The sequence below is a fragment of the Stigmatopora nigra genome, chromosome 4 (assembly GCF_051989575.1).
Source record: "Stigmatopora nigra isolate UIUO_SnigA chromosome 4, RoL_Snig_1.1, whole genome shotgun sequence".
Lineage (NCBI taxonomy): Eukaryota > Metazoa > Chordata > Actinopteri > Syngnathiformes > Syngnathidae > Stigmatopora > Stigmatopora nigra.
In genome coordinates this window covers 248,334-383,665 of record NC_135511.1, presented here as the reverse complement: position 1 = coordinate 383,665, position 135,332 = coordinate 248,334, and the positions used below count along the sequence as shown (strand labels likewise).

Here is a 135,332-nt window from a genome sequence, read left to right as displayed (position 1 = left end):
GGGTTATGGTTGGGGTTATGGTTGGGGTTATGGTTGGGGTTATGGCTGGGGTTATGGTTGGGGTTATGGTTAGGGTTATGGTTATGGTTGGGGTTATGGTTGGGGTTATGGTTGGGGTTATGGTTGGGGTTATGGCTATGGTTGGGAATATGGTTTTGGTTGGGGTTATGGTTATGGTTGGGAATCTGGTTATGGTTGGGGTTATGGTTTGGGTTAGGGTTATTGTTAGGGGTTGGGGTTATGGTTTGGGTTATGGTTGGGGTTATGGTTGGGGTTATGGTTGGGGTTATGGTTGGAGTTATGGTTGGGGTTATGGTTAGGGTTATGGTTAGGGTTATGGTTAGGGTTGGGGTTATGGTTGGGGTTATGGCTATGGTTGGGAATATGGTTTTGGTTGGGGTTATGTTTATGGTCGGGAATCTGGTTATGGTTGGGGTTATGGTTTAGGTTAGGGTTATTGTTAGGGGTTGGGGTTATGGTTTGGGTTAGGAATATTGTAAGGGATAAGGGGTTATGGTTTGGGTTTTGGTTATGGTTGGGGTTATGGTTCGGTTTAGGGTTATTGTTAGGGGTTGGGGTTATGGTTTGGGTTAGGGTTATTGTTAGGGGTTGGGGTTATGGTTTGGGTTAGGGTCATTGCTAGGGGTTATGTTTTGGGTTATGGTTATGGTTATGGTTATGGGTTGGGTTAGGGTTATTGTTTGTGGTTGGGGTTATGGTTTGGGTTAGGGTTATTGTTAGGGGTTATGGTTTGGGTTATGGTTACTGTTAGGGTTATGGTTATGGTTTGGGTTAGAGTTATTGTTAGGGGTTGAGGTTATGGTTTGGGTTAGGGTTATTGTTAGGGGTTATGGTGATGGTTTGGGTTATGGTGATGGTTTGGTTTATGGTTATGGTTGGGGTTATGGTTAGGGTTATGGTTAGTGTTATTGTTTGGGTTATGGTTTGGGTTCAGGTTATGGGTTGGGTTAGGGTTCTTGTTAGGGGTTTGGGTTAGGGTTATTGTTAGGGGTTAGGGGTTATGGTTTGGGTTAGGGTTATTGTAAGGGATAAGGGGTTATGGTTTGGGTTAGGGTTCTTGTTAGGGGTTTGGGTTAGGGTTATTGTTAGGGGTCAGGGGTTATGGTTTGGGTTATGTTATGGTTGGGGTTATGGTTTAGGTTAGGGTTATTGTTAGGGGTTGGGGTTATGGTTTGGGTTAGGGTTATTGTAAGGGATAAGGGGTTATAGTTTGGGTTAGGGTTCTTGTTAGGGGTTTGGGTTAGGGTTATTGTTAGGGGTTGGGGTTATGGTTTGGTTAAGGGTTATTGTTAGGGGTTAGGGGTTATGTTTTGGGTTATGGTTATGGTTTGGGTTATGATTATGGTTGGGGTTATGGTTTAGGTTAGGGTTATTGTTAGGGGTTGGGGTTGTGGTTTGGGTTATGGTTGGGGTTATGGTTGGGGTTATGGTTATGGTTGGGGTTATGGTTTGGGTTATGATTGGAGTTATGGTTGGGGTTATGGTTAGGGTTATGGTTAGGGTTGGGGTTATGGTTGGGGTTATGGCTATGGTTGGGAATATGGTTTTGGTTAGAGTTATTGCTAGGGGTTATGTTTTGGGTTATGGTTATGGTTATGGGTTGGGTTAGGGTTATTGTTTGTGGTTGGGGTTATGGTTTGGGTTAGGGTTATTGTTAGGGGTTATGGTTTGGGTTATGGTTATGGTTTGGGTTAGGGTTATTGTTAGGGGTTGGGGTTATGGTTTGGGTTATGGTTTGGGTTATGGTTTGGGTTATGGTTTGGGTTATGGTTTGGGTTATGGTTTGGGTTATGGTTTGGGTTATGGTTTGGGTTAGGGTTATTGTTAGGGGTTGGGGTTATGGTTTGGGTTAGGGTTATTGCTAGGGGTTATGGTTTGGGTTATGGTTACTGTTAGGGTTATGGTTATGGTTTGGGTTAGAGTTATTGTTAGGGGTTGGGGTTATGGTTTGGGTTCGGGTTATTGTTAGGGATTATGGTGATGGTTTGGGTTATGGTGATGGTTTGGTTTATGGTTATGGTTGGGGTTAGGGTTATGGTTATGGTTTAGGTTAGGTTTATTGTTAGTGGTTGGGGTTATGGTTTGGGTTAAGGTTATTGTTTGGCGTTGGGGTTATGGTTTGGGTTAGGGTTATTGTTAGGCGTTGGGGTAATAGTTTGTGTTAGGGTTATTGTTAGGGTTTAGGGGTTATGGTTTGGTTTACGGTTATGGTTAAGGTTATGGTTGGGGTTATGGTTTGGGTTAGCGTTATTTTTAGGTGTTAGGGGTTATGGTTTGGGTTATGGTTATTGTTGGGGTTATGGTTATGGATGGAATTATGGTTTGGGTTAGGGTTATTGTTGGGGGTTGGGTGTTATGGTTTGGGTTATGGTTATGGTTTGGGTTATGGTTATGGTTTGGGTTATGGTTATGGTTTGGGTTATGGTTTGGGTTATGGTTATGGTTTGGGTTATGGTTATGGTTGGGGTTATGGTTTGGGTTAGGGTTATTGTTAGGGGTTATGGTTTGGTTTAGGGATATTGTTAGGGGTTAGGGGTTATGGTTTGGGTAAGTGTTGGGGTTATGGTTGGGGTTATGGTTGGGGTTATGGTTGGGGTTATGGTTGGGGTTAGGGGTTGGGGTTATGGTTTGGGTTAGGGTTATTGTTAGGGGTTGGGGTTATGGTTTGGGTTAGGGTCATTGCTAAGGGTTATGTTTTGGGTTATGGTTATGGGTTGGGTTAGGGTTATTGTTTGTGTTTGGGGTTATGGTTTGGGTTAGGGTTATTGTTAGGGGTTATGGTTTGGGTTATGGTTACTGTTAGGGTTATGGTTATGGTTTGGGTTAGAGTTATTGTTAGGGGTTGAGGTTATGGTTTGGGTTAGGGTTATTGTTAGGGGTTATGGTGATGGTTTGGGTTATGGTGATGGTTTGGTTTATGGTTATGGTTGGGGTTATGGTTAGGGTTATGGTTAGTGTTATTGTTTGGGTTATGGTTTGGGTTCGGGTTATGGTTTGGGTTAGGGTTATTGTTAGGGGTTGGGGGTTATGGTTTGGGTTATGGTTATGGTTTGGGTTATGGCTATGGACGGGATTATGGGTTGGGTTAGGGTTCTTGTTAGGGGTTTGGGTTAGGGTTATTTTTAGGGGTTAGGGGTTATGGTTTGGGTTAGGGTTATTGTAAGGGATAAGGGGTTATGGTTTGGGTTAGGGTTCTTGTTAGGGGTTTGGGTTAGGGTTATTGTTAGGGGTTATGGTTTGGGTTATGTTATGGTTGGGGTTATGGTTTAGGTTAGGGTTATTGTTAGGGGTTGGGGTTATGGTTTGGGTTAGGGTTATTGTAAGGGATAAGGGGTTATGGTTTGGGTTAGGGTTCTTGTTAGGGGTTTGGGTTAGGGTTATTGTTAGGGGTTGGGGTTTTGGTTTGGTTAAGGGTTATTGTTAGGGGTTAGGGGTTATGTTTTGGGTTATGGTTATGGTTTGGGTTATGATTATGGTTGGGGTTATGGTTTAGGTTAGGGTTATTGTTAGGAGTTGGGGTTATGGTTTGGGTTAGGGTTATTGTTAGGGGTTATGGTTATGGTTTGGGTTAGGGTTATTGTTAGGAGTTGGGGTTATGGTTATGGTTTGGGTTAGGGTTATTGTTAGGGGTTATGGTTTGGGTTATGGTTTGGGTTCGGGTTATGGTTTGGGTTAGGGTTATTGTTAGGGGTTCGGGGTTATGGTTTGGGTTATGGTTATGGTTGGGGTTATGGTTTGGGTTAGGGTTATTGTTTGGGTTATGGTTTGGGTTCGGGTTATGGTTTGGGTTAGGGTTATTGTTAGGGGTTGGGGGTTATGGTTTGGGTTATGGTTGGGATTATGGCTATGGATGGGATTATGGTTTGGGTTAGGGTTCTTGTTAGGGGTTTGGGTTAGGGTTATTGTTAGGGGTTAGGGGTTATGGTTTGGGTTATGGTTATGGTTTGGGTTATGGTTTGGGTTCGGGTTATGGTTTGGGTTAGGGTTATTGTTAGGGGTTGGAGGTTATGGTTTGGGGGTTATGGTTTGGGGGTTATGGTTTGGGTTATGGTTATGGTTGGGGTTATGGTTTGGGTTAGGGTTATGGTTTGGGTTAGGGTTATTGTTTGGGTTATGGTTTGGGTTCGGGTTATGGTTTGGGTTAGGGTTATTGTTAGGGGTTGGGGGTTATGGTTTGGGTTATGGTTATGGTTTGGGTTATGGTTATGGTTTGGGTTATGGCTATGGATGGGATTATGTGTTGGGTTAGGGTTCTTGTTAGGGGTTTGGGTTAGGGTTATTGTTAGGGGTTAGGGGTTATGGTTTGGGTTAGGGTTATTGTAAGGGATAAGGGGTTATGGTTTGGGTTAGGGTTCTTGTTAGGGGTTTGGGTTATGGTTTGGGTTAGGGTTATTGTAAGGGATAAGGGGTTATGGTTTGGGTTAGGGTTCTTGTTAGGGGTTAGGGGTTATGGTTTGGGTTATGTTATGGTTGGGGTTATGGTTTAGGTTAGGGTTATTGTTAGGGGTTGGGGTTATGGTTTGGGTTAGGGCTATTGTAAGGGATAAGGGGTTATGGTTTGGGTTAGGGTTCTTGTTAGGGGTTTGGGTTAGGGTTATTGTTAGGGGTTAGGGGTTATGGTTTGGGTTATGGTTGGGGTTATGGTTTAGGTTAGGGTTATTGTTAGGGGTTGGGGTTATGGTTTGGGTTAGGGTTATTGTAAGGGATAAGGGGTTATGGTTTGGTTTATGGTTAAGATTATGGTTGGGGTTATGGTTGGGGTTATCGATTAGGGTTATGGTTATGGTTGGGGATATGGTTGGAGTTATGGCTATGGTTGGAATTATGGTTTTGGTTGGGGTTATGGTTATGGTTGGGAATCTGGTTATGGTTGGGGTTATGGTTAGGGTTATGGTTTAGGTTAGGTTTATTGTTCGGGGTTGGGGTTATGGTTAGGGTTATGGTTTAGGTTAGGTTTATTGTTAGGGGTTGGGGTTATGGTTTGGGTTAAGGTTATTGTTTGGTGTTGGGGTTATGGTTTGGGTTAGGGTTATTGTTAGGCGTTGGGGTAATAGTTTGTGTTAGGGTTATTGTTAGGGTTTAGGGGTTATGGTTTGGTTTATGGTTATTGTTAAGGTTATGGTTGGGGTTATGGTTTGGGTTAGTGTTATTTTTAGGGGTTAGGGGTTATGGTTTGGGTTAGTGTTATTTTTAGGGGTTAGGGGTTATGGTTTTGGTTATGGTTATTGTTGGGGTTATGGTTATGGATGGGATAATGGTTTGGGTTAGGGTTATTGTTAGGGGTTGGGGTAATAGTTTGTGTTAGGGTTATTGTTAGGGTTTAGGGGTTATGGTTTGGTTTACGGTTATGGTTAAGGTTATGGTTGGGGTTATGGTTTGGGTTAGCGTTATTTTTAGGGGTTAGGGGTTATGGTTTGGGTTATGGTTATTGTTGGGGTTACTGTTATGGATGGGATTATGGTTTGGGTTAGGGTTATTGTTAGGGGTTGGGGTAATAGTTTGTGTTAGGGTTATTGTTAGGGTTTAGGCGTTATGGTTTGGTTTACGGTTATGGTTAAGGTTATGGTTGGGGTTATGGTTGAGGTTATGGTTTGGGTTAGCGTTATTTTTAGGATTTAGGGGTTATGGTTTGGGTTATGGTTATTGTTGGGGTTATGGTTATGGATGGGATTATGGTTTGGGTTAGGGTTATTGTTGGGGGTTGGGTGTTATGGTTTGGGTTATGGTTATGGTTATAGTTTGGGTTATGGTTATGGTTGGGGTTATGGTTTGGGTTAGGGTTATTGTAAGGGGTTATGGTTTGGGTTAGGGATATTGTTTTGGGTTAGGGGTTATGGTTTGGGTTAGGGTTGGGGTTATGGTTGGGGTTATGGTTGGGGTTATGGTTATGGTTATGGTTATGGTTCGGGTTATGGTTGGGGTTATGGCTATGGTTGGGAATATGGTTTTGGTTGGGGTTATGGTTATGGTTGGGAATCTGGTTATGGTTGGGAATCTGGTTATGGTTGGGGTTATGGTTTGGGTTAGGGTTATGGTTTGGGTTATGGTTTGGGTTAGGGTTATGGTTTGGGTTATGGTTTGGGTTATGGTTTGGGTTATGGTTTGGGTTATGGTTTGGGTTATGGTTTGGGTTATGGTTTGGGTTCGGGTTATGGTTTGGGTTAGGGTTATTGTTAGGGGTTTGGGTTTATGGTTTGGGTTATGGTTATGGTTGGGGTTATGGCTATGGATGGGATTATGGTTTGGGTTAGGGTTCTTGTTAGGGGTTTGGGTTAGGGTTATTGTTAGAAGTTAGGGGTTATGGTTTGGGTTATGGTTGGGGTTATGGTATAGGTTAGGGTTATTGTTTGGGGTTGTGGTTATGGTTTGGGTTATGGTTATTTTAAGGGATTAGGGGTTATGGTTTGGGTTTTGGTTATGGTTGGGGTTATGGTTTGGGTTAGGGTTATTGTTAGGGGATGGAGTTATGGTTTGGTTTAGGGTTAATGTTGGGAGTTAGGGGATATGTTTTGGGTTATGGTTATGGTTATGGTTGGGGTTATGGTTTAGGTTAGGGTTATTGTTAGGGGTTGGGTTTATGGTTTGGGTTAGGGTTATTGTTAGGGGTTATGGTTTGGGTTATGGTTATGGTTGGGGTTATGGTTATGGTTTGGGTTATGGTTATGGTTGGGGTTATGGTTGGGGTTATGGTTGGGGTTATGGTTATGGTTTGGGTTATGTTTATGGTTGGGAATCTGGTTATGGTTGGGGTTATGGTTTAGGTTTGGGTTATTGTTAGGGGTTGGGGTTATGGTTTGGGTTAGGGTTATTGTTAGGGGTTATGGTGATGGTTTGGGTTATGGTGATGGTTTGGTTTATGGTTATGGTTGGGGTTAGGGTTATGGTTTAGGTTAGGTTTATTGTTAGGGGTTGGGGTTATGGTTTGGGTTAAGGTTATTGTTTGGCGTTGGGGTTATGGTTTGGGTTAGGGTTATTGTTAGGCGTTGGGGTAATAGTTTGTGTTAGGGTTATTGTTAGCTTTTAGGGGTTATGGTTTGGTTTACGGTTATGGTTAAGGTTATGGTTGGGGTTATGGTTTGGGTTAGCGTTATTTTTAGGTGTTAGGGGTTATGGTTTGGGTTATGGTTATTGTTGAGGTTATGGTTATGGATGGAATTATGGTTTGGGTTAGGGTTATTGTTGGGGGTTTGGTGTTATGGTTTGGGTTATGGTTATTGTTTGGGTTATGGTTATGGTTATGGTTTGGGTTATGGTTATGGTTGGGGTTATGGTTTGGGTTAGGGTTATTGTTAGGGGTTATGGTTTGGGTTAGGGATATTGTTAGGGGTTAGGGGTTATGGTTTGGGTAAGGGTTGGGGTTATGGTTGGGGTTATGGTTGGGGTAAGGGGTTGGGGTTATGGTTTGGGTTAGGGTTATTGTTAGGGGTTGGGGTTATGGTTTGGGTTAGGTTCATTGCTAGGGGTTATGTTTTGGGTTATGGTTATGGTTATGGGTTGGGTTAGGGTTATTGTTTGTGGTTGGGGTTATGGTTTGGGTTAGGGTTATTGTTAGGGGTTATGGTTTGGGTTATGGTCACTGTTAGGGTTATGGTTATGGTTTGGGTTAGAGTTATTGTTAGGGGTTGGGGTTATGGTTTGGGTTAGGGTTATTGTTAGGGGTTATGGTGATGGTTTAGGTTATGGTGATGGTTTGGTTTATGGTTATGGTTGGGGTTATGGTTAGGGTTATGGTTTAGGTTAGGTTTATTGTTAGGGGTTGGGGTTATGGTTTGGGTTAGGGTTATTGTTAGGCGTTGGGGTTATGGTTTGGGTTAGGGTTATTGTTAGGTGTTGGGGTAATAGTTTGTGTTAGGGTTATTGTTAGGGTTTAGGGGTTATGGTTTGGTTTACGGTTATGGTTAAGGTTATGGTTGGGGTTATGGTTTGAGTTAGCGTTATTTTTAGGGGTTAGGGGTTATGGTTTGGGTTATGGTTATTGTTGGGGTTATGGTTATGGATGGGATAATGGTTTGGGTTAGGGTTATTGTTAGGGGTTGGGGTAATAGTTTGTGTTAGGGTTATTGTTAGGGTTTAGGGGTTATGGTTTTGTTTACGGTTATGGTTAAGGTTATGGTTGGGGTTATGGTTTGGGTTAGCGTTATTTTTAGGGGTTAGGGGTTATGGTTTGGGTTATGGTTATTGTTGGGGTTACTGTTATGGATGGGATTATGGTTTGGGTTAGTGTTATTGTTAGGGGTTGGGGTAATAGTTTGTGTTAGGGTTATTGTTAGGGTTTAGGCGTTATGGTTTGGTTTACGGTTATGGTTAAGGTTATGGTTGGGGTTATGGTTGGGGTTATGGTTGGGGTTATGGTTTGGGTTAGCATTATTTTTAGGATTTAGGGGTTATGGTTTGGGTTATAGTTATTGTTGGGGTTATGGATGGGATTATGGTTTGGGTTAGGGTTATTGTTGGGGGTTGGGTGTTATGGTTTGGGTTATGGTTATGGTTTGGGTTATGGTTATGGTTGGGGTTATGGTTTGGGTTAGGGTTATTGTAAGGGGTTATGGTTTGGGTTAGGGATATTGTTAGGGGTTAGGGGTTATGGTTTGGGTTAGGGTTGGGGTTATGGTTGGGGTTATGGTTGGGGTTATGGTTGGGGTTATGGTTAGGGTTATGGTTATGGTTGGGGTTATGGTTGGGGTTATGGTTGGGGTTATGGTTGGGGTTATGGTTGGGGTTATGGTTGGGGTTATGGTTGCGGTTATGGCTATGGTTGGGAATATGGTTTTGTTTGGGGTTATGGTTATGGTTGGGAATCTGGTTATGGTTGGGGTTATGGTTGGGGTTATGGTTGGGGTTATGGTTGGGGTTATGGTTGCGGTTATGGCTATGGTTAGGAATATGGTTTTGGTTGGGGTTATGGTTATGGTTGGGAATCTGGTTTTGGTTGGGGTTATGGTTTGGGTTAGGGTTATGGTTTGGGTTAGGGTTATGGTTTGGGTTAGGGTTATGGTTTGGGTTATGGTTTGGGTTCGGGTTATGGTTTGGGTTAGTGTTATTAATAGGGGTTTGGGGTTATGGTTTGGGTTAGGGTTATTAATAGGGGTTTGGGGTTATGGTTTGGGTAATGGTTATGGTTGGGGTTATGGCTATGGATGGGATTATGGTTTGGGTTAGGGTTTTTGTTAGGGGTTTTGGTTAGGGTTATTGTTAGAAGTTAGGGGTTATGGTTTGGGTTATGGTTGGGGTTATGGTTTAGGTTAGGGTTATTGTTAGGGGTTGGGGTTATCGTTTGGGTTAGGGTTATTTTAAGGGATTAGGGGTTATAGTTTGGGTTTTGTTTATGGTTGGGGTTATGGTTAGGGTTATGGTTGGGGTTATGGTTGGGGTTATGGTTTGGGTTATGGTTGGAGTTATGGTTGGGGTTATGGTTAGGGTTATGGTTAGGGTTATGGTTATGGTTATGGTTGGGGTTATGGTTGGGCTTATGGTTGGGGTTATGGTTGCGGTTATGGCTATGGTTGGGAATATGGTTTTGGTTGGGGTTATGGTTATGGTTGGGAATCTGGTTATGGTTGGGGTTATGGTTAGGGTTATGGTTATGGTTGGGGTTATGGCTATGGTTGGGAATATGGTTTTGGTTGGGGTTATGGTTATGGTTGGGAATCTGGTTATGGTTGGGGTTATGGTTTGGGTTAGGGTTATGGTTTTGGTTAGGGTTATGGTTTGGGTTAGGGTTATGGTTTGGGTTTGGGTTCGGGTTATGGTTTGGGTTAGGGTTATTGTTAGGGGTTTGGGGTTATGGTTTGGGTAATGGTTATGGTTGGGGTTATGGCTATGGATGGGATTATGGTTTGGGTTAGGGTTTTTGTTAGGGGTTTTGGTTAGGGTTATTGTTAGAAGTTAGGGGTTATGGTTTGGGTTATGGTTGGGGTTATGGTTTAGGTTAGGGTTATTGTTAGGGGTTGGGGTTATGGTTTGGGTTATGGTTGGGGTTATGGTTTAGGTTAGGGTTATTGTTAGGGGTTGGGGTTATGGTTTGGGTTAGGGTTATTTTAAGGGATAAGGGGTTATGGTTTGGGGTTTGTTTATGGTTGGGGTTATGGTTTGGGGTTTGTTTATGGTTGGGGTTATGGTTTGGGTTATGGTTGGGGTTATGGTTGGGGTTATGGTTGGAGTTATGGTTGGGGTTATGGTTAGGGTTATGGTTAGGGTTATGGTTATGGATGGGGTTATGGTTGGGCTTATGGTTGGGGTTATGGTTGCGGTTATGGCTATGGTTGGGAATATGGTTTTGGTTGGGGTTATGGTTTAGGTTAGGGTTATTGTTTGGCGTAGGGGTTATGGTTTGGGTTAGGGTTATTGTTAGGCGTTGGGGTCATAGTTTGTGTTAGGGTTATTGTGAGGGTTTAGGGGTTATGGTTTGGTTTACGGTTATGGTTAAGGTTATGGTTGGGGTTAAGGTTTGGGTTAGCGTTATTTTTAGGGGTTAGGGGTTATGGTTTGGGTTATGGTTATTGTTGGGGTTATGGTTATGGATGGGATAATGGTTTGGGTTAGGGTTATTGTTAGGGGTTGGGGTAATAGTTTGTGTTAGGGTTTAGGGGTTATGATTTGGTTTACGGTTATGGTTAAGGTTATGGTTGGGGTTATGGTTTGGGTTAGCGTTATTTTTAGGGGTTAGGGGTTATGGTTTGGGTTATGGTTATTGTTGGGGTTACTGTTATGGATGGGATTATGGTTTGGGTTGGGTTATTGTTAGGGGTTGGGGTAATAGTTTGTGTTAGGGTTATTGTTAGGGTTTAGGGGTTATGGTTTGGTTTACGGTTATGGTTAAGGTTATGGTTAGGGTTATGGTTTGGGTTTTGTTTATGGTTGGGGTTATGGTTTGGGTTAGGGTTATTGTTAGGGGATGGGGTTATGGTTTGGTTTAGGGTTATTGTTAGGAGTTGGGGTTATGGTTTGGGTTAGGGTTAGTGTTAGGGGTTATGGTTTGGGTTATGGTTATATTTGGGGTTATGGTTATGGTTTGGGTTAGGTTTTTGGTTAGGTTTTGAGTTAGGTTTTGGGTTAGGGTTATTGTTAGGGGTTGGGGTTATGGTTTGGGTTAGGGTTATTGTTAGGGGTTGGGGTTTATGGTTTGAGTTAGGGTTATTATTAGGGGTTATGGTTTGGGTTAGGGATATTGTTAGGGGTTAGGGGTTATGGTTTGGGTTAGGATTATTGTTAGGGGTAGGGGTTATGGTTTGGGTTATGGTTGGGGTTATGGTTGGGGTTATGGTTTGGGTTATGATTGGAGTTATGGTTGGGGTTATGGTTAGGGTTGGGGTTATGGTTGGGGTTATGGCTATGGTTGGGAATATGGTTTTGGTTCGGGTTATGTTTATGGTTGGGAATCTGGTTATGGTTGTGGTTATGGTTAGGGTTATGGTTTGGGTTATGGTTTGGGTTATGGTTTGGGTTAGCGTTATTGTTAGGGGTTGTGGTTATGGTTTTGGTTAGGGTTATTGCTAGGGGTTATGTTTTGGTTTATGGTGATGGGTTGGGTTAGGGTTATTGTTTGTGGTTGGGGTTATGGTTTGGGTTATGGTTTGGGTTAAGGTTTCGGTTATGGTTTGGGTTATGGTTTGGGTTATGGTTTGAGTTATGGTTTGGGTTATGGTTTGGGTTTGGGTTATGGTTTGGGTTATGGTTTGGGTTATGGTTTGGGTTATGGTTTGGGTTATGCTTTGGGTTATGGTTTGGGTTATGGTTTGGGTTATGGTTTGGGTTAGGGTTATGGTTTGGGTTAGGGTTATGATTTGGGTTATGGTTTGGGTTCGGGTTATGGTTTGGGTTATTGTTAGGGGTTGGGGGTTATGGTTTGGGTTAGGGTTATGGTTTGGGTTATGGTTTGGTTTCGGGTTATGGTTTGGGTTATTGTTAGGGGTTGGGGGTTATGGTTTGGGTTATGGTTATGGTTGGGGTTATGGCTATGGATGGGATTATGGTTTGGGTTAGGGTTCTTGTCAGGGGTTTGGGTTAGGGTTCTTGTCAGGGGTTTGGGTTAGGGTTATTGTTAGAAGTTAGGGGTTATGGTTTGGGTTATGGTTGGGGTTATGGTTTAGGTTAGGGTTATTGTTAGGGGTTGGGGTTATGGTTTGGGTTAGGGTTATTGTAAGGGATTAGGGGTTATGGTTTGGGTTATGGTTATGATTGGGGTTATGGTTTGGGTTAGGGTTATTGTTAGGGGTTGGGGTTATGGTTTGGTTGAGGGTTATTGTTAGGGGTTAGGGGTTATGTTTTGGGTTATGGTTATGGTTTGGGTTATGGTTATGGTTGGGGTTATGGTTATGGTTGGGGTTATGGTTTGGGTTATGGTTTGGGTTATGGTTTGGGTTATGGTTTGGGTTATGGTTTGGGTTATGGTTTGGGTTATGGTTTGGGTTATGGTTTGGGTTATGGTTTGGGTTATGGTTTGGGTTATGGTTATTGTTAGGGGTTGGGGGTTATGGTTTGGGTTATGGTTATGGTTTGGGTTATGGCTATGGATGGGATTATGGTTTGGGTTAGGGTTCTTGTTAGGGGTTAGGGGTTATGGTTTGGGTTATGGTTATGGTTTAGGTTAGGGTTATTGTTAGGGGTTGGGGTTATGGTTTGGGCTAGGGTTATTGTAAGGGATTAGGGGTTATGGTTTGGGTTATGGTTATGATTGGGGTTATGGTTTGGGTTAGGGTTATTGTTAGGGGTTGGGGTTATGGTTTTGTTGAGGGTTATTGTTAGGGGTTAGGGGTTATGTTTTGGGTTATGGTTATGGTTTGGGTTATGGTTATGGTTGGGGTTATGGTTTAGGTTAGGGTTATTGTTAGGGGTTGGGGTTATGGTTTGGGTTAGGGTTATGGTCTGGGTTAGGGTTATTGTTAGGGGTTAGGGGTTTTGGTTTGGGTTATGGTTTGGGTAATGGTTTGGGTTATGGTTATGGTTGGGGTTATGGGTATGGTTTGGGTTAGGTTTTGGGTTAGGGTTATTGTTAGGGGTTGGGTTTATGGTTTGGGTTAGGGTTATTGTTAGGGGTTAGGGGTTATGGTTTGGGTTATGGTAATGGTTGGGGTTATGGTTATTGTTTGGGTTAGGTTTTGGGTTAGGGTGATTGTTAGGGGTTGGGGTTATGGTTTGGGTTTGGGTTATTGTTAGGGGTTAGGGGTTATGGTTATTGTTAGGGTTTAGGGGTTATGGTTTGGTTTACGGTTATGGTTAAGGTTATGGTTGGGGTTAAGGTTTGGGTTAGCGTTATTTTTAGGGGTTAGGGGTTATGGTTTGGGTTATGGTTATTGTTGGGGTTATGGTTATGGATGGGATAATGGTTTGGGTTAGGGTTATTGTTAGGGGTTGGGGTAATAGTTTGTGTTAGGGTTATTGTTAGGGTTTAGGGGTTATGATTTGGTTTACGGTTATGGTTAAGGTTATGGTTGGGGTTATGGTTTGGGTTAGCGTTATTTTTAGGGGTTAGGGGTTATGGTTTGGGTTATGGTTATTGTTGGGGTTACTGTTATGGATGGGATTATGGTTTGGGTTAGGGTTATTGTTAGGGGTTGGGGTAATAGTTTGTGTTAGGGTTATTGTTAGGGTTTAGGGGTTATGGTTTGGTTTACGGTTATGGTTAAGGTTATGGTTAGGGTTATGGTTTGGGTTTTGTTTATGGTTGGAGTTATGGTTTGGGTTTTGTTTATGGTTGGGGTTATGGTTTGGGTTAGGGTTATTGTTAGGGGTTGGGGTTATGGTTTGGTTTAGGGTTATTGTTAGGAGTTAGGGGTTATGTTTTGGGTTGTGGTTATGGTTTGGGTTATGGTTATGGTTGGGGTTATGGTTTAGGTTAGGGTTATTGTTAGGGGTTGGGGTTATGGTTTGGGTTAGGGTTATTGTTAGGGGTTATGGTTTGGGTTATGGTTATGGTTGGGGTTATGGTTATGGTTTGGGTTAGGTTTTGGGTTAGGTTTTGGGTTAGGTTTTGGGTTGGGGTTATGGTTTGGGTTATGGTTATGGCTGGGGTTATGGTTTAGGTTAGGGTTATTGTTAGGGGTTGGGGTTATGGTTTGGGTTAGGGTTATTGCTAGGGGTTATGGTTTGGGTTATGGTTACTGTTAGGGTTATGGTTATGGTTTGGGTTAGAGTTATTGTTAGGGGTTGGGGTTATGGTTTGGGTTAGGGTTATGGTTTGGGTTAGGGTTATTGTTAGGGGTTATGGTGATGGTTTGGGTTATGGTGATGGTTTGGGTTATGGTGATGGTTTGGTTTATGGTTATGGTTGGGGTTAGGGTTATGGTTTAGGTTAGGTTTATTGTTAGGTGGTCGGGTTATGGTTTGGGTTAAGGTTATTGTTAGGGTTTAGGGGTTATGGTTTGGTTTACGGTTATGGTTAAGGTTATGGTTGGGGTTATGGTTTGGGTTAGCGTTATTTTTAGGTGTTAGGGGTTATGGTTTGGGTTATGGTTATTGTTGGGGTTATGGTTATGGATGGGATTATGGTTTGGGTTAGGGTTATTGTTGGGGGTTGGGTGTTATGGTTTGGGTTATGGTTATGGTTTGGGTTATGGTTATGGTTTGGGTTATGGTTATGGTTATGGTTATGGTTATGGTTATGGTTATGGTTATGGTTTGGGTTATGGTTATGGTTTGGGTTATGGTTATGGTTTGGGTTATGGTTATGGTTTGGGTTATGGTTATGGTTTGGGTTATGGTTATTGTTTGGGTTATGGTTATGGTTGGGGTTATGGTTTGGGTTAGGGTTATTGTTAGGGGTTATGGTTTGGGTTAGGGATATTGTTAGGGGTTAGGGGTTATGGTTTGGGTTATGGTTATGGTTGGGATTATGGTTTGGGTTAGGGTTATGGTTTGGGTTAGGGTTATGGTTTGGGTTAGGGTTATGGTTTGGGTTCGGGTTATGGTTTGGGTTATTGTTAGGGGTTGGGGGTTATGGTTTGGGTTAGGGTTATGGTTTGGGTTCGGGTTATGGTTTGGGTTATTGTTAGGGGTTGGGGGTTATGGTTTGGGTTAGGGTTATGGTTTGGGTTAGGGTTATGGTTTGGGTTCGGGTTATGGTTTGGGTTATTGTTAGGGGTTGGGGGTTATGGTTTGGGTTATGGTTATGGTTGGGGTTATGGCTATGGATGGGATTATGGTTTGGGTTAGGGTTCTTGTCAGGGGTTTGGGTTAGGGTTCTTGTCAGGGGTTTGGGTTAGGGTTATTGTTAGAAGTTAGAGGTTATGGTTTGGGTTATGGTTGGGGTTATGGTTTAGGTTAGGGTTATTGTTAGGGGTTGGGGTTATGGTTTGGGTTAGGGTTATTGTAAGGGATTAGGGGTTATAGTTTGGGTTATGGTTATGATTGGGGTTATGGTTTGGGTTAGGGTTATTGTTAGGGGTTGGGGTTATGGTTTGGTTGAGGGTTATTGTTAGGGGTTAGGGGTTATGTTTTGGGTTATGGTTATGGTTTGGGTTATGGTTATGGTTGGGGTTATGGTTATGGTTGGGGTTATGGTTTGGGTTATGGTTTGGGTTATGGTTTGGGTTATGGTTTGGGTTATGGTTTGGGTTAGGGTTATTGTTAGGGGTTGGGGGTTATGGTTTGGGTTAGGGTTATTGTTAGGGGTTGGGGGTTATGGTTTGGGTTATGGTTATTGTTAGGGGTTGGGGGTTATGGTTTGGGTTATGGTTATGGTTTGGGTTATGGTTATGGTTTGGGTTATGGTTATGGTTTGGGTTATGGCTATGGATGGGATTATGGTTTGGGTTAGGGTTCTTGTTAGGGGTTAGGGGTTATGGTTTGGGTTATGGTTTGGGTTATGGTTATGGTTTAGGTTAGGGTTATTGTTAGGGGTTGGGGTTATGGTTTGGGCTAGGGTTATTGTAAGGGATTAGGGGTTATGGTTTGGGTTATGGTTATGATTGGGGTTATGGTTTGGGTTAGGGTTATTGTTAGGGGTTGGGGTTATGGTTTTGTTGAGGGTTATTATTAGGGGTTAGGGGTTATGTTTTGGGTTATGGTTATGGTTTGGGTTATGGTTATGGTTGGGGTTATGGTTAAGGTTAGGGTTATTGTTAGGGGTTGGGGTTATGGTTTGGGTTAGGGTTATGGTTTGGGTTAGGGTTATTGTTAGGGGTTAGGGGTTATGGTTTGGGTTATGGTTATGGTTGGGGTTATGGGTATGGTTTGGGTTAGGTTTTGGGTTAGGGTTATTGTTAGGGGTTGGGGTTATGGTTTGGGTTAGGGTTATTGTTAGGGGTTAGGGGTTATGGTTTGGGTTATGGTTATGGTTGGGGTTATGGTTAATGTTTGGGTTAGGTTTTGGGTTAGGGTTATTGTTAGGGGTTGGGGTTATGGTTTGGGTTTGGGTTATTGTTAGGGGTTAGGGGTTATGGTTTGGGTTATGGTTATTGTTAGGGTTTAGGGGTTATGGTTTGGTTTACGGTTATGGTTAAGGTTATGGTTGGGGTTAAGGTTTGGGTTAGCGTTATTTTTAGGGGTTAGGGGTTATGGTTTGGGTTATGGTTATTGTTGGGGTTATGGTTATGGATGGGATAATGGTTTGGGTTAGGGTTATTGTTAGGGGTTGGGGTAATAGTTTGTGTTAGGGTTATTGTTAGGGTTTAGGGGTTATGGTTTGGTTTACGGTTATGGTTAAGGTTATGGTTAGGGTTATGGTTTGGGTTTTGTTTATGGTTGGAGTTATGGTTTGGGTTTTGTTTATGGTTGGGGTTATGGTTTGGGTTAGGGTTATTGTTAGGGGTTGGGGTTATGGTTTGGTTTAGGGTTATTGTTAGGAGTTATGGTTTGGGTTATGGTTATGGTTGGGGTTATGGTTATGGTTTGGGTTAGGTTTTGGGTTAGGTTTTGGGTTAGGTTTTGGGTTAGGTTTTGGGTTAGGGTTATTGTTAGGGGTTGGGGTTATGGTTTGGTTTAGGGTTATTGTTAGGGGTTGGGGTTTATGGTTTGGGTTAGGGTTATTGTTAGGGGTTGGGGTTATGGTTTGGTTTAGGGTTATTGTTAGGGGTTGGGGTTTATGGTTTGGGTTAGGGTTATTATTAGGGGTTATGGTTTGGGTTAGGGATATTGTTAGGGGTTAGGGGTTATGGTTTGGGTTAGGATTATTGTTAGGGGTTGGGGTTATGGTTTGGGTTATGGTTGGGGTTATGGTTGGGGTTATGGTTTGGGTTATGATTGGAGTTATGGTTGGGGTTATGGTTAGGGTTGGGGTTATGGTTTGGGTTATGGCTATGGTTGGGAATATGGTTTTGGTTCGGGTTATGTTTATGGTTGGGAATCTGGTTATGGTTGTGGTTATGGTTAGGGTTATGGTTTGGGTTATGGTTTGGGTTATGGTTTGGGTTATGGTTTGGGTTATGGTTTGGGTTAGCGTTATTGTTAGGGGTTGGGGTTATGGTTTTGGTTAGGGTTATTGCTAGGGGTTATGTTTTGGGTTATGGTTATGGGTTGGGTTAGGGTTATTGTTTGTGGTTGGGGTTATGGTTTGGGTTAGGGTTATTGTTAGGGGTTACGGTTTGGGTTATGGTTATGGTTTGGGTTAGGGTTATTGTTAGGGGTTGGGGTTATGGTTTGGGTTATGGTTTGGGTTATGGTTTGGGTTATGGTTTGGGTTATGGTTTGGGTTATGGTTTGGGTTATGGTTTGGGTTATGGTTTTGGTTATGGTTTGGGTTATGGTTTAGGTTATGGTTTGGGTTATGGTTTGGGTTATGGTTTGGGTTATGGTTTGGGTTATGGTTTGGGTTATGGTTTGGGTTATGGTTTGGGTTAGGGTTATTGTTAGGGGTTGGGGTTATGGTTTGGGTTAGGGTTATTGCTAGGGGTTATGGTTTGGGTTATGGTTACTGTTAGGGTTATGGTTATGGTTTGGGTTAGAGTTATTGTTAGGGGTTATGGTGATGGTTTGGGTTATGGTGATGGTTTGGGTTATGGTGATGGTTTGGGTTATGGTGATGGTTTGGTTTATGGTTATGGTTGGGGTTAGGGTTATGGTTTAGGTTAGGTTTATTGTTAGGGGTTGGGGTTATGGTTTGGGTTAAGGTTATTGTTAGGGTTTAGGGGTTATGGTTTGGTTTACGGTTATTGTTAAGGTTATGGTTGGGGTTATGGTTTGGGTTAGCGTTATTTTTAGGTGTTAGGGGTTATGGTTTGGGTTATGGTTATTGTTGGGGTTATGGTTATGGATGGGATTATGGTTTGGGTTAGGGTTATTGTTGGGGGTTGGGTGTTATGGTTTGGGTTATGGTTATGGTTTGGGTTATGGTTATGGTTTGGGTTATGGTTATGGTTATGGTTTGGGTTATGGTTATGGTTTGGGTTGTGGTTATGGTTTGGGTTATGGTTATGGTTTGGGTTATGGTTATGGTTTGGGTTATGGTTATGGTTGGGGTTATGGTTTGGGTTAGGGTTATTGTTAGGGGTTATGGTTTGGGTTAGGGATATTGTTAGGGGTTAGGGGTTATGGTTTGGGTTAGGGATATTGTTAGGGGTTAGGGGTTATGGTTTGGGTTATGGTTATGGTTGGGGTTATGGTTTGGGTTAGGGTTATTGTTAGGGGTTATGGTTTGGGTTAGGGTTAGGGCTATGGTTGGGGTTGTGGTTGGGGTTATGGTTGGGGTTATGGTTGGGGTTATGGTTAGGGTTATGGTTATGGTTGGGGTTATTGTTGGGGTTATGGTTGGGGTTATGGTTGGGGTTATGGTTGGGGTTATGGTTGGGGTTATGGTTGGGGTTATGGCTATGGTTGGGAATATGGTTTTGGTTGGGGTTATGGTTATGGTTGGGAATCTGGTTATGGTTGGGGTTATGGTTTGGGTTAGCGTTATTTTTAGGGGTTAGGGGTTATGGTTTGGGTTATGGTTATTGTTGGGGTTATGGTTATGGATGGGATAATGGTTTGGGTTAGGGTTATTGTTAGGGGTTGGGGTAATAGTTTGTGTTAGGGTTATTGTTAGGGTTTAGGGGTTATGATTTGGTTTACGGTTATGGTTAAGGTTATGGTTGGGGTTATGGTTTGGGTTAGCGTTATTTTTAGGGGTTAGGGGTTATGGTTTGGGTTATGGGTATTGTTGGGGTTACTGTTATGGATGGGATTATGGTTTGGGTTAGGGTTATTGTTAGGGGTTGGGGTAATAGTTTGTGTTAGGGTTATTGTTAGGGTTTAGGGGTTATGGTTTGGTTTACGGTTATGGTTAAGGTTATGGTTAGGGTTATGGTTTGGGTTTTGTTTATGGTTGGAGTTATGGTTTGGGTTTTGTTTATGGTTGGGGTTATGGTTTGGGTTAGGGTTATTGTTAGGGGTTGGGGTTATGGTTTGGTTTAGGGTTATTGTTAGGAGTTAGGGGTTATGTTTTGGGTTGTGGTTATGGTTTGGGTTATGGTTATGGTTGGGGTTATGGTTTAGGTTAGGGTTATTGTTAGGGGTTGGGGTTATGGTTTGGGTTAGGGTTATAGTTAGGGGTTATGGTTTGGGTTATGGTTATGGTTGGGGTTATGGTTATGGTTTGGGTTAGGTTTTGGGTTAGGTTTTGGGTTAGGTTTTTGGTTAGGGTTATTGTTAGGGGTTGGGGTTATGGTTTGGGTTAGGGTTATTGTTAGGGGTTGGGGTTTATGGTTTGGGTTAGGGTTATTGTTAGGGGTTGGGGTTATGGTTTGGTTTAGGGTTATTGTTAGGGGTTGGGGTTTATGGTTTCGGGTTAGGGTTATTGTTAGGGGTTGGGGTTTATGGTTTGGGTTAGGGTTATTATTAGGGGTTATGGTTTGGGTTAGGGATATTGTTAGGGGTTAGGGGTTATGGTTTGGGTTAGGATTATTGTTAGGGGTTGGGGTTATGGTTTGGGTTATGGTTGGGGTTATGGTTTGGGTTATGATTGGAGTTATGGTTGGGGTTATGGTTAGGGTTGGGGTTATGGTTTGGGTTATGGCTATGGTTGGGAATATGGTTTTGGTTCGGGTTATGTTTATGGTTGGGAATCTGGTTATGGTTGTGGTTATGGTTAGGGTTATGGTTTGGGTTATGGTTTGGGTTATGGTTTGGGTTATGGTTTGGGTTATGGTTTGGGTTAGCGTTATTGTTAGGGGTTGGGGTTATGGTTTTGGTTAGGGTTATTGCTAGGGGTTATGTTTTGGGTTATGGTTATGGGTTGGGTTAGGGTTATTGTTTGTGGTTGGGGTTATGGTTTGGGTTAGGGTTATTGTTAGGGGTTACGGTTTGGGTTATGGTTATGGTTTGGGTTAGGGTTATTGGGTTATGGTTTGGGTTAGGGTTATTGTTAGGGGTTGGGGTTATGGTTTGGGTTATGGTTTGGGTTATGGTTTGGGTTATGGTTTGGGTTATGGTTTGGGTTATGGTTTGGGTTATGGTTTGGGTTATGGTTTGGGTTATGGTTTGGGTTATGGTTTGGGTTATGGTTTGGGTTATGGTTTGGGTTATGGTTTGGGTTATGGTTTGGGTTATGGTTTGGGTTATGGTTTGGGTTATGGTTTGGGTTATGGTTTGGGTTATGGTTTGGGTTATGGTTTGGGTTAGGGTTATTGTTAGGGGTTGGGGTTATGGTTTGGGTTAGGGTTATTGCTAGGGGTTATGGTTTGGGTTATGGTTACTGTTAGGGTTATGGTTATGGTTTGGGTTAGAGTTATTGTTAGGGGTTGGGGTTATGGTTTGGGTTAGGGTTATTGTTAGGGGTTATGGTGATGGTTTGGGTTATGGTGATGGTTTGGGTTATGGTGATGGTTTGGGTTATGGTGATGGTTTGGGTTATGGTGATGGTTTGGTTTATGGTTATGGTTGGGGTTAGGGTTATGGTTTAGGTTAGGTTTATTGTTAGGGGTTGGGGTTATGGTTTGGGTTAAGGTTATTGTTAGGGTTTAGGGGTTATGGTTTGGTTTACGGTTATGGTTAAGGTTATGGTTGGGGTTATGGTTTGGGTTAGCGTTATTTTTAGGTGTTAGGGGTTATGGTTTGGGTTATGGTTATTGTTGGGGTTATGGTTATGGCTGGGATTATGGTTTGGGTTAGGGTTATTGTTGGGGGTTGGGTGTTATGGTTTGGGTTATGGTTATGGTTTGGGTTATGGTTATGGTTTGGGTTATGGTTATGGTTATGGTTATGGTTATGGTTTGGGTTATGGTTATGGTTTGGGTTATGGTTATGGTTTGGGTTATGGTTTGGGTTATGGTTTGGGTTATGGTTTGGGTTATGGTTATGGTTTGGGTTATGGTTATGGTTTGGGTTATGGTTATGGTTTGGGTTATGGTTATGGTTGGGGTTATGGTTTGGGTTAGGGTTATTGTTAGGGGTTATGGTTTGGGTTAGGGATATTGTTAGGGGTTAGGGGTTATGGTTTGGGTTATGGTTATGGTTGGGGTTATGGTTTGGGTTAGGGTTATTGTTAGGGGTTATGGTTTGGGTTAGGGTTAGGGCTATGGTTGGGGTTATGGTTGGGGTTATGGTTGGGGTTATGGTTAGGGTTATGGTTATGGTTGGGGTTATTGTTGGGGTTATGGTTGGGGTTATGGTTGGGGTTATGGTTGGGGTTATGGCTATGGTTGGGAATATGGTTTTGGTTGGGGTTATGGTTATGGTTGGGAATCTGGTTATGGTTGGGGTTATGGTTTGGGTTAGGGTTATGGTTTGGGGTATGGTTTGGGTTATGGTTTGGGTTATGGTTTGGGTTATGGTTTGGGTTATGGTTTGGGTTATGGTTTGGGTTATGGTTTGGGTTATGGCTTGGGTTATGGTTTGGGTTATGGTTTGGGTTATGGTTTGGGTTATGGTTTGGGTTATGGTTTGGGTTATGGTTTGGGTTTGGGTTAGGGTTAGGGTTAGGGTTAGGGTTATGGTTATGGTTTGGGTTAGGGTTATGGTTTGGGTTAGGGTTATGGTTTGGGTTAGGGTTATGGTTTGGGTTATGGTTTGGGTTCGGGTTATGGTTTGGGTTATTGTTAGGGGTTGGGGGTTATGGTTTGGGTTATGGTTATGGTTGGGGTTATGGCTATGGATGGGATTATGGTTTGGGTTAGGGTTCTTGTCAGGGGTTTGGGTTAGGGTTCTTGTCAGGGGTTTGGGTTAGGGTTCTTGTCAGGGGTTTGGGTTAGGGTTATTGTTAGAAGTTAGGGGTTATAGTTTGGGTTATGGTTGGGGTTATGGTTTAGGTTAGGGTTATTGTTAGGGGTTGGGGTTATGGTTTGGGTTAGGGTTATTGTAAGGGATTAGGGGTTATGGTTTGGGTTATGGTTATGGTTTGGGTTATGGCTATGGATGGGATTATGGTTTGGGTTAGGGTTCTTGTTAGGGGTTAGGGGTTATGGTTTGGGTTATGGTTTGGGTTATGGTTATGGTTTAGGTTAGGGTTATTGTTAGGGGTTGGGGTTATGGTTTGGGTTAGGGTTATTGTTAGGGGTTGGGGTTTATGGTTTGGGTTAGGGTTATTATTAGGGGTTATGGTTTGGGTTAGGGATATTGTTAGGGGTTAGGAGTTATGGTTTGGGTTAGGATTATTGTTAGGGGTTTAGGTTATGGTTTGGGTTATGGTTGGGGTTATGGTTGGGGTTATGGTTGGGGTTATGGTTGGGGTTATGGTTGGGGTTATGGTTTGGGTTATGATTGGAGTTATGGTTGGGGTTATGGTTAGGGTTGGGGTTATGGTTGGGGTTATGGCTATGGTTGGGAATATGGTTTTGGTTCGGGTTATGTTTATGGTTGGGAATCTGGTTATGGTTTGGGTTATGGTTTGGGTTATGGTTTGGGTTAGCGTTATTGTTAGGGGTTTGGGTTATGGTTTTGGTTAGGGTTATTGCTAGGGGTTATGTTTTGGGTTATGGTTATGGGTTGGGTTAGGGTTATTGTTTGTGGTTGGGGTTATGGTTTGGGTTAGGGTTATTGTTAGGGGTTACGGTTTGGGTTATTGTTATGGTTTGGGTTAGGGTTATTGTTAGGGGTTGGGGTTATGGTTTGGGTTATGGTTTGGGTTATGGTTTGGGTTATGGTTTGGGTTATGGTTTGGGTTATGGTTTGGGTTATGGTTTGGGTTATGGTTTGGGTTATGGTTTGGGTTATGGTTTGGGTTATGGTTTGGGTTATGGTTTGGGTTATGGTTTGGGTTATGGTTTGGGTTAGGGTTATTGTTAGGGGTTGGGGTTATGGTTTGGGTTAGGGTTATTGCTAGGGGTTATGGTTTGGGTTATGGTTACTGTTAGGGTTATGGTTATGGTTTGGGTTAGAGTTATTGTTAGGGGTTGGGGTTATGGTTTGGGTTAGGGTTATGGTTTGGGTTAGGGTTATTGTTAGGGGTTATGGTGATGGTTTGGGTTATGGTGATGGTTTGGGTTATGGTGATGGTTTGGTTTATGGTTATGGTTGGGGTTAGGGTTATGGTTTAGGTTAGGTTTATTGTTAGGGGTTGGGGTTATGGTTTGGGTTAAGGTTATTGTTAGGGTTTAGGGGTAATGGTTTGGTTTACGGTTATGGTTAAGGTTATGGTTTGGGTTAGCGTTATTTTTAGGTGTTAGGGGTTATGGTTTGGGTTATGGTTATTGTTGGGGTTATGGTTATGGATGGGATTATGGTTTGGGTTAGGGTTATTGTTGGGGGTTGGGTGTTATGGTTTGGGTTATGGTTATGGTTTGGGTTATGGTTATGGTTTGGGTTCTGGTTATGGTTTGGGTTATGGTTATGGTTATGGTTTGGGTTATGGTTATGGTTGGGGTTATGGTTTGGGTTAGGGTTATTGTTAGGGGTTATGGTTTGGGTTAGGGATATTGTTAGGGGTTATGGTTTGGGTTATGGTTATGGTTGGGGTTATGGTTTGGGTTAGGGTTATTGTTAGGGGTTATGGTTTGGGTTAGGGTTAGGGCTATGGTTGGGGTTATGGTTGGGGTTATGGTTGGGGTTATGGTTAGGGTTATGGTTATGGTTGGGGTTATTGTTGGGGTTATGGTTGGGGTTATGGTTGGGGTTATGGTTGGGGTTATGGCTATGGTTGGGAATATGGTTTTGGTTGGAGTTATGGTTATGGTTGGGAATCTGGTTATTGTTGGGGTTATGGTTTGGGTTAGGGTTATGGTTTGGGGTATGGTTTGGGTTATGGTTTGGGTTATGGTTTGGGTTAGGGTTATGGTTTGGGGTATGGTTTGGGTTATGGTTTGGGTTATGGTTTGGGTTATGGTTTGGGTTATGGTTTGGGTTATGGTTTGGGTTATGGTTTGGGTTATGGTTTGGGTTATGGTTTGGGTTATGGTTTGGGTTATGGTTTGGGTTATGGTTTGGGTTATGGTTTGGGTTATGGTTTGGGTTATGGTTTGGGTTATGGTTTGGGTTATGGTTTGGGTTATGGTTTGGGTTATGGTTTGGGTTAGGGTTATGGTTATGGTTTGGGTTATGGTTTGGGTTCGGGTTATGGTTTGGGTTATTGTTAGGGGTTGGGGGTTATGGTTTGGGTTAGGGTTATGGTTTGGGTTATGGTTTGGGTTCGGGTTATGGTTTGGGTTATTGTTAGGGGTTGGGGGTTATGGTTTGGGTTATGGTTATGGTTGGGGTTGTTATGGTTATGATTGGGGTTATGGTTTGGGTTAGGGTTATTGTTAGGGGTTGGGGTTATGGTTTGGTTGAGGGTTATTGTTAGGGGTTAGGGGTTATGTTTTGGGTTATGGTTATGGTTTGGGTTATGGTTATGGTTGGGGTTATGGTTATGGTTATGGTTGGGGTTATGGTTTGGGTTATGGTTTGGGTTATGGTTTGGGTTATGGTTTGGGTTATGGTTTGGGTTATGGTTTGGGTTATGGTTTGGGTTATGGTTTGGGTTATGGTTTGGGTTATGGTTTGGGTTATGGTTTGGGTTAGGGTTATTGTTAGGGGTTGGGGGTTATGGTTTGGGTTATGGTTATTGTTAGGGGTTGGGGGTTATGGTTTGGGTTATGGTTATGGTTTGGGTTATGGCTATGGATGGGATTATGGTTTGGGTTAGGGTTCTTGTTAGGGGTTAGGGGTTATGGTTTGGGTTATGGTTTGGGTTATGGTTATGGTTTAGGTTAGGGTTATTGTTAGGGGTTGGGGTTATGGTTTTGTTGAGGGTTATTGTTAGGGGTTAGGGGTTATGTTTTGGGTTATGGTTATGGTTTGGGTTATGGTTATGGTTGGGGTTATGGTTGGGGTTATGGTTTAGGTTAGGGTTATTGTTAGGGGTTGGGGTTATGGTTTGGGTTAGGGTTATGGTTTGGGTTAGGGTTATTGTTAGGGGTTAGGGGTTATGGTTTGGGTTATGGTTTGGGTTATGGTTTGGGTAATAGTTTGGGTTATGGTTATGGTTGGGGTTATGGGTATGGTTTGGGTTAGGTTTTGGGTTAGGGTTATTGTTAGGGGTTGGGGTTATGGTTTGGGTTAGGGTTATTGTTAGGGGTTAGGGGTTATGGTTTGGGTTATGGTTATGGTTGGGGTTATGGTTATTGTTTGGGTTAGGTTTTGGGTTAGGGTGATTGTTAGGGGTTGGGGTTATGGTTTGGGTTTGGGTTATTGTTGGGGTTATGGTTATGGATGGGATAATGGTTTGGGTTAGGGTTATTGTTAGGGGTTGGGGTAATAGTTTGTGTTAGGGTTATTGTTAGGGTTTAGGGGTTATGATTTGGTTTAAGGTTATGGTTAAGGTTATGGTTGGGGTTATGGTTTGGGTTAGCGTTATTTTTAGGGGTTAGGGGTTATGGTTTGGGTTATGGTTATTGTTGGGGTTACTGTTATGGATGGGATTATGGTTTGGGTTAGGGTTATTGTTAGGGGTTGGGGTAATAGTTTGTGTTAGGGTTATTGTTAGGGTTTAGGGGTTATGGTTTGGTTTACGGTTATGGTTAAGGTTATGGTTAGGGTTATGGTTTGGGTTTTGTTTATGGTTGGGGTTATGGTTTGGGTTTTGTTTATGGTTGGGGTTATGGTTTGGGTTAGGGTTATTGTTAGGGGTTGGGGTTATGGTTTCGTTTAGGGTTATTGTTAGGAGTTAGGGGTTATGTTTTGGGTTGTGGTTATGGTTTGGGTTATGGTTATGGTTGGGGTTATGGTTTAGGTTAGGGTTATTGTTAGGGGTTGGGGTTATGGTTTGGGTTAGGGTTATTGTTAGGGGTTATGGTTTGGGTTATGGTTATGGTTGGGGTTATGGTTATGGTTTGGGTTAGGTTTTGGGTTAGGTTTTTGGTTAGGTTTTGGGTTAGGGTTATTGTTAGGGGTTTGGGTTATGGTTATGGTTGGGGTTATGGTTATGGTTTGGGTTAGGTTTTGGGTTAGGTTTTTGGTTAGGTTTTGGGTTAGGGTTATTGTTAGGGGTTTGGGTTATGGTTTGGGTTAGGGTTATTGTTAGGGGTTGGGGTTTATGGTTTGGGTTAGGGTTATTATTAGGGGTTATGGTTTGGGTTAGGGATATTGTTAGGGGTTAGGGGTTATGGTTTGGGTTAGGATTATTGTTAGGGGTTGGGGTTATGGTTTGGGTTATGGTTGGGGTTATGGTTGGGGTTATGGTTTGGGTTATGATTGGAGTTATGGTTGGGGTTATTGTTAGGGTTGGGGTTATGGTTGGGGTTATGGCTATGGTTGGGAATATGGTTATGGTTGTGGTTATGGTTAGGGTTATGGTTTGGGTTATGGTTTGGGTTATGGTTTGGGTTATGGTTTGGGTTATGGTTTGGGTTATGGTTTAGGTTATGGTTTGGGTTATGGTTTGGGTTATGGTTTGGGTTATGGTTTGGGTTATGGTTTGGGTTATGGTTTGGGTTATGGTTTGGGTTATGGTTTGGGTTAGGGTTATGGTTATGGTTTGGGTTATGGTTTGGGTTCGGGTTATGGTTTGGGTTATTGTTAGGGGTTGGGGGTTATGGTTTGGGTTAGGGTTATGGTTTGGGTTATGGTTTGGGTTCGGGTTATGGTTTGGGTTATTGTTAGGGGTTGGGGGTTATGGTTTGGGTTATGGTTATGGTTGGGGTTGTTATGGTTATGATTGGGGTTATGGTTTGGGTTAGGGTTATTGTTAGGGGTTGGGGTTTTGGTTTGGTTGAGGGTTATTGTTAGGGGTTAGGGGTTATGTTTTGGGTTATGGTTATGGTTTGGGTTATGGTTATGGTTGGGGTTATGGTTATGGTTATGGTTGGGGTTATGGTTTGGGTTATGGTTTGGGTTATGGTTTGGGTTATGGTTTGGGTTATGGTTTGGGTTATGGTTTGGGTTATGGTTTGGGTTATGGTTTGGGTTATGGTTTGGGTTATGGTTTGGGTTATGGTTTGGGTTATGGTTTGGGTTATGGTTTGGGTTATGGTTTGGGTTATGGTTTGGGTTAGGGTTATTGTTAGGGGTTGGGGGTTATGGTTTGGGTTATGGTTATTGTTAGGGGTTGGGGGTTATGGTTTGGGTTATGGTTATGGTTTGGGTTATGGCTATGGATGGGATTATGGTTTGGGTTAGGGTTCTTGTTAGGGGTTAGGGGTTATGGTTTGGGTTATGGTTTGGGTTATGGTTATGGTTTAGGTTAGGGTTATTGTTAGGGGTTGGGGTTATGGTTTGGGCTAGGGTTATTGTAAGGGAATAGGGGTTATGGTTTGGGTTATGGTTATGATTGGGGTTATGGTTTGGGTTAGGGTTATTGTTAGGGGTTGGGGTTATGGTTTTGTTGAGGGTTATTGTTAGGGGTTAGGGGTTATGTTTTGGGTTATGGTTATGGTTTGGGTTATGGTTATGGTTGGGGTTATGGTTGGGGTTATGGTTTAGGTTAGGGTTATTGTTAGGGGTTGGGGTTATGGTTTGGGTTAGGGTTATGGTTTGGGTTAGGGTTATTGTTAGGGGTTAGGGGTTATGGTTTGGGTTATGGTTTGGGTTATGGTTTGGGTTATGGTTTGGGTAATAGTTTGGGTTATGGTTATGGTTGGGGTTATGGGTATGGTTTGGGTTAGGTTTTGGGTTAGGGTTATTGTTAGGGGTTGGGGTTATGGTTTGGGTTAGGGTTATTGTTAGGGGTTAGGGGTTATGGTTTGGGTTATGGTTATGGTTGGGGTTATGGTTATTGTTTGGGTTAGGTTTTGGGTTAGGGTGATTGTTAGGGGTTGGGGTTATGGTTTGGGTTTGGGTTATTGTTGGGGTTATGGTTATGGATGGGATAATGGTTTGGGTTAGGGTTATTGTTAGGGGTTGGGGTAATAGTTTGTGTTAGGGTTATTGTTAGGGTTTAGGGGTTATGATTTGGTTTAAGGTTATGGTTAAGGTTATGGTTGGGGTTATGGTTTGGGTTAGCGTTATTTTTAGGGGTTAGGGGTTATGGTTTGGGTTATGGTTATTGTTGGGGTTACTGTTATGGATGGGATTATGGTTTGGGTTAGGGTTATTGTTAGGGGTTGGGGTAATAGTTTGTGTTAGGGTTATTGTTAGGGTTTAGGGGTTATGGTTTGGTTTACGGTTATGGTTAAGGTTATGGTTAGGGTTATGGTTTGGGTTTTGTTTATGGTTGGGGTTATGGTTTGGGTTTTGTTTATGGTTGGGGTTATGGTTTGGGTTAGGGTTATTGTTAGGGGTTGGGGTTATGGTTTCGTTTAGGGTTATTGTTAGGAGTTAGGGGTTATGTTTTGGGTTGTGGTTATGGTTTGGGTTATGGTTATGGTTGGGGTTATGGTTTAGGTTAGGGTTATTGTTAGGGGTTGGGGTTATGGTTTGGGTTAGGGTTATTGTTAGGGGTTATGGTTTGGGTTATGGTTATGGTTGGGGTTATGGTTATGGTTTGGGTTAGGTTTTGGGTTAGGTTTTTGGTTAGGTTTTGGGTTAGGGTTATTGTTAGGGGTTTGGGTTATGGTTATGGTTGGGGTTATGGTTATGGTTTGGGTTAGGTTTTGGGTTAGGTTTTTGGTTAGGTTTTGGGTTAGGGTTATTGTTAGGGGTTTGGGTTATGGTTTGGGTTAGGGTTATTGTTAGGGGTTGGGGTTTATGGTTTGGGTTAGGGTTATTATTAGGGGTTATGGTTTGGGTTAGGGATATTGTTAGGGGTTAGGGGTTATGGTTTGGGTTAGGATTATTGTTAGGGGTTGGGGTTATGGTTTGGGTTATGGTTGGGGTTATGGTTGGGGTTATGGTTGGGGTTATGGTTTGGGTTATGATTGGAGTTATGGTTGGGGTTATTGTTAGGGTTGGGGTTATGGTTGGGGTTATGGCTATGGTTGGGAATATGGTTATGGTTGTGGTTATGGTTAGGGTTATGGTTTGGGTTATGGTTTGGGTTATGGTTTGGGTTATGGTTTGGGTTATGGTTTGGGTTATGGTTTAGGTTATGGTTTGGGTTATGGTTTGGGTTATGGTTTGGGTTATGGTTTGGGTTATGGTTTGGGTTATGGTTTGGGTTATGGTTTGGGTTATGGTTTGGGTTATGGTTTGGGTTATGGTTTGGGTTATGGTTTGGGTTATGGTTTGGGTTATGGTTTGGGTTATGGTTTGGGTTATGGTTTGGGTTAGGGTTATTGTTAGGGGTTGGGGGTTATGGTTTGGGTTATGGTTATTGTTAGGGGTTGGGGGTTATGGTTTGGGTTATGGTTATGGTTTGGGTTATGGCTATGGATGGGATTATGGTTTGGGTTAGGGTTCTTGTTAGGGGTTAGGGGTTATGGTTTGGGTTATGGTTTGGGTTATGGTTATGGTTTAGGTTAGGGTTATTGTTAGGGGTTGGGGTTATGGTTTGGGCTAGGGTTATTGTAAGGGATTAGGGGTTATGGTTTGGGTTATGGTTATGATTGGGGTTATGGTTTGGGTTAGGGTTATTGTTAGGGGTTGGGGTTATGGTTTTGTTGAGGGTTATTGTTAGGGGTTAGGGGTTATGTTTTGGGTTATGGTTATGGTTTGGGTTATGGTTATGGTTGGGGTTATGGTTTAGGTTAGGGTTATTGTTAGGGGTATGGGTTATGGTTTGGGTTAGGGTTATGGTTTGGGTTAGGGTTATTGTTAGGGGTTAGGGGTTATGGTTTGGGTTATGGTTTGGGTTATGGTTTGGGTTATGGTTATGGTTGGGGTTATGGTTATGGTTGGGGTTATGGGTATGGTTTGGGTTAGGTTTTGGGTTAGGGTTATTGTTAGGGGTTGGGGTTATGGTTTGGGTTAGGGTTATTGTTAGGGGTTAGGGGTTATGGTTTGGGGTTAACTCAATAACCCAAACCATAACCCAAACCATAACCCAAACCATAACCCAAACCATAACCCAAACCATAACCCTAACCATAACCACAACCATAACCAGATTCCCAACCATAAACATAACCCGAACCAAAACCATATTCCCAACCATAGCCATAACCTAAACCATAACCCCAACCCTAACCATAACCCCAACCATAACTCCAATCATAACCCAAACCATAAACCATATATGATGCTGTGAGCATCATACCCCGCATCTTTTTCGACATTTCATGGGTGTCCATCTGCTAGAGTAGTACCGCTCACGGCCATACCACCCTGAAAAGGCCCGATCTCGTCCGATCCCGGAAGCCAAGCATGGTTCGGCCTGGTTAGTACCTGATTGGGAGACCGCTTGGGAATACCAGGTGCTGTGAGCATCATACCCCGCATCTTTTTCGACATTTCATGGGTGTCCATCTGCTAGTGTTGTACTGCTCACGGCCATACCACCCTGAAAAGGCCCGATCTCGTCCGATCTCGGCAGCCAAGCATGGTTCGGCCTGTTTAGTACCTGATTGGGAGACCGCTTGGGAATACCAGGTGCTGTGAGCATCATACCCCGCATCTTTTTCGACATTTCATGGGTGTCCATCTGCAAGTGCAGTACCGCTCACGGCCATACCACCCTGAAAAGGCCCGATCTCGCCCGATCTCGGCAGCCAAGCATGGTTCGGCCTGGTTAGTACCTGATTGGGAGACCGCTTGGGAATACCAGGTGCTGTGAGCATCATACCCCGCATCTTTTTCGACATTTCATGGGTGTCCATCTGCTAGTGCATTACCGCTCACGGCCATACCACCCTGAAAAGGCCCGATCTCGTCCGATCTCGGAAGCCAAGCATGGTTCGGCCTGGTTAGTACCTGATTGGGAGACCGCTTGGGAATACCAGGTGCTGTGAGCATCATACCCCGCATCTTTTTCGACATTTCATGGGTGTCCATCTGCTAGTGCAGTACCGCTCACGGCCATACCACCCTGAAAAGGCCCGATCTCGTCCGATCTCGGCAGCCAAGCATGGTTCGGCCTGTTTAGTACCTGATTGGGCGACCGCTTCGGAATACCAGGTGCTGTGAGCATCATACCCCGCATCTTTTTCGACATTTCATGGGTGTCCATCTGCTAGTGCAGTACCGCTCACGGCCATACCACCCTGAAAAGGCCCGATCTCGTCCGATCTCGGAAGCCAAGCATGGTTCGGCCTGTTTAGTACCTGATTGGGAGACCGCTTGGGAATACCAGGTGCTGTGAGCATCATACCCCGCATCTTTTTCGACATTTCATGGGTGTCCATCTGCTAGTGCAGTACCGCTCTCGGCCATACCACCCTGAAAAGGCCCGATCTCGTCCGATCTCGGCAGCCAAGCATGGTTCGGCCTGTTTAGTACCTGATTGGGAGACCGCTTGGGAATACCAGGTGCTGTGAGCATCATACCCCGCATCTTTTTCGACATTTCATGGGTGTCCATCTGCTAGTGCAGTACCGCTCACGGCCATACCACCCTGAAAAGGCCCGATCTCGCCCGATCTCGGCAGCCAAGCATGGTTCGGCCTGGTTAGTACCTGATTGGGAGACCGCTTGGGAATACCAGGTGCTGTGAGCATCATACCCCGCCTCTTTTTCGACATTTCATGGGTGTCCATCTGCTAGTGCATTACCGCTCACGGCCATACCACCCTGAAAAGGCCCGATCTCGTCCGATCTCGGAAGCCAAGCATGGTTCGGCCTGGTTAGTACCTGATTGGGAGACCGCTTGGGAATACCAGGTGCTGTGAGCATCATACCCCGCATCTTTTTCGACATTTCATGGGTGTCCATCTGCTAGTGCAGTACCGCTCACGGCCATACCACCCTGAAAAGGCCCGATCTCGTCCGATCACGGAAGTCAAGCATGGTTCGGCCTGTTTAGTACCTGATTGGGAGACCGCTTGGGAATACCAGGTGCTGTGAGCATCATACCCCGCATCTTTTTCGACATTTCATGGGTGTCCATCTGCAAAAGCAGTACCGCTTACGGCCATACCACCCTGAAAAGGCCTGATTTCGTCCGGTCTTGGAAGCCAAGCATGGTTCGGCCTGATTAGTACCTGATTGGGAGACCGCTTGGGAATACCAGGTGCTGTGAGCATCATACCCCGCATCTTTTTCGACATTTCATGGGTGTCCATCTGCTAGTGCAGTACCGCTCACGGCCATACCACCCTGAAAAGGCCCGATCTCGTCCGATCTCGGAAGCCAAGCATGGTTCGGCCTGTTTAGTACCTGATTGGGAGACCGCTTGGGAATACCAGGTGCTGTGAGCATCATACCCCGCATCTTTTTCGACATTTCATGGGTGTCCATCTGCTAGTGCAGTACCGCTCACGGCCATACCACCCTGAAAAGGCCCGATCTCGTCCGATCTCGGAAGCCAAGCATGGTTCGGCCTGGTTAGTACCTGATTGGGAGACCGCTTGGGAATACCAGGTGCTGTGAGCATCATACCCCGCATCTTTTTCGACATTTCATGGGTGTTCATCTGCTAGTGCAGTACCGCTCACGGCCATACCACCCTGAAAAGTTCCGATCTCGTCCGATCTCGGAAGCCAAGCATGGTTCGGCCTGGTTAGTACCTGATTGGGAGACCGCTTGGGAATACCAGGTGCTGTGAGCATCATACCCCGCATCTTTTTCGACATTTCATGGGTGTCCATCTGCTAGTGCAGTACCGCTCACGGCCATACCACCCTGAAAAGGCCCGATCTCGTCCGATCTCGGAAGCCAAGCGTATTCCCAAGCGGTCTCCCAATCAGGCACTAAACAGGCCGAACCATGCTTGGCTTCCGAGATCGGACGAGATCGGGCCTTTTCAGGGTGGTATGGCCGTGAGCGGTAGTGCACTAGCAGATGGACACCCATGAAATGTCGAAAAAGATGCGGGGTATGATGCTCACAGCACCTGGTATTCCCAAGCGGTCTCCCAATCAGGTACTAACCAGGCCGAACCATGCTTGGCTTCCGAGATCGGACGAGATCGGGCCTTTTCAGGGTGGTATGGCCGTGAGCGATACTGTACTAGCAGATGGACACCCATGAAATGTCGAAAAAGATGCGGGGTATGATGCTCACAGCACCTGGTATTCCCAAGCGGTCTCCCAATCAGGTACTAACCAGGCCGAACCATGCTTGGCTGCCGAGATCGGGCGAGATCGGGCCTTTTCAGGGTGGTATGGCCGTGAGCGGTACTGCTCTTTCAGATGGACACCCATGAAATGTCGAAAAAGATGCGGGGTATGATGCTCACAGCACCTGGTATTCCCAAGCGGTGTCCCAATCAGGTACTAAACAGGCCTAACCGCACGCTGCTGACGGCCAACGTCCCCGACGACAAGACGCCCCGCGGGGCCTGCATCACCGACGACGACCTCACGGCTCATCGCAGGTAGCGCCGCCCTCAACTTTTTTTTTTTATCCCTGCCCTCAACTTGAGATGTCCCTTTTAAGTGGCACTTTCACCTGTGTTTCCACATTCGTTCCATTGTAAATGTGGTCAAAGAGTTTTGAAAAATCCCTATTTCACAAATGTTCGATTGTCACCTCTAAACTAACTGATGAAAATCTAAAGTTTCGACAATGCGTTCTGCAGGCACCGGGGAGCCATCTGCCACTACGACTTCTGGGAGGAGTCACGGGCCAACGACGCCGTCCTTCCCATCTGCAGGTCCGACTACGACCAGTCCGACGGCTACAACTACAACATCGCCCTGGCCGTGCCCTACGACCGCCTCAGGTGACCCCCGTCCGTGGAAACTCCGCCCTCACAGCAACCGGCGCGGCTGTTCCGCTAGCTAGCCGTGACTTTAGCTAAAGGACTTCACGCTTCGTCGACGGCATTTTTGGAACTTACTTTTTTTTTCATTTGTATTCTTGAAAAGCAACCCGTTTAGAAAAAAACCCACACATTTAACACATATTTAACATATTAGGACACTAAAAACATGCTCTTTAGGTCATAGCATTATAACCCCACCCAAATAATATAGCATGTAAAAAAGAGACTAGCCATTTAGGGAAAAAATGGTTTACAAAAAACAAAACTTGACTTTATTGGCTGTTGCGTAGCTAACAAAGCGCTATGGGGTCGACGTCGAGCCGGCTTTTCCGCAGCGCACGGTGCTGGTGTCCACGTCTAGAAAGCGGATGTGCATGCGCGACTCCATCTCCAGCCCGTTTAGAATCTGTGTGGCCAAAAAAGAAAAACCAAAACATTCAGACCGTATTAGCTACCCGTCAAATCATGACTGGAGACCGACAACTACAAAAATGGTGGCCAAACCTGTTCAAAATGCTCAAAAGTAATCCCCTCGTAGAACTCGTCCGGCGCCTGAGTGCTCACACCAAAAAAAAAAACAGCCCATTCATTTTTGAATGGTACGCATCGACCCGTCGTTTTTGAGAGAGTTTGCGGTCGCTCACCATGTGCGGCACGTTGGTGCTGGCCACTTCCAACATGGCGGCGTCGGCGATGGCCTTGGCCGCCTCGTGCCCGATGGCGCCGCTTTTGGACAGCAGCTCTTCCACCACCTGCGCACAAAAAAAGAGCCGCTATTACAACCACTTCAATTTGAATTCTGGTGGAGAATTTAGAGCGTAGTACCGTAGTACCCGTAGGAGAAAAAAACAGAGCAGGCAAAAAAACATAAGTTGCATGCCCTGCCAAATGTTGGAAAAAACCCAAATGCGACTTATGGTCCAGAAAATACGGTACTCGCAATATTTCTCGCCCCCATCGTTGGCTATCATCCTATTTTTTTTTTCTTTTTTTTGTGGTTACCTTCCTGTACTCGACGAGCGTGATGGTGCCGTCGTTGTCCGTGTCGTGCATGTTGAACAAAACTGCGGAGAAAAGAAAGTTTGCGCTAAATGAGCCCACTCTGGCTTCACTCGAGGCCCGAAAATGTCCAAAAAGGGCGGCTACGGAAGCCCGGCCACTCACAGCGAAGCTTCTGCCTTCGCACGGCGCGCCGTTCGTCTTCTCCGCTTTTGTGCCGGGGCGGCCGGAAGTGGCTCATGACCATCAGGAAGTGGCCCAAGTCCAGTTCCTCCAAGCGGCCCGACTCTCCCTCTTGTTGATTCCTGGGAAATTGCAGGCAGGGCCAATCCAACCATTAGTTTATCTTTACTATAAAAGGGGAACATCAGGAAAAGTAATATACATCTATAGTCTTCGTTTGAATTTGATCCAAAAAGAGAAAGTCACCACTCATGATTGACTTTCTTGGGCCGCACAAAATGATGCGGCGGTCCACATTTGGCCCCCGGGCCGCCACTTTGACACCTGCGGTCCAGATGATCCACTCACCTTTTGTCAAAGAAGGCGTCGATGATTTGCTTCTTGATGGGATTTTTAGCTAGCGTGGGAATGCTCTCCAAATGAGCTCTGCTGCAGACATCATAGTTGGACACAAGCGAGCTTTTCAAAGTAAAAGTTGCAACTTATTACCTGATGGTCTCCCCATTTGCGCTGAGTTCTCGGAATCGGTGATGGAGGTTTTTGATTTGTTCTGCCGAAACTGACAACCAAGACACGAAAAAAAAGAAAACACAAACATGGCGTCAATGGCGGGTGTGGCTTCTATTAAAAAAAGAAAAATGCAAGTCCAGGCAATGAGGAAGTTTAAAGTCCATTAAAAGAGCACAAACAACAATAGGTTCACCTTTGAATCAAATTGTCCAATAACTTTTGTCTCAAGAAAGCAAGCAAAAAAATTTCATTGCAAGATGTGTATTGTTAGCTGTTTTCATTTTAGAAATCCGACAATATTTGCATATTTCAAATGCCCCAAAAATGTACATTTAAAGCTTTCTTTTCACTGTTCAAAAGTAGTCCTTGTCTCATGAAAATATATATAATCTTTTTTTTCGAAGAAAAATAGAACCAACCCAAAGTGTTTTTGTCGTGGTTAAATTTTCCAATGCAAATAATTTATTAAAATCAACAAAATGTGCATTTTTATCATGTAAAATGATTGCATGCAAATGTCTCCGAGTGAGATTTCCAATTTTCATTTCTACACTCAATTTTAAAGTACACGAGAGAAATGCTTTTGAAATATTAAACGCCCCAAAAATATTCGTTGAACAATAAACTGCAAGCCATTATTGACTGAAAGAACAGTAAATGTATGACATTTTTAAATCACTACAACGTCTCAAGAACAGCTTTTTTTTTTAATCCATCAAATGAAATAACTTAAAATCCACATGTGCGAGGCTCAAGCATCCATCCATCCATCCATCCATCCAATCCAAGTCCAGGTTTACGTACATCCCGTCTTTTGGGCCAATTGGTGGTAGTAATGCTGTTGCTCGGGACGCGCCTGCCACGACCCCATGGCCCCTCCAGAGAATGCCAACGGAACTTTGGGGGCTCGTATACTCGGACAAGACACACACCCCCTTCGCCAAGTCCCTCCCTTCGTCCTTCCCTCCCTCATGGTCCCAAGTCCATTTCATTGACAAGACTAAATTAAAAAAAAAGTTAATGTGAGCATTCAGTTCATTTCCTCACAGGCAGTATTTTAATACCGTTGCACAAACATGACCCCCCACATCCCCGACTGAAGAAAAGTGTAGAAACAGGCACCTTTTTAATATACATAAGCATCAGTTTTAATGTTAAAATATTGAACATTTAGACTGAGAGAAACATATCTATAAATAGATATGAAATAATTTTGAATGACCTTGTTTAGTATTTAAGCAAAAGACGACCTGATTGCGTTACACCGCCGAAGAAGAAAAAGGCGGAAGTGGTTTTAACGTCATTTCCACACGTCACCAACAATAGTGTCGAGTCGAGACGACGAAGGCTACTTCGCCAATATGTTGGAAAGTGAAGTGAGGGAGCACCTGGATGAGGTCGCCGATGAAATATGCGACATGATTGAAAAAACCATCGCGTCCTACGAGGACGAACTCATTCGAGCGAGACGGGAGAATGAGCGACAACGACGACAACTTGAAGCGGTTGCTCGGGTTCACCCGACGGTGTGGCGCATCCCAGGTGTCTTATGCTTAAACCATTTTATTATTATTACACGGGGACGCACAATAATAAAAGTGGCTCAAGTGGAAAGGGCGATTTGGCTCTCGTTTATATGTAGGCGCTGTCGAGTGGGCTGCTTCTCAAAGTACGCATGCGTACTCGGGACTTGCTCAAACTACGCTTGCGCATGTTGCACACGCATAAACCTTTTTTTCCCCCCAAAAATTTTGCTATCCCAACATCACATGCGAATGAAATTTGAATAGTCGTCAACGTGTCTGAGTAGGGGAAAACACATAACTTTATCATAATGTTGTTGGCTATTTACTATGCAAAGTAGTCAAATATAGAAACTTTAAACGTATTTTTTTTAAATGTTACTCGAGGGTTGGAGGATTCTTACCATATCACCACTGTACAGTACAAAATAATCACATAAAGAAACCTTTAACTTGTTCATAGAAAACAGAAATTATGCTGCACATATATTGTAGGATTCCCGTCATTTATTCCGCTGGTGTTTTACAGGCTTCCAGCAGATGATCGGTCGCCCGCCACGTCCGGGGGGCGCCGCAAACTCTGAGCCACCGCAGTCTTCCGACGTTCCGGAAAAGGAAAACAATCCTCAACCTATCGTCACCATCAAGGAAGAAGAAGAAGAAGAAGAAACTGTCGTCGCCATGAACGAAGCCGGCGAATGGCCAGGATCGCCCGAGACGCCGCAGCGGCCGGTAGGCGGCGGGGACCCGGACGAACCACCGAGTAACCAGGCGGGTGACGGATCGGATGCGGGACAACCCTCCACTGGCGACAAACCGTTTAGCTGCCCGGTGTGCGCCAAAAAATTTGGCCGCAAGAATCACGTGGAGCGCCACATGTGGACGCACACGGGGGAAAAGCGCTGCTCCTGCTCGCTCTGCGGCAAAACCTTCACCTGCCCGGACAATTTAAACGCCCACATGAGAACGCACACCGGAGAAAAACCCTTCGCCTGCTCCGTGTGCGGGGAAAAATTCCGCCGCAGGCGCACCATGCTCGCCCACCGGGCGAGACACGCCAAAGATAAACCTTTCGCCTGTTTCGTTTGCGGCAAAAAGTTTTCCCAGGAGTCGGCCTTGACCGAACACGCCTGCCCCGGCGCCGCTCCCAACGCCGACGGGCCCGAGAGCGCCGCGGACAAGTCCCGGCTGGAATCGGAGAGACGTTTGACCTGCCCGGTTTGCGGGAAAAAGTGCACCCAGAAGTCGCAGATCACCTCGCACATGCGGACGCACACGGGGGAGAAACCTTTCGCCTGCTCGGTTTGCGGCGACCGATTTGCTCACAAGGTGACCTTGATCACGCACATGGCAAAGCACACGGGAGAAAAGCCTTTTCTTTGCGCGCTGTGCCGCCAAAGTTTTGCCTCCAAGTACTTCCTGAACCGGCACCTACGCACGCACAACGTCCAATAAATGTTTCGGAGGCGACACTTGGCGACACTTTTTTCCCCAACCAGCCAAACAAGCCCAACCTAACCCCCCAAAACTCACCCTGGGAACATTGAAAGTGCTTCATTTGAAAAGCCTGTGGGAAAATTCCAAATCCCTCTAAACGCCAAGGTCTACTATTTGACTTTTTCAGGACTATTTACAAACAAACCAACTTGCCACTGACAAAAAACAGCAACTGAAAGACTGCTTCAAATAGTCGGATGTATCGTTACTTGGCCATTGTGAATAAAACACTCCATTCTGGAATGGTGTGCTATATTCTGCTGAAATTTATTTTTTACTTTTCACTTTTTTACTTGCCACTACTAACAAAGACTCCTTAATTCAATCATTTTAGCATATTTGTGAGGCCCTGCCGGATGGAATTAGCATCCTCGTGAGAATTTTCAGAAGCGTCAACACAATTATTGTAATATTGGGCCATTTAATCCACATTGGGTAAATACTCCAGTCCTTATAAGTATCAAAGTGTGGAGATTACGCTTAACTCTGATCTGAGACTGGCTTATCAGGTAGGTTTACCAACACACAGCCACGCACGACACACTAGTTTTGGTCGGCAATTCATTTTATAGGATATTTTGTCGATATTTAAAAGAAAGATACGATTTCTGAAGAGGCTGAAACATTTCGGACTCCAAAAAAAAAAAACAACCCAATGACATTGATCTGTGTGCCATTCTTCAATATAAAATCATATTAGCAAAGATGCCACCGTTGGATTTGCCTGAAAAGAAAGACCACAGAACGTTGCCATTTGCCCGTGTTTGTTTCAGCTGAAGCCATCATGACTAAGCTTGTGAAACTCACCCTGACGTTGGCCATGTGCGTGCTGGTCTTGGCCGCCACCATGGCCCCCGGCGCCGACGCCTGCGCCGTCTCGATCCCGGGGCCGAGAATGCCGGGTGCCGTCGGCCAACTTGAAACCAGAGGATTGGTGGCGGCCGTTGCCCTGGAAGCCCAGGTGAATGATTACGACGGCCTCCAAAAATAAAAAGAGAAGCCGTGCATACAAATGCTCAAAGCTGAACAATAAAGTTCTTCTTTCATGGTGATACAAACAAGTTGGACTTGGTTCTTGATGTAAACATGCTAAACCTGCAGAACTACTTTTCAAGGAGACTACATTTCGGGGGCACGGAATGAAACGTTAATATAGAAAAGGGAAGCCTTAATTATCTTTATGAAATACACTCTGTGACTTGTGTTTAGTTATCATTTTGTTAGTACGTGCTTTTGTTGGTTAACAAACCAATGAAGATCGTTCCGTCTTTTTAGAGTCTACGACATAAGTTATTTTTTTGTTATATTGGACTTTTTCCCCATATGATCATGTACGTATTATTTTTGACTCGGGCAGGTTGTCTTTTGTTATGGGTTTTTGGATCTCCCTGGTGGCGAGTCATCTTTCGTTATTCTAATAAGGCATATTCTGAGACACCTAAACCAAGAACCACGTCGCTTTGGGCTGGAGCATGGTAGCGACAAATTCAGACGTTTCTTCCTCTAATTGTTCCCTCTATGCCCATACACAAGTAAGTCCATTACTATGTAGATTGTTCCGTCGATATATGTTATCCATGCGCGTAAATATGAGCGTTTGCCGCAATGTTTGTCACTTTTCGCCCAGCTCCGCTATTAGCCTGTTAGCATTGCACGACTAGCATTACATGACGGGAGACTTAACTCATTTCTGTTAAACATTATACAGTGCGCGTTTTTTGGAAGGGTATTGGTCTAATAGTAAGTGCCTCTTCGGCTTTTCGTACTGCGTGTTCACAAAAACAGTCAAACCTGACGGAAAAATAAACGTTCTCATTTCTAGAACCCGACAATACCACTCTTTTGTTTACTTATTTCAAACTGGAAACACGTTTTGAAACTTTGACAGTAAATAGATGAGCTTCACAACACTTTGAAGACGGTATTAATAATAAAACCAAAAGGAATTTATCGGCCGTACGAGTTCAGTTTCACCATTCCTCCCAATTCCAGTGAATTGGACAGCTACTAATTAGAATAGTCTCAAGAAAAAGTAGCATACACTACTAAAAGCCAATAGCGACCACATCTTCAGCCAAATCATTTTTGATCTTATGACATCTTGTTACAGTCTTCCCTCATTTAGCGGGAATTCCCTTTGCGATCTTTACCCTGCTATTAATGATTTAAAAGAAATCATAAAAATGTGAAAATCCACACTGAAACTCATAAGTGGATGCCACAAAAAAGCTTGCTATAATAGGGGTGACCTTACTTTGCGATTTTTCAATTAGCGTGGCCATGTCTGGTCTACGTTTACCGCGATATTCGAGGGATTACTGTTTTTGCTATTTGCCTTCCACATGATGGAGAGGATTAACTTTTATCTTAATAAATATGTATTTAAATGTAAGGGGGCGTGGTCATGCCGTAGGCTGTTTGCCGACTCAATGGACTTTTGAGGGCACATTAATTCATGTAAAATAAAAAGTAGTTTTTCTTGTCTCTTTTTGAAATGCCAAATTGAAAACAATTAAAGACGTTTTTTGCTTGAAAAAAAAATTAAATATATTTGAAGAAAAAAAATTAAAAACGTTTTGCAATTGTACACTACGTGATGATATGTATTTAATTGAATGTTTTTTTTTTTGGCGTTAAAGCTTCACCATGTAGGGCACAAATTAATCATCAATTAATAAGTCCTAAATAAAAAAAGTACTCTCTTAGAAATGTTTTTGAGAGTGCGGGTATACATTTTTTTTTTATGCTCTGCAAACTTTGAAAATTGAAATGAAAGCGCTAAAATTCTTGATATTTCAATGCACAGAGAACTTTATTGAGTTACACATTCCGACTTTGTTCTCTCTTTGTTTTGCTACGTTTTCAGACATCATTCATGGCATTTTCTCTTTGTGAAGTGGCGGCCGAGACCAAGTTCTTGACAAGTTGGAGGGGCGCGCCCGGCAACTGTACTTTGATATCCGGGGTGATGGTGCAGCTGTCGGCGCCGGGCATCATCAGCATGGCCATGATGAGGGCGCACACCACCAGAGTCAAGGTAAGCTTCATAAGTCTGGACATGATTGCTTGCTTCTCCTGAAACACAAACAACTCAAATGGCAACATTTCTTTGGCACCATTTTCGCTTCCACTCCACACATTTTATTCCACGTGTTGTTTTTAGTCGGATCTAATTCGGCGGCACGGTGGGTTGGCGGCGAGCACGTCCGCCTCACAGTTCAGAGATCGAGGGCTCAATCCCGGGCTCCGCTGTGTTTTTCCATTTGCTCCCACATCGCATAAGCAATGTGGTGACTTGATGAAACACGTTTAATGTAATGATTAAATAGATACACGTACTAAATTTGTAAGATCCTTTCAAAGGGCTTCATCTCGGATTTATTTTTGAAATTCCCCTCGAGACCATTTACAAACGATAAGATGGACGTCACTGAGAACTTACTTTATTTCTCCACGGAATCCATAAAAAGTCACACACTCATTTTACCTTATAGCGTCTTGCCCCGAGTATAAGACGACTCCTTTATTTTCAAGACTCAAGTGTGAACAAAGACTTTTTGAACTTCAATTCAATTTCTTTATGCAGAAAACTAATGACAGCCTACTGCTGAAAAAAATGATTGTAGCAATATATTGGAATCATTAAGCATGTTATTTTGCCTTGTTCAAATCAATGCAAAAACGGTCTATCGCATGTTAATTTAGCATCCAGAATAGGTTTCCCGTCTAGACTACCAATGACATGACCGACACTTTTTCAGTCATATTTCAAGGCAAAAACATCGTCTTATATTCGGGCCAATACAGTTTATGAAAGGTAAAATTTCTGGACAAGGGAATGGGTTCCACTCGGCCTACCTGTTGAGCTACAGATGATTTCCTACAAAGCAGCTCGGCGGAATGTGAGGCTCAATTGGGACGGCGTTCCTTATAAAGCGGACCGGAGTATTTGCTCAGCGCCGTTTGCCGCTTTGACTCGACCGCCATTAGCATAATTCTATTGACCCTTCTACTTTGGCATGGGAGGATTTGCACTTGTTTGTCTGTCCTCAAGTACACTCAAGCCAACACAATCATGTGCTTCTCCTGTCATTCAAAAAAATGGAATCAATGGTAATATCGGAAAAGTTAGCACTTAGGTACCGTCCATGCTAATAAACGACATGTGGAGGGATGCTAATGCTATTGACGACCATATTATTTATCGGTATCGCTGCTTCACTTTTTTTCTTCTAATTTTGACTTTTTTTTTAAATTAATGGATTTATCTTCCATACCAGCCCTCCTCGAAAGGGTCGCGGGGGTTGCTGGAGCCTAACCCAGCCGTCTCGACTGGTCGCCAGTCAGTCGTAGGGCGCACATAGAGACAAACGACCACCTGTACTCCCAATCATACCGCCGCTTGTGGGAATCGAGCCCGTGTCTGCCCGCAACAAAGTCAGGCGGTTGAAACGCTACGCCACGAGACGTCTTATTTTTTCATCATTTTCTTCCAAGTTGATAAAAATGTTAAAATCCACGCTGAAACACTTCACCAAAAGCCACTCTTGCCACTAGGACTCCGCACTGAAGAGAAAAAAAAGTATTTATTGACTTATTTTTGTAATAGTATTGCAGTTGTAATCCATTTTGCCTCCCAAAAATGTGACTTATACTCCAGTATGATCTTGATCTATTTTTTGTGTGACCTATAGTCGGGTGAAAAATACGGTAAAGACGTTTTACCGGGAGAAGACCTGGGGCCAAACTATTTGACTGTCAATCGTTCTTCAATTCTTGTACCATGCTTACTTATCATCCTGTTTTTTTTTTGGCTTTGAATAGATTGAATTAGAATGCCACATCATCATATTGGTACACACTGACTTGTATTCAAATGATTATTGAGTCATAAGGCGCAGTTTGTCTTCCACCATTGATCTTGTCCTATTCAAATATACTTGACTAGAGATCAAGATAGTCTCACACGCAATCGCTTTTGATATGAACGCAAAGACAGACAAAAAGAATGATAGTGTGTCACTTTTGGACTTTAAATTCCTTTAAAAAAGGATTTTGGGGAATTTTTGAACAGTGGAAATTCATACATTTGATCTTGGGCACTTGGGTGTGTTTTTAAATGAACTCACTGATGGGAATCTATTTTTGAAGAAGGCTGAAATCCTTTTGTGCACAAAAGTTCAACTTTTGTTGTCACATTTGCCTCACTGTTGTGTGGCATTTCAAAAGAAAACACTTTGTAAATGACACACAAATAAGCACAAAATGACACAAGTGGAGCTCATTTGGTTCTTTGACGTCTTTTTTCCCACCGCTTAGCTTTTTTGATTTTTTTTTTGTCTGGATCTGTGGTCGCTCCACCAAGTGAGAAATAAATGGTTATTTCCGTTTAAAGTCCAAACTTTTTGAGGCAAGGTCAGAGTGCCGACTTTCTGTTTTAGGAGCAAATTCAAACGATAGATATAGATGTATACGTATTACATTTCCTGATTTTTCCCCCCTTTTAAATCATTGTCATTTTTTCATCATTTTTTTGGTTTTTAGTTAAAAAATCATTTTGTATAATCTAAAAATAGATTTAAAAAAGCTCAAATAAACATGGTTTTAGATGTGTAAAAATAAATTATTATTAGCAACAAAAAAATAATCGCAATGTAGTGAATTTGCGATAAGTGAGGGATTACTTGAACTAGGATTAGCGTAGCGGCTTTCTCTTCTGAGCAGATGTAAATTGAAGTCTTGGTTGGAGTTTGAATGAGCATCAACCTCATTGATCTCTCTGCTTTTCACAGACGGCGGCAACGTTCTCGCTCTCTGGCTTTTGGACCGATGACAAACGTCGACATCAATGGCCGCCACGCCAGACCACGCCCCCCCCCCCACTGGCTTCAGGATGGAGAACAGCCCCACTGAGAGGTGAGGTTAGGGTTAGGATTAGGGTTAGGGTCCTCCTCCCTTCCTCCAGATACGCGTTAGGGTGTTTTTAAATACAAAAGGGTTAGGGTTTGGTTAGTGTTTGGTTAGGTTTGGTTAGGGTTAGGGTTTGGCTAGGGTTAGGGTTTGGCTAGGGTTAGGGTTTGGCTAGGGTTAGGGTTTGGTTAGGGTTAGGGTCCTACTCCCTTTCTCCAGATAAGCCTGGGCTTGGCTCATAAATGAATGAATCTTTTTCACATTGAAAAGAGGCAAAAATTTTATGCAGGGAACTTTATTGTTGCATTTTCAAATTTCCCACAGTTACTTTTCCCCGCTGTCAGTCAGGCTGTAAGTAGCCGGCGCCGATTCCAAACTGGCACCGCCTTCCAGGCTGGAACTCGGCGGCACGATGTTGATATTTGGCACGGGTACGCAGGCCTCGGCGCCGGGGGGCAGCGTGCTCAAGAGGAGCGTGCACATGGCCAGGGTCAGGGTGACTTTCACAAGCATGTTCATGATGGATTAACCTGCAACAAAAAAATGCCATTATTCCATTTTGAATGAGAAGATTTTCCACCATTTTGGGACAGGGTCCTCGTCCACTAAGTCATAGGGGAATAACAACAGTTCAAATGGATGATGTCAAATATAAAGGGAGCTATCCTATGCTCATTAGAGATAAAAGTGCCCTTAAGCGGGCGGGCAATGAAGGGTTAACGTAGTGTTTTGGAAATAGCGCTACTAAGATTTTAGCTTACCGTGGGTTGCTGGCTCGGTGGATGGCTCTCTCGGCTTGACGGCAGAGTGAAGAATGGCGTGGCAATATGTCCGGAGCGCCTTGTGTCGATGCTTTAAAGCGTTCAATATTCAAATGTTGGTGTGGGCTGGCAGTCTCGGTTGCGTTTTTGAGGATTTGCATGACGAACGGGCGCAAATATTAGTTCCTCTCATTAGAATGTTCATCAGGAGGACAGAAATGAAAGTCACCAGCTCCACATTATGAAACAGCCACCAAAAACAAACACAAACGCCACGTCATGTGATCACGTTTCCTTTTGATCATCCAGAAATGAGGAGGCTCAAAAAAAAACAAAAAAAAAACACGCCCGGTGCTGCCAGTGTTCGCGTGTCGGCCTCACAGCTCTGGGTTCCTGGCTTCAAGTCCAGGTTGCTCTACCTGTGTGGAGACCGAGGGCAGTTTTAAGTGTATAACGTGCACCCGAACTTTGCCTCAGTTTTTGAGTACAACATTTTGCACGTTACACTTGAATGAATACGGTAGATTGGACTTTATTCACTACAGAATCTTGAATTTAGTGCATACAAAAGGGCGCAGGACACACTTGGGGGAATTTTTTTTTTAGACTTAAGTGCTCTCTATCTGAGTAAATATGTGCCGTGCCGTGTTGTGTTTGTACCTTTTATGTTGCCTAAACACAGGGAATTGCAATCATTAATAAGGGGAGAAATTGGCCCAGGTTGCCAGGTATGCAATGACCACCAACCAAGTTGATTTCTGCCTTTCCAGGCGGCGACAAAAGTTGGCAGACTGACCGTTCTCCTCAACAAGTTCGAGTTCAAGATGGAGAACAGCCCGGATGAGTGGTGAGTAAGGGGCGGGGCGTTTTGCTTATGCATTCTCAAAATGTCAACAACATAGGGAAATCATTTTATTTGATTAATTTTCACAACAATGGAGAAATGAGGAGGCCCAGAGGAACGCCATTTCAAATGCGACATCCCCCACCTAGCCTAATTGCCTGGCATCCCATACTGTTCCAGCACCCCCTGCCCCAGTTAAACCTGGCCTTGGCTCATGAATGAAGATTTTTCATATTGAAAAGAGAGAGCGCAAAGTCACTTTTTTTTCATGCAGGGAACTTTATTGTGGCATTTTTCTAGTCACTCGCGGTTATTTTTCCCTGGTGTCGGCGGTCAGGCTGGAGATGGCCGCCGCCGGTGAACCCTCATTGCCCCCAATTTTCAATTCCAGACCTGGCGAGATTGTGAAAGTTGGTATGGGTAATATGCAGGCCTCGGTGCTGGGGGGGAGCGCGGCCAAGAGGAGCGTGGACACGGCCAACGCCAGGACCAACTTTGCCAGCATGCTCGTCGTAGTGATGGCTTGACCTGCAACGAAAAAAGGGACAGGAATTATTCTGAGATTTGACCCTTGTGAGATTAAGCAGTCCGGAAAACCTAATCCAGATGATATGGGACTACTCTTACCCCGAGTGTAAAAAGATGTCTTTATCTTTGTCGACTGCCGTTGGTGATCCTGTGGAGCCAATGGGTCGTTCGCTCTCTCAGTGCTCGCGTCTTGACGCCAAAGCTGACTCGTGTGTCCGCCACCTCCACTTTATATGGCGGACCGCCTGGTCTTCTGACAAGGATGGCCACGGACTGCCATTGGTGGCCACCGTTTGGAGGATTTGCATGAGCATGCAAATGGAAGAGGGGCAAATATTTCAACGATCAAATGATTTTCATGGAACTGTTCAATATTCACCACTTCCACATCATTCTCAAGCAGCCACCAAAAAACAAACACAATGGCACGTGGTCCTTTTTTCTGGTCCTTTATTACGGAAGAATATACACCAGGGCTCCTTTCACCCCTATTTTTGCTCTTTTTTTCCTTACCATCGGATGCAAAAAACCCGGCGTGCGTGGGGATCGGTGCCGATAAAGGATATTTTAAAAAAAAGCAGCATTGGGACATAACGTGTCGCTCTTCTTGCCCAGAGACGGCTGAAGAGTCTAATGAAAAGTCCAAGAAGTTGTAAGCTAGTTCAGCAGCCTTTGTCTGACCCAAAAGCCACAATGTGCATGACTATGGAGGGAACGGACTCCCAAGGTATACGTTGGGGAGAGCCCGTTGGAGTCCCCCAAGCCCCTCCCCGACCGACTTCCCCTCAGTCACTTCACAGGAGCGGCAGAAGGAGAGTGAGAATGGAGCCCACCACCACCACGATACTGTTGTAGACGGGCCCGCTGGACGCCCCGGTCAGGAACTCCATGTCTCCGGAACCCTCCGGGTCGTACGCTTGCCCGCCGCCAGTGGCGCGGTAGCCCCCGCCGTAGCGCGGGTAGCCGTAGCCTCCGGGATAGCCGTAGCCTCCGGGATAGCCGCCTCCGTAACCTCCCCCGAAGCCGCCGCCGTAGCCTCCGTAGCCTCCGTAGGCGGGGCGGCTCAAGGCCGAGCCCAGCATGGCTCCGCCGATGGCCCCCGCCGCGGCCGCGCCGGCCACTTTGCCGGCGCTGGGGCCGCCGCCTCTGGGGGCCTGCGGCCGGTAAGACGACCTGCCCCCGCCCCAACCGCCCCTGAAGCCTCCGCCGCGCCGGGCCTCCGAGCTGGGGGTCAGCGTGGCGAGCAACAGCAGCGTGCACGTGGCCACTGTCAGCGAGACATTTGGTAGCCTGGACATGGCGGCTTCAACCTGTAAATGTGGAACGGGGGAAAATATCGTTAAAGAGAAGAAGTCAGGCCTATTTACTTGTTTGACTATTTTGCTGAACATAAACTATCTTTGCTCTTCATCGAATGTTGTAGTAAGATAAGTAAGGGATAGAGTGTAAGGGTTAGTAAGGTTGTTACTAAGGTTTTTTTTTTAAATGACTATGGATTTTTCTTTTTAAAAAAGCCACCATGTATAGTAAGGCTTTTTTTTTTTTGCAAATTCCACACAGGTGAACCATTTGGGATTTGGAACCAGGACCCCCACTGAGGCCAACGCGCTAACCACTCATCCACCGGGCCAGCCCACGGTAAGGCTTTTCACTGTCTAATAATAAATTGTCTCCATTAGAAATAACCTTGGGCAAATGAGATAACATGAGCTCCACTGGGTTATTTATACGTGTCCGATTATAGGAGAGCTGATTGCTAATCCTCCTAAACGGAGACCCACTTTTACACTAGCTTTGGGGTTTGCGGCTTGAATTAGACCATGGCACTGATCCAATTACGCTAGCGTTCATTGACAAACAACCGACAAACTTTCCGTCACAAACGACCGTCGTCATACATTTCTATGGAATTATTTATTCTCTTGAGATTGTTGGAGCCTATTCCTTTCTAGTTTTTGGCATTTTGTGAACGATCACTTTGAAGCGTAGTGTCCAATCCTCAAATTCGGAAGTCTTACATTTTAAAACGGTGCTCCAAAAGTTGCTGTTTTAAAAAAGACAACGAGAACCATCTCACCCGTTAAGTAGAAACTTGTCTTTTGTCTCCTCCAGAAGCCCAAAGCCTCCAAGCGTTCTTCAGAGCAAGACGACGACGTGACAAATGTCTCCGGGGGTCGGCTGCTCGGCATTTAGACTGACTGAAGCCGCCGTGATTGGTCGCCGGGCATTAATCCGCCACGGCGCTTACGGTAAGACACCACGTTTACATCATACTGTAATTGTGTCGACTAATGGGATGTTCCCATTTCGCACCCACGTAAGCGTTGCAACAACCAAAAATACACACTGTATACAAACATGTATGTATGTATGTACGTACGTACGTACGTGTTTTTTAAGAAAAGCCTTACTATACTATGTCGTTTTTTAAGAAAAGCCTTACTATACTATGTCGTTTTTTAAGAAAAAAAGCCTTACTATACTATGTCGTTTTTTTAAGAAAAAAAGCCTTACTATACTATGTCGTTTTTGAAGAGAAAAAAACCCTTACTATACTATGTCGTTTTTGAAGTAAAAAAAGCCTTACTATACTATGTCGTTTTTGAAGAAAAAAAAGCCTTACTATACTATGTCGTTTTTGAAGAAAAAAAACCCTTACTATACTATGTCGTCTTTGAAGTAAAAAAAGCCTTACTATACTATGTCGTTTTTTAAGAAAAAAAGCCTTACTATACTATGTCGTTTTTGAAGCCAAAAAGACTTACTATACTATGTCGTTTTTTTAAGAAAAAAAGCCTTACTATACTATGTCGTTTTTTAAGAAAAAAAGCCTTACTATACTATGTCGTTTTTCAATAAAAAAAAGCCTTACTATACTATGTCGTTTTTTAAGAAAAAAAGCCTTACTATACTATGTCGTTTTTTAAGAAAAAAAGCCTTACTATACTATGTCGTTTTTTAAGAAAAAAAGCCTTACTATACTATGTCGTTTTTTAAGAAAAAAAGCCTTACTATACTATGTCGTTTTTTTAAGAAAAAAAGCCTTACTATACTATGTCGTTTTTGAAGAAAAAAAAGCCTTACTATACTATGTCGTTTTTGAAGAAAAAAAAACCCTTACTATACTATGTCGTTTTTGAAGTAAAAAAAGCCTTACTATACTATGTCGTTTTTTAAGAAAAAAAGCCTTACTATACTATGTCGTTTTTTAAGAAAAAAAAGCCTTACTATACTATGTCGTTTTTTAAGAAAAAAAAGCCTTACTATACTATGTCGTTTTTTAAGAAAAAAAAAGCCTTACTATACTATGTCGTTTTTTAAGAAAAAAAGCCTTACTATACTATTTCGTTTTTTAAGAAAAAAAAAGCCTTACTATACTATGTCGTTTTTTAAGAAAAAAAAAGCCTTACTATACTATGTCGTTTTTTTAAGAAAAAAAGCCTTACTATACTATGTCGTTTTTTAATAAAAAAAAAGCCTTACTATACTATGTCGTTTTTTAAGAAAAAAAGCCTTACTATACTATGTCGTTTTTTTAAGAAAAAAAGCCTTACTATACTATGTCGTTTTTGAAGAGAAAAAAACCCTTACTATACTATGTCGTTTTTGAAGTAAAAAAAGCCTTACTATACTATGTCGTTTTTGAAGAAAAAAAAGCCTTACTATACTATGTCGTTTTTGAAGAAAAAAAACCCTTACTATACTATGTCGTCTTTGAAGTAAAAAAAGCCTTACTATACTATGTCGTTTTTTAAGAAAAAAAGCCTTACTATACTATGTCGTTTTTGAAGCCAAAAAGACTTACTATACTATGTCGTTTTTTTAAGAAAAAAAGCCTTACTATACTATGTCGTTTTTTAAGAAAAAAAGCCTTACTATACTATGTCGTTTTTCAATAAAAAAAAGCCTTACTATACTATGTCGTTTTTTAAGAAAAAAAGCCTTACTATACTATGTCGTTTTTTAAGAAAAAAAGCCTTACTATACTATGTCGTTTTTTAAGAAAAAAAGCCTTACTATACTATGTCGTTTTTTAAGAAAAAAAGCCTTACTATACTATGTCGTTTTTTTAAGAAAAAAAGCCTTACTATACTATGTCGTTTTTGAAGAAAAAAAAGCCTTACTATACTATGTCGTTTTTGAAGAAAAAAAAACCCTTACTATACTATGTCGTTTTTGAAGTAAAAAAAGCCTTACTATACTATGTCGTTTTTTAAGAAAAAAAGCCTTACTATACTATGTCGTTTTTTAAGAAAAAAAAGCCTTACTATACTATGTCGTTTTTTAAGAAAAAAAAGCCTTACTATACTATGTCGTTTTTTAAGAAAAAAAAAGCCTTACTATACTATGTCGTTTTTTAAGAAAAAAAGCCTTACTATACTATTTCGTTTTTTAAGAAAAAAAAAGCCTTACTATACTATGTCGTTTTTTAAGAAAAAAAAGCCTTACTATACTATGTCGTTTTTTTAAGAAAAAAAGCCTTACTATACTATGTCGTTTTTTTAAGAAAAAAAGCCTTACTATACTATGTCGTTTTTTAAGAAAAAAAGCCTTACTATACTATGTCGTTTTTTTAAGAAAAAAAGCCTTACTATACTATGTCGTTTTTGAAGAGAAAAAAACCCTTACTATACTATGTCGTTTTTGAAGTAAAAAAAGCCTTACTATACTATGTCGTTTTTGAAGAAAAAAAAGCCTTACTATACTATGTCGTTTTTGAAGAAAAAAAACCCTTACTATACTATGTCGTCTTTGAAGTAAAAAAAGCCTTACTATACTATGTCGTTTTTTAAGAAAAAAAGCCTTACTATACTATGTCGTTTTTGAAGCCAAAAAGACTTACTATACTATGTCGTTTTTTTAAGAAAAAAAGCCTTACTATACTATGTCGTTTTTTAAGAAAAAAAGCCTTACTATACTATGTCGTTTTTCAATAAAAAAAGCCTTACTATACTATGTCGTTTTTTAAGAAAAAAAGCCTTACTATACTATGTCGTTTTTTAAGAAAAAAAGCCTTACTATACTATGTCGTTTTTTAAGAAAAAAAGCCTTACTATACTATGTCGTTTTTTAAGAAAAAAAGCCTTACTATACTATGTCGTTTTTTTAAGAAAAAAAGCCTTACTATACTATGTCGTTTTTGAAGAAAAAAAAGCCTTACTATACTATGTCGTTTTTGAAGAAAAAAAAACCCTTACTATACTATGTCGTTTTTGAAGTAAAAAAAGCCTTACTATACTATGTCGTTTTTTAAGAAAAAAAGCCTTACTATACTATGTCGTTTTTTAAGAAAAAAAAGCCTTACTATACTATGTCGTTTTTTAAGAAAAAAAAGCCTTACTATACTATGTCGTTTTTTAAGAAAAAAAAAGCCTTACTATACTATGTCGTTTTTTAAGAAAAAAAGCCTTACTATACTATTTCGTTTTTTAAGAAAAAAAAGCCTTACTATACTATGTCGTTTTTTAAGAAAAAAAAAGCCTTACTATACTATGTCGTTTTTTTAAGAAAAAAAGCCTTACTATACTATGTCGTTTTTTTAAGAAAAAAAGCCTTACTATACTATGTCGTTTTTGAAGAGAAAAAAACCCTTACTATACTATGTCGTTTTTGAAGTAAAAAAAGCCTTACTATACTATGTCGTTTTTGAAGAAAAAAAAGCCTTACTATACTATGTCGTTTTTGAAGAAAAAAAACCCTTACTATACTATGTCGTCTTTGAAGTAAAAAAAGCCTTACTATACTATGTCGTTTTTTAAGAAAAAAAGCCTTACTATACTATGTCGTTTTTGAAGCCAAAAAGACTTACTATACTATGTCGTTTTTTTAAGAAAAAAAGCCTTACTATACTATGTCGTTTTTTAAGAAAAAAAGCCTTACTATACTATGTCGTTTTTCAATAAAAAAAAGCCTTACTATACTATGTCGTTTTTTAAGAAAAAAAGCCTTACTATACTATGTCGTTTTTTAAGAAAAAAAGCCTTACTATACTATGTCGTTTTTTAAGAAAAAAAGCCTTACTATACTATGTCGTTTTTTAAGAAAAAAAGCCTTACTATACTATGTCGTTTTTTTAAGAAAAAAAGCCTTACTATACTATGTCGTTTTTGAAGAAAAAAAAGCCTTACTATACTATGTCGTTTTTGAAGAAAAAAAAACCCTTACTATACTATGTTGTTTTTGAAGTAAAAAAAGCCTTACTATACTATGTCGTTTTTTAAGAAAAAAAGCCTTACTATACTATGTCGTTTTTTAGGAAAAAAAGCCTTACTATACTATGTCGTTTTTGAAGCCAAAAAGCCTTACTATACTATGTCGTTTTTTTAAGAAAAAAAGCCTTACTATACTATGTCGTTTTTTAAGAAAAAAAAGCCTTACTATACTATGTCGTTTTTTAAGAAAAAAAGCCTTACTATACTATGTCGTTTTTTAAGAAAAGCCTTACTATACTATGTATGTATGTCTACATACATACATGTATGCATGTATTATGCAAGTGAAGAAAATAACCATTAAAGGGAGACAACAGCAAGCAAGCAAGCAAACAAACAAACATAGACACATACAAACATAGACACATATAGGAGAATACGGTATGGTTCACTTTTCATCCTTTAGCTGGTCGATAGCGATCTCGTTGAAATATTTGTGCCACTTGATCTATATGGATAGTCATTGGACACTTGACTCTCTCTTTAACTTACAATCCTTTTATTGTTCTCGACTCATTTTCTAGCTGTGTTCGTACAAAAAAAAGGAGGGAAAATACAGTCAAGACAACGCATGCACATTCTCGGAATGACGTGTGCTTGATATGCAAAGAAGTCACTGAAGACATCCTGCGTTGTGCATCATTCCACGGACGGACGGGGCGACGGAACGATGTCCCGGCGAAGACGGCAGCTGGTGAGTTGCACTCGAAGCTCCCTTTCAAGTCTTTTATTGTGCTTTGAACATTTGGAAATGACACCAATATCTTCTCCCGGCCGGATCCACTTTTTCTGCAGGCACTTGGTCGGAAACGCCACCCACGACGACGATCCGCCTCGGCTCACAGACACTCGGGACCTTCCGCCAGGCAGCCCAGTTGCTTCTCGATGACGCAGCGCAGGACGTTGTACCTGCGGGACAACGGACAGTTTGAATTGATGGTAGATAGTCCATTTTTCCTTCTTGTACGCTCTGAAAAATGACTGACGGCACCGACGTTTGCCAGGTGGAACAATCACGGCACGGGCGGTCCCGTCTGGAGGCAAAAGACAGACGGGTGTACGTACCTTCTCCTCAGCTTTTGCACTTCGCGGTCTTCCTCCTCCTTCAGCTTGACGACGAAGCTCTGCAGCACGGGCATCTCAAACTTGATGTACTGTGCCACCTGCAAGACGGAAAAGATGTGCATTGGAAAAAAAGGGCAAGTAAAAAAGCAGCCATTTTGTGTGTGTTTATTTACGTCATAGGTGACTTCTTCTCCCAGGTCCTCCTCCATGAGGAAGAGTTTGCACACCTGCTCGCACGGACCCTGCATGACTCTCAAGACCAGAGGGAAGTCGCTGCGCTTCAGTTTGGCTCTTTCTGAAAACAAAATGCCACAACTATATTACTGTGTCATTTGAAAACAATCCAATAAAAGAAATGACGACGAAAACAGGACAGTTTCCAAGCCGATTTTTTGCGGTCTCACCTCCGCTGGCGTGCACCAGGTAAAGCGCAAAGTCGTCGGGGCTGTTCTCGATCTTGAACTTGTTGAGGAGGACTCGCAGCACCTGCGGCGTGCTCATGAAGCTGTTGATGCGGACGTTGGTCACCGAACCGAAAGCCGGCGTGAACACCGCCGTCTGAAAACGATCCATGGCTCAAAATGGGTCAAAACGGTCAGAATCCACCGAGGATGTGCGTGCTAGACGCGTCCCACGTATCCAAACCATTAGTAAGACGAGGCTTGCACGGGCAAACATTTCGATTAGGACACGGATATCAAAGTGGCGGCCCGGGGGCCAACTCTGGTCCACCGAGTCGTTTTGTGCGGCCCGAGAAAATCAAAGCTCCGACTTTCTGTTTTAGGAGCTCTCACCTGACACGTGTTCTCCTCACCTTGTGGTTGTAAAAGTGTCCGTTGATGGAGAATCGATGGCGTCGGATCTTCCTCTGGTCGCTGGGCGAGCGGCGGTGGACTCGCCTCAGCACCCCGGCGTCGCTCTTGGTCCTGGGCAGCTGAGCCGATTTTTCGCCGTCCTCTGTCGGGAGGACGCACGGGGACGCTGACTCGTGTGTCCGTCGTGGCCGGTGCGGCGAGTGAGCTCGTTCACCTTCCGTGGCGCCGGCGCCGTCGTCGTCGTCCGCTCGGCGGTCGGGGGGCGTCACCCGCACGCCGGGTGGTGCCGCCGGCGCCGTCTGTTGACTCTCGGGGCCGCTCGGGGAGCTGCGGGAAAAAAGCCATTTGGCCTTTGTCATCAATGACATCAGGAAAGCTCCAATTTCCCACGACGTGCCTGACCTTTGACCGTCCAGGATGCAACCCGAGTGCCAGGAGGTGGAGGACGGAGGCGGTCGGATGCGCTCGTGGTCGTCCTGCATCTGAAGCCTGATGGGTCGCCGCAGGCCCCAAAAGATGTTCAACAGGCCCTCCACCATCAGCTCCCCCTCTTCCTGTCGGGAAGCGTCGCTTACACACGGACGGACGGAAAGACGGACCAACGGAAAGACCAACCTCTCTGTGGCGGAGTTGTAGATTCTGGCCATCATAGTAAATGTTGTACGTTTTCAAATGTGAGAGGATGGTCGCCCTGGAAACAGATCATATTTAGATTTTTTTTAATAGAAATTGATTAAATAGCCTGAATAGTCAGGATTTTTATAGATCTAAAACAATTGAGCTTTTTCAAAAATATATTTTTAGATTTTACAAAATGATTTTTGAACTAAAAACAGAACAAAATGACAACGATTGATTTAAAAGGGGGTAAATCAGTAAATTCAATATACATCTTTACTCTTCATTTGAATTTGATTCTTAAACAGAAAGTCAGCACTTTTGATTGACTTTTTCGGGCCACACAAAATGAGGCGGCGGGCCAGATTTGGCTCCGGGCCATCACTTTGACACACCTGACGAACATTGCCCTCTAGCGGACAGTGAGATGATGACACATTGCGAGTGGCTGAAGTGAAAAAGGCAGTGCGACAGAAGTGAGAGAGGCTTACTTGCTGATGAACTTGTTCTCCCCCAGCTGAACCCTGTTGTGAGTGCCATCCATGGTCGGAGCGCCTGGCTGTGGAGAAGACCAGAAACAAAAGAGACACTTGATTCTCCGTCTCGTGACTCCTCGAGGAAGCGCGTAAGAGCGCATCAAAAATGGCCAGCTGAAATGGCCCCGTCGCAAGTCAAACGCAAGATTCTGCTAGAATTATTTTATTGGATTTTTTTTCTTCCTGGCCAAGGTTTTCAATTCGATACTTTTTGTCCAATCCCGTTTTTTTTTTATTCAAGTTACGTTTTGCCATCCGATGCCCATATTTTCAGGCTAGTAAAAATAATGCCAAAGAAATCGCATTAACAGTAAAAATCAATCTGTGGTATGAAAAGCCCAGAAATGTTAGCATAAAATCGTGTCTCGCCGCTAAGAGGCGGGGCTGGGGGGAGGAAGCTCCCCCCCAAAGAGTATCGTTTCCTCCTTGGCTCGCACTGTCACACAGGAAACACCCCCCCCCCCCCCCCCACACACACAACACCACTACCGCAGCTCCGACTTCCTCAATCCGTCGTCACCGAGCACCCACGTATGGTACGTCCGTGTCGAGGCAAAAACTCTGTGAACGCAAAGATGCCGCCGCCTCGCTTGAGGGTGTCAACTTGGCGTTCCCAGAATGGGATTAAATATTAAAAAGCAATTGGTAGAGCGCTATCAATATTTCAGCGCTCGTACGTCGTCGGTGTCAAAGCGTGAAATGGAGGCCGTCACTCACAAAGTTACACAGCAGGCGTGGTTCCACCAGGGGCGCGTCCACGCCACTAAACGAGCGGTCTACCCGGATATATATTTATTCAGACAATTCCCATATGGTGCATAACCACATTCAACGTTATTGCTACGCCGTTAGCTTTGTAGAATATCCATGCAAAAGACAGACTGAAGTGTCCAAGATCAATGTATCACTTAACAAGCAGCCCACATTTATGTGAGGCCAGGCCGTCAGCTCCGCACTAAAGTTGTTGTCGGTAGAGAAACCGACGTCCTCGTTAAACGAGCCAGACATCGGATAAAAGTATGGGGCGCCGTGGGCAATCCGGGAGACTGGCTCAAATCTTAGGGTCACGCCGTACCTTGGCTATTGAACGGAACGAACGTATCGAGCGCCCCTTCCTGACAGCGCCATGATTAGGTGACGCCGTCCGAGGAATACAATCTGGGGGTCGGAAGGGACATCTCGGGAGAATTCCCCGGCAGCCGCTTACGGTTTGGCCAGTCAAGTCAGCTTCAATTTGGTACGGATGAGATTGGGAAGGGGTTGAAATCCTTTTACCAACTCAATACTGTGACCCCCCCCCCCCCCCCCCCCCGAGCAGCCTGTTTTTTTTTTGCCTTAGTGCTCGCAGTCTGCCTTTTTTAGCGACATGAAAAGCTTTTAAAAGGCACCCCGCCTCTTCACATGACCTCTATTGTATTTAGTGTCATAGCAACCCTAGAAACATCTCCATCCACTTTCTCCTGCTGCAACACCCGGACAACTAGGCCACAGTCCACTTCTTGGCGGCCCCACTTTAGCTTACAACTGATTCGAACCCGGGCGGCCCATTTCACAGCCCGTTTTACGGATACGTCGGAACTAATCCATTCGAACAATTAGCGTCGGAAACGGTTGTGTTGGCAGCATACTTTTAACGCGAGTCATTGCTTTAGTTGTCCACTGACGTCTGGTGAGAGACAGTGGTCCGTCCACCCCTGAACTGGTCTCCTCCAATCCATCACAAGACACAAACAACAATTCACGGTGCCACTGTTATAAAAAGACGATTGAAGACCCTGAACTACTTGCCTACTCGGAGATGCCACGTTAGGAACATGAAATTAATTCAACGGGAAAAGTCGTCGTTTTAAGGATGATGTCGCCCGCTTGTTAAAACAAGCGTTACATAAGGCGTCAAAGGGAAAAGCAACTTAGATGTCTTTTCCATGATTTAGACGTCGGCACTTTAATATAGCATGCTAGCATGCTTTGAACGGAGACTTCACCAAAACGCAAAGGGAGGGCTCACTTGAATTTCAACGAGGGAGTCGTCAACAGCCACATTGTTGTTGTTTGTTTGTTTTTGCACTACAAGCGCCTGAGGATTGCCCTCAGATAGCGCTAGAGCTGCCACTGGAACGCGGATTATTTCATCCGGGGGGTAGTCGGAGGTGAGGGGCAGTCAAATGTCTCCGGCTGGATGAAAAACGTAGGGTGCCACGGTCCTTGTTGGCAGCTCTGAGTGGTATTTGTTGGAATTCGCAGGCCGCAGCGAGCGGCCTCTCAGGAGACACCACGTGAAGGTTTCCAACTTTGTCTCCCCATTGTTGTTGTCGTCGTCGCGCTCCGTTACTTTGAATATTAATGAGCTGCTTACCGGAGGCTTGTCTTCCGGTTCTCTTCCGCAGACGTTCCGGCGAGACGGAAGGCAGCTCCCTCCTTTGGACGTTGGTCGCTTCGCCGCCGACCGGGACTGAAGCTAGCTCCCCCCGCTGGACGTTCGTTGGTTGACCGGCGACCAGTGACCAGCGAGCGGCGTGAAGTCCGCGTCGTTCGCTGTGCGTCTTCGAAGGTTCCTTGAGCCAGACTCGGCTCGAATAGGGTGGCTTCCATTCGCGGTGGCGGGCGGGAGGCGGCAGACGACCAATGAGAGGCCTCCTCGTTTGCCCGCTCAAGTCCGCGCCCCGCCTCCAAGCAGCCTTTTGTTCAGCGGGCATCAATGGAATAGTCCAAACAATAGATGGGGGCAGGGGGGGAGAACTCTCTTCTTCACTCTATCCTCCAGGAGGAATACACGGGTTGTGCCACTGGATTCCTGAAAATGGATTTGCCATTTTTTTAACATTGAATTTTCATACCGTGTTTAACAAATTTTCTCAGTTGACTTGAGAATAAATAGCACTTAGTTCTGGCCCGTCTCGCTTTACAAGGCAACACACTATTTTCGGTTACCAAAACAAAACAACAAAAATGGCGGCCACGTCCCATCTTGATCACGGGACAATAATGTAGGATGACCCAACTTGGATTTTGGAAAAAAAAAGGAATGACTCACATAGTAAAAAGAAAGTTCTATAAAAGACTAATAATGAATAACGTTAGATGAATTATAGATGATTTGTTTGGTCCCTCCCAGTTAACATGGTATGGACGTCCACTACTGTATGTAAACAAACTAGCTAACAAGCTTGGTTCGCAAGTGGTCATGGGAGTTGGACGCTAGCTAGTACAGGCCGACACGAAAGACGAGTAAACATTTAAGAAACAAACGAGTTCACCTATAAAATAAACCTTAAAACAGGGAAAACATCAAGAAAAGAAACATAAGCTTACGTGAGCAGAAGACACAAAGATTTGGGAATCTGCAGGCGGACGACAGACTCGACGGCCGGAGTTGGATAATTCGAAACAGCTGGCTGAGACGAGAGCCAACCAATGGGGAGACAGGACACACCAGGTGAACGGAATTGCTAATCACTAAGGGGGAAAAAACAAGAATCGTTGAAAAAAAAAAAAAAACAAGAAACACGCCAACAACTTCCGCCTGGAGTACAATAAAAGTGCAGCCTAAATGATTTGACATCCATTTTATTTGATTTTTTTTTGATTGATTGAAAAGTTGCATCGAGGAAATGAGTCACCGGATGTGGAAAGATGACACAACCGTTGAAATTTAACATGAGAAAAATCAAAACAAAAAGTGGACACGAACCGAGTTGCAAAGGAAAGATTGCAGATTTGCATATTTCAAAGCAGAGTTGTGCGCATGAATTTTCATATCAAATGAAGAAGACAAAAACATACATTCTGTAACATCTTATTAAATAGTATTAGGAACAAAGAATCAACCATTTCTGTTGCTACCATTAGTTGACACCATTTATATTACAAGGCTTTTGGCAAGTTAAATATACATAATCAACCGCTCTTTAAATTTCTCCTTTTTTTTGTATGTGTATATAAATATATACCCACACAAAACAAATCTTAAACAAGCATAAAAGAACTGAAACCGATTTTTCTCCCAAAATAAAGGTACAATTAAAGAGTGCACTTTCCAGCATGATTTAAAATCATAGTTATTTCATTCTTAGAAATATTTGCTTGCAAAAAAATGCATGTATTTATAAATCTCTATCTATACATACATACACAAACATGTACATATAGATATATGTATATATATAAACTAAAGAAGAACAGTCAAAGAGAGAACAGGTGTTAAGTACCTAGAAGAAAATATGTTTAGTCCAGGTGTATCATCCCCTTCATAATAACTGAAAGGGACGGATTCTTCGTCCTCATCCTCGTGTGCTTCTGGCCACCTTGTTAAGCAAGACCCAACCGCCATTTTGTCACTAAACCGCTAAAAAATGTGTAAACGGCTGGCGAAGAAAGAAGAGTTGCCGCGAACGGAGTGGCCTTGCGTGTTGCTACCTTATCCGTTCCCGTGACAACAGCCATTCCTAATGAGGAAACCGCTAGTTTTCTTGTGGTTTTACGAGACCAACGGCTAAATCCAACAAAAAGCCCCTTCAAACGTGTTGTATGGAAATGTAAATATCAAAGGAAATATTGAAACATCGACGTAGCAGAATATTGTAATGGAAATTGACGTCCCAGCTCAATGTTTATCTTTTTTTAACCTTATTGACTGCTATTAGAAACCATAGACACCCAAACTGGGGAAGTCTGGCAGTGTTATTTGGTTCAAAATAACTTTGCAATAGCATTGTGCTCACATTTCATGAATAAATGGTCAACATATCACTGGGAATAACCGTAAAAAAGGCAATTATTTAGTTTTCCCAAATAGAGGCAAACATCCTCATAGAGCATGAGCAAAATCCATGCACGTGAACCGTAAGCTAGCAAAGGCCTTCGTTCAGACCCAAAGTCCTGCTTTGCATAAGCAACTTTACTTTCCCAAATAAATAACTTTAACTAAAGACATGGTGATTCAAATGAAAAGAACGGTTGAAACATTTCTCTTTTGGTAAAGCAAACTTTTGGTTTCTTCAATAAACTCCATCTCAATTGGACCCCCCGTTAAAAGTGGCTAGATGCCACAACCCTTTTTTAAAGGGAGAAAAATACGCATTCAGAGCGAGACGAGACGAAGTCACATCCAAACAAATTTACTGGCATGAGAAGACGCCAGTTGAGTCTTCACCAAACTCAGAAGGATTTACTATCTTAAGGCCAGATGATTGAAAACTATGAATTTAAAGAGTAGTCTTTCTTTCTGTGGAGAAATCGGATGGAATCCAAGTCACAAACCTCAAAATCCCCAAAAGTAGCCTTGCCAATAACTTAGGCAGCAACAGAGAACCTGTTCAAATCCCTCAAAAGGTCAAGAAGCCACTAGTAAAGGAGCTCTAAGGACAAAATAACAGTTTTGGTTTCTCTTCCTCGGACTACCGTCTTGGCAAAAAGCCGCTAGCCTTGTCCACAAGATGCGATTGGAGTACTTTCATCCGAGAGCGATTGACGGTCTGCCCCTTGACACGAGTAAACTGGAGGAAGTCTTCGGGTGTAACAGAGCTCGCGCCTTATGATACAGTATTCAAAGAGCGTCAATGACTATATGAGGATGCTTGTGGCTAATACTGATAAACCCAGATGTGTAAACACTTTGACGGTTGAATTTAACGGGCGTCCAACTGAGATTTGAGCGGCCTGAAAGTTTACAAAGGGCTGACGTTCGCAACTGAGGAAAAAGATGGCGGTGTCCAAAATCCATGTTTGTGCGTAGCGGCTTGCATACATGCTGCTTCCTTTCTTTTCTTTTCTTCTTGCTTCGTTTTGCATCATTTGGAATGGGCAGGGTGGATTAAAAGTGACAGCGTCCACCAACGCGCCAAGCGGGCGCCGTTTTTGGCGGCACGCTCGGAACGGCACGTCGGGGAGGGGCAAAACAGTAGACGGAGGTCGGAGGCTCCCCCCGATCGTACCCGGGCATTTTTTTTCTTCTTTTTCCCCCCACTCAGTTTGCTCCTCAAATGGAGGCGGGGTTAGGGAAGACTCTCGCCGCGGGAAACTCCTCCCTCGCCGTCTTCCGCCCGGCCGCAGCCGCTCCGGCAGCTCTGCCGCAGCGCCCCCCACTGGTAGCCGGCGAAGGTGGGGCTGATGGGGAGGTACTTGAAGAAGGAGTGCCTGCGAATGAAGTCCATCCCGAAAGGGAGGTCGTAGGATCGCATCCCCTCCAGCTCGGCGGCGCTGGGACCCGTGCCCCGCTTCAGCTTCCGGATGCCGCGCTCCTCGGGGGTACCTGGCGAGAGGCTAGCGTTAGCTGACGTTAGCACGCCACAATGTTTTGAAAAGGAGCTCCTAGGGAATGCAAGTAGCCAGTTCCAAAAGGAACTGCTATTGTCTGAAGTCTCATGATTCTCTTAGTTTTAATATATATATTTTTAAATGAGGGCTTGGGGAATGCACTTTCATTCAAAACCTGCATGTTTTGTTAAAACGCTAGGAAGTTTATACTTGATAGCCATTACTGAATGACCCGGATTGCTTTAACATCCATTTTATATAATATTTAGATTTTTTAATTTTATAAACGGATTAAATGGCTCTGAATATTCAGTTTTTTATAGATCTAAAACAATGTTAATTTGAGCTTTTTTTAAATAAATGTTTTGATTTTACAAAATGATTTTTGAACTAAAAAAATGGATAATAAAAATGGCAATGATTGATTTAAAAGGGGAAAAATCAGGAAATGTAATATCCATCTATACTCTTCATTTTAACTTGATCCGAAAACAGAAAGTTGGCACTCATGATTGACTTTCTCGGGCCGCACAAAATGAGGCGGCGGGCCAGATTTGGCCCCGGGGCCGCCACTTTGACACCCGTGGTCTAGCTACTGCAATAGCCCGTGACTCCGGCCCCAAGTACTTTAGTCCTTCAAAGGTGTGTCTCACCTGGAATAGTGTTGTCCAAAATGAATGCCACCGAGCCTCCCACAAACATGGCCGTGGTGAGAAGCACGTTCAGCACTTGGTCAACCTCAACAATGCCTGGCGAGAAAGACAAAAACAAAACATAGTCAATCATCTGGACGAGAGTGGCCAAAGTAGCGCTCCTCGGCAGGTCCAATGAGATTTTGGGCCGACTCACCTGTAACCAGCGGGTTCTTTTTCAGGTAGCTGGGCAGCATGAGGCCAAAGAAGATGGAGAAGCCCAGCACAAAGAGGTTGCGCGAAGAGTTGAGGTCCACAAACTGCAGGTTGGACAGCCCCACCGCCGTGATCATGCCGAACAAAGTGCAGAAGAGCGCCCCCAACACGGGGTCCGGCAGGGAGGCGAACAGGGCGCTGAATTTGCCCACCAGGCCCAGCAGTAGCATCATGGCGGCGCCGTACTGGATCACGCGACGGCTGCCCACCTGTCAGAGATCATGGGATCCAATCAAAACGTTTCAAAGCTGGCTTTCAATCTAGACCAGACTGTTATGTGGGCCGGATCATTTTAGATATAATATTTAGATTTTTTTTAATTGATTAAAAGAACTGGATTAAAGGTCCCGAATATTCCGTTTTTTCTAATACAATGTTTATTTGAGCTTTTTTAATTGTTTAATTAATAATTTTCGATTTTCCAAAATGATTTTTTTAACTAAAAACTGAAAAAATTGATAAAAGACATTTTTTGATTAAAAGGGGGAAAATCAGGAAATTTAATATACATCTATACCCTTCATTTGAATTTGATCCTAAAACAGAAAGTCGGCACTCATCATTAACTTTCTCGGGCCGCACACAATGAGACACAGATTTGGCCCCCGGGCCGCCACTTTGACACCAGTCATCTAGACCATTGTGCTAAGCCAACTATTGGAAATGAAACTGAGATTCAAATGAAAAATTGAGCAAATACGTGGACATCATGAAGAATGGAATAGGTTTTGGAATACCTTTGTTATTCCCAGAACGCCAATGTTGGGGCTGGAGGAGGTGGAGCCATTTCCCGTCCCAAAAAGGCCGTCCAGCACGCAGGAGATTCCCTCCACGAATATGCCCCTGGCAAGAAATAAGGCAACCGTTGGTTGTCGCCAGAAAGGACCACAGAGCGCGGGCCGAGGGCTCGCTTACCTGTTGATGGCGTGGATGGGCGGCGGTGGCGCGCACGACAGGCGAGCGCAGGCGTAATAGTCGCCGATGGATTCGATGATGCTGGCCACCACGGCGCTCATCATGCCGATCACGCCCGCCGCCGTGACGTTGGGAACGCCCCACTGGACTGAAAGGGGGCGCCAAAAAAAAAAAAAAAATCAATAATAGCCGAAAAAACAGCATAGTCGCGATTATCATGTCAACTAGTGGACGTGTGAGGAAGTACACCCGCCGATTTTCACCCAAAACACACAGGAAAAGATGATTTTGGACAGACTTTTGAATGGATATGAATGAGAATGTCGTAACGTCATATTGCAAAATGGATTAAATGACTATAGGCGGCGGAGGGACTCACATGGGTAGGGAATCTTGAACCAGGGCGCCGCCGAGAGGATTCCCTGGCGCGCGTCCGTGCGAGCGTAGTAGCCGTACTTGCCCTTTTCCGGCGGAAAAACGTCCGTCACCGTGAAGATGAAGCAGAGAAACCACGACACCAGGATGGCCATGATGATCTGGAGAAAGAGGAGGAGGAGGAGGAGGAGGAGATACTTGCTACTTTAGGCTCCCATAGCTAGATTCAAATCCATTTCTGACACTTGAATCCATTTTTCGACGGATTTTCCTCAAAGTAACAAAACCTAAAAATAAAAATGACTCCATTGGAGGCTGGACAATTTAACCTTGTATTCCAGTACAAGACTCAAAGATGGTTAAAAAAGAAAAATTACGAAAGGGGACTTTCCCTTACAATCTCTCTTTTGATCTCGTCCCAGAAAAAAAAAAACTTTTAGGTAAGACCTTAGCGTTTCCCTGCATGAACACTAGAGGGCAGCAGATCGACTACAGTAGTAGTAGGACTGGGTAGCAGTTCAACGAACCAGCTCTGTTTGCTCATCATGTCGAGGAATTTTCAAATAAAAGGTCAAAATATGGTCACATAACGCAAGGCGGGACTTACCGGGAACATTTTGAAAACTTGCAGTCGGTAGGACGTCCAGCCTTTTTTGGCTTTGTAGACCGGCAGCGGGAAGTGGACGTTTCGGGCGTACTGGGAAAACAGGAGCACCAGGAAAATGGTGCTGACAACACAAAAGGGCAAAACCACATTCATTTCAAATTCAATTCAATTCAATTTTCCTTTTTTTCCCAAAACGAGGGAGCGTCCTTCCACTTACAGCATGGCGACACCCCAATGTTTTCCCGCCCTCTCACCGGCCGCCTGGAAGCCGGAGAGGCCGATGAGGGCCACGGTGGGGGTGATGGTCAGGGGCCCGATGTACTTCAAGAGGAGCCCGGGGAGACCCAGCGCTCCGATGCAAACCTCCACCAGCGAGGACACGATGATGGCTCCTTGGATCTTACAAAAAACAAAAAGATGTCAGACTCGGGTTGGTTCGTGGGCCGCTTTAACGTCAACTCCATTTCATGCGGACCATTTTAGATAGAATATTTTCCTGATTTTTTTTACGATGACTCATTTGATGGCCAACGGCACTGAAATACTTCCATTTGTTGGGCTTTGTTATTCAAGTAGTATCAAGTCATTTTTGGGGGGAGTATTAAGTACTTACATGACAAATTTTGGGATAGTTACGAGAGCAATTGGCAGCTCTCCAATGACTGTTTGTTTGGTTGGGAAGGAGTTATTCAAGTCTCATTGAACTGCCATTCTCAGGTCATGTGACCAAAGCCCGCCCGCCCGCCGCAAGTATTTTTCAGGCTGACATCCTGTCATTCCACTTCCTACTTTGCTCGGAGCCTTTTCTAAGCACTCCTCCCAAAAATATTGACTGGTGTATTTTCTATGTCTCACTTCTCGTATCCTGGGATGCCAAATGTGCTCCGTGTTCACAATCTCTGTGCTGTTCATCCCCAGGATTTCTGAGGAGAGGTAAAAAAAAAACATTGTTGTTGTCACAGACATAGGTCATAATAAAAAAAAATTGAAATAAAAACCCTGCGCAATCTTTGTAGGAAGACGCGCTCTTCTCACCCGTGTTGTTGCACTTCCACTTGTCCAGTGAGAGGATGGCTCGGGCTGGGGCCAGGAAGGCAAACGCGCTGGCCTGGAACAACGGCAACCTGCAGACAAGCAAACGGGGGAAAATAAACCCACCAAAAAATTCAAATGATAGATATCGATGTATATTAAGTTTCCTGTTTTTCTTCCCCCTTTTAAATTCATCATAGCCATTTTTTAATCATTTTTTCTGTATTTTTAGTTCAAAAATCATTTGGTCAAATCTAAAAATATATTTAAAAAGATCAATGAAATATTTTATGAGATCTATAAAACAGAGTATTCATGGCTTTTAATCCACTTCCATTAATTCATAATTGTATTATTTTTTTAATTCATACCTGCAGCCCAGCGTGGTTTGCAGCAGGGTGGTGATTCCCACGCAAAAGAAGATGGTCCCGATGAGCTGGCTGGTGGCCCACTGGTCAAAGCCCACGCACATGGCTTCGGCCAGGAGGAACGGCACCGCGATGGTTCCGCTGAAACACGTCAAATAGTGCTGCAAACACACAAAAACAAAAACCCAACACACTTTCTTAGACATCTCTCACATTTTTTCATAGCCGATTTTACGGGTTTGCCGAAGGAAAGGGGAATAAAAAAAAAAATACCCAAAGCCAAAATGCACGGCAATAATTGTCTGAGTGGCAAAAAGCGCTTTGCGTATTATGTTATGTAATCACTACAAACAAAAGCACATTATTTTTGTAGAGACTGAAAATAGGTGGAGAGCCAATCAAAAGTCAAAAAAGAAATGAATTTATGGGAAGTTCATTTCAGAGCAAATGCGGGTGAGCCTAATTGTCCTTGAGTGACAGCTTGTTTAAAAATGGAATGAATTACAAGCTGACAAGTATTTTAGCTCCCTCTCCACTTAAGGTAATAAAAGAGCAGTGTTAAGAAGGTGTGTTTTTGTGTGTGTGTGTGTGTGTGTGTGTGTGTGTGTGTGTGTGTGCGTGCGTGCGTGGACGCCATTTACCTGTAGGCCTAAAAATACACACAGGTACCAAGGTGGAGTGTCTTCTATGATATAGATCATGTCCATCCTCCTTGGATCCACGCTCTCTGAACTGTCCAATGTTTCAGAAATGGAGCTCTAAATAAAAAAACAAAAACAAAAATTCAATCATAAAAAAAAATAATCAAAAGATTGATTTTTCATTTCAAACCATTTATTTTTCTTCTCTATTTGGGACATGTCACTCACTTATATAAAGGGAAAGCAAACTTAAGTGGCCATCAATAAATTCATTTTTCTTAAAATAATAATTAAAAAAATAAATAAATAGGTTGATGCCACACCAACTTGGAGGATAAATGAATGAATAGAAAAATACAAAATACAAAATAAAAATGGAGGATTTCTTTTTGGCCATATTGCCCAAGTGAATCATCATCATTATTATTATTATTATGAAAGGGAGAAGAAAAAGTGTTAGTGAACTTCCAGAGAAAGTGCGTCGTCACGGTGACAATGTCAAAACTTTAGCAGGACAAAGGAAAGTAAAGAGTCACAGGAAAGAGAGAGAGAGAGAGAGAGAGAGAGAGAGAGAGAGAGAGAGAGAGAGAGAGAGAGAGAGAGAGAGAGAGAGAGACTTGCTTACAGATAACTTTCAACCTCAGAATGAAGCATTTGCACTATCACAATAGCGAGTCATAATAATCCGAAGGGGGAGGGGGGGGGGAAGCATACCTAAGTTAAGTTAAGATGATTATCAGGGTTCGTCTGCCTCCTCAGCATGAATGGACTCCTTTTTCTGTATTAACGGTCCACGCCTATATGAGTCAAGAGGCCTTTTTCCACAAGTGTTTCTTTTGTTTTTTGGTGATTTTTTTAAGTAGACGATTCATTAGTTTGTCGCAATAACGATGAGACTAAAAACAACGGTTCAACTCCCAAGACGTTGGAAGTCGCAGAAATTAAAGCACCAAAAAGGACTGAGCTACCAACCCATCTTTACGCTAATTGACAAGTTTGCCTTTTTTATGGCAAAGTTTTGTCGTTGGACTATCACGGAATGCTTGAAAATTTCAGACAAAAACACGTTTTTTCCCTAATTGTTCATTCATTTGATCAGAGTCAGTTAATAGCAAGAGCAAATATTGTCTTGCTTACCTTTTCGGCTCTTTGAGCCTCTTTGGTGTAGACGGCCATCAGCTCCGTGTTCTCCGTATCCTGGTCCCCGTTGGCTCCGCCCACTCCGTTGACCACCACCTAGCCACACGTGTTTAAAAAGAGCTTGGTAAGAATTGGATATTCACAGCACTCGTGGCAAAGTGAACACACTTGGCAGTACAAAGTAGATTCTAAAGCGAGTTGGGGAGCTAAAAGAGGAATTTGACTGAAAATACAATCTAAAATATGATGGCTTTCAACTTGGGATGGGCCACATATGTTCTTTCCTGAAGAAACACTTCAAATTTGGGTGTTGATTTTTCTAATATTGCATATTTGTAGAGCATACATCATTAAAATACACGACTGAATAATTCAAAGTGAATAAATACTTTTGAGATAGGCAAGGGAGCTTTAACGATGTTGTACAGCCAGAAAATAAAGAAATTTAAACTTATTTTCAACGCAACTCTTTGCAGATGAAATACAGAGACTAATACTTATAGCAAGGGCCTTTCCCATTTTATCCAGAAGTTCATGGATTTGAGGAATAATTGCTGCATTCGTTTGAAGTGTCCAAGATCAACATATCACTTGACGAGCAGCTGTTTATGTTAGTCTGGGGGCATTAAAAGAGCCAGATATGGTGTTCAAAAGATTCTAGAACATCTCCAATGTAGATTCTTACTCTTTTTGCCAAATGTTTGGAGGGTTTAGATGGGGAGATGTCATCATGGAGTGTGCAGATTGCTGGGCATTATCCCATGCTAACTTGCTAGCTTGATAGTTGGGTGGCTAGTATAGTTCAAAATGGATTTCTATATAGTGAAAAGAAAGGGAAAGCACCTCTGGGAGCTTCTGTGACATCAGGGGGGACAAAACAGGCCGTGAGGAAGCTCAAATCAGACATTTCCTTCCCCTTTGCTTCTATTTTGTGAGTCCGTCAGTAGCACGCCGCAAAGATGGGCGGGATCCAAGGCCGTTGATGTTTTCGCTAGCAACATTTTAAACAGCCGAGGAAGGTCGGCAAATATTTGTGGCGGCAAGACTATACATACACAAAGCAAGCGAGCGAGCGAGCGCCGCCGCCGAGCCTCCTTTGCAACGCCTCATCAAAGTACTTCACATGATTTTCGATTTAGATTGATTCTAGTGTCTTTTTTTGCCTCAAAGGTTTGGGACATTTATACATTTGGCTTCATATGTCGCCATGTTTGACCTTTTGTTATCATCATTGCACCCCAAAAAATAGCAGAAGCGACATTTTTGCAAGGACGTTTACATTAAACGTATGTTTGAGTGTCTGAAAGTATTCATCCAAGTTCATTTAAATTAGTTTGTTTGGTTACAAAGGCGTTGCCGTGGGAAACAAGCCCCCGCCTTCTTCTATGTGCCTCGCTCTACCCTAACCCGCAAAATCCGTCTAATTTTAGTTCTATTAAACACATTTTATTACTATTAAACCACGAGTTCTGTTTTACTTTGTTAATAGATGGAGAATTAAAAGAAATTCACATTTTTTTCCAATCCAATATTTCTGGCTTTGCTATTTTTTCAGAGGGTTGGAACCAATTCATTAGTTTTGAGTTCATTTCAATGGAAAACGTTGATTTGAGTTACAAGTAAATTGACATACGAGCTCAGTCCCGGAAGCAATGAAGCTCGTATGTCAAGGTACCACTCGACTTGGGCCTAAAATGAGGCACATACCGGAATTGGGTAGAAGTCTGTGGCCTGTTTGCTCTCCTCTTCATATTTTCCTCCCTCGCTGCCGCTGTCCACGGCTTTGGCGGCCGTATTCTTGCCCACGCCCATTTTGGCTTGCCCGGCTCCGTCGCCCCCGTCTCGCTCCGGGGTGAAGACGCTAGATGAGCCCCTTCGCCCAATCACATGGTCCGGGGATGACTCGTCTGCTGGGTTAAAAAAAAACACACACAAGAATGGCGTGGAAATCAATTTCAAGTGGAAAGTGGATGGCCCGAGAAAGTCGCTTATAAATTGTGGCAAGTTCACTTTCAGCCAACTCTTTTTTAATTTATTAGCAACAGATGTCGGGAAGCGCGGTAGCCAATCCTACACATCTGTTTGGATGATAAATTATGCATGGATGATACATTTACGCAAGAGAAAAACAATGGCCGGCGGGGGTGCCGGACACCAGAAAGACCAGGGAGAACGAGGGCGACAAAAAATAAAAACGAGGCTAATACGGCGCGGGAAAAAGCGACCCTGAGAGAGATAGCAAATGTTCCGTTGGAAACGTCAGCGCAACTCTCGCCTTGAGATTTGGGAAGGCGTCCTTTGGCCCAAAAGCCACCAAGGTTTTCTTTTGGCTTTGCCTGATAACTGGATCCAGGGCCAGGTGACGACCGTGGCCCCAATCCGGCTTGCCCAACTTTCACGTAACACGTGGAAAATGCTTTCATTTAGTCTTTGGGTCGCAGCATTTTTGGAAGAAATGAAAAAAATTTGGAGACAAAACAAGCCGCAACGTCAACAAACTCGCTACTTATGGCAACCTCTCACCCATAAATCAGAGTTAAATCGGTTTAAACCAGCAAATTTATGTCAAAAATGTGTGTGGCTAACTTTAAAAAAAGAACAATAAATGAAAAAAAAAAAATCGGAAAATTAAAAATACTTTAACACGATTTTCAATTGTTATGGAAAGTGCTATAGAAACCCTCTTAACCAATGGGAGCACAGCAAGGTAGGGAAAAGCATTTCTATTCTATGAATAATAATAATTTGTCATCATGATTGACTCGACAAATAGCCTAATTGTCATCATACCAGCTGCATTTTTATTATTTTTTATTAGTTTTTATTTTGATATTTTTTATTCATAATTCAAAATAAAATATGGGAGAGAGTAAGTGTTTGTGTTAAGTTTTGAAATTCTTGGAAGAAAATTTGCCCCTTGAGGCCTTTCGTAACTTGAATCTTTCATAAGTGGAGTTATCCGTAAGTAGGGGTGTGTCCCACTTCACTTTGAAGTTTTTTTTTTTTTTTTAAAGGATTTGGAGTGGAAAATGCCACGCCACTTATGAAAGAATCAAGTTACGAAACCACTTCTGGGGAGCCTATTTTGTAAGTAGAGGCATTGTGGTGATTTGTCCAATAGATTTTTGGACACCTGCCCGTGGTGGTGTGAAAATATGGGCTCAGTGAAATACCTAGTTGACACATCCCATCGCTCCCGTCAATCTGCACGGCTGGGAGCATCTGTGTGGAGGGGCGAGAGAGAGAGAGAGAGATAGAAAGGGGGGAGGGGGGGCATACGGGTTAAGGAGGAAAGTAGAAGAAGAAGAAGAAACAAGAGATAGGAGGGAGGGAGGGGGGCGGATCAAGCACAAGAGATGGACAGGTCAAAGACAGGGAGGGAGGGAGTAGCGGGGAGGTGAACACATACACGTTAATTGGACACAATTTATTCAAAACACAGCTAGTCATTGATTAGAATTCAAGGCGGGGGGGGCATACTCGGCACGCTTTAAAGTCAACTCATGTGGGCCGCACCATTTTATTTACTTCTTTTTTAAATAAATGAACTGGATTAAAGGCCCGGAATATTCCATTTTTATACATCTAAAACAATGTTTATGGCAGCTTTTTTAAAAATATATTTTTAGATTTTACAAAATGATTTCTGAACTAAAAACTGAAAAATTGGATTAAAAAATTAGCAAGTATCAATTTAAAATGGGGGAAATCAGGAAATTTAATATACATCTATACTCTTCATTTTAATTTGATCCTAAAATAGAAACTCATGATTTACTTTTTGGGCCGCACAAAATAAGGCGGCGGGCCAGATTTGGCCCCCGGGCCGCCACTTTTATACATACAAAAGCAATGAGAATAAAATCTGTCATTTTCATGCTGATGGCCACTCCCTAATTCAGACCCTAATCCAGTCAGAGCATTCTAAAAGCAATGCGAGTGCCGTGTGTCAACGTGTTTTGTTGAGAAATTTGGACTAGGCCGTGGCCGTGGTGTCACAACGGCGGGGAACAAAGACGAGCGATTCGAGGGAGCGATAAGGACGCGCTTACGATAAGGAGGCCCGGCGGCGGCGACGGCGTAACGCACGGACGCTCCAGCGCTCGGCTACACTTTCCCGGCGGCCTCCGGATGTTTGGACATGGGGGCCCAGCCGTGCAAACATTACCAAATCCTCTTCCGCCGCACAGACATAACTCTTTTATGCGCGTGCGACGAAGGGGGGCGGGGGGTGGCGGCTGTCCACGGGGACATTCCTCCGTGCGAGACACCAACGGGGAGGAGAATAGTCAAAGCGTCATCACAACAGGAAGAGCTGGCTAACATGACATGTACAGTCATACCTCCTCGACTTACAAATACCTCTAGATTCAGGTTACGAATTTTTTGGACTGGAGATACCAAAATGATCCAAGTTACAAAATCCCCCAAAAAATAAATGCATTTCGTTATTTGATTTGATGATACTTTTTGATTATGAAAGGCAAAGTGAAATCTTCATTTTATGAATGCACTGGCAAATTGAACAATAAAAAGTCAACATCAATACAGTTATTTATTGAATTTGAAGTCATGCTGTACACAAGAAATAAACTAGAATACACAAAGTCTAATTAGCAATAAGAGTGAAATACGGGTTTAGCGCATAAAAAATAGCTTTAAGCTAAAGCTCGTAACAACATAAAAAGAAAAAGAGAGTTGGAAGGAAGGCCAAAAAAAAAAACGCTTTGCGACGACGGCAGGTGGTCCCCGGCACGGCGCCGTCGGAAACCGTGCGTCAAGCGGTGGGAAAGACGCTCCCATTTCCATCCCGCTCGCAAAGACGGACGACCTTTCAGCGTTCCTCCGCTGGTTTCTCACGGCAACGTGGCCCGAGGCGCAGCACGCCGTGGCTCACTCGGGGTGCGTTCTCACCGTCCCCGACGTAACCAGGTTAGTCACCTGACCTTCTCGGGGGGCCCCCCGCCCTCCCGCCGAGAGCAGCGGGGCCCCCTTGGGAGCCAAAGACCATTGTTGCTCCAAGTCCATAAAATCCTTTAAGCCGCGGCCAGAGACTGGCCGGCGTGAAATTCCCTCCCGGGGCTTTCGTAACCACGTTACGTCAAGAGCGGGCGTCCTGCCATCGTTTTTTAGGGCCCGACGGCGGGGATCGAGTCCGAAGGGCCCAGGAGAGGGATGCGGACGGCGATCGGGGTGTTCGGATTTGGTGGCCGGGCGGGGCACGAGGAGGCGAAGCAGCCCCGAAACATCATTGAAAATGGCTTTGACTTTAGGGAGCGTGTTCTTCTGCCGTAGCATTTCTTCTCGTTCATACGAAAACGTACGGAGACTGCCATTAAATAGGACGTGGTGTCCGAAAACGGGGTCTGTCGTGGACAGACGAGGACCCAAAACGTAGCAACGACAAAGAGGCGGGGAATTCCGGAGTGGCCATCCATGAATCCCGACGGTGAGTTCTTCAAAATTGCCGTTCCGTTCAATTCCGAGGCTATCCGGATGGACTATTTGGCTAAAGTTCTCCAAAATTCAACAAATAGAAAACAAAAGTTCACGCGCAATCTAATGGTCATTTTTAACTGGGAGCGTGTGCACAAAATGGGGTGAATTTAGAATACCAGACAATCTATCGGTCAGGAAACCGGTTCAGTGAGCCACATTCTTTTCTCCCTGCTAGTTTGAATAGTTTTGGAATGATTTTGTTAATAGATAATTGAAGCCATACGATAAGCGAGCGGGTAGCGCGCACATCTCACAATTCTAAGCTTTTGTTCTCCAATCTAATCCAAGCACCCCCCGCAAACACAATGCTATTGCGCCACAAGGAAATGACAGTTATTAAAGCAGGTGGACGTAAAAGCAAGCAATCAGGTGTGGCCTGGGAACAGGACATAAAAGCACATTCCATTTCAAATAATACTAAATTATACATCTATATTGACATATTCAGTCAAAGATGCCAAATTTTTAACATTCAGAAATACCACCGTTTCCCGGCTACAAACTACCCAACAAAAAAAATCATTACCAAGTAAACGTTATTTAGGATTGAAAGACGGGGAAGGAGGCGACATTTTCAAGGCCCATTTGTCATTCCAGAAGAGAAGTGGCACGACGGTCGGGGTCATTGTCACGGCTGAAGATACGGTTCCTCGGAGCCAAGGCTTTTGTGCCAACGCTGACATTTCAACATTTGAAAGCGCTCCTAATTGGCCACCGTTGGAAACGAGCCGTGACCAAGGTGAGAAGCTAAAACCGCGGGGGAAGCTGTCCCAGCGCAAAGAAAGAAAAAGGTGATATTTTTCCCGTTGGATCCAAGCCGGACTTTGTCACGCTCTCGTTTATTAGCTGGCGATCATGAGACGGTACAAAAAAGGAGAGAAAAAATAGAATAGGTCAGCTAGTTTGTGGCGCCGTGAGCCAATTCCCTCCTTTTACATTACACATTAATCTGTCAGTTTACGCACGGGAGGAGTGTCCAAACTGAAGCCCGCTGCCTACTTTTTATTGGCCAGCGGCAAAAAAAGATGAAAAAATCCACAAATAAGAGCCATAAAACAATCATACAAGAGGACTACATTTGATTGCAATACTCCGCTGGAACACTAGATGGCCACAGATCAATGGTCAATGGCCATTATTTTCAATCAATGTAAATTTTCTGTATTTGGTTTAACGTCATTTATATAATCATTTTTAAAAAGCTGTTTTGGTTGGGATTTTCTTGCATTTTGGTCGAGTCAATAAATATCTACATGAACGTTTTCAATTGTGATTAATGGCATTGGACGCATTTTTTTTCATGTGCAAAATACAAAAATGTTTATATATTTGGCAAAATCCTTCAACCTTTTATTTTGTTGCTGCTGGGCCTGAACGCATTGACATTTCTGGACATCAAATTCATTTTCAAATGGAAAATTGCCATCATTCAATCGTTGACAATCTCTCTTATCAAATTGGATTGAATTTCGTCTTTCAAAGAGAGTGAGAACAAATGAGTCAAAATACATTTGAAAACCTGATTTTTTTTTCTTGATTCCTGATTTCGATGGGATATTTACTAAATAAAATTGAAATTGCATCCTTTGAGTTTTCTGAAAGAGGCCCTCGGAGGAAAAAGTTTGAACAGAAATATACTTTTTAGCCTTTTGAAATGGTTTAAGGAGTGGCGTGGGGAACCATGGAACGGATTACACACCAAATGCCAAATGCCACTCGACTTACGCGGGATTCCAGTTACTAAACCAATATTGGAACAATTACTGCATTTCTTAAGTCACACAAACACTGTATACATTTCTGATTGTATAGCTTTCAAAAGGATTCTGCGAATGATTAGTTGGCGGAAACCCGCTGGACTTGAGCCGGAATTCAATCATTTCTTAGGGAGAACATACATTGACGTTAAGAGCAGATTGACGTTACGAGCTGCCATTGTGAACGGACGCTGCTCGTATTCCGAGGGTCAACTCTGCGTGACATAAGAGGGCTGTTAACGGGCCGTTAACGGGCTGTTTCCAGGACGACCTCATCGCTAGGGGGCAAAGAAGATGCACATCCAGTGAGTGTCATGCCAAGTGTCTGACAGTTGGCATGATTCACTTGATGCACCCATGGGTGGCTGCTGGCTGTCACGTCAGTTTTCGGACACACGAGCGAGCAAATTGACAGACCGACCATGCGAGTCTCGCCATGTCACATTAAGGTGGAGGTAAACCAAACGAAAGGTTTCGGGGCGCTCGAGGATGACACATCGGGCCTGGTGGCGTGACGACGCAACACCCACGACCGCCCCATAAGACCCACGGACGGCGAGAGAGCCAGATACCCGGCCGTCAATTCTATTTATTATTTATTTATTTATGTATTTATTCTTATTTATTTCACAGTCTGGGGCTAGTAGAGTTGGGTTGTGCGGGGCATGGGCTTCGCGTGCTCGTTAACTCACCTGCCTGAAGAAAGAGAAGACCAAGAGGAAGCCCGAAGCCCACTTCCCCTCTCGGCGCTGGTGTCCGCGAGGTGGCTCCGTCGGTGGAGAGAGGTGAGCCGCCGCCGCCGCCGCTTGCTCGAGCTGGAAGCCGCCGGACGGACGAAGGCTCACGCGAGGACGACGACGAGCGTCGTTGAAGCCGCTCGAGTGGATGGAAGAAAGGAAGGAACCTGCTTCGTCTCCCTTTCCCTCTTCTCTTCTCTCGGGTTGGACAACCGCTGGTCGCGCCGCGGAGGGATTTGTGTCTTTCATATAACCACGGGGTTGAGTCAGGCTTCGCGCCTGCGCAAAACCTCGTGACGTCTGTTCCCGCCTCTCGCAGCGTCTCGGCCAATCATAGACGACGACCTCCGTGACGCAAAACGGAGCGGTCGTGATGCACAATAGGTACTACAGTGGAGCTTAGATAGACACATTAGGATTTCTATATAATTAAGGTTCTAGTACATTCGACAACCATTTTGTTGGACAGCCCGTGTTATGTTTTCTCATTTGAAAGGGAAGGCATAAGATTGGGAGGCAAGGTAATGCGCTAACCGCACTGCCACCTAGCTTCGAGCGTTTGTACTTTTATAATACGTTGCGTAAAATAATGTCACCGCAGACAATTTGCTGGATTTCTCCCACTCATTGTGATCGGGAAATATCCATATGTTTTAGGAATATTTTTAATCAAATCCTTATAATCCACGCCTATTTTTTTCCAGACAGACTGACTAGATTTATGTATATAAATTGTTTTAAATTGTGCAGAACAAAGTGTTGCTATAATTGAGCTTTGCAATTCTCTCAAATCATCCCAATCGATTCAAGGGTGGATATCTAGCCTGTATATTGATTTCTTTTGTTATCATTTGCAAAAAAATGCTCCATTAAGTAATACATCATGACAACACAGTTTGTTATCCATTTACAGTATTTGTTTTCTACTCGACTGTCTGTCACGAAATGGATAGTATTGCGAAAATACTCTTACTTTCTGGAAGCAGATAAAAAGTTGTGTTTATTTCACAAGTATCTCTGGACGCCCTTGTCTGGCAATGACTGCTATACTGTATATTACGTAACGCCTTAACAGAGTCCTGTAGCCATGTCGCAAGCTCATGCTAAATGGTTAACAACCTGCCTAGTAGGATGTACCTATTATCATCTATCCCTACAGTGCTTAAATATTAAAAAGCAAGATGTTAAAAAGCGCTTACACCAAGTGTCACAAGACATGTTCATGATATACACGATTAAAGGCATTGGAAACGGTCTAATTGTTGAAATCAATCTTTCATTAATATTTTTAGCTTGGCCCGTGCACATTTCAGATTTGTTAAACTAACGGACGCGGGATGTCCTTTGCCCCGCGTCCTTTCGGACACGCGACCGGTAATGAACGGCGAGGAGGCCGGCCGGCCGGCCGGCCGGGTGACAGCGGTCCGTTGCGTCTTTATTCAGCCACTTGACAAAGGTCGGACTGTACTGTACATTTAAAGTGTGGCACTGGCATGCTAGTCGGAAGCCCAGAGAGCACACAAAGCCTTCATTCAGCGTATAAAGTCCACGTGAAGCCACCGCATTGTTCAACAGGACGGCAAATAAACTGGACTGTCAACGTCGTCTCCGTCAAATACAAAAGGACACCACCACGCCATTCCCCGCCACCCTAATGAGGGAAGACCGCGCCATTCTTGGCGTTACTGCCTATTTCCTATCCTATGGAGAAGAAAGTGGTGGTTTCTTTTCCAGATTTTCTTACGCGCAAAGCTTGGGATGAAATGACGACGCTAGCAGATTGCGCGTGACAAGCACGCCGTCAATGGCCTTTTCGTTTTGCTTTTGGAGAGGCGTGGAAATTGAATTTTCAGAGTCAAATCTCGTCTTTTCGGGCCATCGCTTCATTCCACTTTGCGGCTTTATGTACATAAAAATAGGGGGCGGGCTAGGTTCGTGTGGTCCGTAGAAAGAAAGAAAGAAAGAAAAAAGTCAAATGAAATACTTGTCTGTGGAATATTTGTACGCGTTAGATGACATTCTCAAAGAGCTGCATGGAGTTCATGATGTTTTCATCCTGGACAGGAAACAGAGTAAAAAAAGAGTTCTGATGACATTTGGCATTTATAAAACAACTCACATCTTTAAGTTTTAAGCGTACGTTGGTGGAACACATATATATTTACTCCCCAGTCTTCAAATAAACGCCGTAGTGATGGTTTCTTAGCCCGCAACTCAAAATGCCCGGTGGAGAGTGGTTAGCGCGTCGGCCTGACGGTTCTGGGGTCTTGGGTTGGATCCCAGCTAGGCCCTAACTGTCTGGAGTTTGCCCGGGTACTCCGCTTTCCTCCCAAATCCCCAAAACATGCACGCTAGGCTAAATTTGACACTAAATTCTCCCTAAATAGGATTGTTTTTCTGTCTCGTGGTGCCTTGCCATTGGCTGGCCACCCGTCCAGGGTGTCCCTCCCCCACCTCAACCAGCGACTGAAAAAACGAAGGATTCCGCTTACCTTCTGACAAGTCTCAATGAACTCTTCTATAGTCACGACGCCATCTCTGTTCCTGTCCATTTTCTGTAATACGAAGTTTGGACATCGGACCAAAGATTTGCAAATGTTGCATCTTTGAACCCACCTGAAAGAACTTGTCCACGTGCTCGGACGGCGCCTCGTCTCGCACGCACGGGTACGTGTACCTTCCCATCATGTCGTAAATGGATTTCATGATGGCCAGCATCTCCTGTCCCAACAAAGACGCCATCAAAGACCAGTTTCGGGGATTGTGGCCGCGTGGTTACTTACCTCTTTGGTGATGTAGCCGTCTTTGTTGATGTCGTAGAGGTTGAAGGCCCAGTTGAGCTTCTCCGTGACCGAACCCCTGAGGAGGACGGACAGGCCGATGACAAAGTCCTCGAAGCGGATGGAGCCGTTCCTGTCCACGTCGAAGGCGTTGAACAGGAAGTGAGCGTACGTGCTGGCGTCTGCCCAAGGGAAAAAAAAAAACAAAGCTAAAAGATGCTGGTCGGGCATTGGTTGGCCTCCTGACCCGGGATCGCTCACCTCCTTGGGGAAAGAACTGAGAGTAGATGGTCTTGAAGGTGTCCTCGTCCACCAGACCGCTGGGACACTCCTGGGGGACAGAAAAAAAAATCGCTTTTACAGCTAAAAAAACACATTTTTTGGCACTAAAAGCAGGAGAATACACAATCAAGAGTGAAAAAATTCTTCATTTTCTGAAGCGCTTATCCTACAAAAGGCTTGCAGAGGGTGCTGGAGCCTACTCCGTTGACTTTGGACACTCTGAATCAGTGGTCAGCCAATCGCAAGGCACAAGGAGACAACCAATGACTCACAGCTAAGGGCGATTTAGCATACGATAAGCCTAGCATGCATGTTTCGGGGATGTGGGAGGAAAGCAGAGTACCCAGTGAAAACCCATGCAAGCCAGGGGAGAGCATGCCAACAGTGACGAGCCACCTGGGATCCGACCCAGGACCCCAGAACGCGCTGCGACCCACTTTGACACTGGCCAGGTGATGGAAAAAAAATGTTTTCCCTCTCTTCCTGGTGTATTTTTGGGCCGCCGCCGCCGCCACTTCTATATTCAGACAAATCTGCTCATCCTTCTGAAACAAATGGTTTTTGGTAAAAGAGGAACGTACATTTTTGAAGCCTCGGTAGAGCGACTGGAGTTCCTTTCTTGTGAATTTGGTCTGAGTTTGCAGTTGTTCCAGACCTTCTGGCTGGTGACGCACCGTGGACAGCTCCAGGTCGCTGTCGCTGCTGTCTGCGGGACAGACAAAGATGGGGGAGATAGAGAGTGACGTGGGAGGGGTGGGGGGGGGGGGGGGGGGAGGGATGCCGAGGTGCGGAGGACGCGTGGACTGTGGGATAAGCGCTGGGGGAAAAGAAAGACTGGCTTTTACTTTCTCAAAAAACATGGCGTTTGTTTCCAAAAGCACCCGTACAATGTGTCGGATGCCACTTGACGTCAACGTGCCAAGAGAAAGGAAAAGCCAAAACCGGGAATGGAAATGGCGGGTAGGGGAGTGGGCCACAAAGCGCTTTTCCTTACTCACCATCTTGGGAAAAGACACCCAAAATGAAAGCACACAAGAGGACATTGCCAGAGAGAGAGAGACACAAGTGGGGAGGAAGAAAAGAAACAGAATAGACAGGAAATCACAGGTTTGGTGGGCCATAACGCACCGAAGATACCATTTCTTTTCATCCTTATTTTACTGTTTTAATTTTGTTTTTTTAGCTTTGTTGTAATTGCCCTTAAATAAGATTAGAATATAGTAGGCAATAATCCAGTATCCAAAATCAGATTGTCAACATCAGGTGACTGACCGGCACAAAATGGCTGTCATCATTCCAAACAAGAGCAGTGACTAATGTGATATTAAAAAAAAAACATCAGATGACAAAGCCACCAAAAAGAGGGAAATGAAACATTACAGTAAGCATTCATGGGTGACGTGGGCGGGGCGGCTGGCACACCCGCCTTTCGGATTCAATTCTGTGTCGGTCGGAGGAATTCAACTTTGTCGGAAGCTTTCTCCCGCCCGGCCTTTCCGACCCGGTTTCAACTGCGCTTCCCGTTAGCCCACGCCCGGCCGACCCAAAGCCAACGCCGCCCTCCGTTGGTCACCGGCGCCGCGCGAAGGAGTCATGTGGTATTTCTCAACACTTCAATTCATCCAGAAAATGAAGACATATTTGCCAAGGAAAAAGACAATTAAAAGTGACTCGCCGAGGCTTTCCGACGCACGCTAACGCCTTTACGCGGGCGACCAATCCCCACGGGAGCGATAACGCAAATCCTATTGTTTTTGGAAGTGGCGGTTTTGCTCACCCGTCTCGGTGATGTCGATGAGGCCCAGCAAGTGCATGAGTTTGAGGAACATGATGACCAGACACACGATGCCCACCGTCTGCAGGCCCTCCGTCTCCCAGCGCACGCTCATCACGACCCCGTAATCCCCCGCTTGGCGTTCACGGTAGCGTCCCCCAACTTTGGGCTGTTTTTTCCCGTCGGCGTCCCGTCGGCGTCCCGTCGGCGTCCCGTCGCTCTGTGCCAGGCTTTTCCCCGCCGGCGTCTCTTTTTAGCTCAGTGTGTTAATTGTCTGCCCTTTTTTTCTTCTTCTTCTTCTGCGCCCTCCCTTCCACCACACTTTGCATTTTTTTTTTTTGCTTTTTTCCTAACTCTGACCCAGTATTTTGTGAAAATACTTTTGCAAAGGGCAAGAGGTTACAGAGAAAATATATAACTTTCAACTTTCTAAAGTACTCGTCGACGGCACGGTGGAAGAGCGGTGAATGCGTCCGCCTCGCAGCTGGGTGATGGAGAGCGCAATTCCAGGTGGGTTCCGACCTTGTCGTATTCACATGTGCGTGGCTTTTCTCCGGGTGCTCCCATCTTCCCAAAAGATCAGGAATGCTAAGCTAATTGCCCGCTAAATAGTGGATGAGTTTTTTGGAAGGACCATGACCATTTTTAAAAGTCAATTCGGGCCTTTAAGAAGCCCAGTCTGTGGGCAGAAAGAGGGCGTGCTTAGAGCAGGCTGGAGTGGAAAGACAACGTGAGACTGACGTGCAGAGTTTGATAGCAATCACGTAAGAGAAAATGACACGAGACGAGGAGGAACGACCGAGATGGCCGATTGTTCAGGTCACAGGACCGCGCCACATCTCACACGCTTCTGCCATAAATAACCTTCATTTCCATCCACACCGCCATTTTCTTTCCATGGGAATTTAAGTGACACACAGAACTAAACCATCTGGCGTCCGTCTGTGGGTCCAGAGTCCAAAAAGGTGCCCTTGAATCTGAATCTAATTGTCGTAGAGCCCAATTTCAATTTTCAACGGTCTCGGGGTCTCTTGGGGGATTTTGCCGTGGATGGGGCGCACCTACTCAGCACGTATAATGGGAAAAAAAGGGGACGTGGACTCCCTGGGGGGCTGTCACACTTGTGTAAAGTTCTGACGGTCCATTGGAGAAGCTGGCTCCCCGCTGCCCTCTAGCGGACAGATGTCACATATACGTTGAAGGAAAGACGAGCTTGAAGGCAACGGTGAAGCAAAATATCTGGGGTGATCACTTTTAGGGGGGCTTTGTCATGTCATTTGGATTTTTTTCTATTCCCTGGGGAAGAAAGAAAACAGAAGGGTGGCCAAAATGGAGTTTCAACAATTGCTGGATGAGTTAAGACCATATTACGGCTCGGAAAAGATCCTATTTGGGATATTTATGACAAAGCCCAGTCTGGATTGTCCTTTGGGGCCCCGTAAAATTCGTCTTGATGTTCCATATTTAGGCGGCCTTCCAGAATTGAAAGAAAAAAAGTCAAATCAACGGCTCAATACGCCATGTATAATAGATGGCAGGTAATGCGAAACCCGGCCGGCTGTGTCACTCCTTTGGACTTTCGGGGAACAAGCTAAATCATATTCAAACCAATGATCAATAATATTAAAAAAGGACATTACTGCTAGGAATGAGAACAAGAAATGAATTGGTTGAATTAAATGTCTTTCGTTGACAATGGCATTTTATACTATATAACAATAAAAACCTTTTTTCACTTGATTCAGATCTGATTCTTAAAAAATGGTGTTATGACGTGGCTTTTATAGAGCAAAATACCGTGCGTATTTGTCAGAAAGAAGCAACTATCAATAGCCAGCCAGTGCACTTGTAGAGTTCCATTCCAGTCCTTCCATTGGCTTAAAGAGCAGCAGCAGCAGCTTGCTGCGGCGCGTCCTGGAAACAATCAATACAAAATAAAAGCGTCGTAATAACAACATGTCTCCCGCCGTTCTTTTTACAAGGCTTTCCCTGGCCTTGCGCCAGCACACATTTTCTGGGGGGGGCCACGGATATTGCAGGGCAGGTTTTGACCACGGGCAATGTGGGCGGCTGCCTAGGGCGCCATCTACGCGGGGGCGCATGACCACCTCATCTCACCTCTTTCAAAATTTCAATGACTTTTCTCCTTGTCTAGACTGTGGCTCGCCCAATGGCTCAAAAAGGGGTGTGGCCCCTTACCTTCAAAAGAGGACATGGGCTCCAGTATGCCAAACTGCTTAAGAACGGCCACAAAGAGGATGAGGACCACGCCGATGGCAAACAGCTCCATGCCTTGGATCCCCATAGCGGGGCTCCGCTAGGGTTCAATCGCTCGGGGATGTCTTAGAAGGAAAACGTGGGCCCACGGCATCGTGACCTCGCCATCCGGCGAAGAAAAAGTCCAAGGTGGCTCCGTCCGACACCACGGCGAGCCAATCCTTCACCCCATCATGGGCAAGAGACGGACGGGAAGGCGCTCCGTCTTTACAAAAACATTCCCCGTTGAAAGGAAAGATGCACTTTTTGTCTTCGGAGCAACAGTCCTCGTGGGACAAGCGGGTCTGGTTAATGCCTGGAAATCCCGAGTTGAAGTTAAGGCTCCGGTCACTTGTTCCAGCTCCTAATATGTCCGGGATGGCGCCGTTTGCAAAGAGGGAAGGGATATCCCGCCAAAGTCTCCGCCCTTCCCCCCCCACACCCTCCGGCTTCCCATCCAAAGCATCCTGTACACGATTTACCCCCAGGCTAGCATTACCCCCTCCCTCCTTGTTTCTCAGTTTCAAGCGATATGCATTGGAGTGGGCAACGAAACGCCTCGTCAGCGTCTTTGCCACTTTGTCCGTCCCATTTTTTGGCCGGCGCTCCCTTACAAATCGCCTTTTGCCCTTTACCTCAAAAATGTGTCACCATGCAAAGAATGGGAGCGCTATTTCAAGGGCACACTGTCTTGTCTTGACGCTAAAGGAAGTCAACGCCAATGACTGACAGCCTTGATGTGGACATGAGAGACAATCTATCTTTTTTTTTAATTATTTGTTTTATACCCTAAGTCCAACGGATTGCGCCCCGGGCGGTCGGGCACATTGCCCAAAGCAAAAACCAATTGCATCCTATCTGGAGAGAATACGCTAATTGATGCTGGCTAATGCTTGGTGTGGATGGCTGTATTAATGCACTCAAAAGCCGGACGCAAAAAAAAAAAAAAAACGACAAAATGACGTCAGTCAGCAAAACCCAAATGGTGGTGGTCAAGCACACTATTTCAAATCTCCACTCGAAGCAGTTAAAACAAGCATCAAACATGGTTTACTGACACCAAAGTCCAAATACGTTAAGACGTAAGTTCTAGATATGACAAGTCCTTGGCACGGTCAAGAAGTTGAGAGGATTTCCTACCCGAGCGATGGTACCTGGCCGCGCCGTGGGAAAGACAGCTGGGCCGCCGCGAGAGGCGGCGCCGGGCTTCCACGGAGAGGGCGGCCATCACGGCTCCCATCCCGAACACGAGCCCAGCCGAGCCCAGACCGATGTCAAACGCAGCGGCGAGACGTCGATCTACGGCCGAGGTGGCTCGGGACAGAGTGATGGACGGAAAGGCTGTGGGTGTGGGGGCGTTGTTTGCCCCCCCGACCCTTTGGCGGGGCCCACTTTCAAATGTCTTTGAAGCTAGACGGGTGTCGGTGATCAAAAGGCGCCCTCGACCTTTCCCGTCGGCAAACGTGCTCTCTGTCAACTTCTCGGCGCTGACTTCAAATACAAAGTCAAAAGAGGATTTCTGCTTTTTTTGCGCTCATCCCAACTTTGATGGGTTGAACGCCGGGGGCGCTATTTGCTACGGCCAATCAGGGCGGCTACCTATGGCGCAATGTATTTAGGGGCGCACATGAGCCTCTATTTGAGACTTGGGTCTCATTTTGACGTCAAATGAGTGGCATAACCCGTTTCCAATGGGGTCTCCCCCTAGCGTCAATAAAGTGTCATTACATTCAATGTCAAATGAGCCAATATGTAACCATTTCTTGTGATTGTGACCAATTTCTTGGGCACTAAATTCATCTACTACTCTATTTTGTGGTCCGGTCCGACCATCAGCTGTTGCTTAATAACGCTTTAATCTAAGATGGCAGGCCATGAGAACAGTTCATTTCTAAATGGGGACGTTTCCATTAGATCGCAACACACAATTGACTCCTCCAAAACAATTCCATGAGGATTTGATGGCCGTAGTCACAGTAGTTAAGTCACCTTCTTCTACCAGAGCCACAGCGATGCTACTTCTGAACACAAGAGGGTGCTATAAAGCCTAAAACCAAAGCAGCGACAACAAAACATTTGATTCCACTTGTAGGAGAAAGAGCAAATCTCTTGATTATTTGGAAGCAAAAACGCCTTGTAGAGTTACTACACGGTCTTGAGAGGACCTTTACACCTCAACTTTGCTTTTTAGTAGACTTTTAAAAGAGGAAAATGACCAAAAGCTCCACCGCCCAAATCCAATTCAAAGTATACACATGAATACGTGCCTCGAGCCAAGGATGACATTTTTTCTGAAAGCAGCAGGCGTGGAAACGACGACATAGGAAACAAATATTGCCTCTCAAAAACAAGTTATCATGCTGTAAATACTACCGTGTTGAACGGAACGGATCTACCTTGACCGGGCGTTCCCGCCAGGAAGGCCAGAAATTGGCGCAGCAGCTTGCCAACGTCCTTTGTGCAGGTTTCCCCGCAGGAGTTCATCCTCTCCAGATTTGGACGCCAATGGTCCAAAAACGGAAAGATGTATCCCGGACTCGACGGCTCGGTTACATTCCGCTTCTGGGAAGCACCTTGGAGGGAGGGGGGAGGGAGGGAGGGGTGGCAGCATCTTGCCTCCCCGACGGTCTCCCGGACCCACGGCTCACGTGACCTGGCGGATTTCCGACCGCTATCACTTAAGCGTCAGCCGGGCCCGACCACATCCTCCATCAGTCGGCGCTAGCCGCGGCAAAGCAGATGAGCATTCCGCAAAAGCTCGACGGCAATCGCTTGGCCTGGTCTCGCATCCGTACTCTAATCCGACTCTTATTACAGTCCGACCGTGCCATCATAGGAGCCGAGGCCGGCCGGATATGTAGGCGTTGCCTTCTTCTTTTGCAAGGTGCACAAATAGCGTGCCTCGGACAAAAAAAGGCGTGGCTGTTGATGATTGGAAAAGAGCACAACAAGCAAGTTTCCATTGTAATGACACAATGTAATGGTTGTCCAAAAACAACTCATATCCTTACTAACAACACCTTACTTGAATGTCAAAGACAGTTCTAGAAATCAGCATTTCATGTCGCTAAAAATGCTACTCTAGTTTTCCAGTCAAAATATCTGGCAACCTCTATTTGGTCAACATCTGGGGGGAGAACTATTGTGCAGGAGTTCATTGTCTGTTCGGCCTATTCCCACATGGATGACGGGGGGTGCTGGAGCCGATCTAATGCAAAATCAGTCGTCATGTCGCACTTTCTATAGCCTGAATGACATTGTAAAAGTCTCCTTGACGTTCCGTTTGCCAGAGAAGGACCCGTACGGCCAACCTCTGCCGCGGTGACGAGCAATTTGTCAAATTGCATCTGCCTGCTACACTTTCAGCGCCGAGCGTCCGCCACCCTCACCCTCCTCACCCTCTGTCAGCCTCCCTCCATCAATACACATCTCCATCCGAATGCCTCTATTTTTAGCCGCCGGCCGTCACGGAGAGGAGGGAGGGAGGGAGGGAGGTTTGGGCAAATCCCGAAAACAAGGGCCAATCCGCCGAGCGCTTTCAGACGCGAGTCATGCGGCGAGCTGCCCTTTGCCACCTTTCCTCCTAACGATCCGCTCGCAAGACGTTCAAATGACAAGAACCAAGGGAAGAAAACATTCCCCGGCTATTTTCCGCTCCAGGTGCAGTATGGGTACGCCAATTCCATAGGCGACCAATCAAGAGGAAACATCGAATCCCTTTAAAGACGACGCCCGAACACGGCGGGCCATATCCGAGTGTCGTGATCCGTTACATTTACTCCGCTACGTTTATTGGAGTGACTTTTTGGAGAAGAAAAATGCTCACGCTGATACATTTGTATCAGGCAGAAATGTATCTATTTTTTGCTCAAAGAAGACCAACATTTGTTTTTAAAGGCACCCTATCTATCATGTTCATTGGATATTTGGGATCTTTACAGAGCTTTTCTTTCAAAAGTACACCAGAAAAAGCAGTTTTGCTGCAATATAATACACTAGCGATGTTAGCATGCAGGCTAATTTTACCCACTCAATAGCAGAGGAAGCAAAATTATGTCTTGAGCCGTTGATATATTCTTTTGTTTGTATGTTGGGATGAGGCGAGCGCTCGAGACTTAGCTAAACCAAAAAAATGGTGGCTTCCTCGCTTCCTACCTTTGTCTTGAGGTTGCGTGCTGGCGATGATCCACTTGACCAGGCAACACTTCATCAGAGTCTTGCGAGAGAAGCGCGGCTTCTGCCATTTGCCCGAGGCCTTCCCGCGCCCCGACGACGGCGCCGGCTCCACGCCGTTGGGGTCTCCCAGTAGGGCGCCGTCCGCCGCTTTAGCGTCCACCTGCGGGGGAAAATGCCACGAGAGACGCTCAATGTGAAGTCTGTCAAGTCTGGGAACTCGTCTCCATCGCCAATTGCTTGCAATATCACATTCCAAAACATTGTTGTCACAATAATGTTTAATCTTGATTTTTTAAAAAATCCCTTTCACCTAATGGTGACTTTTTCCCCCTTTTGATTGTTTGTTTTTGGGTTTTTTTTGCCCTTTGCACACCCTTAAAAAGGTCAAATATCCCTCCCTGTTTTCAACTGTAAATAAAAGCCTTTCCATTTTCCACGTCTTTTCACGCATGGAACACACGTACAAGGATTTGCCGCCGTTTACTGGGCCAGGCGCAACGTCGGCGTTTCGCGGGCCGTAAAATCCCGGGAAGCTCCGACACCCCCCGCCGACATAAAATAAACAGAGTAAAAGGCGCCTGTGAATATTTACAGAATGCGGCCGGCGCAGAACAAACGCAGAAGAAACGCAGAAGAAACGCAGAAGAAACGCAGAAGAAAGCGCCGTCGGAGCCAGAACAGGAGGGAATTGATCCCGCCGGCGCGCCGCCACGGAAATAAATGTCTTTGACGGCGCCGTGGAGGAAAAGACAACAGAAGAAAAAAAAAAGAAAGAAATAAAAAGTAGCGAGAAGGTCTGCCAGCTTTCCTGGAAGAGCTCCAGCCAATTAGCATAATGAATCCCGCCGAGGACGAGTCGAGGTGAAGACGTGGCGGCGGGCGAGGAAGGGCGCCGCCGACGCTCAAACGGGCGACGTACGGGATTTGCCATCGCCCCACCTTTCCTGTTAATCAAGGCGAGGGTGTCAGACTCGCCTTGGTTGGCTCGCAAGCCACTTTAACTTCAATCATTTTAAATGTTTATTTTAGCTTTTTTTATATATTTTAGATTTTACAAAATGAAAACAGAAAAAAATGGATTAAAAATGAAAATGATTGATTTAAAAGGGGGAAAATGTGGAAATGTAATATCCATCTATACTTTTCATTTGAATTTCATCCTAAAATAGAAAGTCAGCACTCATCATTGACTTTTTGGCCCCAGGGCCGGCACTTTGACACCTGTGGCCTCACAGTTTCTAGGGCTCCTGGGTTCGATTCCGGGTCACTCCTTGTGTGTGGAGTTTGCATGTTTTTCCTGGGTTTGTGGGGTTTTTTTCTGGGTACTCCAGTTTCTTCCCACATCCCAAAAACATGCATGCTAAAATGATGGAAGACTCCAAATGGCCTATCACGGGTTGCCCTTAGTCTCCTTGTCCCCTGCGATTGGCTGGCCACCCATTCTGGGTGTCCCTTGTGAGGAGAAGTGGTTCAGAAAATGAAGGAAGACTCAAGCCAACTTTAGCGGCCCAAGAAGCTCTTTTGCAATGAGAAAGGACAAAGCAGCGGAGCAAATTTGGCCAGCCTTTTTATTGAGGATTACGGCCCAAATGAAGCGCGCTGCGGGCAGACGGCGTTTTTCAGGCGGAAAACTCCTTGGCTACACGGACGGCTTACTCACGCGCCGACGAGCACTCGTCCGACACGCTATCGGGCCGGCCGCGCCACGAATCGCGTGCGCAAGTCTCCACGGCGCGGCCAAGCGAAACTAAATGGAACGACGGCAAGACAAAAGCCGTCCACGTCGGAATTCTCTTGCGCACAAAACCGAGCGGACGAGAGACGCTGATTCTCGCTGAACTTTTGACACGCTAGCTTGAATGAACTTGGCCGGACACGAGGGCAGCAAAGGTCAGCAGAATACAACGACTTCTTACAGCGGGGGGAAAACAAACAAACTCCAGGTCACATTTTTGCACCGTGCTATAAGGTTTTTTGTTTTTTTTTGTCGTATTACGGGGGCATTTCAGCCTTTCTGTTTATTGGCTGGAGCACATCATTTAGCACGTCCGGCCCACGGTTCTAAGGTCGAGGCTAATAGCACGCTAAATTGTTGCTAGCCACAAGTGTTTTGTGGAGAAAACAACTATGTCTAATAAAAATCTGAATTTTGCCATTGTCTCACTGTCATTTTGCCCCTCATTTGGTTAAAAACTTATTTTTTCTTAGTTTTAGTGACATAGTGAGATTTGGAAAAGAATTTATTTCAAAGAATAATAGCGAAAAAGTCCAATTGTGCGATAAGCAATGACTCCGCCCTCCTTATTTTACATTCCCACGCAAGGTAAACATGGAAATGTTGGATGGGATGAATATTCATGCATGAAGAAAGCCTGTAAAGGCCCTCCAGGGGAAAATCTATTTTTATGCCCACTTCCAGAGCAGCCAGTCATTTCCATATTCCTCTTAATCCACGCGGGAGGCCGCACTCCAGTGGAAATTGGCTTGGACGGCATGAGGAAAGGCCGGCAGATAGCGGGAGAAGAAAGATCCAGGCCCGGTGGAACCTCGTCTGCAGACATTGAAGGACAAAAATGGCTTTCCCTCGACGTTAAGCGGACATTTTCAAAAGTGTCGAGAAGATGAGATTTCAGTCAGCCTCAACGCCAACAGCTTTTCTTTTCCTCGATTGTACTTTTTGCCCAACGGTCAAGATGGAATCTTTCTCTTCGCCTCTTTTTTTCCCCACTAATGAACCCTCAAAGGACGCCAAGACGCTATTATTCCGATGAATTGGACCGCACTTTGTCATTTCGGGCCGTGTCCAGTAAAGAAGACATATGGCCGGCTCCCGGGAGTCCAAAGGGGGCGTGTCTTCTCCTCTATTTGTGAGCCAAGGGGCAGCTCTCGCTCGCCGCAAAATGGAAAGGGAGGGGTGGAATGCTCGCGCCGTATGGAGGGCGAATTGGACGTCCTCTCGCTCGGGAGGGAGGGACGGCAAAACGGATGGCGGACGGACGGAGGAAGTAAAGGACATTGGAAAAAGGGGCGGGACAAGACGCAGCGGGCCCGTTAAAAAATTCAAGGAGTCTAACCTTACCGTTCACGCCATCGGACACGGCGAGGTGCAACGTGACGCCTGGCGTCCGTGGACCGAGAACATGTGAGGAGTCCTTCAAATTTCCACTGACAGGGTTGGCTTGTTGCGGCCATATTCCATTAAAAATTAAAAGTGCTACATCTACTCACAAAATGAATCAGAAGGGGTTCAGTCAGTTGAGTTTTTGGAAAGTTGAATTTTTTGCGAGCAGAGTCGCATTTTAAAAGAAGAGTTCTACCTTCCGAGGAGAGCAAAACGACCTCCTGCGGGCGCGGGAAAAATTCACCAGACGGCAACATGTTGACGCGCATTTTGAAATAAATACGTGTATTGACGTTTCGTTTGAGATTTTTTGAACTTTGCATTGGGAAACTTGAATTTCTTTGGGTATCTGGAGGCAAAATTCCCCGACAGTGACGTTTGGCCACCTTAATATTTCGTAAACGCGCCTCGTCTTGGCGGGGATTTGACTGCAATGACCACAGATGGGCGTCCCGCATCCCGCATCTTAATAGATTTTTCCAGCGCAAGCTCACCAGGAAAGTGGCGAGGCGACGAAGAGGAGGGAGAAGAAGTGCGGCAGAGGAAGATGCAAAGTGACACTTGGTGGCCGAAACCGCACCTGCGGGTTAAGAGTGCGGCCGGCGGTGGCCGCTCGCCGTCGCGCACTTACATAACTTTGCCCGCCGGCAACTCGCCCCGCCGCCCGTACGACGCTCGCAATGATAACGACGAGTGGAAACGCGGCAACAAGCGGTCGGCTTGAATTGGAAGTGGTCTGCGACGGGGAAACGGAAACGGACGCAACGACCGTGGTCTTACCTGCATGATGCCTGTCCACGGGGTGCTCAACTGGGCTTTCTGCGAGGACCTCCGCCTCCGCCGCGTCTGCCTCTCTGCTGGGATGCCGAGGAATGCGACGCCCAGAGACCGTCAACCGGCTAGAGAGAGAGGAAAAAGAGAGAGAGAGAGAGAGAAAATGAGCTTGGAAGGGGAGGGGGCCCGCTTGTGAGCATTTTGATCCATCCCTAATGAGGGGGAGTCAACAGGCGGCTGAAAATGACTTCAAAATCACAAATCTAAAGACTTTATTGTCATCATACACAGCTGCGTAGGACCAAATTGACAAAGTGCGTTTTCCCAGTAAAACATCACAGCTCGGTGAATTCTGAAATATTGCACAGTCTAAGTCATGTGTGTCAAAGTGGCGGCCCGGGGGCCAAATCTGGCCCACCACATCATTTTGTGTGGCCCAGGAAAGTCAATCATGAGTGCCAACTTTCTGTTTTAGGGTCAAATTCAAATGAAGAGCATAGATGTATATTCAATTTCCTGATTTTCCCCCTTTTAAATGAATAATTTAATCAAATTTTGGTCATTTTAGTTCAAAAAACATTTTGTAAAATCTAAAAATATATTTTAAAAAAGCTAAAATAAACATTGTTTTAGATCTATAAAAACTGAATATTCAGGGCTTTTAATCCAGTTCTTTTAATCCATTTATTAAAAAGGAAATCTAAATATTCTATCTAAAATGATCCACGTGAAATGAAGTTGACGTTAAAGCGGCCCGCCAACCAACCCGAGTCTGACACCCTTGGTCTACATCTCTGAAAAAAAAATGGTGCCATATAGCTGGCACCCCGGGCGATTTACCACGTCACACGTAGCAAAAAGCGGCCCTGGCTAGCTTGCGCTAAGCGAGTTTGTAAGCCACGGGGAGAGAAATCCAATTAAAGCTCCGCCGGAGGTCGTTGGACCAAGAAGACGGCCGGGTGACCTGGGCTCACACGTCGACCAGTCACGGCGCTTCCTCGCACGTGCCGTCCCACCGTAACAGCTAAATGGCCCCGGGGACGCAGGAGGAAGAAATGCCGTCTGTCGCGGGTAGAAAACAAATGGGCGTCCCGCCGGGGCCACAAAATAAAGCGCCATCTTGGGGACGGTTAGCTTCATTGACATCCAGCCCGAATACTTGGGCCCCCCGAGAAGGATTTCCCGTTTCTATGGAGAACATGGGCTATTTTTAGGCCCGATATAAATAGACGTGCGTGTCGCTCGGAAGGTGGGCGTCGCACGCGCGCGCGGGGGTGCCCGAGCATCCCTCTCGTCAAAGTCGCTTCTCAAAGTGGGTGGAACCGTACGGAGAAAAGTATCTGGAGGCGGACGGCGTTTGGATCCGTGTCACAAATGTCATAAATGATGGTGGCCGTGCTTTGGTGGGGATCGCAGGATCAACTTTGTAACCGTGGAAACAGTTGCTAAGGAGCAAAATGTGCCATCCCAGGAGGGACAATTACACAACATCAGGTACACGTCATTTTAGTGATAGACACACACACACACACAAGCACAGGTAACCCGGCTAGGTAGATAACTAACTCAAAGTTAACATGTTCATTTTCTGTAGCGTTTATCTCAAGGGTGGAAAACTCCATTTCATGTGGGCCCGACCACTTGGGATATAATAATGATTTATTTTTCTTTTATAAATATATTAAAAGAACTGGATCAAAAGCCCTAAATATTCAGTTTTAAATAGATATAAAACCGTTTATTTGAACTTTTTTTACTTAGTAAGGGAAAACATCTAATCATCTGTTTTTCATATCAAATGGAAACATTTTTAATGATATTCAATATTAAGTGGAAAACCGAAAATATTTTATTTTTAGATTTTACAAAATGCTTTTTGACCTAAAAACACCACAAAAAATGGATTAAAAAATGGCAATGATTGATTTTAAAAAGGGGACAATCAGGAAATATAATATACATCTATCATCTTCATTTGAACTTGATGCCAAAACAGAAAGTCGGCATTCACTTACTCAGACCGCACCAAATGAGGCGACGGGCCAAATTTGACCCCCGGGCCGCCACTTTGACACCTGGGCTGGAGCCTATGCCAGACAACTATGGGGAGCCGGTTCGGGAACACTGTTATTTATATATTTAAAATCAGGCATTATCTCTAAGCCTTTTTCTGGTTTATCCAATTGAATGACAGTGGATTTCTCAGCAGGTCCCAGAAAATAAATCCTCCAAAAAAAAAAAAAAAACGATGTGATAGTGACAGCAGGCCCAAATGGTTACATCATGCCTTGGGAATGGGAGGATTAATTCCTAAGCGAACACAAGCTCTTCTACACGAGGAAGAGGCTTCCCCACACTCAGACACTGTCCCATCTAAAAAGGAGAGTCGGCACGTCCCCAATCCCTACGCGGCAGTCAGACAGAACAACGATAAAATCACAAAGATGACTGTAGAAAACTCAATTATGACTCTTTCATTTTGCTTGCCGGAAATAATTGGAGTCAACCTGAATGTCATTGCTTAATTAAACCTCTTCAAAATCACTGCAGTGTTGAGGTTTTTTTTTAAATGTATTTACAGGACTAGCTTTCTTCGCTTAGGATTACGGAAGATGGTATGTCCCCATGGCAAAATTATGAAAGTCCACTTTTGTGGACATCTGGAAAATACAGGTATAATCAGCACTTTCAATTTTTAGTGCTCCACAAAATAAGCTTGTGAACAAAATTTGGCTTTCAACAATAAATGTAAACATTTTGTAAGGTTATGAATTGAGCGCTCTTCATTTGTGATGTTCTTTTGGTTCTGCCAAGTTTGTTTTACTACTGTAAATATTTATATATAGCATAGTACTGCTTTTTTGTTGCTATTTATACCTCAAGATGGTAGCGAACTCTTTCACTGCCATGGGCAATTATAAACATCTGCTCCATTTCAACTGTGACGTCAAGTTTCAGTAGCAGCCAAAACGATAATACTTCGAAATAAATAAATACCGATCCTCTGAAAAAATGACGTGTATGGGGCCCCATTTCCAATCACATATTCGAATCTTTGGATGTCCTGTTAACCATGGAACATTTCAGGAAACTACACTCGGTTCCATGACCTCTTCTCATAAAATAATGGTCATATTTGCTTTTAATATCTCTGTTTGAAAGCTCATTACTGTACAGTAGAGGCAGAAATGTTCATCCAGCAGGGGAGGGATTATTTAAATCGGCTCTTCTATCTACTCAGGCTGTCATTTTATTCTACTGTAGTATTATCTGGACTAAAAGTTACACTTTTTTATAGTTTGGCTGGGGCCTGTGACGCTTAATTGGGTGTTTTTACTTCATTTTTTTAACTGCAGTAAAATATGCCGGTGTTAGATGATTAGCAGCCGTAAATAACAATGACGTAGAAGGCAAAACAATGCGGGGTTAGCTTGTTTGTGATTGTTAGCCCCGGCCCTAGTAAGCAGAAATCCCGGTTTTAATCATTTCAAATGATAAAGGACGCCTTTTCCAACATCCAGTGCACGCTTGTAGGGTCGCGGGTGGTAAAAAGAAGTTATAGTTACCTCTCAGTAGAACAGATTTGAAGGTAGCCCAAGTTGCTTCCGTGTCAGAGGTTGCACGATAATACAACAAATAAGTCTCCTCACCAACTTTTGCACTTAGTTGTTGGGCGAGCAAAATCCGGTCCTGGGGGGCCTCCCGTCTGTCGTCCAATAGGTTTTTCCATATCCCTCTTTCGCCAAAATACCATAATTAAACGAAAATTCCATCGACGAGCTCGTCAAAGGCGATTCCAACCTGATGATTGGATTCAGGTGTGTTGGAGGAGAGAAACATGGAAAACTGGAAAAACCGGAAACCACCATGGTCCTTGCGGACCGGAGTTATTGTTGTTGGACATTTCTACAATTACAGGAGCAACATGGAAAGCCCGGAAAACGGACTTCAGTTCTTGTGGAACGGAGTTGCTGTTGTGCAATTAGAAATGATGAATTTGTATAAATTTTCATTATTCAGTTTTGAGTAGTCGTTCAACTATGAGTGAGTAAAAACCCTGCTGTGGGGTGTTGTATTGATTGGATTCCACTTTCTTATTTATTTTATTTTCTCATTATAAAAGAACAAATACCTAGAATGATTCCTAAAAAAATACATGGGGCCAAGAGTATCTTTTGAATAGCTGTCCTATATCAATAGTCACCCACACAGGAATATAGTGAGGAAGTCTTTGGATAGATAGCCATTTCAATGCCAAAAAAAAAAAATGTATTTAAAAAGTTAAAATAGAAAAAAAATGATCTAACTTTCGCCCTCTGGCGGACAGACAGATGTAAGTCACCTGTAATCGAGTTTCACCATGAATCGTGGAGCACGCACTGGCAAAAAAAATGGATCGTTTATTTGGGACCAAGTTCAAGGATACAACAAAAAACAACGAGGAGCCAATGACCACAGAGTATTTACAAATGCGTATCTACAACAACTGACTGCAAGTGTGGATGTGATGAGGGGGGCGGGGCACCGTCTCATTACCATTTGGTGGTCTTTACGAATTCTCCTCGTCAATCTTGGGCGCCAGGTAGTACTTCACGTAGCCCATGTCGGCAATCTTGTACTCCACCACTAAAGACACGGGATGGGAATAAACGACGGGTGAGTGACAACGCTCGAGTATACTTTTGTCATCTGCTCAGTCGGTCTTGACTTTTGAGTATTTTCTGTCCGTCTGTCTCGCTGCTTACCGAGAGGAATGTCAGCGGACATGCTGAGGGTGACCGTCTTGGACAGCGGCGAGGCTTTGGTGAAAAAGTTCAAATAATTGAGGGCAAAGATCAGCTGAACCGGCTCGTTCATCTCGATGGTCACCTGCAAACATTTGGCAAAGCGCTAAGCAACGCTAACAACAACAAGAGATGAATATCTGGCGGTCCATCTCACCGCCTCATCCTCCTTGTCCACGTTGCTGGTCTGGGACAGCTTGACGTTCCCCGTGCCCAGCTCCCCGTTGGCCGAGAACTTGACGCCGTCCTTGGCGCAGGAGATCATGAGGGCGTCGCCGATCTGCGACAGGTCGCGGCAGATTCGGGCAAACTCCCCGGAGGGCATCTTCACCACGCAGCTGTATTCCTGCTCCTGTCCAGCAGAGGCAAAAGAGGTCAGGGTGACGTTCTCGCCCCTCTCGCCAAGCTCGGGAACGTCACGAGAACCTACCGGAATTCCCAGTTGCTCCACGTCCAGGTCCATCAGCTTCATCTCGTAGTCCGACACTTTCTCCTGGTCTGAAAAATGGAGCGGGGATTTAAAGAAAGGAGGACGGTGGACGGACGATTTGCAGCCGGGCGGGACTCACTGGTGGTCTCGAACACCAGCGTCAGCGTGTCTGCATTGTCGGCAGCTCTGAGGGTGATGATGTCTTCGTTTCCTGCACACTTCAGTATTTTTGACATGCTGCAAAGAAAAGGACGTCACGTATGATTTCTTTGTTTTCCTAAATTAGGGATTAAAACCGAAGGGCGAAAGAAACATTGTGTTCACAGCCGTTTTGTTCGTTTGTTGCTTGTGATTTTTCATTGTTCGCTACGAGAAAATGTGACCGAGCAAAATTAAGTAACTTTGGCTTTGACAAGTCACAATATGAAGAATACTACATAATGGTACGCTTGCTTTTTACCACTGGCTATACTGGCAAAGTTATACTTTCGGCGTAACCCGAATGCATATTCGTACGTGACGACAAAGTGACGTACATCCGGGAGCGACTGTTCCCGGGTTCCACAAGTATTCCCGCCAATTCTCGAATTGGCGCTCAAGTGACGTCACTGGACACTTGTTGTGCGAGCCGCTGTAGTTCTTTTCCTGGCGCCCGATAAACCTTTTCCAAGCACTTTTACCAATAGGAATGACCAAAGCAGTACATATAAACCCACTTTTCTTTTGTTACTAGGCTATTGTGTCACTGGGAGGGACGTGTCCGGGCAGGTCCGCCATGATGGCTCGGTTTCCGAGCGCACAATAAGACCCCAAGTTAAAGACGGCATTGAAAGCCTTTCGTCTAGCGGAACGTCAACCAAAGTTCTAATTTCACGAAGCCGCGAATTTGAGCTCGGCTCACCTGCCCAAGTTGACTCCCATGGCGAGGTTTCTGTCGCAGCGGTACGAGTCGAAGCCGTCACTGCGCAGGGTAAGTTGTACAAGGGAGACGTGAGACGAGTCCATGCTCTGGAGCGCGATGCCGGACGAGCTGACGTCCCAACACGCCTCCGTGATCAAATCCTTCAGGGCATCGAGCACTTTCTTCAGAATAGATCCCTGCACCAGGCGAGCCTCGAACATGTTTCTTGTCGTTGGGGGAGTGCTAGCTGAAAAGTTCCAAACTGTCCGTGGTTGCTACCTCCGAGTAAGAGAAGGCCAAATTTGGAACAGGCCCGGGGATAAAAGAAAAAAACAACAACCACAAAACAGGAGCGACGTAGACTTGAAGTACGAAGGAAGGCTTTGAGCTGCTCAACGCGCCACTGCTATGTTATAGTGATTCCGTGTCCTGACGTCACTTCTGGTTTAGACCGAACCTTTTCCGCCGGAGAAAAATTCCCGGCGTGGCAGCCATTTTTGAAAGGTCGTCCCGCCGAAGAAAAAGTGCCGGCGCGGCAGCCATTTTTGAGAGGTCATCCGAAGTGACTAATTTTGGTCGTTTAAAAAAACTAACTTAAACTCATACATGCCACGGACACCTTATTCAGTGGGTTAGAAAGAATGAAAATACATTATCCAAATTAACAACCTGATTTTTGTATGACCCTGTCCACATATATACTATAGTTCTATATTGTAAGGATAGGCGGCATTGAAAATACATGAAATGGCGTCGGGTGGACGTACTATGTTATCAAAAAAACAAAACGGTCCCTCTTGTACTGTACACTACTTTGAAAACACTCATTTGGGTCATTTCCCTTGGGTCTGTGTTTAAGAATCAAGTGTAACGACTGAAGTGACAAATAAATCATGACATTTATTGACAGTCCTGCCTTCGAGTCATGACATTTGAATACAGATTTTTCTCCCCGGCCTAGTCATTCGCCACGTGAGGCCAGTCGACCTAATCGACCAGATGGGGCAGGAAGTAGTTGGCGGCCATGGCGAGGATGGGCGCTCCCGTGGGCACGCCGGGGAAGGGGCCGCTGGAGCCCGCAATGTCCACGTGGGAGTACGGCAGAGGCGCCTCGGAATCCACTCCGTGCTGTGTGGAGGAGGACCGAGGCCACGTGATTGGACAGATACCGCGGAGGAGTTGCCGACTCCAGAGAAACACGGCGCGTACCTGGTGCAAGCCCGATGCCATGATGAGGAAGGCGGCCGGGGTCTGATGTCCGCGAGGGGTGGCCGAAGACGGCAGGTTGTTGGACTGCAGGATATCCTCGTACTCGGATTTGCCCTGGTGGAACTCGTAGTCCTCCCTCCGGATAGTGGAAACTTCAAAGGGGTCGCCCAGGGCCTCGCCGGCTGCGTGACGTTCATTCGTTGCAGAAAAAAAAAACATTTTAGCTTTGGAAAAAAAAAAAACGTCCTAAGTACGGTAAGCATTACTTCAGTCTCCTACTATTGCACCAAGAGCACTTATGTCATTTTGGTGGGGCGGACGGCTCCGCCCATTTTTTGGTCTGGCTCACTCCGCCCTTTTTTAATCTCACCTTTCTGCCACTTGGCCGCATTGCCTTGTTGCCGGGCGGGTCCGTTATCCATGACGATCTGCAAAGACCAAAAGCCTCAACCACCGACGATAGCGACGCCGCCATCCCATAACACGAGCCCTCACCGAGTAGTTGGGTCCCATGGCTCTTATGGCGTGGCCCGTCAGGGTGGCGATGGTAAACAAGTGCGGGCACGTCTGGGACAGCGCCTGTCGGAGGACAAAGCCCAACGTGCGTTGACGACGGAAGGCAAAGGCCCCGCCCCCGACCGGCCCGGGGTGGCTCCGACCTTCTCTTTCATCTCGCACAGCAGGTCCACCATCACCATCCGTCCCTCCGCGTCCGTGTTGCCCACCCGGACTCGGCGGCCGGCGCGGGACAGCACCAGCTCGTCCGCCACGTAGCAGTCTAGAGGGCACGGGGAGGCTTTTGACTCTGGCCGGCAAAGTTTAGAGATTCGAACGGCACCTACCCGAACCCACGCTATTGCGCACCATGGCCATGGCGCCGAAGACCTTGATGTTTTTGGGCTTCATCTTGGCCAAGATCTGAAAGGGCACGGGCAGAGTGGAGAAGAGCTCCGATGGGACGTGAACGGGCGCGCGCTCTGACTCACCTGGAAGAAGCCCGCCACGGCGGCGGCGCCGCACTTGTCTCTGTGCATCCCCGCCATGAAGCCGCCGGCCTTGATGTCGGCGCCGCCGGTGTCGTAGGTGATGCCCTGCGAGGGGAGAGTGGAAAATTTGACGAAAACGGAACTAGACTTCATATCCATCTAGTCCGCGGTTGAGAAAATCCAAGCCAGTTCCCGGCGCTACGCTCACCTTTCCCACCAGCATGAGTGTCTTGCGGACGGGTCCCTCGCCGCAGTACTCCAACTTGATCACTCTGGCCTGGTGACGGGTTACGCCTGCGCCCAGAAGGGGGTGTCAAGGGGGAAATCGGGGCCGGTGGGACCAAGGGCGCGCCTCACCGTTGGCGCAGCGGTTGACGGCGCCCAGGCAGGGGTACTCCCTCTCCAGAAGCTTGGCGTCGCTGATCACCTCCACCTAGAACGGAAAGCGGGCGTATCCCGCCATCCGTCATTCCAGATCAACGGGAGGGAGGGAGGACGGAGGAGCCTACATGCACGTCGCTGTTCCTAAAGAGTTCCACGACGTAATCGGCGGCGCGGGGGGCGGCCATTCGCTCGGGGTCCGAGCCGCCCACGTCACGGCACGCCAGCCTGGGTGGAGCGAGAACGCTCGAGAACGCTCGAGAACTCTCGGGAACGCTCGGGAACGCTCGCTACCTACCTCCCGCTCTCCAGAGCCCCGGCCAGATCGGCCAAGGTCTGGCCCTGGCTCTCCTGAGCCACCCACAGGCCCAGCACGCACACCTTGCGGTTGGAAGACTTGATGTTGGCCTCCCTGACTTCCAGAGGCTGCCGGGCGACACAATGCCATTTTACGGCACCTGCAGAATCGCCACGGCGGCGCCTTTTTACTCCTCACCGTGTAGAGTGCGTGAAGAGCTCCCAACGCGGCCACCAGCGGGCTGTTCTTGTAGTCCTTGTGCTGAGGGCACACCAGCAGGGGGCGCTGCATTCCAGTTTTTAAGGCCCTGAAACGATGCCCTCTTGTCACCGAAGCCCACCTCAAAGAGAAAAGACCCCAACGCCGGCTCACCTCTTGACGGCGTTGACGGCCGCGTCGCCAAACCGCCGGACGTCGTCGTAGTCGCGGTTGACGGGGCCCGTGGCGCAAAACACCAGGCGTTCACCGGGGAGACTGGGGACCCTCAGGACCACCACCTCCTTGCCCAGGCCGCCATCGATCTGTTTACCAGAGGACATTTGGGACATGGGACGGTGTGGGTCTAGCTTTTGTGGCATCCCACATTTAAAGCGCTTTTTTTGCGACAACTTACGATGTTGTAGTCCTGCAGCGGTGCTTTAAGACAGTCCAGCTCAGAAGGCAAATCATCGTAACTCTGAGTCACCAAGACCACGCCGTCAAATCTACCAGTGCAAAAATGCATCATCAACAAAATGTCCACCTCAACAGGACACGTTAAACAAAAAAAAAAAAGAGGAATCATCACTTCTACTCACTTGTGGTCATTGAGGTCCGTTGTCCACTCGATGGGCTGCACACTACACAAAATACAATTGGAAAAATGACACTCAAACACGGTAGGAAAATCCCACAAAGAGCACTAAATACTATGGGAAAAAAAGAACATTAAAAAAAACTTTTAATACCATGTTATCGGGGACCAAAACCAGAGTAAATATACTTTAATTTATTCGTTAATGAAAAATATGACTATTATCATGAATAAAATAATTGAGAACTAAGCTTGACACACTTTGCGACCTATATATTAGCCAGAAGATATCGTCCATTGCCTAGAAATGGACTGTTGAAATCAGGACACGACCTTTGATCTCTTCATTCTTATCTCTACAATGACAATGTCTTGACATGCACATGATAAGTCAGCTAGCTTCAACAAATTTACCCATTTGTTGGGCCGTAAGAAAACACACAAAAAGGCTAAGTCACGTTTGCCAAAGTGAAAGCAAAACCGACGGAATACCCATTTAGCATAAACTAAGGAGAGGAGAACTTGTCTTTGAACTTCCTCCATTGGGTCGGCCTTTGAATGCTTCAAACAAGTGCCTCTATGCCCTGAAATGTGTCTTATGGAAGGTTCCTCGAGTGGCACAAATGAAACTTTGCGTTCGTCTTCTCACCTGGTGCACATGATGTCCTGTCTTCCGTCTCTTCCCAGCAATCGTCGACAAGTCTTGCAGGAAAAGAAAGCCAAGCCGGTCTGCGAAGGTGATTGGGAGGCTGCCGGTCACATGATCAGTTGGGGCTTTTGGAGCGTTGCCTTCCCGTCCCGTTCAAAACGTCGGAGAGGATCCTTTTTGGTCAACAAATTGCTCTTAATAAAATACACGACGTCAAATTTTGGCCAAAAAATTCATGATATTTAAATGTGAACTTAAATATAAACCATATTTACAGTAAAATGTCGTTTTGCGTCACTTGATTTACAAGTACTGGACAAATTCCGAGGCGAACGAAGATGATTTTGTTATGCCTGACGGGACTTGTAGTGTTCGTTTTAATGACACCCAAATATCCATTACTAGTTGTTGTTGTTGTTGTTTTAAATATACATTGTGTACATAAGTGTATACGAGCGATAGGCTTATTAATTCGATTGAAAATCAGCGGATTCGGGGACGCGGTGGAAGGGAAATTTCAGTCACTGAAGCTTTGCGGAAGTCGAGTTTAAGGAGCAGAAGTCGAGCAGAGGTGAGACGTCAGTGAAGGAGTGCAATATTAACCTGGGGCTGCACTTAAAATGCTTCTTGTGTAAATAATCTCCGAATTGATGTGCTCGACCTTCAGGTAGGCAATGGAACTATCGAGGATACTTTGATGCATTTTTATAACACTGTCGTTTGAGCTGCATCGGCGCGCGACCGACGCTTGAGTTTGTTTACTTGTGCGTATAGAAATTCTTTTAGAAAACAAGAGCACCACAACATATGTCTGTATCCAATGAGCTTCATTAGTCTTCAATCTGTTTTGTTTCTATCCGCTGAGTAACGAACACGTTACCATTTTTCATGCATATCCATTTAAATATGACATTCCTCCCAAAAAATCTGCTTAACCTTATTATTATTATTAGGTTATTACTGCCAGATGCATGTGAATATGTAAATTTGAAGGAGCACACCTCCTACCTCTTGTCTCCCGTCTCTCCAAAGATGAGAGTCGCTTTGGGCTCCTTCCGCCTCCTCCGTTCGCACTTTCCCGGAGGCTTGTCCAACCTGCACAAACGGGGCATGCGGCTGGTTCAGTTCCAGCGCCTGGACGGCGAGGGCGTCCGAGTGGGAGCGGAATTGGGCCCGGGCCTGGACGTGGTGGACCTCAGGGCCTGCGACCCCTCCGTGCCGGGCACCGTGAAAGAGCTTCTGGAGATGGGAGACCAAGGTCTGGAACGAGCCCGCAGGTATATCCATCGGCGAGCCGCCCAAGAGCACTTACTTTCCCTCGGACGTGATTGACGGCGACGTGATCCCCCGGCCGCAGGGCCCTGTCGTCCGGCCGCCACGTGCTGAAGCGCTCCGACGTGAGGATCCTGTCTCCCGTTTCCTCCCCGGAGAAGTTGGTGTGCGTGGGCCTCAACTACCGGGACCACTGCCTGGAACAGAATGCCCCCATCCCCAAGGAACCCCTTATCTTCAACAAGTTCCCCAACGCCATCACGGGGCCCTTCCATGACATTCTTCTTCCTCCCGAGAGCCAAGTGAGTGTGGTGTAAGATGGCGCTCTTTCGTTTTGGCGTTTTCCATTCTTCTGTATATCAAGATGTGGCATGACACCATTCCAATGAATTGATCTTCACGCCTGTGTTTTTGGTGCTGCACCTCCACTCACGACCACTAGGGGCAGAAGTCAGGCGCCGTGCCTGCCTTGACATGTAGTAATCGGCCTCGGACGCACGAGGGTGTTGTTTTCCCAGCTCATGAATGCCATCCGTTAAGATTTTCTTCAGCATTTAAAAACGGACAAACTAGTACAATGAAGGGCAATTATAGTTCAAAACTAAAACAATTTGATGTGGGAGTTGAGCTGAGATACAGCGCCCCCTTGCGTCTGACTGACTGCTGCCGCGACCAAAAGTGCTGTCCCCAATTGTCCCCCCCCCCTTTTTTTTAACACCTTAACTGGATTGGAACAAGATCCTAACTCTGTGTTTGATCTCATTGAAAGGAGGTGGACTGGGAAGTGGAACTGGCTTTTGTGATCGGACGCAAGGGGAGGCACATCAAGGTAAGAGCGGCGACCGGTCGGTCGGTCTGGAGTAGACTCACTCACCATTTTGTGGCTGTCCAGGAGGAAGAGGCCCTCTCGTACGTGGCAGGCTTCACGGTGGCCAACGACGTGAGCGCTCGCGACTGGCAGATGAAACGTAACGGGAAGCAGTGGCTGCTGGGAAAGACCTTTGAAAGCTTTTGTCCCCTCGGACCGGCCTTGGTCACCACGGATGCCGTCGCAGGTCATACATCGCCCTTCATACTCTGTCCAAACTTCTTCTCCGAGGGCCCCGCCACCACAGAAAAAAAAATACAAGGATTCAAAGGCCAAATTGAAATCCATCTACTTTTATTTTTGAAATAGATCAAAACAAATTTGGCATGCTAACACAGACAGCCGTTAAGTAGGTGGCCTTCGGAGAAGTTTGTACATCCCAGAATTGAAATAAAAAAATGTCATCACCTCCAGATCCGCACAAGTTGGGAATTCGCTGTCTCCTCAACGGACAAGTGGTCCAGAACAGCAACACGGATCAGATGATCTTCAGGACACAAGCGCTCGTCTCCTGGCTTTCAAAGTAAGAGCAAACCTGCTTCCTTCTATCAAACACGCCATGGAATGTACGATCCCAAAAGCGGTCATGAATAGGAGTCGAGCTGGTTTCATCGCAATGCCGTAAAGCGCACAGGAGCCTCTGTTAAAGTGAAAGAAGCTTTAAATTCATGGGCTACATTAGTGCAAGATTTTGGTACGTGGTTACGTCTACTTAACTTGGCTCGCCGTCCGTCTTCCCTTTTAAGATTTGTGACGTTGACTCCCGGAGACGTGTTCCTGACGGGCACCCCTCCCGGCGTGGGGGTGTTCAGAAAGCCGCCGCTCTTTCTCAAGGTGATTTTCCTCGCAAAGATGACTACTGCCGTCCGTCAGCTGGCGGCCAAGTGCCCACCTGACCGACTCATTTTGTGTCTTCCAGAAGGGAGACGTGGTGGAGTGCCAAATCGATCAACTGGGCTCCATCGTCAATAAAGTGCTTTGAACGGAAATGTCGGCCGCTGCCTCCTCGTTGGATTGGAAATGTGGCCTTTTTACCAGAACCTTCTCTTAAGGCGGCTGTCGATGAGCCCGCTCGACCGTGTTTGACAACACCGGAGGGCAGCAGAGCTTCACGCCGTGAATGCCGGATGAAAAGCGCAATTTGTGGGGAAGGTCGGATTTGAAATGAAAAGAGCTCACATCCGATCCATTCTCAAATTGCCAGTTTAATAACCAAAGGCGGCCAATGGTCAGCGTGGGCTAACGTGGGAAACGGCAAAGTCAAAAGCTCACGTTGGAGGAAAACAAAAATGACGGCGCGGCTGATTGCGGCAAGCCGCCCTCCCGCGGCTTTATGCTAATGCTATTACGGGGTCAAAACTTGAAATCAATGTGTGCTAAGTGAAAAATCTCAAAGCAATTAACCCCAGGCAACTGTGGGAAGGGGGAACATCCTCCGCTTTCTCCAGTCCGACGCGCAAACAAACAAGTCAAAGTCCACGGCGATAAACGGCCATGTTTAACGTTCAAGGTGGAGGGAGGTACTGCTGGATGAACTGCTGCAGCTTACTTTGGTTTTCTGGCACCCGGTACAAGGGCGTCAGCCCCAGGAAGACTCCTCCCTCTTCTCCATTCTCCTTCGCGAGGACCTGATGGGGACGGGAGGGGGGCGCCGAGTTAGACCCCCGCTTTGAGTCGAGCCCAGAACAGCTTTCGCCATCGATGGCGTCCACCGAGCGTCGCGTCCGTCACTTGCGTGTCACTCACCCCCAAGTCCACGAAAGTCTCGACGGCGTCGGTGGCGGCCTCCGGCGAGCAGCTCTCTAGGAAACAGAGCGCGTTTCATTCAAAATTGCAGAGCAGACCATAACTCCCCTGACCCCTACCCCATCAAGTAAAAAAGGCCACCAAATAATGGAACAAGGCCATTATTGTGTAGAGACCGCTCCAATTTGTTTTCACGGTGGAGAGCTTTCAATGGGGGGCTGAGAATACATTTGTATGTACGTGCGGAGGTGTACGAACGACTGTTACACCGTTTTTTTTTTTTTTTAATTTTACGTGCTCACCGTATTGCCGTTTGTTCTCTTGGGCCGTCTTGCGCAGATGCGAGCGCAGCTCTGTCACAAAGTGGGCTTCTGTCCAGGAAAAAAAGATGGATCAATAAATATTTCTTGGATTTGCTCCTTTTTGTAAAATCTAGTCCACCGGTGTCAAAGTGATGGCCCCGGGGCCAAAATGTGGCCCGTCGCATCATTTTGTGCGGCCCGGGAAAGTCAATCACGAGTGCTGACTTTCTGTTTAAGACTCAAATTCAAATGATAGATATAGATGTGTATTACATGTCCTGATTTTCCCCCTTTTAAATCAATCATTGTCATTTTTTAATCCAGTTTTTAGTTCACAAATCATTGTGTAAAATCTAAAATATATATTTAAAAAAAGCTAAAATAAACATTGTTTTAGATCAATTAAAAAACGAATATTCAGGGCTTTTAATCCATTAAAAAAAGGGGAAAAAATCTATCTTTGATGGTCTGGCGCAGGTGAAATGGAGTTGAGGTTAAAGCGGCGTGCCAAGCAAACCCGAGTCCGACACCCTTGGTCTAGCGAGAAAATGAAACCTGGCAGAGGCGAGGCCAGACGCTCCAGGAAGGCGGCGGTCCAGCAAAGCGTCCTCAGACGTCCGGCGAGCATGTTGACCAGGAACAGCAGCATGTCGGGACACTGACTGGGACGGCTCATCTAGGAATGACACAAAAGAAAAGAAAAGTCAAAGATGGAAGGTCGCCCGCCTGATACTTATTTACGTCAGTGATTGCTGTCGTAAGTCACAGATACCCCCCCCCCCGAAAAGGCCATCCGTGCCATCCATGCCAATTTCCATGAAAAATAGCGCTCCACTTCTGAATATTACAAATGACTCAAGCACTTCTGGAACAAATTAATTCCGGAATGGACGTACCAATCAAGGTCGGACTGAATGTTTCTTTGTTTTCCAATCCTACCATTTTTAATAAATGTCTGGCACCCAATGACGTCTAGGAAATATGGCAATATGACCAGTTACGACGACCAGTCGGAACAGAGCGTCCCAAGTGTAGCCATCTTTTCCGTATTTGAACGGCGCGTGAAAGATTAAAAGGGCTATCTTTTGAACGTAAGCAGCTCTAAATGAAGCGCAAAATGTTCTCCCAGCCCAAATTTGGCGCTCTTTATGTGTCTTTCAAAAGATTTGGGTCAGAAATATTTGCGGGGCAAATCACCTCAGCAGGCTGGATTTGAATAACAGATGAATGGGCGTATTGTGACCGGGCGCTGGCTTGTCCGTGGCGCTTTCATCTTCTTGCTTTTTCCCAGCAAAAGCGTGGGCTCCCCCAGGGAATCGAGCGCGAGATGCGGGCCCCCCCCGCCATCCACACGTCCTCAGCCACTGTTATTAGAGCCGACAGGCATTTGGCTAATTGCTATTCCAGTCAGGCGCCGTGGCCGACGCATTTGCCGTGAGTCACGGGTGCCACGGAGCCTCCTCAAGTTGGGCGTCGGGTGGGCCCCCTCTTCTCGTCGCCGTACCCTCTCCCCCAGCTTCCGTTAAAACTGGGCGGACGTCCCACGTCCTACCTGGTAGAAAGGCGCCGCCTCCTGGTCGGAATGGCCGTCATCCGGCTGGTCCGTGGCCATCCAGGTGGACACTCTCTTTCTTCTCCTGGTGTCGTCCACGGGAATTTCCCCGTCGTCCTCGGAAAAAAGACAAAGTGAAAGGAGCAGTTCCGGGAAAAACTCTCTTGTCTTTTGTTTAAACAGTCAAATTTCAATAGGTTTGAAATTCAAACAGGATCATTTTCTACGGCAAAAGCTCCGGGAACTGGATTACCGTCATTTCCGGACTAAAAGTGGCGCTTTTTAATGGTTTGGCGGTGACGAATACTCAAGTGCAACCTCCATGATGTTTTTTTGTTTTTCCCACTCTCTCTGTTTTTTTTTTTTTTGTAGACTATTTCTATCCAAAAACCTGTTCTGTTAACAGATGCCGCCGATTCAGCCTTTTGTTCAATTCTCACTTGAACGCAGATTTGTTCTTGCTTTTTGATCAAATACTAACAAAAAAGTGACTTATATATATTTTCCCTCTTGATGGCGTGGAGTGAAATGTGCAATGTCTGTGCATCCACTGACGTCCCCATGAAAAAGCTGTCTTACTTCTTTCTGGATCAAGACGCCACATCGCAGCAGGCTTTCCACGGCATCCAGCGCAAAACTTTGAGGAGACTGACAGGGCTGTGGGAGGAAAAAAAATGTGAATAAATGAGGGAGGCAGGTAAGAAGAAGCAAACATCTCATCAAGCCCAAAAAGAGCAGTCGAGGAAGACAGGTGAAGGGGGGAGCCCAGACAGCCAGGCGGAGCAGACCCCCCCCGAAAGCAGATCAGAGAAGACCAATCGGCCATCGGGACGCGCCAACCAGCCAAGGATTTTTTAAAACATTCTTTTTTCCTTTTCCCCCCACCGAGGCAAAGGCGGAGTCACGTCGCTGCCGGCGGAATGCAAAAAAAAAAGAAGCTGACATGAAAGGTGGGCCGACGGAGAAAAGAGGAACGTACGCGGCGCCCCCGGAGGCCTCCGCCGACTCGGCGTGACGGACGGCGAGCACGTCACGGCGGCGGCTTCCCGTCGGCGACGCCGACGGCGACTCACCGGCCGGAAGCCCGCGGGCAGGAGATGGCAGAGGCGGAGGGCTCTCCGGTTCAGCTCCGACGGGGAGAGCGCCACGTCAAACTCGGCCCGACCTCTGACCCCCCCGTCCGGCGTCTCGGTCCGCGCCCCCACGTCATGCAGTGCGGATGACACGGCGCACGCTGGCGGGGGGAGGGAAACAAAATGGCTTCTATTGGCAACGGTGGTGGGAACAAAAAGGTCAAACAGGTCACTTGTAAAAAAAACAATTTAGATGGATGGACAGACGGATAAGGTGGCTTCAATTCACGCAACGCTTTCCTTCAGTCCGGAAACACTTCCTTGGTATAGTACGGCAAAAAGATGGCGGATCTCTGCCCATTGGAACATGGGGAGATTATTTGCTGATTATTTGCTCACTGGAGTGAGCGAGGGATATACACTGTCTGTCTTTGGGCGCCACAATGGGAGCTTTTAATGAGTTCTGACGCACCAGCCAGACCAGAAGAAGCTTTGGCGCGTCGTTGAAAAGGAGGCACCGGAGAAAAGGACGCCACGCTCATAAAAGAAGGCATTAGCTGTCGCGGGCCGCTGGTAGACTCCACTCCTCCGGGAAAGCCAGAGTAATACGCAAGTGTTTGGGATTAAGAGCCAGAGCAGATGGCCACGCTGTGCGGACCGAGACGGAGAGCCGGCCGCACAACGCCGCCATCTTGGCTCCAATTGTGGCCGGCCAAGTTGCAAGCGGGTCACTCAAGAAGAGGCTGAAAAGAAGAGCTGGCCCTCAAAAGGAAAAAGCACTTTTCAAAACCAAGTCCAAACCAGAGACGCTTTTCTTCCAGCTGCCGCTCACAATTTCCTCCAACAAAACAACGGGAAAGCCAATCTATCGGACGGGCCAGGCGGGCTTTCTCCGACATCTCGGCGTACTTGGAGGGAGAGACGAGGATGGCAAAGGGTCAGAATTGGAGACGCCGCTTTATATTTGACATTTAAAGTGCGCCCTTTGGTATGCCTCGCTGAGTTTAGGAATTCCAGCGCCAAAAAATGGCAGGAGGTGGTCAGGCCACGCCTCTTTATTATTTCATTCATCAAAAAGATTGTAATCTTTTGATGAGATGCACTTTAAAGTGTCTCATTTCCCTCTGTTGATGCTGCACGTGGCTTCAACCAAATATTCTTCAGGGGGCAGAAAAAAAGAGATCATGGTGATAATCTGACTAGATTTGGTTCAATTTTGCATTTTCATCCCTCGACGTGGCGCCAAAGCCCATCGAGGGATTCTGGGCTAGAAAAATAAATGTATGGATGAACTTGCTCTAACAAAGGTCTTTGACCAAAAAGCTGATGGGTGGCCTTCGTTTGAGTGGAGCAATTTTTCAAAATATGGCATTTGAAAATGAGCACGCGCAACCGTTGCCTCCCACGGCGAGCGACTCCGAGGCCGGAGTTCTGCCGTCGGAGCCAAAAACCACGTGGCCCTCTCGCCTTCGCGTGCGTGCGAAATGACTCACCGCCGACGGCTTCCAAAATAAAAGCGCGGGTGACCATCTGGGCCCGCCGCTCCAGCTCCAGTGTGGCGTCCGGCGTGGGACGGGCCAAAATGAAGGGGTCTGGCCTGGGAAACAAAGACAAGTTGAGCTTCTCGGCCCCGTTGGCTCGCCTTGGCTTTACCAAGAAAGCCACCTGGAAGGCGGCGGCGCCGTCGCCGCCATGATGATGAGGTTGGGGGCCAGCAGCGCCAGGGACGTGTGGAGCACCTGGGCCAGACTGCCGCCAAATCCCACGTCTTTGTCCCTGAACAGGAGCTCCTCCGTGAGCCAGGCCACGTCTCGGCACAGCAGGGACACCCGGGCGCCCGCCTGCGGACGGACGTCGTTGTCGTCGTGGTGACGGGCGGTTCGCCTCGCCGACCCGTGTGGCCTTTACCTGGCGGTGTCTGTAGAGCAAGAGAGCGGACAGCAGGCCGGTGGACATGACGGCCGCGCAACAACTTGCGGCTGAAAAGAAACAATGACATCATCCTGGTCAAATGAGTGCCTCTCCACCAGCATTTTTCCCATAAATGTGACCCCAATGACGACATTCCTCACAAATACATGAGAAAAGATTATCAATAATATATAAAGAGAGAAAGTTTGGAGGTGCAAACTAAAGGGAATTATTAATTTACAAAAAATAGAACCCGAAGCATCGTCCGCGTGTGGACTAGCTGGCAACATTCAGCCGTTTTGTTTGTCCATTTTTGGTACCCGACGTGGGCTTCGCTAAACGTGGCCAAAAGTGTGAAAAACACGCTTGAAAGCGCCACAACATTCCAAGAGCTGGCCAGGATTCATTTGGGGAATATCATCTCTCACTCACAGAAGATGAGATGGACGGCCACGGCGTCACTGGGCCGGCTCTCCCCGCCGTTTGGCTCCGGTCGCCGCGGCGGTGCCGGCCACGACGTCCTCCTCTGCCCCAATCCGCTCTCGGCGCTGGCTGAAACAAGCCTGCGGACGGAAGACCAAACGTCACAGTGTCACTGTTTGATAATACTGTATACATTAGCGGCTCAGGGGTTAAACATTTCTTATCATTTAGCGGCGCCCCATATTTCCCTGGGGAAAGAGCGGGTCGGAAAACAAACTGGAGCTGGCCCGCCCGCCCGCCCGCCCGCCAGCCGCCCGCTTGGACCGTGGCGCTCTAATGGTAAACAAGTGCCCACCGGCGGGGAAACAATGGCCAGAAAAGGGAAAAAGACGCAAGTGAGCAAAATCCAATGACATTACAGTGGGCCGACGAGCAGCGTGGCTTTGGTTATTATTCCCGGGAGAGCCTTTGATTCAAAGCTCATTTTCCCCCGACGCCACCGTCATTGTACTCTATCAATAGAAAGAGAAAGAGAAAAAAAGAGATATGGAAATGCAGATAATGAAAGAATACTTGGCTAATCAGCAGCGCTGGCTGAACTTGGCCCGCTTTCAACAAAAAAAACAGCCGTGGCCATAGTGCGCTACAAAAATTGTTGACGCTGGAAATTGTCGGGGGGAAAGATCCGGAACGTCACCCCCTCCGATGAACCGAAATCGGAATTTTTTAAAGAGGGAAACGATGACATCAAATGCTAAACCGCGCCGCCACATTTTTAGGGAAAGAATAAAGTGACCTGCGCTTGAGGATGGCGGGCTCCAACAAATCCTTTAGAGAACACCATTCATCCATTCTCCACCTGCCTGACGTGGACATCTCCTAAAAGTGGGTGGGGACAAATGCGCTCAATCAAAACAAACGCTCAATTTGACATTTGAAATAGGACTAAGTCTCCAAGATCCAGAGATACATCACCCAACGTTTTATTCTATTTGTAATGGAACTTGTTGAGGGATGAAGATAAGCGAGAGGAACCGTGAGTGAGGCTCTTAAAGGACACTGACCCGGAGAGAAAAGGCTTGGGCCAGATGGATCCGCACGCTTCCTGCTTCCGCCTTCTTCCAAAGTCGAGAGAAGAGCCGGCGCAGCCGAGGGCCCGGCTAAACAGATGACAAGAAAAACAAGAAGAAAAGAAGAAAAAGAAGAAAAAGAAGGCACACATTTCACTGATTTCACGGCGGTGCGTCGCATGATTGTGGGAAGACAAAAAAGAAAAACAGCAAAAGCCGCCGCGTCTCAATAAGATCTTTGTGTTTGCTACTTTGTTTGCTATTAAACTGAATTAGAGGAAAAGAAGGATACGGCCAGGAACTTCTTTTTGGTTTGTTTGTGGAACTTGGCTGAAAGACACCCCCACATTCTCAACAATGGAAAAAGCCAATCGTCATCATCACGTAAGACATACAAACGTTACCCAATGAGCAATGACTTCCCCCTGGGAGTGGCAAAAAAGCCACCCCAAGCAAGCACTTGTTTACCTGCACGTGCGTTTTGGGGACACCTTCGTAGGCGATGCCCACGGGGACCAGACGGACATCGGGGACGTCTCCGTCCCGGATGAGCCGCCCGACGGCATCCAGCCACTGGCGCCCCCGGCCGGACTCCGCCGAGATCCCCAAGCTCAGGGATTGGCCCTCGGCGAGCAGCTCACGTAGCAGCTAAGAGCAGTCGAGAAAGAAAGAAAGAAAGAAAGAGCGTCACAACAAAAGTCTGCAACTGCAAGGTCGCCGGAGTCGGAAGCCGTTAGCGTGAAAATACCCGCCACTGCCGCCACTGCCGCCACGGCCGCCGCGCATTTTAAGTGACGCATTAACCAAATGACAGGTCCAGGCCAAGAGGGGATTAAAAAGAAAAAATGTTTGGGGCACCACAGGAACCAGTGCAAACTAGATGAAGCATACTAAAATCTTCAATTTACTTCATAAGGAACAATATATGCCTATCAAGATTAGCCTCCGCTACCCCAAAAGTGTCCCATTGAAGCTCAAGTCAGACTTACAGAGGTCATGACGGGGGCGTACAAAGCGTCCGTTTCTGCTTCCTCTTCGCTCGCCGCGGAAGACGGCAGGAGGATGGCGCCGATTTTCTGGAGGACCATCCTGAAAGGACAAACACGGGCTTTTGACATGGAATCTTGGACATTTCCGCGACGTCCAGACATTGGACATTTCTTGAAAAGGACTTTTGGGTGGTTTAAAGGCGGGTCGTCGCAGTACCTGAGGAAGGAGTTGGCGACGGGAAAGGGACAAATGGCGTACGGGACTCTCAGGCCGTTGAAAAAGAGCGCCAGGGAGAGGACGGCGTTGTCCAGCGGGCTCTGACGCACGTACACGTACACCAGCGGCGAGCCCTGCGTAGCAAAACGGAGGCGTGGGCATCAACGATGGCTCCCGTTGCCAAGTACTCAAAGATGCGTCATCCGGGAGGAGAGGGATTATGTTTTGGGGGGCTTGGGGGGGCTTCGTGCTGACACAAAAAAAATGAATTTCTGAAGAAGGTTCGCAAAAGGCAAGGCAAGGCCCGCTTACAGGAATCAATACTTGAGAAGAAGAAAAAAGTTCTCAGGTGGGCCGGACTGGTTTTTTTTTGGGGTTGCTCCAAAAAAAATTGACCTGCGGCTGTAAGATGAGCATTCACAGCCACTTTTAAGACGTCTATCCTGTACCTTTTGGGGGGAATTTCCCACTCGGTTGCCGTCGATGACAACGTATTGACGGCAGGGAGGGGCAGGGCCAAAGAGCCAACGTGACTGCGGATGAGAAATGGAGTAAAGTGCAGCGGTCCGACCCCCCGGAGCGCCCCACGCGTTTGATACCCCTGATTGCACAGTAGTAGTGAGTCAATGTGATTGTTGTTTTTGTGTGTTTGTGTGTCGGTGTCAGCACAGCATGTAGAAATAGTAAGAGACACGCTAGCTTGATTGTCAACTTAGGCCTTTCTTTCTGATTAGTGTTAAGGAAACAAAGAGCTAATTAGTGCTGACTTGATGATCTATCCACAGAGAAATAAAACACGGACATTTTAATGAAAAAAAAAAAACAAGCAAAAGGCTAGAAAACAAGCAAAGGGGGAAATACACACTTTTTTATATGGACTCGTTAAGTACTTATTGTTGTGCTTTTTAGGCAGCTCTCTCTCTCTCTCTCTCCATTTTTTATGGGTTCGTGCCAAGAGTCAAATCTCCGTTCGCTTCATTTGACGTCTGTAATTTGGTTCAATTTATTCCATTTGGATACTGCACTTGATTTTTTGAATTCCCTCCTTTCCTTTCTGTGGTTATTTTGTTTACCAGTAAGAAAAGCCCGCATTCCCCACTAGCTCAATAATACATAATTGATGACATTTCCTTGTTGCAAATCCTGTTCAAATATCACCGACTCACTCATGTGGCGTACGTACCACGCAGTCTTTCCTATTTCTATTCTTTTTTTTAAGGAAAGGTGATAAAATGTGCTTCAAGTTACTTGTTGACGCAATTGAAAAGTTCTTCTTTGTGTGTTTGCGTCGTTATGTCTTGATGACAGTGCCCCCAAGTGTCCGGGGTGCACGCGCGCGCACGCACACACCAACAGAGAAGCAAAACGGCAGTAAAAACAACAAAACCCATTTTAAGGGTCTGTTGGGATAGCTTGGGACTAAAGTCGTGATACTTACTAAACACCAACCAAAGTACACTACATACTACAATACTTTTTTTTCCTTTATATTCTTCCTTTTAACAGAGCAGAGGACGTAATTGGCTGCACTTCTTTACGCCGAGCTATTCATTAGTTAAAGGCACAGTTAAACAAGGATTTGTTGTTAGGGAAACCTATTCAAGACCTAGAAATCAAGTCTTAAATAAAAGTCGTAAAAGGATCCGTAAAAAAAGAAGGGAGGGAATTCAAATCTAATTTAGATGGAAGCAACATTTGATTTGATGAGGGGCTCTTAAAAGAGAGGGAATTGCCAAGGATGAATGAAGCAAACCTCACAAGTCTCATTAGATGGGACACGTCGTCATTTGAACCAGCTCCAACTAATGCCTGACTGTTTATGATCATGATCGTGATGAGGAGGAGGATGAAGACGTACCTCTCGCGAGGCGGCGCGCAGAGCCCTAAAATGATCCAGGTTGACTTGAACGCTGCCAAAAAGCCAGGAAAACATCTTCATGGAGGCCCAGCCTACGCACCTAAGGCACAAAAAGAGGACATCAAAATGAAAATGAAGGACTTTTTTTTATCCAGGTGGAAGTGTGCTGACGCAAGAAAGGCAAAAAAATGGACAAAACAACAGCCAGGGCTGCAAATAGGGACGCAGACACCATAACAAAGGCTGACTCACACATTCAAAAGTTGGTTCTCTTTTTTTAAAAGTATTCTATACTTTAAAGTGTGAGACGGGTGTCCAAAAATACTTTGGACTGATGTGAATTGCTTGGGAAATATTGTTGGGGATTCCACGTGGCTCGCTCACAAAATTGAACGTTACTCGGAAAAAAACCTACCGTAAAAAGAACGGGGAGATGCACGTGTTAATGATGGGGCGGAAGAATGACAGGGGATGGCCCTTGACCTGGTCCTTGACCTGGCCCTTGGCTGTTTTGACTTCCGCTGAAAGAGCCTCCCTCACGCTGAAACACAAGAAGGCCACAATTCAGCGATACAGTAGCAAGGACGGCGACCATTTCCGGCCAAAGAAAGGCTTAGCGAAATGCTCCAACTAAGAGATTATCGCGAGAAAACAATGCAACGTCCGTCCGTTGCGCGTCCATCTATTCCCGTCACGTCTCTCGTACCCGTGGCTCTGGCAAAGCCTCTCCTGGCGGGCCACGCCACGACTGGGATAAACGTCACGGGCGCACACAAAGAGGACGCAGCACATCCTCCGCACCAGCCAGCCTCTGTACCTGCGCCACAACAAAAAGGACCACAAAAAACAAGTTTACTGTGTGAATACCATTGTAAAACAACGAGAAGGAAACAAATCAATGGGTCTGGATCCCGCCTGGCGAGGCAAAAAGTGCTCGCCAACTGGCCATCTTCCACTTTTTACCTGGTGTGACTTTCGTTGACGGAGAGGATGTCGCAGAAGCCCAGGTTGGCACTCTGCTCCGACTTGGCGTCTTGACGGTGACGTGCCTGAAAGAGACAAGGACGCCAGCAAAAATCAAATCAAATGCATGCTATGGAACATTCCAGAGGAACCGGGCGGGACGGGAGCCACGGCGTCTCCTCGTCCAAGTACAGCCAAATCTGGTCCCTATGCCACCTTGTTACTATGCGACGGGTGGCATATTAGGCAGAATTGACTGCCTGGCCGACAAAGACATCCAGTGGTGGACCGGATTCCCAAGGTGAAGCTCACCAGACTGTCCGGAGTGCAGCGCTGGCAACACTGGCCCACCACGGGGCGGAACTTGCCCAGCACGGGCGCCGGAGTCATCCTTAACGAAGGCGACAACTACGGGAGGACAAAAGCGAGTGTGGATTAGAAACGTAAAATGTACGGCACGATCGTCATGCAGCAATCAGTACGTTAGCGCAGTCTCAACTATTCCGGAAAAGGCCACCGTGGCTGCGTGTTTTCCTTTCAGGCCATCAGGAGGACATCTTTTGGAAAGCCAAACCCTAACCCTAAATCCTTTTCATCATTCTACTGGCTTGACAGGTGCCTTTAAATGCTCAAGTACAGAACGTGGCGAAAAAAACGGGGTGACGCCTTCACTTTGAATAGAACGGCCTCATCAATCTGGTCAAATCCATATCAAAGATGGGAAAAGGAAAGAAGGAAAGACAGCGGGAATGGGGGAACTCCGAGGTGTTCTCTTTTCTGGGACGCCAGCAAATTCACGGGGCATATTTCCAACAAATGTTTATTAGCCGCTACTCCATCACCAGTATTTGCGGCTCAATTATTGGCTTTTACGGCGGCGGCAGCTCCTCGGGGAACCCGAGCGCTTGGAAAAAAGTAGTCCAACGTGCTAAAGCCCACACTAAGACTACACACGGAATAAAACGGGCGGAAGAAGGTTGCCGCCGGAGAATACAAACGTCGTCTGGCGGAATAGAGAGAGAAAAAATGGCTGGTGTACCAGCGACGGTCTTACCGCGGGTCTTTTGCGCGGAACGGCCACGCCTGCGCTCATCCCGCCGTTCGCAGCCATGTTGAAGCCACTTGGACGCCGTGATCTGCTGAGACAAAGATGGAGATTTCAAAGCCATGTATTGAAATATGCACACAAGAAGAGAATGTTGGCCTTTTTCTCCACCATCGATTTCGGATTTAGGAAGTCTTTGGGGCAAAATTGTTCCGCTTCATTGAAGCCGTTCGCCATGTTGATTAATATCCCGTTATTCAGCCTGCAGGTGAAATAAAAACGGGTTCCCCGGAAGAAGCCAAATGGTTCTGCCGAGTCGCCTCAACAATACAAACAAGCGAGATAGCATATTCTGGGCGCCTTAAAAAATGGTTTACGAAATGGATGGGTAACGGAGATGACGTGATGATGCTTGTCCGATCCTTAAAACCAAAGACATTTCTTTGGTGTATTTATTCCCGGCCATTCTCTTCTCCTCCATTACTTGGCAAATTAAAACCTTAATCTTGGTGGGAGCTCCAACTTGAAATTCCCACATTCATTGGCAATTCCAGTGGGAGGGCGCCAAGTCAGCGCCGCCGCTAAGAGGTGCGCGGGAATCGGTCCAGCTTTGCCGATGGCGGCCGGGCCCGTCGCTCGGTCGGAGGATACGTGGCCGGCGGCCGCAGAAGCAGTCGGGAGAGGGAATAAAAATCCAAATTGCCTAATCTAATGGCCTTATATAATCCACTTGGACGGGAAAAAAAAAAAAAACACAAGCGTGCAAAAATGGCAATAAAGTGGGCTATTTCCGGGCCGGAAGCGCCCATCTGCATTTGCCTTCCGACAACACTCCAAAACAGTACAAATAAATAATCATCCCACCCAGTAAAAAGAAGGAGGAGTATTAGTATGGTCCCCGTGGGATATTTTTGCATTTGCCAGTGCCGTCCGTGTATTCCAGAGAGGAAAGAAAATGGCCCGTACAAATGCCTTGAAATTGAGCTCATTTAAATCAAGTAATTGAAGAGGGCCAGTGGCAAAATAATGGGACGACTGGGATTGAAGGTGCGGTGACAAGTTCCCCCTCAAGTAAGCAGTGAAAAGCCCCAGAAAGTAACAAACAAATATATGAAAGAATAGCTTTAGTGCAAAGGAATCAATGTGGCTCGGCTCCGGCAACTGATCGAGTGATTGATTCTTGTAAATTTGCGAGGGGACCCAACCAATGAGAGGCATTTACTGCAGAGTGTTGCGTGTCGACGGCTTAACGAGTCCCGCCTCGCTGGCAGAACGCAAAAGTCCATCACGTTGACGTATGTCTCCGTGGTCTTTTCCACCAGCTCAGCGCAATTTGCGCTCCCCGTTGCTTCCACCAAGGAGGAGGAAAAGACCCCGGGATACTTTGAAATACCCATCATTAGATGATTTGCTCCTCATTCGCTGCTAGTCTGCGTTGCAAAATCCAAATAGCAGTAGCTACAATATAATTCATTTCTCAAAATGGTGGCCCGGGGACCAAATGTGGCCCGCCGCATCATTTAAGTATATTCAATTTCCTGATTTTTTCCCCCTTTGAAATCAATCATTGTCATTTTTTTCATCCATTTTTTCAATTGTACACCAACGGCAGCGGCGGATAGCTTTTGCTTTTGCTTTGTATTCTAGGAGGCCAAAGAGTAGCCACGAGTGGATGAGTGGGTCGAGCCGGAAAATAGAAGCAGGGGAAAGTAAAAAAAAATAATAATAATAATACAAAATAAAAAAAAAAATCGAAATCAATCAAGGCGAGAACGAGGGATTCGGTGGCTGACCCGGCGAGCGGCTGAACAAGCACTCGTTCCCACTCCCGGGAGATAAGAGGAAGCGACGTCAGCGGCACGGCACGCCACGTTGACCCCACTCGGTCGAGTGAGCGTTCACAAATGGTCCACGCAAAAATTCAAATGACTCAACGACTTCACCGACAAAAAGTTGAATCCACAAGTCTTGACAAGGCAAATGAGCAACTTGTCACATGACCTGACATGTCTTCAAACTAAACATTGAGGGGGGTCTGCACATGGCTTCAATGAGAGATGGGCTTCTTCTTGACTTTGCAAATGGCCGATTCCCGTCCCCTTGAAAGATCGGAGTGAGAGTGGAAAAGACTCCCAAGTCGAGAACGGCACCAGAACCGGGCGACTTTTCCACAAGTTTCGAATGAAATGGGTCGGCCGGCCATTTGTCGGGCGGACATGTGAGGGTCATTGGGAGGAGCTCATTAAAAAGCAGCAGCCAGTTGACAGGGGTCACGGCTCCCAGAGCACCAACGCCGTTCGCACCCATCTGTTCCCATCCGGAAAAAAAAGAAGACAAGCTGGATTCCCTGTCCGCAAAGAGCACCAACAGATGACCTTTCTCCCAGTGGCCACAGAAAGAAGCGTGGTGGGGTGCACCCCGCCCGTCCCGCCCGTCCCGCCTCCCCACGGGAACGCGTTCAACTCTGGTCAAAGGCTAAAAGGGGCCGGCCGGCGGATGCAAAAGCACAGGCATTCTTTCCCAAAATAGTCAACGACTGGTTGGTTGTACGCGAGGTCAAGGCGCCTGGAAAAGACTCTTTTTACATCTTGTCAACAAGTGATAGCAGCAAGGCCTATTGGACAAAAGACATTAGCATAGCCAGCTATCCGTGGAGCGCCCCGTGGTCTGGCTAATAACAATAAAGCAAGGCTATCTCTGCTACTATGGTCCTTTAGCATTTGCGCACGATTCCATTTCCGCGATGGAAACGGCGTTCCGAACGACGCCGCTCTCTGTGGTTTCTCCACGGCGCTTCTGCCGACGTTTGGCCTCCCAAATGAGCACGGAACTAGGACGCCATTTGACTTGCCTGATGGAATTCAGCGTTTCGGCAGCCCTCAAATTGTACACGGCGGCGGCGGCGGCATTTACTCGGGCTTTATGGTTGACTTTGTTTTGGACAAGCAAAGACAAGTCCCTTCTCACCGAGTACATTGTTTTTTTTTCCCGCCCACTTGAAATGACTTTTCTAAGTGCACACGGAAGGACGGCGCAGACGGCGAGGCAATCCATCCCGGTGGCAATTGTCTTGTGTCTCTTGACTTAAAACTCCTCAGCGTCCGTCCACTCCTTATGTTCTTCTTTTTGTTGTTGTTTTTTTTCTGCTGAATTTTCTCTTTCCTTCTCCACATTTGTTCTCCTCAAGTCAGGGTGATTGATCCGCTAATCGGCCGTGCTTTTGAAGTGGCAAAAGAGGCGAGGGCGCATTAACAACAGCCATAAAACTAACGGAGGCCGGGGCAATAAACAAGCGGCGTGCGTGCGTGGCCTTAACGCTGCCATTGATAGAAATGGAGGCGGGCATTTATCGGGGTGGAATCTCATCCGCCACAGTCCGTTCTCCAGTCCCGACTGAAGAAAGCCAACGGAAATGGGTCCGAATAACGGCGAGATTTCCCCGCCGTGGCCCAAAAAAAGCTGAGGGGGCAGAAAAAGGGGCGCTAAAGGGTCTCTTTTCAATAGGCTTCAACGCCTTTGTCTCAGCACATTTTTCTCGTTAGCTCTTCATCGATAGACTTGACTTAGTCCTGGCGGGGAGTCGTCGTCCTCCCCGATCCATTTCCATTATTCATCCGTTTAATCCTACGAGGACGGCTCTTAAACATCCAATCGTATTCCAAAGATCCCGCCAGCCCGGGCTTCTGCGGCAAGGTGGAAGGAGTTCAACCAAATTTGCCTTCTTTGGGCATTTTCAAAAGCAAAATTAGATTCTATTTACGAGGTGAACAAACAATCAGTACAACAGCGCCATCACTATTTTTGCAGCTTTTTTGACCCTCTGTTATTGGGAGGAGCCGAAATCTAAGACGCTGGAAAATGGTCACATTTTTTTTAATCAATTTATCTATACAAGTTAAAGGAGAGCATAGTGGGTTTTGACAAAATAGAACACTTTTCTTAGTTTTTTTTTTAAATGACAAAAACTGTGTAGCGCTCCTAGATGAGTCCCGCCCACAAATTGCACCATAAGTGGATTGTGATGCAGCCGACGCGCTTTCTCGTGCGATCCGTTTTTGTCAAAGCCAATGCAAATGTGTCGCTTGAGCGTTTAGCGGGCTGCTCTTCCGATTAATCAAAGTCCCCCCCCCCCCCCCCCCCCTGCCGCCACCGTTTCATGAAAGAAGGCCCGTCAAAACCTCGCCTGCCAGAAGGTGGATCACGCCACTTGACATTTGCGCTTACCTTCGTCAACGCCGTTGGGGAGCGAATGCCACTTGGAGTAGGCCGACGGTTATCAGACGAAGCAAAATCCCCTGGATGGAGATGACAAAAACAAAAGAAATGCTTACCCAAGTGCATGCTAGTAAAACAGCAAAAATACAAATAGGAAGGAAGGAGAGAGGGAGAGAGGGGAACATATTTGGATCTCCAATTGTGTCTTTCTTTCATTTCAGGAAGAGCCTTTTTCTGTTGTAGCAAACAAAAAAAATGTCTCAAGAGAGTCGTTGACAAACAGCCAATGGCACATTCGGGACGCGGCTAGCGTCAAAGTAAAAAGTGCGCTTTCTACCACACTGCCACCTGCTAATGAATTCTCAGTTTGGGCACGACACATGACGCACGGCGCACGGGACGGAGGGAGCCAGCCGAGCGTAGCGACGGGGGGATATAGCATCAAACAGCTGGCCGTGGCACGTAGCTAGCTAGCTAGCTAGCTAGGCAAGGCGCTCTTCCACAGCTCTTCCATGAATCCATTTCTTTCAACGCCTGAGCTGCGGTTTCCCCAGAGGTCGCCGGGAAATGACCTTCGTGTGAACACACATACTTACTACATGGACAAACAACGTCTTTTGACCACTAAAGTCTCTAGAGACACTACAAAAATATAAAGAAGCGTGCGGTATGGCGGTTAATGCGGACCAGAATGGCCGCCATAAATGAAAAAGCGCCAAGTAGGATCACTCCCATTACAACAAGTAGTTTTTTTTTCCTTCAGAGCCGAGAACTAGTCACAAGATTACTGGAAAGCCACATTTTTTAAATGGGGTTTGGGTCAGGGTTTCAGACTGGGAGGGGAGAACAGCGCTTCTTAACTTGATGTACTTTATCAATCATCTTTCAAATCGTACGTCAATGGAAGGGTGACGAAGTTTGGGTGCCGTAAATGTTCTCGCCGTACGTTCAAACATTTCAAGGCTTATTTGAGGATGTTGCCGGAAGACGGACATGAACAAAAACGCCAGGAAAGTAGGAAGGCCGGACTGAGGATTGTCATCCAGTAAAAAAAAAAAAAAAGCAGAAATATTCGTGCCAAAGAAGCTCTAGACCTTCACACATTGACAAAAAGGCTGAAACTTGAAAAAAGTAACAAGTCATGGTCCTAGACTTGAGTTTATCATAAAAAACAAACTCCCCAAACTTTTTCTGACATTATAAAAAAAAATTATTCAGTACATTACGAATTCTGCAGTCAGAAAATAAAATGATGGCGATGGATTTCACCGTTCAAGTGGAAATTTACATCAGAAACAAAAACAAATCGGAGGCTCGACTTAGCTTACTTCGGGGGAATTGTGAATGAATAACGATGCTAATCACGATGTTCCTCCGGGCCACTTGGTCGGAATTTTGGCGTGATGCAATTTTTTTAACCACAAAACTGGAGCAATATTGTGAAAAATGATGTCTTCTTTCCAAGCGAGGACGGACGGACGGATGGAGAGAGGACGCCCCCCCCCCTCCCGTCAAATGCATTTTACATGGTGGAAAAGCCTGAACCCCGGCCGGTCAAGGCTATTATTATATCTTTCTATTTGAGCGCCAAAGAGCAAATGCATACAATTTCCTCTCTCTAACTGCCGGGGTCAAGCCGTCGGCGCGCAAAATATCAGCGCCACGGCGGCGCTAAAGTGGCCGCCGCACGCCACTCCATTAAACCGGGACAGAAAGCCAGTCCGCCGACGGTCGGGAGGACGCCTTCCATTTATCGGGGCCTCTTCTGACCGCCGGCGAAAACAGCGGCGAAAACAACCAGCCGCCGTCGAGTGTTTTGTCCGACAAAAATTGGAATACTCTGACTTGTTTGCTAGCAAAATGAAGTGCTGGCTAAAAAAAATGTTTATCCTGTGGTGTGAAAAGGAAGCCAATGTGTCCGTGTCTTTCTCCGGCGGGGGTCAACGGGCCCCTGAGCAAAGACGCGACCTCCGAATTAACCCCCATTAGGACTTGGCGTCTCTTGCCCGGAAGTTAGATTGTCTCGTCGGAACGCCGTTAATGCGCCGATTAGGGAGGGCTGTGAAAAAGCCAAACAATTTGCCCGCCCGTCCGTCCGTTATAAAGTTAAGCAAGAAAGCCTCACGGGCATTTGTCACTTGTCTGATGTTTATCTAACAATTATCCGGAAAACAAACGACGGGGGCTCTTTTGTCTCTGGCAAAAATACTCGCCTCTTTTGTCATTGGCCTTTTTTCTTTCTTTGTTTGTTTACGTAGGCATCCATCTTGGAGAGAAATGGATCTGGCGACATTAACGTTAAGAGGAAATGAGTTTCTCTGATGAGAGGACATCTGCCTAGTCCAGTGTAAAAGTGTTTTGGAAGGGGGGATCAATACAGAAATGATTGTAGACGACGTTGTACAGCTCATTCAAGAGGCGTGGCTCAAGTGGCCTATTGATTTGTTTTCAGGGTTAGGGAGCAAAAAGATATGACCAAAAGGGTCACAAGTTCTCAGAGCACCTACAAACATTGCCGGCAAACGTAGCTCCGGCCATTTACGTTGGAGTGGACGGATCCTTCTCCCAAAGACCTAGCTCGCCTCAGGCTGTCCCGTGGCCCACAAAAAATGGCGTCCAGACAGATGGAGGCTAGATTTGTGGGGGTCGGAGTGAAAATCCGGAAGCCCGCGGGCCGGCTCGGCTCTATTTGCCACGACCGCCGCCGCCGCTGCCGAGCGTAACCACGGAGTGGGAGGAAGTGGTGGGCGTGACCTTTGCACAAGCAAAGCACTTTCCATTTTCATCTCTGTCTGAGTGTTGAAAGCTTTGGCGTTAAGGTCAAGTGTGCCAGAGAATCCTATCGGGCCGCCTCCCAAAAGGCACCCCCGCCTCGGACAATTCTGCCCCTAAAAGGCTACCAAAAAAACGTTTGTGGGGGCCGAGGCCCGCTTTGAATATTTCTAAAGCATCGCACGAAAAAGTGCCAGGGTTATTTACGCCTCGTCGAGCTTTGAATTTGGACTTGTAAAAGGCCCATTCCAGAGATTTATGTCGGGATGCACTTTTACGAGCCGGGCCAATCCCGGGCCAATCCCGGGCCAATCCCGGGCCAATCCGGGGCCAATCCCGGGCCAATCCCGGGCCAATCCCGGGCCAATCCCGGGCCAATCCCGGGCCAATCCCGGGCCAATCCCGGGCCAATCCCGGGCCAATCCCGGGCCAATCCCGGGCCAATCCCGGGCCAATCCCGGGCCAATCCCGGGCCAATCCCGGGCCAATCCTGGGCCAATTCTGCAAAAGAAAAAATGTCAAGGCACCAGGAATGAAACAATCCTTTATGGTTGATCATCTGGAGCGGAAAAGGCATTATTGACAGATCCTTTCATTTGATGGGAGAATCCCCGCCCAGTGCGCAAGGATGTCAACTAATCCATTAGTCCGGGCGCCGCCGTATCATTTCTTGTGCTGTATTAATGTCGCTACTGTTTGCCGGGTCACTTGACTACTTTCATGTTTTTTGTACTTGAAAAAAGAGAAGGAAAAAAATCCCTTTTTTACTAAACTAGGTTAAAGATCATATTTCTATGATACCTAGGGCAACTGTCTTTCTAAAAGTTTGCAGAGTTGCATTTGGTAAACGCAAAATGACTGTCGTGACGACACACTTTTTTAGATTTTAAACTGGCGCGTTGGCCAAGTGTTTTTTTCCGTCCAAAAGCAATTTGAATCCAATGGCAAAGCCCACAGTTGAACGGCGCTCCTTCAGACCTACTTTAGCGGTCGGCCGGAGAACGAAATCTCGGGCCAATTGGGTTTTCGGGCCAAGTATTCTGCCGACGTTTCTACACGTGGCCCCCAGTCTAATTCCAGGGCCATTATATTTCTTATTACTCGTCCGACCGGCGATGGAAAAAGCACAAAGTGACATTTGTCAAGTCTCAGGCAGACGTGGGACAAAGAAAAGTGAGAGCGACAAAGAAGGAGAAGATGGGGAGGTGCGGTGCAAAAAGACCACTGGAAGAGGCCAATCTCCACGTTTGAAAGACACTTCTTTCAAACGCCCGTGACATTTGAAAAGGCCACACTTCCCGAGAGGCACCCACACTCCCTCCATTAAGACCGGGGTGTTCCGCGTTTAGACTTATCCGGAGCTAGGGATGAAAACCAGATTATCGCCGCTGAGTAGGAGCGGAGGGCATTACAATTAAGCTATCTGTGCGTTAGTTCAAAAAACGTCCTGCGATCTAGCCAACAAAGAACAGAAAGGAGGCGTCTTCAGAGGGTCCCAAATTACCGAAATGGTGTTCAAGAATGTGCCAATTCACCCAACCGAGGACCAAAAGGCGTGTCTTCGACGCAAGTTTACGTCTCTCCGCCAAAGAGCCGTTAAAGAGCCGTTAAAGAGCCGTTCAAAGTGTCAAATCCCATGAAAATTGATGGTAGCCAAGTGTTAGAACTTGACGGATGGCCAGACGATGACTTGCACAAGTCTCCGGCAAACAAGTCTTCATTCATCCCGAGGAGGTCACCCACAGCGACTTTACCCCAAGGCCAGCCCGAGCCGTCCAAGCCAACGCCGCCACCGCCGCCGCCATTCATTCCCAGTCAATGCCCGCAATTATACCCGAGCGAGCGGCCCATATTAAAGTCGGATCAATCTGGACGCTTCATCACCGTTGCCGGCGCTAGGGGCCATTGGCGTTTGCGCCCATTTAATGGCATTGAGGAGGGAGAGAGCGTCCGTGCCACCGGCAAAAGCCGCTCACGTGGCCGCGGTGTGACGGGCCGGACGCCTAATGGGGACCACGTGAGCGCCGCCGCAGCTTTCATTACGGCCCGACTCCCGTGACCGTCCGGCCCGGCCGGCGTGTTCTTAAAGCGCACCGCCGGCAGGTAGGTAGAATGGGCGGCGTTAAGGCGCGTGACGCACTGTTGCAAAGGACACGCACGACGGCTACAAGAAGGAAATAGTTTGACGCCCTCGTGCTCTGGAGCCACAAGCCTTTGACCACGTCAGCAACAAGCATTACATCATCTGTGGAACAAGCCGTTTGCCTTCCACATTCATCACATCTTCAATCAAGCCATCCATCAGCATATTGTGTCAAAGATAGTACGGCGGTGGAAAAAGGGTCAAAGGGTATTTTCATAAGAATGGAACTCACAAGTTGAAAAAAGACGACTATTATTCGGTTGGCCTGTAAAATGTTGCACAACTCAAAGCAAAAGCAATTTTCCCACAGACATTTTGTTTTTCGGGCTAAGAGTTTGGCCACTAAATATCTCATTGGGGTCACGGGGGGTGCTGGAGCCTATCCCAGCTGACATTGGACCAGAGGCGGGCGACACCCTGAATGGTTGGCCAACCAATCACAACAAGACAAACAACCAATCATTCCTAGCTAGGAGCAAAAAGTGGAGTACCCAGAGGAAACCCATGCAGGCCCTGGAAGAACATGCTAACTCCACACGGATGGACACGACCTGGATTTGAACCCTGAGCTGTGAGGCCGACACGCTAACAACTGGCTAAATTGTGAACTGTAAGACTTAAGAGCCAAAGCTATAGAGATTTACGTTGCTAGCATAGAAAATATGCAGTGTCACGAGAGAAACGACGTAGTGACTTTGGCCTGCCTTTCACAGTACTGGCCAATCATTTTGGGCAATGCAAGAACGCAATCCGGCAGGATTTTGGGCCGTTTCTGGACACCGGGCGGGACGTCGTAAGGCGAGGCGTTCTCCGAAAAAAGATTTTTTTTTTTTTTTTTTTTTTTTGCGGTCTGAATGCAGTCAGAGAGGAGGTGTGACATTGGCATTCTGCAGGGAGGGAGACGCAGAGAGAATGAGATGTTGTCTTTTGCCATCACAAGGCCGACCCAAGAAGCCCCAAGGGCTTTCAAATGGATCACAGGACCAATTCAATTACATTTCTGGAAGTCATTTGAGAACACAAGATTTATCTCCAGTTAGTACTAGCTGGCAACCGTAAGAAGAAGAAGAAGAAGCCTCCCCACCCCACCCCTTTCTCTTTTCTTCACTTATCTTCTCTTCTTTTTAACACAACATATACACTTGTTTCCACAAAATGTTGGATTCAATGACATGCTGACAATTACAACGGGAAACTTTCAAGGATATCTCATGACTTCACATACTTGGGAAGCGACGGCTTAGACTTTGCCTCCTTAATCCATTTGACTGGAGGAAAGGGGCCATTTATTTGTTATTTAAAGCATTCAAACTCAAAAGGAACAAGGCCCTTTCCTTCTGAACGCTTGCTCTCCATAGCCCAAAAATGTGGCCTCAGAACAAGTGGACGTAGCGTCCTTGAAGCCCAAAGGAAAATATAAAGCGGCCCAAGGAGATGTCCACTCGCTCCATTGCTTTACCATCGAATATTTAACCGTTTCGGTCGACGAAAACATCCCTAATTCAATGTAAACGCCAGGGCCATATTCCGCGCCTACTAAAAGGATGATGCATGGACGCAGTCGCCGCTCAACGTGAAAATTTATACGCCGTGTCGGAAACAATAGCGCGGGATGGCCGGCAAACGAGTCCCCGGCGCCCCAGTGTACGGTTAAATCACCATCGGGACGAGAAACGCCAAAAACAATCATCCATTTGTCATGTGAAAGGAAAGCGGTCGCAGCCTGCAGCCTCCGTCCGTCTCACAACAATTGAATTAAGTCAAACTTCTGATATTACATTTCTTGGCCAATTGAATCAGAGCCCAACAGTGGCAAGACAGAAAGAAAAGAAAACCTTGGTAATTGGGGGAAAAACAACCTTATCACATCTTACTGGGGATTTTCTCGAGACGGCAGGCCAGGTTTCCGCGCCCGACGACTGCTCCGTCACCCCCGTTCCGATCCGCCACCTTCTCGGGATGGAGCCAATACGAAAGAATGAGGCTTTTCCTCATTTGATTTATTTCAGGAAGAAGCTTTATTGCAACAGCCGGTATTTCTCTGAACAATTTAACCCGGTTAGCTGCCTTGTTAATACGAAAGTGCCCCCCCCCCCCACCATCACAAAAACAAACAAACAAAAGTGCCGCCCGTGGCTTCCTACATAATAACGTCTTTACGTGCCGCAAAACGCGTTTCACTTGGGCGCCGACAATGATCTTTGGTGCCAACGCCGTTTGGCTCCAGAGGGGGCGACAGCGAGAGGCCCGGGCCCAAAACGGCGGACGCGGCAAACGGATAAAAGGATGGCGAGCCACGGCCGCTAAATTGAAAAGACAAATAGCCTGGCGGTAGAAAAGGCACGATATCCCCGAGTGTTTACACGGCCGGGATCCGCAATTAAAAATGCCAGTCCTCCAGGCCCACTAGGCCAAATGAACACCGGGCTCTCCTCTCCGCCGCGGCGGCGGCGGCCACTCCAACGTCAAGTGGAGCAAAACAAAGGAACAAACAAACAACGGCGTCATCGCGGGCAGCCGCGCTCCGCCGGCGAATTGACGTCAGCCGACCCTCGCCGTGCCTTGGCTTTTATGCCGGTGGAACGCGGGTCGCGGGCGTCAGAGGCCGGAGGTCACGTCCGCCTTTGCGCATACGTCAAAGCCCGTGCGAGTCATGCCACTTCACTTAAACAATCCGCTCCTACTCCTACGCCGCCGCCCGCCATTGCCCACATCTATTATTGACTGTATGCCTTTCCGCTTTAGGCTCTATACTACCTTCATCAGACGTTGCTTTGTTAGGTGGAGCTTATTTTTAATCGCCGTACTTGAACGACCCGTAGGCGCACAAATGAGACTGGACACGCACGAAACGGCAAGACGACGCGGCCTCCGATACGGTCAGTTATTTCAAAATGGAGATAGACTGATAAAACACTTCAGAAAATGTATTTTGACATCTGCGAGTGAAAAGAGAAAAAAAAATGGAGCGTATCTGGCACAAAACGTGGAAAAAATGCTAATATGGGAGAAAATCCAGTACATAAAAGCCAAAGGCATGCATGCATGCAGTGGGAAATGGAATTCATCCTCACGAGTGTTCCCTCATAAACATCAGTAGTCACATGGCTTGTTCCCTCATCACACTCAAGCGACCTATCTTCCCTCTCGTAATGGTTGGAAATCCCTTCCCCGCACGGTGTCGCCAGGGGTGATGATAGCCGCCCCCCCCCCCCCCGGCAGCCCGCCATGGCCAGCCAGATACAATTGTGGCTGTTCTTTCTGTCCCCAAAAAGCCTTTTTTTTCTCCTTCCGCGTGCAGCTGCTGCATTTTCTGAATAAACAACACATTATAAAGCACCTCAGTGGGAGGACGCCAAAAAAAAAATCCTATCTGGCGCATTAAAGCCCTTTTCCAGGCGCCAAAGACACTCACTGGCGTGGTGGAGCATTCTTCACGTCCACATGGGTGGAACAAGACCGCTTGTAAATAGATATGCAAAAGAGAAATATACGGAAGAAATGGTCACAGAGAGTCGGCTTTCATTTTGGAAGAAAGATATGCCTTTCACCCAATTTGCATTGCACAGGATTTTTTTTTTTTTCCTGAGACAATCAAATGTTGATTTTTGGCCGTCTTTTGGATGGTGTTAAAGAGAAGGGAAAAACAAGATTTCTTTTCGGAGCCGTCTTGGCCGGCTCATGTGAGAATATAGCAGTGCCGGCGAGAAGATGTATGGCTGCATTAAAAGAGGGGGAAAAAAAAAGTCAAAATAGAATTTGCCTGCAGCCCGTGCCCGTGGCTTATTGAAAGACATGGCAAAACAGACTTGGCTGCTTATGGACTTTGTCACTTGACCGGAATGGAAGGAAGAGTCATCGGCAATACCAGCAGAGTTCCTAATGTCATTTCTTTTTTTTTTTATTTGAACGATGACGCAATGCTACCTTATCAGCCCCCCGGGATAGTGGCCAGTCATTGGTTAGTACTTAAACAGAAGATGACGATAACGACGACAGGTGGCATTTTGACAATGCAGAGTTTTCTATCTTTTTTTGGAAAACAGCACCGAATGAAGAAGAAAATGTCATTTTCCATGATTACAAATATGCTGTCAGCGGGTGCGCGCGTGTGGCCGGATGCTAATGTCGGCGGATTGGGCCAGAGCGTCGTCCGTCCCCTTAAGAGCACTTGCACGTTACTGTGCAGATGCAATCTTGGACATATATCACGCGTTGCGGCTTGACAACTCTTGACAAAAACACTCGTGAAGCGCACCAATGATGTATATGTGCACTCCACCGACACTTGGGAAGATGCAGCTTGTTAGCCAGTGGCTTGGACCAAACGCTTCTATTTATCCTCCACCTTCTTGTAACACCTTCTTGAATAAAAAGAAAGCCAAAGCCGCTCTGGCCACCACCACGGCTATTGAAACCGTCGCCGTCCGTCCGTGGTGTAAAAATGCCACATTTGGAGACGCTACGTTACTAACGGCCCCGTCCCAAAGGTACCCTTTCGGATCTCTCCCCGGGCCATTAAACGAGCGTGACTTCATGCTTACTGTATATTCGGGGGAGCACTTTAAGATGATTCAAGCTGCTTTTCCAGCAGGAAGCCGCCATCACGAGAAAAAAGAAAAAAAAAGGGACATAAAGTCATGCAGATCAGAAAGAGTCTCGTCTATTGCCCCCGACGCCAGTTAAAATGTTCCATTCCATAAACGAGTACGAAGAGAAGCCTAAATTGGGGCCACAACGTGGCGTATAGTCAAAAGCAAAGGCGGCAGTGTTTTCACCAACCTTGTAATATTCCAGCAAGATAAAAATGAGAGGCAGCAGAAGCAGGCTTGACTTTCACATCTTTCATGCAAATTGGAGCCTCAATTTCCTAGCTAAAAGGAGAAGACAAACAAAAGTCTGGACTTTTTTTTTTTTTGCCTTTAGAGCCGCCTCATCTGTAAAGATGAGCGTTTTGTGTCTTTGTTGACGCTTTGCCGGCTTTAAAAAGAGAGTTTGCGGCTCAAATGACCGTCACATTTTGTGCCACAAAGTTTCTGCTGACAGAAAATGTCATTTTGGAATGATTATCATTGACATCATCAGTTGTCGTCGTCCTCTTTTCAGATGCCCACATGCCACTTCTCAAAATCATCACCAAGCACATTTTGGGGCAGAAATGGCTATTGCGCATCATTTTGCTGAGCACTGCTGTAAATGGAGCGGTCGCAAATCAGTACGACGGTAGTATCGATGAAACCGGCCCACGACGAAACGATGGGACGGCGGTATTTCAAGGCGGGCGTTTATATCTGTTTCCGAGGACGACCCGCCCTCCCCCCCTCCCTCCCTCCCTCCACGTGATTCACGGGTAGACGTTGGGCCACCAAATTGCCAATGAAACACAAATGTTCCGCTTCACTTCAAGCCCCACTTCCAAGGCGCAGGCTAGCTAGCGAGCTAACCACATAAATAAACCCGCCCACTTTTTACTGCATAGTCGATGACATGCCGTATTTTTCAGACTATAAATCGCACCCGAGTATAAGTCGCACCAGTCAAACAATATACAATGAAAGGGATTTACTTACTGGAGGGCCATATTTTATCTGATCAGAAACCAAGAACCAAATATATGTTAAAATAAAAATAGCAAACTGGAGAACAACAGGCAAAGTAGGCATCTGTTAAGGTACCATAGAACTATATCCTTAAAAAAAAATCAAAATACAACAAGATGTCAGTGGTCAGATAGGAAAAAAATATATAGAATACGCACTCGAGTACATTTTGACTTGTAGTCCAGAAAATGTGCTACGGTATGACAGGAAATAACATTTCTTTAGTTAGTCAAATGTGATAAATGATACACTGGGGACGCCCGTTTCTACGTATAATTACACAGTGGTGGACTTTTTATTTTGTTTATTCAGTTTTCCAAGTTTTATGAAAAGCGAGCGCAATCGAGTGACGCGCAAACAAAAATGATTAGTGTCAAAGTGCATAAAAAATCTAAATTTATCTTCCATATTTGGCTCTGAGAAAGAAGATGAGATGGAAAGCCAGACATTTTCTAACGGTCATTTCTAAGGAAAGAACTGAGTGGAGACACTTGTTTTCTGATGAAAGAAGGAATCTAATCTCTCACTTGAGCTTGGCAGGAGCACCACATCCGTAACACACAAAGTACGGACGTGGTCCACATTTCCACAGTCATAACACACACAACGTTAATCAGCAGTGCAACACTTTCCTATTTTTCTTGGATAAAAACCTGTCATAAACTGATTGCGATGGTTTTGAGTGGAAATAAAATGGATTAAAGCAGTTTAATTAATCACCCCGGAGGGACAAAAATGATTTGTCGGAAGAATATTGAGTTAGAAACTGAAAGTAGTCATGCTACATACAATTCAGAACTTCATCCACCAAAGTCAAAACTTTACAGCCTCTTTCTTATTCAACAAAATAGATAAAAGTTTACAAACTTGTAACTGTACATATAGCTAAATATTACATGTACAAACATAAAAAAACATTCTATAGAAAGAGCATATTTCTCCAATTTGTGCACAACTATTACTGAAGTATTCACAAGTGATGACAGCTTAACAACAGTAAGAGTACTTTAGTTATTCTTACCTTGTTCTTCACTTTCTGAAGGACTTTGAGGTCAGGAAAGACTTCGAGGTGCGGAAGAACTATTAGAAAAGAAACAAAGACATGTTATGAGCACGAAGTTAACGGATAAAAAAAAAAGAGAAGCCCCACAAATGTGCCATACTTGTTTTTTTTTTCCTCGAAAAGTTAAGGAACCCCTTCAATAAAAGTTCATACCGTTTGTTTGAAAACGCGGATAAACTTGTTGGTTTTAATGTTAGTCCATAATGATAAAAATGCGCACAAACGAATTAACAAGTTTGTGAGTCGGGATAAACACTGTTGAAAAGGGTGGTCATTGCGAGTGATGCTAACCGAGCAGCTATGCTAAGGTTTAGCTCATAACTCCACGAGGCTTACCCGTCACATTCAGGCACATTCAAGTAATTTCCCTCGGTGAAAAGCGTCTTTTAACAAAAACCTTTGACTGTACCTCGGTAAAAAAAAAAATGCGTCTCCGTCCGTTGTTGACGACGAGCACCGCTATGACGTCGACGTCGAGGCCGGCGTGGACCGCCTCGAACTCGGCTAATCAAGTCTCTTCCCTCCGCACCTGCGATGCCATTCGTCCACTGTAAAAAATAAACTTTTTTTTTAAAGCGATTCACTTTTGATCTGCCGAAACCGAGTTCTGATCCAACACGTCGTATTAACGGCAGAAAATGCTTTTCCTTTTTTGACCCAGTATGAACCAATCTATAGCCATCAAAGTCTTATTAATAATTGTCCCTCCGCACCTGCGAATCCATTCGTCCACTGTAAAAAATAAACCAAAAAAAATCAACAACAAAAAAAGCGATTCCCTTTTGATCTGCCGATACTGAGTACCGATCCAACACGTCGTATTAATTGCAGAAAATGATTTTCTTTTTTTTTTACCCAGTTTGAACAAATCTATAGCCATCAAAGTATTATAAATAATTGAGGAGATTTTGATGGATTGACTGAGCTGACGTCACTATCTTGATCCTTTTTCAAGGGAGTTCTGACCATAGCCGTAGTATATTCATTTTCATGAAGTGTGTGGAAATGGGGGGTATTGGTTGGGGTGGGGTGCTAAAAGGTCAAAAGCTGGCCGCACAGCTCATTTAGTCGAGAAAAACTCTGCTTTGAACCAGATTAAAGGTGCATTTTAGATGTCATGCTATTTCAAGGTAAAGTTTGTCCGCGGATGAAACCTCCTCCGCACGTCAAGTACCATAAATTGGCGTAGATAGACAGTTGTGTTTCATTTTAGTCAAGCGTGCAAATATTTTTCTTCTTCTCCACATGTCAAAATAAATTTAAGAATGTGATAAAGGGACAAAAGAATGAACAATTGTGAGAATTTTGCTTCACTGTTGTTTCAAATCAACAAACAAAACATTATTTTTCCTTTTATAAATGGCACATTGTCCAAAAATGTTTTTGTCTGTGATTATTTGATTGTCACTATACAAAATATTGTGAAATTTGGAAAAATATAAAAATCTACACATTTTTTAAATATGAAATTCTGTCTCAAGTGTTTTTGTAAAGGTGCCCCGAAGCTCCTTTTCAAATGTTTTCACTGTTTGTTTGCTTCATGAAATAGCGCGTGTAGCTTGCAAATAAATCTCCTCCTGATGGCGGCGGATGTGGTCAGCACTGGGCTGGGCTCAGTGCTCCCTTTGAAAATGGCCAAAAATGATTTGTTTGCCACATCAAGTTATTATCCGTCCATTATCCGTACCGCTAACCCCGCTGGGGTCGCGGGGGAGAGCGGGCGGCAGACCTCGTGGGCCGGCCGCCCAATGGCGTGGCGGCATTTGGATCACAATAAAAGCAGAAATCGGGAAGGGTGGCATCCAGGTTGGCCGGCTCATATCACGTTACAAAATGGAGGCAGACATCTTCTGTGTGAGATTGAAAGCACTTGTAAAGCACTCCACTAATTGGATGTTGCTGATTTCAAAGACTCATTCCCTTTCCTTGCCTAACCCGTTTGAACGTTTACAAGGCACGCTCCTCCACGAAATTTCGCCGTGCTTTTTCATCAATAAAATGACAACGATATGAAGATGGTCTGTTGGATTTGTCAGGAAGCCAATTAAGTGTCATTGGGATAATTGCTCTGCGTAGAATGTATGATAAAAAAAGGGCGTTATTACGTCCCATGCTAAAAATGAGCGATGGCAAATAGCCAGATTGAGTGATGAGTGCTAATTGCGGCCGTGTGTGTGTGCGTGCGATGGCTGCCCACTACCAGCCAGCCAGCCAGCCATCCGCACTCCTCAGTGGGATCAAACATGTGCAGCAAACATCAGCACTTGCCTACAGAAATGGAGAAAATCAAAGAAATGGGAGATTTCCACAAACACCTTGCGGGGGACAAATCAAGAGCCTCCTCTATCGTAATTAGGCCTCTTTTCCTCTGGATTTTTACTTCATCAGCTTTTTCTTTCAAGATGTC

At 45.7% G+C, this 135,332-nt stretch overlaps 11 protein-coding genes, 1 long non-coding RNA gene and 16 pseudogenes across 23 annotated transcripts; 18 read left to right on the top strand and 10 right to left on the bottom strand.

Moving 5' to 3' along the window:
• The first annotated feature begins 30,462 nt into the window (after positions 1-30,462).
• LOC144196131 (5S ribosomal RNA) lies at positions 30,463-30,581 on the top strand (annotated as a pseudogene).
• Positions 30,582-30,637: 56 nt separating this feature from the next.
• On the top strand, positions 30,638-30,756 carry LOC144196130 (5S ribosomal RNA; annotated as a pseudogene).
• A 56-nt stretch (positions 30,757-30,812) lies between these two features.
• LOC144196134 (5S ribosomal RNA) lies at positions 30,813-30,931 on the top strand (annotated as a pseudogene).
• A 56-nt stretch (positions 30,932-30,987) lies between these two features.
• On the top strand, positions 30,988-31,106 carry LOC144196145 (5S ribosomal RNA; annotated as a pseudogene).
• A 56-nt stretch (positions 31,107-31,162) lies between these two features.
• LOC144196138 (5S ribosomal RNA) lies at positions 31,163-31,281 on the top strand (annotated as a pseudogene).
• Positions 31,282-31,337: 56 nt separating this feature from the next.
• On the top strand, positions 31,338-31,456 carry LOC144196128 (5S ribosomal RNA; annotated as a pseudogene).
• Positions 31,457-31,512: 56 nt separating this feature from the next.
• LOC144196137 (5S ribosomal RNA) lies at positions 31,513-31,631 on the top strand (annotated as a pseudogene).
• A 56-nt stretch (positions 31,632-31,687) lies between these two features.
• On the top strand, positions 31,688-31,806 carry LOC144196133 (5S ribosomal RNA; annotated as a pseudogene).
• Positions 31,807-31,862: 56 nt separating this feature from the next.
• On the top strand, positions 31,863-31,981 carry LOC144196144 (5S ribosomal RNA; annotated as a pseudogene).
• Positions 31,982-32,037: 56 nt separating this feature from the next.
• LOC144196136 (5S ribosomal RNA) lies at positions 32,038-32,156 on the top strand (annotated as a pseudogene).
• A 56-nt stretch (positions 32,157-32,212) lies between these two features.
• Positions 32,213-32,331, top strand: LOC144196140 (5S ribosomal RNA; annotated as a pseudogene).
• Positions 32,332-32,387: 56 nt separating this feature from the next.
• Positions 32,388-32,506, top strand: LOC144196146 (5S ribosomal RNA; annotated as a pseudogene).
• A 56-nt stretch (positions 32,507-32,562) lies between these two features.
• Positions 32,563-32,681, top strand: LOC144196139 (5S ribosomal RNA; annotated as a pseudogene).
• Positions 32,682-32,737: 56 nt separating this feature from the next.
• Positions 32,738-32,856, top strand: LOC144196129 (5S ribosomal RNA; annotated as a pseudogene).
• Positions 32,857-33,129: 273 nt separating this feature from the next.
• On the bottom strand, positions 33,130-33,248 carry LOC144196127 (5S ribosomal RNA; annotated as a pseudogene).
• A 56-nt stretch (positions 33,249-33,304) lies between these two features.
• On the bottom strand, positions 33,305-33,423 carry LOC144196132 (5S ribosomal RNA; annotated as a pseudogene).
• Positions 33,424-33,548: 125 nt separating this feature from the next.
• On the top strand, positions 33,549-36,134 carry LOC144195825 (uncharacterized). Its single transcript, XR_013326165.1, has 2 exons — positions 33,549-33,624; positions 33,829-36,134. It is a non-coding gene; the product is annotated as an uncharacterized LOC144195825 (long non-coding RNA).
• Positions 34,248-36,701, bottom strand: LOC144195824 (calcineurin B homologous protein 3-like). Of its 2 annotated transcripts, none has more exons than XM_077715676.1 (8): positions 36,511-36,701; positions 35,686-35,755; positions 35,545-35,622; positions 35,179-35,318; positions 35,017-35,078; positions 34,659-34,766; positions 34,519-34,566; positions 34,248-34,420 (listed from the first exon to the last, which is right to left on the bottom strand). In XM_077715676.1, exons 1-8 carry the CDS (start codon positions 36,677-36,679, stop codon positions 34,316-34,318), a joined length of 780 nt encoding a protein of 259 aa, XP_077571802.1. In that variant the 5' UTR covers positions 36,680-36,701; the 3' UTR covers positions 34,248-34,315. The 2 variants fall into 2 exon arrangements, with proteins under 2 accessions (XP_077571802.1, XP_077571801.1); XM_077715675.1 differs by having other exon boundaries at positions 35,545-35,625; positions 36,511-36,699.
• A 277-nt stretch (positions 36,702-36,978) lies between these two features.
• Positions 36,979-38,969, top strand: LOC144195823 (uncharacterized). Its single transcript, XM_077715673.1, has 2 exons — positions 36,979-37,248; positions 37,759-38,969. Exons 1-2 carry the CDS (start codon positions 37,068-37,070, stop codon positions 38,682-38,684), a joined length of 1,107 nt encoding a protein of 368 aa, XP_077571799.1. The 5' UTR covers positions 36,979-37,067; the 3' UTR covers positions 38,685-38,969.
• Positions 38,970-40,155: 1,186 nt separating this feature from the next.
• LOC144195738 (uncharacterized) lies at positions 40,156-54,414 on the top strand. Of its 2 annotated transcripts, none has more exons than XM_077715554.1 (9): positions 40,156-40,258; positions 41,593-41,763; positions 44,519-44,642; positions 46,168-46,244; positions 48,330-48,407; positions 48,882-49,018; positions 53,506-53,675; positions 53,777-53,920; positions 53,986-54,414. In XM_077715554.1, exons 1-4 carry the CDS (start codon positions 40,199-40,201, stop codon positions 46,239-46,241), a joined length of 429 nt encoding a protein of 142 aa, XP_077571680.1. In that variant the 5' UTR covers positions 40,156-40,198; the 3' UTR covers positions 46,242-46,244; positions 48,330-48,407; positions 48,882-49,018; positions 53,506-53,675; positions 53,777-53,920; positions 53,986-54,414. The 2 variants fall into 2 exon arrangements, with proteins under 2 accessions (XP_077571680.1, XP_077571681.1); XM_077715555.1 differs by having other exon boundaries at positions 40,175-40,258; positions 41,624-41,763.
• On the bottom strand, positions 47,320-48,928 carry LOC144195737 (uncharacterized). Its single transcript, XM_077715553.1, has 2 exons — positions 48,847-48,928; positions 47,320-48,079 (listed from the first exon to the last, which is right to left on the bottom strand). Exon 2 carries the CDS (start codon positions 48,065-48,067, stop codon positions 47,564-47,566), a length of 504 nt encoding a protein of 167 aa, XP_077571679.1. The 5' UTR covers positions 48,068-48,079; positions 48,847-48,928; the 3' UTR covers positions 47,320-47,563.
• Positions 53,464-59,440, bottom strand: LOC144195736 (ras association domain-containing protein 2-like). 3 transcript variants are annotated; one of them, XM_077715550.1, is made up of 11 exons: positions 59,328-59,440; positions 58,372-58,809; positions 55,971-56,038; positions 55,477-55,552; positions 55,264-55,415; positions 55,076-55,188; positions 54,861-55,003; positions 54,451-54,604; positions 54,220-54,341; positions 54,047-54,144; positions 53,464-53,890 (listed from the first exon to the last, which is right to left on the bottom strand). In XM_077715550.1, the coding sequence occupies exons 3-11, from the start codon at positions 56,021-56,023 to the stop codon at positions 53,821-53,823; spliced, it is 981 nt and encodes a 326-aa protein (XP_077571676.1). In that variant the 5' UTR covers positions 56,024-56,038; positions 58,372-58,809; positions 59,328-59,440; the 3' UTR covers positions 53,464-53,820. The 3 variants fall into 3 exon arrangements, with proteins under 3 accessions (XP_077571676.1, XP_077571677.1, XP_077571678.1); XM_077715551.1 differs by lacking the exons at positions 58,372-58,809; positions 59,328-59,440 and adding an exon at positions 58,024-58,309; XM_077715552.1 differs by lacking the exons at positions 58,372-58,809; positions 59,328-59,440 and adding an exon at positions 57,644-57,985.
• A 126-nt stretch (positions 59,441-59,566) lies between these two features.
• LOC144195316 (solute carrier family 23 member 2-like) lies at positions 59,567-76,556 on the bottom strand. 4 transcript variants are annotated; one of them, XM_077714863.1, is made up of 16 exons: positions 76,205-76,556; positions 71,430-71,478; positions 69,964-70,166; positions 68,254-68,352; positions 67,117-67,233; positions 66,479-66,636; positions 66,111-66,199; positions 65,931-65,998; positions 65,293-65,474; positions 65,076-65,196; positions 64,473-64,629; positions 64,094-64,241; positions 63,916-64,021; positions 63,120-63,387; positions 62,924-63,019; positions 59,567-62,265 (listed from the first exon to the last, which is right to left on the bottom strand). In XM_077714863.1, exons 1-16 carry the CDS (start codon positions 76,496-76,498, stop codon positions 62,009-62,011), a joined length of 2,412 nt encoding a protein of 803 aa, XP_077570989.1. In that variant the 5' UTR covers positions 76,499-76,556; the 3' UTR covers positions 59,567-62,008. The 4 variants fall into 4 exon arrangements, with proteins under 4 accessions (XP_077570989.1, XP_077570990.1, XP_077570991.1 ...); XM_077714864.1 differs by having other exon boundaries at positions 69,964-70,163; XM_077714865.1 differs by lacking the exon at positions 71,430-71,478 and having other exon boundaries at positions 76,205-76,349.
• A 949-nt stretch (positions 76,557-77,505) lies between these two features.
• Positions 77,506-95,225, bottom strand: LOC144195325 (calsenilin-like). Of its 3 annotated transcripts, XM_077714879.1 has the most exons (9): positions 94,979-95,225; positions 91,419-91,537; positions 87,497-87,677; positions 79,893-80,017; positions 79,291-79,360; positions 79,033-79,211; positions 78,866-78,970; positions 78,742-78,804; positions 77,506-78,305 (listed from the first exon to the last, which is right to left on the bottom strand). In XM_077714879.1, the coding sequence occupies exons 2-9, from the start codon at positions 91,422-91,424 to the stop codon at positions 78,258-78,260; spliced, it is 777 nt and encodes a 258-aa protein (XP_077571005.1). In that variant the 5' UTR covers positions 91,425-91,537; positions 94,979-95,225; the 3' UTR covers positions 77,506-78,257. The 3 variants fall into 3 exon arrangements, with proteins under 3 accessions (XP_077571005.1, XP_077571007.1, XP_077571006.1); XM_077714881.1 differs by lacking the exons at positions 87,497-87,677; positions 91,419-91,537; positions 94,979-95,225 and adding an exon at positions 83,285-83,398; XM_077714880.1 differs by lacking the exons at positions 87,497-87,677; positions 91,419-91,537; positions 94,979-95,225 and adding an exon at positions 81,089-81,415.
• Positions 95,226-95,792: 567 nt separating this feature from the next.
• Positions 95,793-97,979, bottom strand: LOC144195324 (proliferating cell nuclear antigen). The gene is made up of 6 exons (XM_077714878.1): positions 97,528-97,979; positions 96,766-96,863; positions 96,627-96,694; positions 96,354-96,548; positions 96,158-96,281; positions 95,793-96,038 (listed from the first exon to the last, which is right to left on the bottom strand). Exons 1-6 carry the CDS (start codon positions 97,746-97,748, stop codon positions 95,962-95,964), a joined length of 783 nt encoding a protein of 260 aa, XP_077571004.1. The 5' UTR covers positions 97,749-97,979; the 3' UTR covers positions 95,793-95,961.
• A 428-nt stretch (positions 97,980-98,407) lies between these two features.
• LOC144195320 (putative aminopeptidase W07G4.4) lies at positions 98,408-102,001 on the bottom strand. The gene is made up of 16 exons (XM_077714872.1): positions 101,844-102,001; positions 101,199-101,240; positions 101,015-101,105; positions 100,774-100,922; positions 100,600-100,708; positions 100,402-100,529; positions 100,232-100,331; positions 100,080-100,155; positions 99,931-100,016; positions 99,723-99,827; positions 99,579-99,654; positions 99,396-99,514; positions 99,232-99,315; positions 99,107-99,164; positions 98,737-98,918; positions 98,408-98,655 (listed from the first exon to the last, which is right to left on the bottom strand). The coding sequence occupies exons 1-16, from the start codon at positions 101,852-101,854 to the stop codon at positions 98,515-98,517; spliced, it is 1,557 nt and encodes a 518-aa protein (XP_077570998.1). The 5' UTR covers positions 101,855-102,001; the 3' UTR covers positions 98,408-98,514.
• A 218-nt stretch (positions 102,002-102,219) lies between these two features.
• On the top strand, positions 102,220-106,147 carry LOC144195323 (oxaloacetate tautomerase fahd2, mitochondrial-like). Of its 2 annotated transcripts, none has more exons than XM_077714876.1 (8): positions 102,220-102,414; positions 102,876-103,120; positions 103,201-103,417; positions 103,885-103,944; positions 104,008-104,170; positions 104,398-104,506; positions 104,730-104,817; positions 104,903-106,147. In XM_077714876.1, the coding sequence occupies exons 2-8, from the start codon at positions 102,876-102,878 to the stop codon at positions 104,963-104,965; spliced, it is 945 nt and encodes a 314-aa protein (XP_077571002.1). In that variant the 5' UTR covers positions 102,220-102,414; the 3' UTR covers positions 104,966-106,147. The 2 variants fall into 2 exon arrangements, with proteins under 2 accessions (XP_077571002.1, XP_077571001.1); XM_077714875.1 differs by having other exon boundaries at positions 102,220-102,510.
• LOC144195318 (glycerol-3-phosphate acyltransferase 2, mitochondrial-like) lies at positions 105,169-132,944 on the bottom strand. Of its 2 annotated transcripts, none has more exons than XM_077714869.1 (24): positions 132,884-132,944; positions 121,357-121,427; positions 117,142-117,226; positions 116,400-116,495; positions 116,088-116,173; positions 115,831-115,941; positions 115,540-115,665; positions 115,125-115,224; positions 113,267-113,400; positions 113,050-113,149; positions 112,529-112,708; positions 112,055-112,150; positions 111,787-111,869; positions 111,000-111,130; positions 110,565-110,635; positions 110,322-110,497; positions 110,150-110,253; positions 108,657-108,817; positions 108,163-108,240; positions 107,584-107,700; positions 106,587-106,707; positions 106,032-106,100; positions 105,730-105,785; positions 105,169-105,611 (listed from the first exon to the last, which is right to left on the bottom strand). In XM_077714869.1, the coding sequence occupies exons 3-24, from the start codon at positions 117,196-117,198 to the stop codon at positions 105,489-105,491; spliced, it is 2,376 nt and encodes a 791-aa protein (XP_077570995.1). In that variant the 5' UTR covers positions 117,199-117,226; positions 121,357-121,427; positions 132,884-132,944; the 3' UTR covers positions 105,169-105,488. The 2 variants fall into 2 exon arrangements, with proteins under 2 accessions (XP_077570995.1, XP_077570993.1); XM_077714867.1 differs by having other exon boundaries at positions 117,142-117,223.
• Positions 132,945-135,332: the final 2,388 nt, after the last annotated feature.

Coding starts and splice junctions, on each gene's coding strand:
- LOC144195325 (XM_077714879.1), bottom strand. Junction 80,018..87,496: donor CACGCAACCTCAAGACAAAG/GTAGGAAGCGAG, acceptor TCTGTCCCGCAG/ACAGCAGCGACAGCGACCTG. Junction 79,212..79,290: donor TCAGTTCTTTCCCCAAGGAG/GTGAGCGATCCC, acceptor TCCCTTGGGCAG/ACGCCAGCACGTACGCTCAC.
- LOC144195318 (XM_077714869.1), bottom strand. CDS start 117,198: ATGGCTGCGAACGGCGGGATGAGCGCAGGCGTGGCCGTTCCGCGCAAA. Junction 116,496..117,141: donor TTCCGCGCAAAAGACCCGCG/GTAAGACCGTCG, acceptor GTCCTCCCGTAG/TTGTCGCCTTCGTTAAGGAT. Junction 110,636..110,999: donor GGCCGTCCATCTCATCTTCT/GTGAGTGAGAGA, acceptor GTTTCTTTTCAG/CCGCAAGTTGTTGCGCGGCC.
- LOC144195823 (XM_077715673.1), top strand. CDS start 37,068: ATGTTGGAAAGTGAAGTGAGGGAGCACCTGGATGAGGTCGCCGATGAA. Junction 37,249..37,758: donor GACGGTGTGGCGCATCCCAG/GTGTCTTATGCT, acceptor GGTGTTTTACAG/GCTTCCAGCAGATGATCGGT.
- LOC144195824 (XM_077715675.1), bottom strand. CDS start 36,679: ATGAGGGAGGGAAGGACGAAGGGAGGGACTTGGCGAAGGGGGTGTGTG. Junction 35,319..35,544: donor GACGCCTTCTTTGACAAAAG/GTGAGTGGATCA, acceptor GCAATTTCCCAG/GAATCAACAAGAGGGAGAGT. Junction 34,767..35,016: donor CGCTCGTCGAGTACAGGAAG/GTAACCACAAAA, acceptor TTTTGTGCGCAG/GTGGTGGAAGAGCTGCTGTC.
- LOC144195737 (XM_077715553.1), bottom strand. CDS start 48,067: ATGTCCAGGCTACCAAATGTCTCGCTGACAGTGGCCACGTGCACGCTG.
- LOC144195736 (XM_077715550.1), bottom strand. CDS start 56,023: ATGGATGGCACTCACAACAGGGTTCAGCTGGGGGAGAACAAGTTCATC. Junction 55,189..55,263: donor TGCATCCTGGACGGTCAAAG/GTCAGGCACGTC, acceptor TTTTTCCCGCAG/CTCCCCGAGCGGCCCCGAGA. Junction 54,342..54,450: donor CCTGGTGCACGCCAGCGGAG/GTGAGACCGCAA, acceptor TTTTGTTTTCAG/AAAGAGCCAAACTGAAGCGC.
- LOC144195738 (XM_077715554.1), top strand. CDS start 40,199: ATGGTAGCGACAAATTCAGACGTTTCTTCCTCTAATTGTTCCCTCTAT. Junction 40,259..41,592: donor CCCTCTATGCCCATACACAA/GTAAGTCCATTA, acceptor CTACGTTTTCAG/ACATCATTCATGGCATTTTC. Junction 44,643..46,167: donor GAGAACAGCCCCACTGAGAG/GTGAGGTTAGGG, acceptor CTGCCTTTCCAG/GCGGCGACAAAAGTTGGCAG.
- LOC144195323 (XM_077714876.1), top strand. CDS start 102,876: ATGAGAGTCGCTTTGGGCTCCTTCCGCCTCCTCCGTTCGCACTTTCCC. Junction 103,945..104,007: donor GCAAGGGGAGGCACATCAAG/GTAAGAGCGGCG, acceptor GTGGCTGTCCAG/GAGGAAGAGGCCCTCTCGTA. Junction 104,507..104,729: donor CTCGTCTCCTGGCTTTCAAA/GTAAGAGCAAAC, acceptor TTCCCTTTTAAG/ATTTGTGACGTTGACTCCCG.
- LOC144195316 (XM_077714863.1), bottom strand. CDS start 76,498: ATGAAAGACACAAATCCCTCCGCGGCGCGACCAGCGGTTGTCCAACCC. Junction 63,020..63,119: donor AAAGAACCCGCTGGTTACAG/GTGAGTCGGCCC, acceptor CTTTCTCGCCAG/GCATTGTTGAGGTTGACCAA. Junction 62,266..62,923: donor TTTGGACAACACTATTCCAG/GTGAGACACACC, acceptor GCCTCTCGCCAG/GTACCCCCGAGGAGCGCGGC.
- LOC144195320 (XM_077714872.1), bottom strand. Junction 99,316..99,395: donor TGTGCGAGATGAAAGAGAAG/GTCGGAGCCACC, acceptor GTCCTCCGACAG/GCGCTGTCCCAGACGTGCCC. Junction 99,165..99,231: donor CCATGGGACCCAACTACTCG/GTGAGGGCTCGT, acceptor TGGTCTTTGCAG/ATCGTCATGGATAACGGACC.
- LOC144195324 (XM_077714878.1), bottom strand. CDS start 97,748: ATGTTCGAGGCTCGCCTGGTGCAGGGATCTATTCTGAAGAAAGTGCTC. Junction 96,695..96,765: donor GCTGGTGTTCGAGACCACCA/GTGAGTCCCGCC, acceptor TCCATTTTTCAG/ACCAGGAGAAAGTGTCGGAC. Junction 96,549..96,626: donor TGGAGCAACTGGGAATTCCG/GTAGGTTCTCGT, acceptor TCTGCTGGACAG/GAGCAGGAATACAGCTGCGT.